Source organism: Triticum dicoccoides, chromosome 6A (assembly GCF_002162155.2).
Source record: "Triticum dicoccoides isolate Atlit2015 ecotype Zavitan chromosome 6A, WEW_v2.0, whole genome shotgun sequence".
NCBI lineage: Eukaryota > Viridiplantae > Streptophyta > Magnoliopsida > Poales > Poaceae > Triticum > Triticum dicoccoides.
In genome coordinates this window covers 271,177,257-271,321,435 of record NC_041390.1, presented here as the reverse complement: position 1 = coordinate 271,321,435, position 144,179 = coordinate 271,177,257, and positions in this window count along the sequence as shown.

Genomic DNA, 144,179 nt, shown 5'->3' with positions numbered 1-144,179 from the left:
TGTCAGTCATCTAATTTTCTGAAATATTTAACTTGAATGGATATTAGTTCAATGAGCTATATGTTTTTATGAATTACCAAAACCACCAGGGGATTAGTGGCACTTTCAGCCTCCACATAGAAAATGGTTCGAGGGGGATGAGAGGCTGACGGGTGGGGTCCGCCTGGCAGGTTTAAGAGAGAGAGGGAGGGAGCAGAGGGACGGCGGCTCACCGGCGATGGCTGGTCGGCGAGGAGGCCATGACAAAGCTCAGCGACTTTGGGGAATGGAACGGGCACAACACGGTGAACACGCCCGTGCCCGTAGCTCCCCGAGGGATGGTCGAACAACGTCGGCCCCTTTGTCTCCGGAGGCTGCAGGCGTCGGGCGCCGGTGAGGACGACGACTCTGGTGAAGGTTTGAGCACTAGAGGGACCAGTGAGGATCAGAGGACTCCTAGGAGGGCATTGGTGGTGGTGGCTCGAGTGAAGGGGCACCGTAGCGAATGGGCCAGAGCAGACATCGTGGGAAGAGGCACCTCGCTAGAGAGGAGGAAGAGGGCACGCCGGCCTTGCTACTGGGATTTAGAGGACGATTGGGAGGGAGGGAAGTGTAGTGGGGGTGAGCAGCAATCTCGGGCATGGTTTAAATAGCCATGGCAAAGATGCCCGAGCTAGAAGCCATCGCGGGCTTGTGACTGGCTCCGGCGATGGCTGGATGCATCACGGGGAGGATGGAGGGGATGGGTGAGAGGCAGAGGAAGTCACCATGCAGAGGATGTCGCCAAGAGGGAGGAGGAAGAAGATGGGACAGACAACAGGGGCGTTCGGGCACAGTGCGCCCGTGGGCGCGCGGCCGCTAGTTCCGACGAGGAGGCTTCTTGAGAGGGCAGAGAGCTGGACAGCGACGGGAGGGAAGGGAGGAGTGAGGTTGGCACTCGCAGACGCGCGAGCTTCACCGGAAAGCCGCGGGCCGATGAGACCCGATGCACAGAGCGCGTCCTCTACAGCCAGAGCGTGTGCAGAGGCAAGAATCCACACAGTCACCGCCTGACATGGCAAGGAAGGGACACTAGAGGCAGGGAAGTCATGTCTAGTGTGTTGTCTCTCCACCCTGGAGACTATGGGAAGTGAAGGATCAACAAAAGAAGGCAAGGAGAGATGTGAGGCATCGCTGGAAGATTGATGTATCAAACTTGAGCATGTCACTGTGCTGAACAGGGAAGTGATTAGAAGCAAAGTTCATGTCTGGGAAGTTTAGAGTAGGAAGAACTATGATCTTGTGAAGTTTGCAGATAAATGGACCAGAAAACAACATGGTTGCTTTGAAACTACAAAATTAGTCCAGAATCAAGATATGGATGGGGCACTCACATGGAGAATTGGGTTAGGCTGAAATTTGGCAAGCCATAATTATTTGAACATATGAAGATGCTATAAATGTTTCATACCAATTGGACTTGCTAAAATGGTACTTGCTTCACAATGATCCTCTTTCTCTAGAAACTTGAGAAAATCCTAGGGGAAAATTGGCTTGATGAAATGATGCAAAATTAGGATGAGAGATGTTTTATGGGTATGATAATGCCTTGGTAAATTTTCAGCAATAATGAAGCAATATAAAATGTCCTTGCTTCACATCCTGAAAATATTAATAGAAGCAAATATTTGATCATGTGCTCACATAGATCATGGCCTAGAGAGGAAATTTGGTGGAGAGTCATCATATGAGCACCTGGAGGAGTGTTCAAAATTTTAACTCGTGTGGGTAACCCTACCTAGTGCTTCGTTCACAAAGCTTCTGTTGGGAAAGAAACTTCGAAAAATCACTGAGGAAGATTCACTAGGAAAATGGAGTTGAATTTTGACATGAGGCTTTGATATGGATAGGAAAGAGTTCTCAGAAAGTTTGGGAGAAATCAAGAAAAGATGGGTGGCACTTCCTTCACAGAAGACCACTCTAGACATAAATGAATAATGAATATTGGAGAATTATTTTTGTGCTAGAAAAGGAAAGTGTGGACATATTTGTGGCATATATGATCCAAAAATTTTATGAGTATTATTTGGGAATTTTGTGGAAGTCGGAAATATAGGTTGCTTCACAACCTAGGCCAAACAGGGTTATTCCTTTAATAGAAAAGGGAATATTCTTGAGAAAATGAATTTTGAGGTTGAGCTAGAATCGAGACGACATGATCTTGGGAAAGTTTTGATGATGATGAACCACTTGAGAGAAGAAGAATTGAAGATCTCCTAGGTTTCAAGTCCATATAACTACTCTAGAAAGAAACTCAGAGCAAAAACCAAATAAATTATAAAGAAAAAGAAAGAGCCAAAAAACAGGGTGTTACACGGTTGGTGGTCGGTGCCGAGCGATGCACGGAGGTTTGCGCGTTTCTCTCATATATGTATGTGCGTGTGTGTGAGGCATTGGTTCTAACTTAACCGGAGCGAGGCATTCGCTTACTGAACCCGAGCGATTGCACTAGCTATGTTACTGAACTTGAGCGATCGATCCGTAGTTGTTAACTAAACCTGAGCGATTCCTTCGCTGCTGACAGAACCCGAGCGATTCCTTCTCTACTACTGCTAACTGAACTGACCAATCGATCGCTGCTGCTCCTTACTGAAGCCAATCGAACATGCCTCTTGTTGAACAGTGACCGTTGGGGGTTGATTGAACGAGTCGAGATGTGGTGAGTCTATCCGGTTGGTTGGGGTTGGATGAATAGTTCCTGGTGCGGGTTGGATGAACAGGACCCCATGGTAGTAGGCCATTGCCACTGGATGAACAGCACACCGAGGAGGCCGCCACACCCAAGCCAGTCGTGGGTGGATGAACAGGACCCCGTCGAGGGTTGGTTGAACAGTAGCCGGTGGAGGCTAGATGAACAGTAACTCGTGGAAGAACAGTAGCTAGTGGAGGCAGGAGGAAAACGCGGTGGATGAACAGTAGCCCGTGGAGGTTGGAGTGAGGCGGTAGACGTGGGATGAACACGGCCCCGTTTCGACCGTAGCCACTTGAACAAAAGTCAATTTGCTCTGTTTTGCCGTACACCACACCCCTCTCGATCAATAGGACCCCATTTCGACCGTAGAAGCTCGAACAGAAGTTCGTTTCCTCTGTTTTGAGGTATGGCAGGCCCCTCCCGAGGAACAGGATCCAGTTTCGACCGTACACGGTCGTACAAAAGTCTGTTTCCTCCGTTATGTGGTATGCCAGACCTCGTTTCGGCTATTCTATCCAAGCCGGTTGGCTCTTAATGAACATGACGCATTCCAACCCAGTCGGTTGCCTCCCGATAAATATGCCGCTAATTCCTCCGTTCCAACCCAGCCGATTGGCTGTCGATGAACAGGACACCATCGCTATACGCGTTCGAGTCCCTGCCCGTATGTACGTACATAGCCGTATTTACTTTCTTGTAGTGCGGTTGTATGTACGTGTACACGATATAGATGGGACTGTGTGACTTGCTACATTGGCGGTTCTACTATGACACCTTCCGCTACTGACTCGACGATGGGTCATCGCTGCAAATAGATCGATCAACTGGTATGTACGTACACGTTCGCGACCAGACAGATAACTCTATGTATGCTTCGAACTGGTGGGTCCCAGCTGCCAGGGGGTAAGGAGGCACTTCCTTGCGTGCGAAGATAAAGCCAGTGGGTCCCAGCTGTCAAGGGGAACTTTTTTTCGTGAAATACAGAGGCCCTTCCAATGGGTCTGAGCTGTTAGGTGGAGGAATCATTATTTTGCGTGTAATAAGGAGGCACTTCCTTGTGTGCGGCCATGGACCTAGTTGTCAGCCTCTCCATGTATAGTCCTCTTCTGATGGCTATCGTTTGTTGACCGCGTTGACGATGCCGTACCATCTGAGAGCACCAAGGTGGTGGACGACGATGCGGCATAGGAAGGGAACAACCCGGAGCGAGGGAATACGCAATAGTGGATGCCTGCGCGGAGGGGATTATGATGGTTGACTGGTTCATCTGTGGTTTGACGCTGCCATCACCGGAGAATAACAGGGGGGTGTGGGTGAGTAGAGGGAAGGCCTGACCAATGGTAGGACTAGGGTGGGGCGGTGAGGCAAGCGCGACAGCATAGCCGGCCACTTGAGGTAGGAGCAGGTGGGCACCGGCGCTGGTTTGGGCGGCTGGTGCGATTGAAATCCAACAATCACTACTGTTAGAATCATTTGTTGACTAAGTTGACAAAGCCTTGCGTACGCGTCAACTTATTAGGCCCACAGTTCAGCCTCTGAACCGGTGCACCACAGATGTTAGGGGGAGGAATCCTTTTTTGCGTAATAAGGAGGCAGTTGCTTGCATGCGGCCATGGACCACAGGGGTCTGTACTGTCAGCCTCTCCACGTACATCCCTATTTTGATGGCTGTAGTTTATTGAACATTGACCATGTTGAGCACGCTGCGCCTAGAGCACCAACGCGGTGGACGATGGTGAGGCCTAGGAATGGAACGTCCTGGAGCTGGCGAAGACACGACAGTGGATGTCCACGCCGAGGGGAGTATGACGATTTACTGGTTCGGCTACGGCGTGAGGCTGTCGTCAGCAGAGAATAACAGGATGTGCGGGTGGGTAGAGGGATGGGTAGGCCAGCGGAGCGGTAGGGTGGACCGGTGAAGCCGTTGCGGCATCACAGCCGACCACAAGAGGAGGGAGCATGCAGTCTCACCGGCACTGGTTTAGGCGGCTAGAACAGGAAGAATAGAGATTGAAGGAGGACATCGGCCATTGGATGGACATCCAACAGCCACTGCTACTACAATTGTGTGTTGACTATAAGTTGGTAAAGCCCTGCGTAAACAAGTCAGCCTCGAAATCTGTAGCATGTACAACCCATTTGCTATTATTTTTATAGTTTACAACCCATTTTCTAACTCATATGAAATTTATTGTAGCCAATTTTCCATTTTTAGAATTGCTGCCCATATGCTGGTCAGTACCAGGGTTAAAAATTTGAACTAAAAAATATATGAAATTTTAAAAATTCACATAATTTTGCTAGGGTACGAAATATTTTTAATCCAAAGATTAGGAGCCATACTAAAACTAATTGAAAAATAAAGTAATACTATGTTATGTTAAAATCCAATGAAATATGAAATATCAGTGAAGAACAAAAAAAACAAAACTTAACTACCCATTTGCTATATTTTTTTTGGAATTTCAAACCCCTTATATTACTTTTAAGATTTACTGCCTATACTCTGGCCAGGCCAGAATGCATCCCTCCTCGTCTTGAAAGATTTGCATCCCAGTAAGTTAGAGAAAATAAATAGGCCTAGGTTGGTTATTCTTCAAAAAGAACTGGCGGGCTACCTATTTTCCCAAAGAAAAAACTACTGGGGTGGTCATTGAGGGAGTCCTGGATTAGGGGGTCTCCGGACAGCCGGATTATATCCTTTGGCCAGACTGTTAGACTATGAAGATACAAGATTGAAGACTTCGTCTCGTGTCCGGATGGGACTCTACTTGGCGTGGAAGGCAAGCTAGGCATTACGAATATGTATATCTCCTCCTTTGTAACCGACCTAGTGTAACCCTAGCCCTCTCCGGTGTCTATATAAACCAGAGGGTTTTAGTCCGTAGGACAACATACAATCATACCATAGGCTAGCTTCTAGGGTTTAGCCTCTCTAATCTCGTGGTAGATCTACTCTTGTACTACCCATATCATCAATATTAATCAAGCAGGACGTAGGGTTTTACATCCATCAAGAGGGCCCGAACCTGGGTAAAACTTTGTGTCCCCTGCCTCCTGTTACCATCCGCCTTAGACGCACAGTTCGGGACCCCCTACCTGAGATCCACCGGATTTGACACCGACATTGGTGCTTTCATTGAGAGTTCCTCTTTGCCGTCGCCGGAAGGAAGGATGTCTCGTCTCGTCTTTAAAGACGGTACTACTGTCGGGGGAGCTTTGCCTGTCGGCCAAACTCTCCGGCTAGGCGGTTTCATCATGATCGCCTGTTCGGCACCCGCGCCGACGATGACTTCTCGGGTCATCGAAAATAGCCTCCACGTCAGATCGGCACTCACCGAACAGATGGATCCAACGGAGCTCGCCTCCTTAAATGAGCTCTTGGATCGCATCGCCGCCTTGGGAGTCGCTACGGACTATGATCGGATTGGGCTTAAACCCGATCAAAGGGAGATTAACTCTCCACCAACCACCCATCATATTGCAGTGGTGGAGGAACAATGCGGTGACCTTTCCTCTATCTTGAAGACCAACTATGTCCGGATTCCCGAGCTCTCCAAGCCGGATGCCCGTTCGCGGGAGGACAACATCCAATCCCTGAACTTAGAGTCAGGCAGCGGATCAGGATTATCGGGTAGCACCCCGGAACCGGAACTTCCAAAATTGGAAACTCCTCGGCCCCTGGATCCCAGATCGGGTAAGGGTTCGGATTCAATTCCACCCACCCACCCAAACATAAGAGATCTTTCCCACATCAGGCAAGAGCCCTTGGAAACAGTACATCACTATTGGGCCAGATTCCTCCTTGCGATAAGCAAGGTTAAGGACTGCCGCGAGGAATACGCAATCCTATTTTTCTGCAATAATTGCACGGACAAGGGAATCCTTAACGCCATAAATCGCCGTGAGATAACATGCTTCGCTGACTTGGCGTCCATAGTACGAAAGTACTGTGCGATGGAAAGTGCCTGGAAAAACGAAACAAACTTTTGGGATAATTTGGCCCTGAATACAAACCCAGTCCAAAATAAAAGGGTGCATTATCACAATACACCCGGGTTAACTACCAAAAAGCAAAAACCCTCTACACGGCATGCAACCGTACTGGAGGGATGGCTCAACGGACCCTGCAAAATTCACGGTACAACGAATACAATACCAACGCACAGCCTTAGAGCATGTTGGATACTCCGGCAGGTGGCCAAAAGTGGTGAGGATCTTCTTATCCCAAATACCACAGAGCACCATCCAGCGGATAACAATACGGTGTTAACAGTCTTTGAGACCTTCGCATCAAATAATAGGCGCAAGCGAACACTCCGAAGCATGGCCAAAATCTGCCACATAGTGGCAGTAGATCCATGGAGTGACACGGCTATTACCTTCAATGCCAGTGACGAACCAAAATTCCGAACAGCCCGAGCACCAGCCGCACTGGTCCTCAGTCCAATCATGGACGGCTTTCGACTCACCAAAGTACTCATGGACGGCGGCAGTGGATTAAACCTCATCTATGAGGAAACTCTTCAAAAGATGGAAATAGACTGGAGCCGCATTGAGGAAAGTAGCACAACCTTTAGAGGAATCATACCCAGTCGGGAAGCACACTGTGTTGGGAAAATCACACTAGATGTGGTATTCGGCACGAGGATAATTACAGGTCCGAAGAAATCACATTCCAAGTGGCCCCGTTCAGCAGTGGTTATCACGCTCTTTTAGGACGAGAGGCGTTCACAATCTTCCAAGCCGTACCCCATTACGGGTACATGAAGCTCAAAATGCCCGGGCCCAACGGAATCATCACTCTCGCTAGTGATCCGGACACAGCACTCCACGCCGAAAAGAAAACAGCCGCACTAGCCCTCGAGGCATTATCCGAAGCCCTCTCGGTCGAGGAATTAACTACGCTACGCTCTACAGTGGACAGGGACGACGTGATACTCGACAAGAGATCCAAGTCCACCTCTTTTAAACCAGCGGATGAAATAGTCAAATTCCAAGTGCACACAACGGACCCGACAAAAACAGCCTCCATCGGAGCACAGTTAAACCCTGTTGTGGACGCCGCACTAAGAGAGTTCCTGCGCGAGAACTGGGACATATTCGCCTGGCATCCCTTAGACATGCCAGGAATCCCACGCAGGCTGGCCGAGCATAGCCTCAATATCCTAAAGGGATTTAAGCCGGTCAAGCAAGCTCTCCGGCGTTTCTCCGAACCTAAGAGACAGGCCATGGGAGAGGAACTAGCCAAGTTATTGGAGGCTGGATTCATCAGACAAATAAAACACCCGGACTGGCTAGCAAACCTGGTGATGGTACTAAAGAAGGAGAAATCCTGGCGCCTTTGTGTCGATTTCAAAGACCTCAATAAAGCTTGCCCAAAGGATCCCTTCCCCCTCCCATGCATCGATCAAATCATTGATGCTACTGCAGGACACGAGTCATTGTGTTTCCTCGATGCATACTCCGGTTACCACCAAATCAAGATGGCAGAGTCCGACCAAGCCGCAACGGCATTCATCACACCATACGGTCCCTTCTGTTTTAACACAATGCCTTTTGGGCTCAAAAACGCCGTCACAACATATCAACGCATGATTCAGACATGTCTGGAGAAACAAATCGGCAAAACAGTAGAGGCATACATAGACGATGTGGTCGTCAAAACCAAACATGTCGACTCTTTGATAGACGACTTGAGGCTCACATTCGACAACCTCCGAACATACGACATCAAGCTCAATCCGTAAAAATGCATTTTCGGCGTACCAGCCGGAAAGCTCCTGGGTTTCATTGTCTCCAGTAGAGGTACTGAGGCTAATCCGGCAAAAATCTGAGCTTTGTCACAGTTGGCTACCCCAACAGACCTCAAGCAAATCTAGAAGTTAACTGGATGCGTGGCGGCTCTAAGCCGCTTTATCTCCCGCTTAGGAGAAAAGGCTTTACCCCTTTATTGCCTCCTTCGGCGCACCGAACACTTCGAGTGGACGGCCGCGGCCATAGCCGGACTGGAAGAAATAAAGGCCATTTTGGCAACCAACCCAATCCTGGCCGCGCCAAACATCGGCGAACCAATGCTGTTGTACATAGCGACAACTCATCAAGTTGTCAGCGCAGTGCTCGTTGTCGAACGAGAAGCATACAGACACAAATTCCCTCTTCAAAAGCAAGTATACTATGTATTCATTGTCCTCACTCCATGCAAATCACGATACGCACATTATCAAAAGATAGCCTATGCGGTATTCATGGCATCCCGGAAGCTGCGACACTACTTTCAAGAGTGTTCGATTACAGTAGCCTCGGAAGTGCCACTTAATGATATTATAAACAACCGCGACACTACGGGCCGGATTGCCAAATGGGCCATTGAGATCCTCCCGTTTGACATAACATACAAACCTCGACGAGCCATCAAGTCGCAAGTATTGGCCGACTTCATCGCCGAATGGACGGAGGTCGAACTCCCTAAAGAGAACGGCGCATACTCCAATTAGATCATGCACTTCGACGGTTCTAAAATGCTGGCTGGTCTAGGGGCTGGCATCGTCCTGACGTCCCCAACCGGAGATACCGTTCAGTATGTACTGCAAATATTGTATACAGACTCCAACACTGCAGCCGAATACGAAGCTCTATTACATGGTCTTCGGATGGCAGTCTGCATGGGCATTCAATGCTTGGAGGTGCATGGGGATTCAAACCTCGCAATATCCCAAATAAATGGAGATTTTGACGCCAAGGATCCGAAAATGGCGGCCTATCGAAACGCCGTCCTAAAAATGTCAGCTCGGTTTGAGGGGCTCGAATTTCACCATGTGGCTCGGGAAAACAATCAGGCGGCGGATATCCTCGCCCGCATCGGCGCAAAACGCGATGCAGTCCCCCCAACATATTTTTGGAAAGGCTGCTTAAACCATCCATAGTATGGGAAGGGGACACCGGTAACAATAGTCCGGACCCGGCCAAAATACCCGATACCGAACTCTCTGACACAATCGGAGGCCCCGCCACCGAAATAACACCGTCAGTCCACGAAATAATGGCCATTATTGCCCCATGGACTGAACCATTCCTTGCCTACCTAACTAGACAGGAACTGCCGGAGGACCAAAATGAGGCACACTACATAGTGCGGCGATCCAAGGCCTACAGGGTCCATGAGGGAGAATTGTACAAAAAAAGTACTACCGGAGTCCTTCAAAGGTGCATCTCCGAAGTGGAAGGGCGGAATCTTTTGGCAGAAATTCATGCCGGACTCGGCGGTCATCACGCCGTAGCCCGGGCTCTTGTAAGCAAGGCCTTCCGTACATGATTCTACTGGCCAACGGCCCGAGCAGATGCACAGGACTTGGTCCAACGTTGCGCCGGTTGCCATCGAGGATAAAAAGATGGGGTTTATATCATATTGCATGATTTTATCCCTCTACATCATGTCATCCTGCTTAAGGCGTTACTCTATTCTTGTGAACTTAATACTCTAGATGCATGCTGGATAGCGGTCGATGTGTGGGGTAATAGTAGTAGATGCAGGCAGGAGTCGGTCTACTTGTTGCGGACATGATGCCTATATACATGATCATACCTAGATATTCTCATAATTATTCGCTTTTCTATCAATTGCTCAACAGTAATTTGTTCACCCACCGTAATACTAATGCTATCTTGAGAGAAGACACTAGTGAAACCTATGGCCCCCGGGTCTATTTCACATCATATAAGTTTCCAATATATTTTATTTTTCAATCTTTACTTTCAATCTATATAATAAAAATACCAAAAATACCTATCTTATTATTATCATCTCTATCAGATCTCACTCTTGCAAGTGGCCGTGAAGGGATTAACAACCCTTTATCGCGTTGGTTGCGAGGTTCTTATTTGTTTGTGTAGGTACAAGGTGACTCACGCATAGTCTCCTACTGGGTTGATACCTTGGTTCTCAAAAACTGAGGGATATACTTACGCTACTTTACTGCACCACCCTTTCCTCTTCAAGGGAAAACCAACGCAGTGCTCAAGAGGTAGCAAGAAAGATTTCTGGCGCTGTTGCCAGGGAGATCTATGCCAAGTCAAGACATACCAAGTACCCATCACAACTCTTATCCTTGGCTTTACATTATTTGCCATTTGCCTCTCGTTTTCCTCTTCCCCACTTAACCCTTGCCATTTTATCCGCCCTCTCTTTTTCGTTCGCCTATTTTTCCTTCCTGCCCTCTGTGTGCTCGTTCTTTTTGCAATGTGTTGCCTTCATGTCTGAAACTAGGGAGGTTATCATTGATAAGGATAATAATATGGAAAACATTGATGCTATTGATGATCCTCTTGAGAATCCTATTATTTCGCACACTAAAAAGTTTCGTATTGGTAGCGGTAATATTATTGGGAAGGGAGTTATTCAAGATTTATTTACTTGTGTCGGTGCTTTTCCCACTATGAGTGGATCTATCCTTCATAAAACTAGTAGTCTCGCAGATGCTATATTCTTGCTCATAGTTGAACTCAGGAGACAATTTTTACATATGCATCCTTCCATACAAAGGATTTTCCTAGAATTTTCTAATATTGAGCATTCTTCTGTTAAGCGAGCAGCGACCATCTTTTTAGCTCATGAGTTCAGATTTATAATAAACGAGGACAATGAATTTTTTGCGCATTATAGGGTGGATGCCGGCCGTCCTCCCATAGAAGCAATTCTTTTCTATCAAGAAGATATTATGCCTTTACGATCTTTAGATCATGTTGCTTTTAATGAAAACCTTAGAAAAAAGGTTCCTACCGATGCTCTAGTTAATAGGCTCTCTTAACTTAATGATAATTTTTCCATCCAGAACAATGGGCTAGGTTTTTCCCTTGAACAAAGGCTCATGACTTTTTGCCAAAAGAATGGTTATAATGATGAATTAATTGTGCAATATGAGGGGCCAAAGGAGGAACCAATACCTCCCATGCTTTATCTTGCAGACTTTTGTCCCATTAAATTTAGCCCTTTTGATTATTCTTGCTTGCCACAAAGGAAGCTTGCTGCTGAAGTAGGGAGTATGAGATGAGCTTTCACGATTTATCTTATCATTATCATGGCAATACCTAGATCTATCTTCGCTTTTATGCCTAACTAAGGGCGTTAAACGATAGCGCTTGTTGGGAGGCAACCCAATTTTATTTTTATTCCTTCCTTTTTGCTCCTGTTAGTAATAAATAATTTATCTATACTCTGTTTTGGTTGTGTTTTTGTGTTAATTTAGTGTTTGTGCCAAGTAGAACCGTTGGGAAGACTTGGGGAAAGTCTTTTTGATCCTGCTGTAAAAAACAGAAAATTTAACACTCACGAGAATTGATGCCATTTTTCATTGGAAAGTGATATTTAGTTAAATCTTTTTGCAGATGATTAATAGATAAATTCCGAACGTCCACAAATTTATTTTAGAATTTTTGGGGTTCCAGAAGTATTCAAAACCTACAGATTACTACAGACTATTCTGTTTTTGACAGATTCTGTTTTTCGTGTGTTGTTTGCTTATTTTGATGAATCTATGGCTAGTAATAGAGTTTATGAACCATAGAAAAGTTGAATACAGTAGGTTTAATACCAATATAAATCAAGAATGAGTTCATTACAGTACCTTGAAGTGGTGGTTTGCTTTTTTTTACTAACGGAGCTCACGAAGATTTTCTTTTAAGTTTTGTGTTGTGAAGTTTTCAAGTTTTGGGTAAGGATTTGATGGATTATAGAACAAGTAGTGGCAAGAGCCTAATATTGGGGATGCCCAAGGAACCCCAAGGTAAAATCCAAGGACACCAAAAATCCTAAGCTTGGTGATGCCCCGGAAGGCATCCCCTCTTTCGTCTTCGTCTATCGGTAACTTTACTTAGAGCTATATTTTTATTCGCCACATGATATGTGTTTTGCTTGGAGCGTCTTGTATGATTTGAGTATTTTCTTTCTAGTTTAACACAATCATCCTTGCTGTACACACCTTTGAGAGAGACACACATGAGTTGGAATTTATTAGAATACTCTATGTGCTTCACTTATATCTTTTGAGCTATATAGTTTTTTGCTCTAGTGCTTCGCTTATATCTTTTAGAGCACGGCGGTGGTTCTACTTTATAGAAATAATTGATATCTCATGCTTCACTTATATCATTTTGAGAGTCCTTTAGAACAGCATGGTAATTCACTTTGGTTATAAATTTTTAATGCCAAGAGAAGTTGGATGCTTGATAGATGGTTTTGAGGGTAATATTAGAAGTGTGCTAGTTGAGTAATTGTGAAATTGATGAATACTTGTGTTGAAGTTGGCAAGTCCCATAGCATGCATGTATGGTGAACGTTATGTGAAAAGTTTGAAGCATGGGGTGTTCTTTGATTGCTTTCCTTATGAGTAGCGGTCGGGGGCGAGCGATGGTCTTTTCCTACCAATCTATCCCCCTAGGAGCATGCGTGTAATGCCTAGTTTTGATGACTTGTAGATTTTTGCAATAAGTATGTGAGTTCTTTATGACTAATGTTGAGTCCATGGATTATACGCACTCTCACCCTTCCACCATTGCTAGCCTCTTCGGTACCATGCATTGCCCTTTCTCACCTTGAGAGTTGGTGCAAACTTCGCCGGTGCATCCAAACCCCGTGATATGATACGCTCTATCACACATAAGCCTCCTTATATCTTCCTCAAAACAGCCACCATACCTACCTATTATGGCATTTCCATACCCATTCCGAGATATATTGCCATGCAACTTTCCACCGTTCCATTTATTATGACACGCATCATCATTTTCATATTGCTTTGCATGGTCATGTAGTTGACATCGTATTTGTGGCAAAGCCACCGTTCATAATTTTTTCATACATGTCACTCTTGATTCATCGCAATCCTGGTACATCGCTGGAGGCATTCACATAGAGTCATATTTTATTCTAAGTATCGAGTTGTAATTCTTGAGTTGTAAGAAAATAAAAGTGTGATGATCATTATTAGAGCATTGTCCCATTAAACATATAAAGGATGAGCTAGTCTGCCCAACTAGCGGCACTAGCCACGTCTCCTTTTATTCGTCTCACCTAGACCACCTCTCGTCCCCGCAAGCACCCCCAATCCGCCGCCTCCTTTCCTCCCCCAGTCCCTATCTCTGCTCCTCCTCCTCCCCCAATCGCCCCCATCTCCTCCTCCCTCTCCACTTCTGGTCGGGGCGCCGCCTACTCTCCACCTCGTGCCCCCTCCTCCCACTCCTCCACCTCCGCTCCACTGCACCCCGCCGCTCCGAGGACCATCGACGAGGCGAGGACAGCGGTGCCATCGGACCCGCCGACCCGGAGCCCGCGCCCTCCAGACCAAGCACCGTCCGCCTCCTCCCCCTCCACGTCCACGCTCGCGGCCGTCCCTGGCCACGCCGACCGCCATCGTATCATCGCACATGAGCAGCCTCTCTCCCCGGCTTCCTTCCTTCTCTCTCTCGTGGTCGTCTCTGGTAGGCTAGGGTTTCTCTCCGGGACAGGGACGCCCTGGATTTCTCGGGACGTGTGTTCGTCCTTCCGTACGTCGGCCGCCCTAAGTTTGATGCCTTTTCTAGTTCGCAGGGAGGGACTTGGTCGGGTGCTTTCATTCTCCAGCCAGCTCAGGAACAATGGCGGTGGTAAAGCCCTCCTCTCCTCTCCTCGATTCCTTAGATGTTCTGCATGAAGCGATTCTTTGTAGTCACAACCAAGAAGAGACTGAGTATGCTTAGTTGGTTTCTTTTTCTTCATATATGTAGTTAGATCTTAGATGTGCTGCCATCTTGCTGTAGGCAGTGCAATTTCCCATGCAATCTGGAAACTTTGGTTTCTGTATTATTTTTTAGGAGTTGCAAAATGTGATCTTTGGACAAGGGAGTGACGGTTAGCCCTTAGCAGTGTTCAATTCTGGACCACTTCAATTGATAATTGCTTCATTAATGTGATTTTTTTTCTTGTTTGACATAATCCCACACTTTAGGGTCTGGCAAGAATTAATTGGACTATAGTCTAGGTATGGTCGTGCGTTAAATGGCGAAGGGGCCGCTCACAAGGTACTAGGTCCAATTTCATCGAAATGCTACATCTACCTACTGACTACTCCACTTGTTCACATACAGTTTTTTGCTTTTGTTTTCACTGATTCACTTTTCTCGGCATTTTTGTGTGGGTCTCTTTTTATGGCCAACTTGACAATTTTCTCTTGAAGGAGTCGTTCAACTCAGAAAGAACAAAGAATGTTCATGTCAACCTTGGTTTTTTCTACAGTAGTTGGTAATCACTCTGAACAATAGTATGTCAGTAAAGCCAATAGTAGTTAGTTTGAGGCTGCTTTTATCTTTCCTACAATAGTTCATTTCAATTGTTCTTAGTTTTTACTGTAGTTGTTAATTCGATTACCTATTTTACAAGAAATAACAATCATTCATATATGCCATCTTATTCTTATGCAATAATCTGAAATCTATCTTGTCATACCAGGTCTCCTGTGTTCAGTGGCCATAACTATAACTATAGTTTTAACTGATGCGATTAAGGATGGTGTTGGTCGGCCACGTCCAGATTCCTTTTGGCGCTGTTTTCCCGACAGAGTATCTTTAATGTGCTCACCTTGGGCTGTTGCTTCTTTGTGCTCATCCATAGCAATACTATTCTCATTATCTCATGCATGGCAATACCGTTCTATGCACTAATCGGCAATGACACAACTACACATAGCGAGTACTAGAAAGCATGATAATGTTTTAGGGCACTTTTCTACTTTGTGCAAGAAAATTAATTTGATGGATATGCGACCTGTTCTCTCTTGATTATGTGTGGATTTTAATACACAATTATTTTTGTAGAAGGTAACTTGGTTGACACTATTTTGTTATTTCTATATGGAGAACATGTGAGCTCGGCTGATGGATTGCATACTATTTGGCTGAGTGGTTTTGTACTAAAGATACAATTGAGCCGAAGACTTCTTTTGTATGGAAATTCACTATGGAAACCGAAATAATGGTAGTCTGCACAACCGTTGACTTTCTTGCATTGGTTCTTCATTCTATAAGTCACACCTTTTCTATTTGGTAAAAGAAGAGTGAGCTCATGCTTGAAGTTCTACCATATATGTTAACACTTGGATACTGTATCAACCCTCTGATACTTCATAATTTTCCCTTGCATTGCCTCCTTTAACTCTTCAGCTGGACCTTTGAAAAGAATGATTTTTTGGTTATATAATTTATTATGTTTTGTTTCATTGTCGAGAGGTAGAATGTAAAGTAGGCTTCTATTTTCAGTCTATTCATATGCAGATATTTGATATAAGTGAATATATACATTTTGGTAGGTGAATGTGCTCTCCATTAATATCATCGATATATTTGAGCTTCAGAGAAGGATATCTATGCCATTTTGTTTTTGGTTTTTGAACAAAAGAGTGTTGTATGTGCATCGTTAAGAGGATGAAGCAGCAAAATTACCAATTTAGCAGGATGTGGATGATACGTACAGAGTGGCTTTACTTAGGTTTGGTGTTACTACTATTTCTTTCGTTGTAAAACTGCAGTACGACAAAGTTTATAGATTTATCAGCCATGCTTTTGGTGCCAGTAGTTTTGACTATAGCTGTTGTGCAACTCCGTGTGTCTATGATCTATTGTTTAAATATAACATAACATTCTGAAATTGTTAGTTGTTCTCTATGTATGAGAAATCATGAAAGAACTGTCTGCTAGGGGTAAATAATATTTTCCGCTGTTTGATAAAACAGTTAGGCCTCTACCCTCTCATATATTTTTATTCTCTTTTGAAGAATTCCTAGCCTTGAATACTATTTTCTCCATGGTTCTCATGTTGTGCATTCTACAATGCAGGATACTGAATCAACAGTTACACGAAAGTTTGATGCCGTGTGAGTAGCAGAAACTGAAAGAATAAGGATTAGTCCTGTGAGAAGAGGTTGACATTATATGCCCCTTCAGGTAATCAATTTGCGCTTTAATCTTTCTGTGTTTTTCTTTTGTTTTTTTACTTTAAAATAGAATAACGATAGCCTAGCTAATTCCATTTTTGTGCATGATATATTTTGATTGATCTCAAATGGATTTCGATGGCTCAATGTTCCATTCAATCTTTTTTTGCCATGTATCTTCCATTTAGACATACTGGATGACCAGCTTTTCATAAACTAATAACCAAGAAAACTTATTTTAATAGTTGCAGCAGCACCTACTAATATTTGCCAATAAACTATCCATGATATGTATCTTCCATTTTATTAATTGCCAAAAAACGAGGATAACAGTGGACACCCCAAATAGTATCTCTGAATCTTAATTGTTCATCCTTAATGCTTGAAATGTTCCACATGATGTTTGCTGGTAGAAAGATCCAAGCATATATACACTTGGAATGCCTTGGTGATTGATGATTTTGCCATTTGGAGCCCACTTAGGATGTTTTGGTAATTAGCAAAATGAAATTGTTCAAGCAAAATCATTTTATCATTAACACTCTTGGCATTCTGTTGCATCAGAAAGGACCAATGGTTTTGCCATTTGGGTGCTCATGCTTATGGTTAGTTGTATAGCTATAATTTCTCTGTACATACAATTTTTCCTTAGAGAATAAGAATAATTTGTTCCTGGTAGTCTCATTGTACTTGTCCATTTGTTCCTCTGTTTTTTTCTTCTCGTGTTGCTTTATTCCATATTTTGCTCATGTGCTGCAGTGCTCGCTTTTGTCTTCCCCTGATGTTCTCATCTCAAGGCTACTGACCTAGGAGTAGTCATATGCAAGTTCTAGTTATCGCCCCTATCCTATTTCCTGCAGGTATGCAGGAATCTCTTATCCAGATTCTAGCTACATCCTTTACTATGACAATCTCGCGCTATACTTCAGAGTGTACTCTTTATATAGCTACTAATTTCATAATGTTGTTCGCTGATTGCTCGCTGCTATCTTCGGTTCATATGGTCGCCGGCTGGACACTTGCTGCTATCTTTGATTCATAAAAGCACACTATATTGCCTTTATTTTTACATATAAATGTAAATGTTGACAAGTATATTATTCTGGTTGTTGAGTCAGTCTATTGATAATAGTTAATGTGTGTTGATTCTTATTCTCTCAATTCCTCTGAAGCCTGTACTTCCTGCTCAATTTGGAATGCATGATCAGAGAGATATGGCGAGGGAGGTGGCGAGGATGTCGTTGGTGATCTTGAAGAATGGCAAGACGCCGAGCGATGCGCTGCTGCACCAACTGCCCAAGACGCCGAGTGACGCGTAGCTGCTGCCGCTGCCCAAGAAGATGACAAGCGTAAATGATGGTTTGATCTGTGTGTAGTTGCATTGTTTATTTCTTAATCAGTGAAGATCATTTTTATTAATTATTTTGACACGAACCCTATGCTTTCTGTCAGGAGATTGTTTTTGTAGTTGCCTATTTATTGTTATCTACCATTTTTAAATCTTCTGCAACATAGCATCTGAAGTACTATACTCCTATTATGCAAAGACTTCAAGAGGATTAGCAGTTTCAAATTCTACTATCGAGTTGTTTGCTCTTTCTGAAATACAAATGCCTACCGAATGTGTTATTTTCTCGCGTCCTCACCTTTTAAGATAATATTCAGATAAACTTCTGGATGCAACGTCCTGGGCATGTGCTTTTGAGCAATATTTGAATAAAGATACCAGCATTTTTTGTTTCCATCTCCAGCACTCTAACCAATCCTATTACTATTTGTGTTCCTGAGATTTCCATTAAAGCGCGAGAGGAGCGGTGGCGGCGGCGTCGAGCTGCGATGAGGTGGCGCTCGGGCACGAGATTTCCATTAATTTCCTATATTTCTTATTTACGCATTTGTGACCATAGCTTTCCATTTTAGCTCATAAACTGGATGGCAAAATAGAGTTTGCCCACTCCATATCTGTGTTGTCTTATTAGGAAAATAGAGTTTGTTTTATAGCTGATGCTTAATATGTTTTATCGACCGGTGAATGCTCAACTTTACCTCATAAACTGGATGGCAAATGCTAATTCCAATGGGGCTTTTGCCACTTATTGTTTTATGGTTGTCTAGACAGCTGATGGCATGCTTCTTTCTTGCTAATTATCAATTCTTTTGTACAAGGTCCCTCAGCTACTTATGCTTTGCTAGACAATGAGAGTATGTAGATAGCATGTATGGTTTTTACATTGTTTTGCACAGGTTGTGATGCATCACATGATGTTTTGCTTTTACATTTATGAGTATTACAGAGTCCTTTCTTTTTCCACAAGGGGCGGTAGTTGTGCCATTTGATTCGAAGGACAAGGAGTTGATCACAAAGGGGTAGCATTCAGGATATATGCACACAGAAGAGTACAGAACCAAATTATATGATGTAATTGACCATTATTTCTATTAACTTCTCCAGTACACAATGTTCACAAGTTCATGTATTAAGTACATTTTATTGTGTCACTTGTGTTTACTTTTTTTCGATGCAAGTTTACAGCTACTCGGAGTTCCTAATTGTAGACTCAACTATCTTGACCTAACGATTTTCTAATTTGTGGCATTATTACCTTAAAAAATATTTGCATTTAGTTTCCTTTATATATAAGGGGTATAAGTTATTACCAAATGTACTCAAATCTACGGTTATTAAAAATGCAAATATTTTCAACACGAACATGGTTTTAAACGGGTCTTTGCGCCATTTGGCGCAACTGGTTATCTAGTGTGAGGAAAGGATGATGGAGACTATGATTCCCCCACAAGTCGTGAGACTCCTGACGAAAAAAAGAGGCCAAAGAAAAAAAGGCCCAAATAATAGTAAAAGTAATAATAATAAATAAATGAGAGAAAAAGAGAGAAGGGACAATGTTACTATCCTTTTTCCACACTTGTGCTTCAAAGTAGCACCATGATCTTCATGATAGAGAGTCTCTTATTTTGTCACTTTCATATACTAGTGGGAGTTTTTCATTATAGAACTTGGCTTGTATATTCCAATGATGGGCTTCCTCAAATGCCCTAGGTCTTTATGAGCAAGCGAGTTGGATGCACACCCACTTAGTTTCTTTGATGAGATTTTATATATTTATAGCTCTAGTGCATCCGTTGCATGGCAATCCCTACTCCTTGCATTGACATCAATCGGTGGGCATCTCGATAGCCCATTGATTATCCGTGTCAATGTGAGACTTTCTCCCTTTTTGTCTTCTCACACAACCTCAATCATCATATTCTATTCCACCCATAGTGCTATGTCCATGGCTTGCGCTCATATATTGCGTAAAAGTTGAAAGAGTTTGAAAAGGCTAAGTATGAAACAATTGCTTGGCTTGTCATCGGGGTTGTGCATGATGATAGCATTTTGTGTGACGAAAATGAAGCATGGACAAACTATATGACTTTCTAGGGATAAGTTTTCTTTGGCTATGGTATTTTGATAAGACATAATTGCTTGATTAGCATACTTGGAGTATTACTATTTGTATGTCAACAATAAACTTTTATCTTCAATCTTTCGGATCTGAACATTCATGCCACAATAGAGAAAAATACATTGAGGAATATTCTAAAAAGCATTACACATCAAAATTCTGTTTTTATCATTTACCTACTCGAGGACGAGCAGGAATTAAGCTTGGGGATGCTGATACGTCTCCAACGTATCTATAATTTTTTATTGTTCCACGCTATTATATTATCTATTTCAGATGTTAATGGGCTTTATTTTACACTTTTATATTATTTTTGGGACTAACCTATTAACGGGAAGCCCAGCCCAAATTGCTGTTTTTTTGCCTATTTCAGTGTTTCGTAGAAAAGGAATATCAAACGGAGTCCAAACGGAATGAAACCTTCGGGAACGTGATTTTTGGAACAAACGTGATCCGGAGGACTTGGAGTGGACGACAAGCAATCAACGAGGCGACCACGAGGCAGGGGGCCTGCCCTCCTGATGAGGACATCAATACCATTGTTACACCCACAGCCCCTACTGTTACATATACTGGACCAATTACTAGAGCTCGCGCACGCCAGTTAAATTACCAGGTACTTTCGTTTCTTGATAATGATTCTAATGTTCATGAGATTATGATGCTGCCTAAATTGGATACATTTGTTTTGCTTACAAATGAAGGGCCTAGCTTGGAGAAGGATGAACATTGGAGCAAGAACACGCATGGAGTTGATGGCATGCGCAAGGGGATCAAGAACGGAGTTACAAGTGATGATTTCAGGACTTTGAAGCCGCCATAAGGAGTGCATGAAGCCTTGGACGAAATATACAAGATGCCACTTCATAATATTCGTCCATAGGCTATTCTAGGTGCTGCATCACCTTATTAATGGGCCAGGCCCATGTAATTTCGAAATACTTCAGTATAGGCTATTTTTAGAGTCCGTATGTGTGGGGAAACAAGAGTTAGGGTTGGTTTCGGACCCCACCCTCAAGGGCCACGAAATTCCCCCCTCTTCCTCCATATATACAACCCTTAGGGCGTCGTTTAGACTTTGGGTTTTGTTTAGATTAAAAGTTCGCCATAGCTGCAACTTCGCGTACTTCGTTTGTGTCCAATGACCAGACCAAGACGTCACAGAACCCCACCTTGATCAATAAAGCTTTCATCTTATATTCGCAATATCCAGATTGCAATCTCAGTTTCTTGCTTGTTCTTCGTTTGCTCGCAGGAAATAGACCCTCGTGGTCAGGTTGATCATGCTCCAGCGTGGTCAATAACCCTCGGAAGTTGGTTTAGCGATTGCTAAGGCGCGACGTCTCGCACGTTCGTAGTCGGAGCGTCAAGGTCGACTCCCACAGAAAACGAAAGCCACCATCTCATCGAAACATCGGGACACCTTAGCCTCTATCAAGTGGTATCAGAGCAAACACATGATATTATTTGTCGACGTTGCAAGGGTGGAGGTCATTATGCGAGAGAATGCCCATGTAAGCGTGTGATGATTGTTACTGAGGATGGTGGGTATGAGTCTGCTAGTGACTATGATGAGGAGACTTTGGCTCTTATTACACGTGATGAACACGGTGGAGACGATTCTGATCATGAGACGCAATACATGGCTCCTGAAGATGCTGACAGGTATGAATGTTTAGTTGCTCAACGTGTTTTGAGTGTGCAGGTTACACAAGCTGAGCAAAATCAGAGGCATAGTTTGTTCCATACAAAGGGAGTTGTGAAGGAACGTTCTGTTCGCGTGATCATAGATGGAGGGAGCTGCAGTAACTTGGCTAGCATGGAGATGGTGGAGAAGCTATCTCTCACCACAAGACCACATCCACATCCTTACTACATCCAATGGTTCAACAACAGCAGCAAGGTTAAGGTAACACGTACTGTTCGTGTGCATTTTAGTATCTCTACATATGCTGATTATGTTGATTGTGATGTGGTACCTATGCAAGCATGTTCCTTATTACTTGGTAGACCATGGCAATTTGATAAAAATTCTGTACACCATGGTAGAAACATTCAGTATACTCTTGTTCATAACGATAAAAATATTACTTTGCTTCCTATGACTCCTGATTCCATTTTGAAAGATGATATTAATAGAGCTAATAAAGCAAAACAGGAGACAAATAAGAGTGAAAATCAGATTGTGGCAAAAGAATTTGAGCACCAAATGAAGCCTAATAATAAACCATCTACTGTTCTTTCTGAAATTAAATTGAAAAGTGCATGTTTACTTGCCACCAAATCTGATATTGATGAGCTAGATTTCAGCAAATCTGTTTGCTATGCTTTTGTGTGCAAAGAGGCATTATTTTCATTCGAGGACGTGCCTTCCTCTTTGCCCCCTGCTGTCACTAACATTTTGCAGGAGTTCGCTGACGTCTTTCCACAAGACATGCCACCGGGATTACCACCTATTCGAGGGATTGAGCATCAAATTGACTTAATTCCCGGTGCTTCGCTACCCAACCGTGCACCATACCGTACCAATCCAGAGGAGACGAAGGAGATTATGCGTCAAGTACAAGAACTGCTCGACAAAGGTTATATACGCGAATCCCTTAGTCCTTGTGTTGTTCCTATCATTTTAGTGCCGAAAAAGGATGGTACGTCGCGTATGTGCGTTGATTGTAGAGGCATAAATAATATTACTATTCGTTATCGTCATCCTATTCCTAGGCTAGATGATATGCTTGATGAATTGTGTGGTTCTACAATATTCTCCAAAGTTGATTTGCGTAGTGGATACCATCAAATTCGTATGAAATTGGGAGATGAATGGAAAACAGCATTTAAAACTAAGTTTGGATTATATGAGTGGTTAGTCATGCCTTTTGGGTTAACTAATGCACCTAGTACTTTTATGAGGTTAATGAACGAAGTTTTACGTGGTTTCATTGGACGATTTGTGGTAGTTTACTTTGATGACATATTGATTTATAGCAAATCTTTGGAGGAACATTTGGAACATTTACGTGCTGTTTTTATTGCTCTACGTGATGCACGTTTGTTTGGAAACCTTGGAAAGTGCACCTTTTGCACCGACCGAGTATCTTTTCTTGGCTATGTTGTTACTCCACAGGGAATTGAAGTTGATAAAGCCAAGATTGAAGCTATTGAGAGTTGGCCGCAGCCCAAAACGGTCACACAAGTGAGGAGTTTCCTTGGCCTCGCTGGTTTCTATAGGCGTTTTGTGAGAGATTTCAGCACCATTGCTGCACCTCTCAACGAGCTTACAAAGAAGGATGTGCCTTTTGTTTGGGGTATCGCACAGGAAGAAGCCTTCATGGTATTGAAAGATAAGTTGACACATGCTCCTTTACTCCAACTTCCTAATTTCAATAAGACTTTTGAGCTTGAATGCGATGCTAGTGGAATTGGATTAGGAGGTGTGTTATTACAAGATGGAAAACCTGTTGCATACTTTTCTGAAAAATTGAGTGGGCCTAGTCTGAACTATTCTACTTATGATAAAGAATTATATGCTCTTGTTCGGACCTTAGAAACATGGCAACATTATTTATGGCCCAAGGAATTTGTTATACATTCTGATCATGAATCTTTGAAACACATTAAAAGTCAAGCAAAACTGAACCGTAGACATGCTAAATGGGTTGAATTCATTGAGACTTTCCCTTATGTCATTAAACACAAGAAGGGTAAAGAAAATGTTATTGCTGATGCCTTGTCTCGTCGTTATACTATGCTTTCACAACTTGACTTTAAAATATTTGGTTTGGAGACCATCAAAGATCAATATGTTCATGATGCTGAATTTAAAGATGTATTGCAGAATTGTAAGGAAGGGAGAACTTGGAACAAGTTCGTTCTTAACGATGGATTTGTGTTTCGTGCTAACAAGCTATGCATTCCAGCTAGCTCCGTTCGTCTTTTGCTGTTGCAGGAGGCGCATGGCGAAGGATTAATGGGACACTTTGGCGTCAAGAAGACGGAGGATATACTTGCTACATATTTCTTTTGGCCAAAGATGAGACGGGATGTTGAGCGTTTTGTTGCTCGCTGCACTACATGTCAAAGAGCTAATTCACGACTCAATCCTCATGGTTTATATATGCCTTTGCCTATACCTAGTGTTCCTTGGGAGGATATATCTATGGACTTTGTTTTAGGTTTACCTCAAACAAAGAAGGGGAGGGATAGCATATTTGTTGTCGTGGATAGGTTCTCGAAAATGGCACACTTTATACCATGTCATAAAAGCGATGATGTTGTTAATGTTGCTGATTTGTTCTTTCGTGAAATTATTCGCTTACATGGTGTGCCAAATACTATTGTTTCAGATCGTGATACTAAATTTCTTAGCCACTTTTGGAGATGTTTATGGGCTAAGTTGGGGACTAAGCTGCTTTTTAGTACTACTTGTCACCCCCAAACTGATGGACAAACTAAAGTAGTCAATAGAACGTTGTCTACTATGCTTAGGGCTGTTTTGAAGAATAACAAGAAAATGTGGGAAGAATGCTTGCCTCATATTGAATTTGCTTATAATCGTTCATTGCATTCTACTACTAAGATGTGCCCTTTTGAAATTGTGTATGGTTTCCTACCTCGTGCACCTATTGATTTGTTGCCTCTTCCATCTTCAGAGAAGGTTAATTTTCATGCTAAAGAACGTTCTGAATTGATTTTAAAAATGCATGAGTTAACTAAGGAAAACATTGAGCGTATGAATGCTAAATATAAACTTGCTGGAGATAAGGGTAGAAAACATGTTGTGTTTGCGCCTGGAGATCTTGTTTGGTTACATTTGCGTCAAGATAGATTTCCTAATCTGCGCAAATCGAAGCTAATGCCACGTGTTGATGGTCCTTTTAAGGTGTTAGAGAAAATAAATGATAATGCATATAAACTTGAGCTACTTGTAGATTTTGGGGTTAGTCCCACTTTTAACATTGCAGATTTGAAGCCTTATTTGGGTGAGGAAGATGTGCTTCCGTCGAGGACGACTTCATTTCAAGAAGGGAAGGATGATGAGGACATCGATACCATTGTTACACCCACAGCCCCTACTGTTACATATACTGGACCAATTACTAGAGCTCGCGCACGCCAGTTAAATTACCAGGTACTTTCGTTTCTTGGTAATGATTCTAATGTTCATGAGATTATGATGCTGCCTAAATTGGATACATTTGTTTTGCTTACAAATGAAGGGCCTAGCTTGGGGAAGGATGAACATTGGAGCAAGAACACGCATGGAGTTGATGGCATGCGCAAGGGGATCAAGAACGGAGTTACAAGTGATGATTTCAGGACTTTGAAGCCGCCATAAGGAGTGCATAAAGCCTTGGACGAAATATACAAGATGCCACTTCATAATATTCGTCCATAGGCTATTCTAGGTGCTGCGTCACCTTATTAATGGGCCAGGCCCATGTAATTTCGAAATACTTAAGTATAGGCTATTTTTAGAGTCCGTATGTGTGGGGAAACAAGAGTTAGGGTTGGTTTCGGACCCCACCCTCAAGGGCCACGAAATTCCCCCCTCTTCCTCCATATATACAGCCCTTAGGGCGTCGTTTAGACTTTGGGTTTTGTTTAGATTAAAAGTTCGCCATAGCTGCAACTTCGCGTACTTCGTTTGTGTCCAACGACCAGACCAAGACGTCACAGAACCCCACCTTGATCAATAAAGCTTTCATCTTATATTCGCAATATCCAGATTGCAATCTCAGTTTCTTGCTTGTTCTTCGTTTGCTCGCAGGAAACAGACCCTCGTGGTCAGGTTGATCGTGCTCCGGCGTGGTCAATAACCCTCGGAAGTTGGTTTAGCGATTGCTAAGGCGCGACGCCTCGCACGTTCGTAGTCGGATCGTCAAGGTCGACTCCCACAGAAAATGAAAGCCACCATCTCATCGAAACATCGGGACACCTTAGCCTCTCTCACCTCCCCCCTCGTGGGCCCCTCGTTGCTCCACTTGAAATGCGTTGGAGATAATATAATAGCATGGAACAATAAAAAATTATAGATACGTTGGAGATGTATCACTCTCCCATAATCGCTTCAAATGCAGCTTTATCTATACTTGAACCGTTTTGCGGTCAATGTTGTATGACTTGTATGACTGATACGTCTCCAACGTATCTATAGTTGTTGAAGTATTCATGCTGTTATTTTATCATTCTTGGATGTTTTACAATCATTTGATAGCACCTTTATATCTTTTTTGGGACTAACCTATTGACCCAGTGCCCAGTGCCAGTTGCTGTTTTTTGCTTGTTTTTCACATCGCGGGAAATCAATATCAAACGAGTCCAAACACCGTGAAACTTTTTGGAGATTTTTTTGGACCAGAACACTTAGGATGGGCCAGAGCAGCAGCTCGGGGGTGCCCCTAGGGGGGCACAACCCACCAGGGCGCGCGGGGGCCCAGGCACGCCCAGGTGGGTTGCGCCCACCTCGGTGGCCTCCTCCAGCCCCTCTTTACCCTATAAATTCAAAAATATTCTGAAAACCCTCAGGGTTAACCTAGATTAGAAGTTCCGCTACCACAACGCTTTGTAGCCACCGAAAACCAATCTAGACCCCGTTCTAGCACTCTGCCTGAAGGGGAAATCATCTCCGTTGGCCATCTTCATCATCCCAGCGGCCACCAGGATGATGAGGGAGTAGTCCACCCTCAGGGTTGAGGGTTTGTACCAGTAGCTATGTGTTTAGTCTCCCTCTCTCTCGTGTTCTTGAGATGTCATGATCTTAATGTATCGCAGGCTTTGTTAATATAGTCGGATCGTATGGTGTTTTCCCCTCTCTATCTTGTTGTGATGAATTGAGGTTTTCCCTTTGAGTTGTTATCGAATTGAATACTTTTATGGATTTGAGAACAATAGATATATGTCTTGCAAATGAATACTTGTGGTGACAAGGGGGTATTATTTTGATTCACTTGATATATGTTTTGACACTCAACTCGCGGATTCCCGAGGTGACATTGGGGTAATCTATGCATAGGGGTTGATACACTTTCTTGTCTTTGTTTCTTTGGTATAAATCTGGGAGCACTCTTTGAAGTTCTTTGTGTGGGATTGAATATTATGAATATGAATTTGCTTTGGTGTTATTTTAGTACGAACTCTAGGATAGATCGAACGGAAAGAATAGCTTTGTGTTATTTTAGTACGAACTCCTGAATAGTTGGAACGGGAAGAATAGCTTTGAGGTGGTTTCGTACCCTACAAACAATATATTCTTATTTTCTCCGCTAGATAGGAACTTTGGAGTGATTCTTCATCGCACTTTGAGGGATGGTTATATGATCCAATTATATTAGCATTGTTGAGAGGTTGCGCTAGTGAAAGTACGGACCCTAGGCCTCATTTTCAAGCATTGCAATACCATTTTTGTGCCCGTTTACAATTTTCTACCTTGTTATTTTATTTATTCAGATTATAAAAATATATTTCTACCATCAATATTACACTTTTATCACCATCTCTTCGCCGAACTAGTGCACCTATACAATTTGCCATTGTATTGGGTGTGTTGGGGACACAAGAGATTTCTTGTATTTGATTGGAGGGTCGTTTGAGAGAGACCATCTTGATCCTACACCTCCCACGGATTGATAAACCTTAGGTCATCCACTTGAGGGAAAATTGCTACTGTCCTACAAAACTCTGCGCTTGGAGGCCCAACATGTGTCTACAAGAATAAAGTTGCGTAGACATCAAGCTCTTTTCTGGCTCCGTTGCCGGGGAGGTGAGTGCATGAAGGTATATCTTTAGATCTTGCAATTGAATCTTTTAGTTTATTGTTTTATTACTAGTTTGGTTTATAAAAGAAAACTACATAAAAATGGAATTGAGGTTGCATCATATTATTGATCATCTTTATAATATCTCTCTTGAAAATGATGGAAAGGAAAATTGTGCTCAATTTATAGAAGAAGAATTCTATCTAATGTTTGGCATAAATGATGAGCATGATTGCAATGTTGTTAGTATGAATTCTTTGAATATCCATGATGCTAATGATATGCAAAGCCATAAGCTTGGGGATGCTATGTTTGATGAAGATGATATTTTTTAGTCCCCCAAGATTTGATGTGCAAATTTGTTACAATGATTGCATGCCTCCTATTTATGATGATTATGATGATGAAAGTGGAATTGGAGAGGCCATGACTTTATTTAGTGATAAATCCACCATTTTGGATGAGGCTTCAATTGACTATGATAACAAAGTTGCTATCTATGATTATTATGGTGATGACATATATGCTATATTGAATAATGATAACCATGAAACTTGTCATCATGATTTTAATTTTCAATCACATGATAGTTATTTTGTCGAGTTTGGTCCCACTACTATTCATGAGAATAAAATTGCTTATTTGGAGAGTAAGAAAATTTCTATGCTTATGTATCATGAAAAGAATGCTTTATGTGATAGCTATTTTGTTGAATTCATTCATGATGCTACTGAAAATTATTATGAGGGAGGAACTTATGCTTGTAGGAATTGCAATAATATTAAGTTTTCTCTTTATGTGTTGAAAATCTTGAAGTTATGCTTGTTTTGCCTTCCTATGCTAGTTGATTCTTGTTCCCATAAGTTGTTTGCTCGACAAATCCCTATGCATAGGAAGTGGGTTAGACTTAAATGTGCTCGCCATGTGATTCATGATGCTCTCTTTATGTTTCAACTCTTATCTTTTATGCGAGCATCATGCCTAGCTAAAAGGCATTAAAGAAAAGAGCTTGTTGGGAGACAACCCAACACTTTTACCTACTATTTTTGGTGTTCACATGATTAAGCTACTATAGTAATCATGTTTTATAGCTTTTGTTTGAATAAAGTGCCAAGTAAAGCCTTTGGGATGGTCTATGGTGATAGTTGATTTGATCTTGCTGAAAAAGGAAACTTTTGCGCTCCGGAAAACAATTCTCATTTTCAATAGAAGCGTGATAAAATGTTGAATATTTTTGCAAAATATTAATAAAAAATTACCCAGGTTTTTCTAATTTTTCAGAATTTTTGGAGAAGCAGAAATACGGTTGGAGTACAGATTACTACTAACTGTTTTGTTTTTGACAGATTCTGTTTTCAATGCATAGTTTGCTTGTTTTCTAGTTTCTATGGCTTATATTTCTCAATATAAGTTGTGGAAATGATATGCTACAGTAGGCATTATGTGGAAAAAATTATGAATCTTGTCTTTGACAGTACCAAGGTGAAATGGTTTGCTCTTTATCATACTAACCTATCTCACAAAGTTCCGTTAAGTTTTGTGTGATTGAAGTTTTCAAGTTTTGGGTGACATGTCAATATGAGGAGAATAAGGAGTGACAAGACCCTAAGATTGTGGATGCCCAAGGCACCCGCAGGGTAATCTTCAAGGAAGATCTAAGAAACTAAGCTTGTGGATGCCCCGGAAGGCATCCCCTCTTTCGTCTTCAACATTATCGGTAACCTCACTTGGAGCTATGTATTCATTCGTCACTTGATATGAGCTTTACTTGGAGCGTCATTTTATTTTGTTAGGATTTTCTTGCTTTTGTTTAGAATAATGTTTTGCATATTTTATTTCAATAAAAGTGGCAATGATAGCCTTTGCCATGCTTATTTTTAAGTATACATGTTGCTGTTTGAAAACAGAAAGTTTACTGCTGTTGCAAAAATTCCCTAGAAAATTCAGAATGTGATAAAACGTTGAAACTTTTTGCAAAATGAGCTCCGATAAATTTCATACAATGTGGCAAATTTTCATAAATTTTGGAGTTAGGGAAGTATTGATACTCTTGCATTCTTTACACGTACTGTTTTGGTAGATTGGCGTTATGTTTGCATTGTTTGCATATGTTTGCTTGTTTAATGATTCTATTTGAGGATATGAGTATTGAATATGCAGAGGCATTTAGTATACAATGTTGAATAATAATTTTAGTGATTTGATACAGTAGGGAATGATAAGGTTTTGCATTGGTGTATACTAACTTATCTCACGAGTTCTTGTTGAGTTTTGTCAGGATGAAGCTTTTGAGATTTAGGAAAACCGTGATATGAGAAGAATTAAGGAGACACAAAAGCTCAAGATTGGGGATGCCCAAGGCACCCCAAGATAATATTTCAAGAAGTCTCAAGCATCTAAGCTTGGGGATGCCCCGATAGGCACCCCACCTTTCCTCTTCAACAATTATCAGTTAGTATCGGTTGAGCCTAAGTTTTTGCATCTTCACATGAGTTGTGCTATTCTTAGAATGTCATTTTATTTTCATTTTGCTTGATGTTTTAATAAAATACTTATATCTGAATGTTTTTAAATAAAATAGAGTCCTCAAATAGTTGCCAGGGAGGCTAAGTAAGCGGCATTCACATCCCGTCAACGAAGCTCTTTTCTATGGAATTGCTCTAGTGCTTCACTTATATCTTTTTGAGCACGGTGTGCTTTAGTATTTTTGAAGAAATTCTCTCTTGCTTCACTTAAATTAATTTGAGAGAAAGAAATATTATTCTCATGATCTTCAGTTATATCTTTTTGGAGTATCTTGTCATTTACTCTCGTGCTTCACTTATATCCATGAGTAAATTGTTGAATAAATTGAATGTCATGAAGTTGAAATCATATCATGCCTAATGGTAGCTTCACATTGGGTTTAGAAAGTGAAATCTTTTGAGTCTTGAGAATCACAATATTGTTCATACATGCAATTCATTAATAATTAGTACAAGAAAGAGAACTTTCACATGCAAATACACTCTCTTGGAAATCTTTTGTGATTGTGAGCCCCCATCAAAATATTATATGCCAAAATTGTTGACGTTGGACAAGGAAGACAATGTAATGGTTTATGTTTGTTCATATTCACATGGAAGTTATATTGTCATAGATCCTTCAACATGTGGTGTTTGCCCCCCCTCCTCGCTAGCCAAAAATTCCTCACCCAGTAGAGATACTACTTGTGCATCCAAAAACCCTTAAACCCAAATCTTATTTTCAAGAGTCCACCATACCTACCTATGGATTGAATAAGATCCTTCAAGTAAGTTGTCATCGATGCAATAAGGCAATAAAAATTGCTTCTAAAAGTGTTAGATCATTTAGTGTAAGAGAAAATTGAGCGTTGTACGAACTTGTGATGACAAAAAATAAAAGCGACATACTGCATAATAAAGGTTGCTCTCATAAGGGGCAATATAACGTGACATTCTTTTGCACTAAGGGGTTGAGCATACAAACAAATAAGCGCATGGCAACCGTTGCTTCCCTTTGTGAAGGGCCTATCTTTTACTTTTATGTATTTACTTTTATGCAAAGAGTCAAATTATTTCTCTCTATTCCTTTTCATTTTCCTCTTTTGGCAAGCATCATGTGGTGAGGAAAGATCTAGGCACATATATCCAGTTGGATATGGGTAGCATGAGTTATTATTGTTGACATCACCCTTGAGTTAATACGTTGGGAAGCGAAATTATAAGCCCCTATCTTTCTATGTGTCCGGTTGAAACGTTTTTCTCATGTGTATGCGGTGAGTGTTAGCAATCATAGAAGACTATAAGATGGTTGAGTATGTGGAGCTCGTACTTAAACTCCATTTAATAAGTTGAATTGCAATTGCTTGGTGACTAAGAACATAGGTTGTTGAGTTTCAAGAGAGTTCATTGTTCAAACCGTAACATGTGAATTGGTTCCTACTTTAACATGAGAATTATTACAAGAAAGAATTGCTGCTATGATGCTAGGGAAAGTGATTGAAATTTTCATTGATCAAACTTATGCACTTTGCTAGTATTCACACTTCATAATTTTTTTCTTTTATCATTTACCTACTCGAGGGCGAGTAGGAATTAAGCTTGGAGATGCTGATACGTCTCCAACGTATCTATAATTTATGAAGTACTCATGGTGTTATTTTAACATTCTTGGATGTTTTACCATAATTTTATAGCAACTTTATATCAATTTTGGGACTACCCTATTGACCCAGTGCCCAGCGCCAGTCGCTATTTTTTGCTTGTTTGTTACATCGTAGGAAATCAATATCAAACGGAGTCCAAACATCGCGAAACTTTTTGGAGAATTTTTTTGGACTAGAACACCCAGGATGGGCCGGGGCAGCACCTGGGGGTGCCCCGAGGGGGCACAACCCACCAGGGAGCGCCTGGGCACCCAGGCACGCCCAGGTGGGTTGTGCCAACCTCGGTGGCCTCCTGCACCCCCTTTTTACCCTATAAATTCACAAATATTCCAAAAACCCTCGGGGTTAACCTAGATCAGAAGTTCCGCCGCCGCAAGGCTCTATAGCCACCAAAAGCCAATCTAGACCCCGTTCCGGCACTCTCCCGGAGGGGGAAATCATCTCCGGTGGCCATCTTCATCATCCTGGCGGCCACCACGATGAGGAGGGAGTAGTCCACCCTCGGGCTAAGGGTTCGTACCAGTAGCTATGTGTTTAATCTCTCTCTCTCTCTCATGTTCTTGAGATGTCATGACCTTGATGTATCACGGGCTTTGTTAATATAGTCGGATCATATGGTGTTTTCCCCTCTCTATCTTGTTGTGATGAATTGAGTTTTTCCCTTTCAGATTTCATTGTTATCGGATTGCATACTTTTATGGATTTGAGAACACATGATATATGTCTTGCAATTGAATATTCGTGGTGACAATGCAGTATCGTATTGATTCACTTGATATATGTTTTGGCACTCAACTCGTGGATTCCCGAGGTGACATTGGGATAATCTACGCATAGGGGTTGATGTACATTCTTGTCTTTATTTCTCCGGTAGAAATCTTGGGGCACTCTTTGATGTTCTTTGTGTTGGATTGAATATTATGAATATGAATTTGCTTTGGTATTATTTTAGTACGAACTCTAGGATAGATCGAACAGAAAGAATAGCTTTGTGCTATTTTAGTATGAACTCTTGAATAGATCGAACGGAAAGAATAGCTTTGAGGTGGTTTCGTACCCTACAAACAATTTATTCTTATGTTCTCCGCTAGATAGGAACTTTGGAGTGATTCTTCATCACACTTTGAGGGGTGGTTATATGATCCAATTATATTAACATTGTTGAGAGGTTGCACTAGTGAAAGTACGGACCCTAGGACTCATTTTCAAGCATTGGAATACCATTTTTACCCGTTTACTATTTGCTACCTTGCTGTTTTTATTTATTCAGATTATAAAAATATATTTCTACCATTAATATTACACTTCTATCACCATATCTTCGCCGAACTAGTGCACCTATACAATTTGCTATTGTATTGGGTGTGTTATGGACACAAGTGATTTCCTATATTTGATTGCAGGGTCATTTGAGAGACACATCTTTATCCTACACCTCCCACGGATTGATAAACCTTAGGTCATCCACTTGAGGGAAAATTGCTACTGTCCTACAAAACTCTACACTTGGAGGCCCAACATGTGTCTACAAGAATAAAGTTGCATAGTAGACATCAATGACCACATCAGCATAATAACTATTTTCTATTGGCTGGCTACCCACCTGCCTATTTATTATTTTTATACTCTACAAGTCTTCTGACTATAAATTATATCCATCTACGTGCGGTGTGTGGCGCAGCCTCCTCCTCCTTTTTCTTCCTTCCTCCAAAATTAGATGTAGGTTCCTCCCTCTTATCTCTGTTCTTTTGTCCCCTTCTCCTATGGTGCCAATGGAGGATTGTTAATGCTGGTGCCTCGCAAGCCTGGTGCCCATAGCTGACGCTTGCGTGTACGAATCTGGTTTGGAGCTCACCCAGAGTCAGCGCCGTGGGCAACTTTCATTGTTTTTGTACAACAACCATGGGTTTCGTGCTCCCTATGTTTGTCGCCTGACGACTGGGGATTTGGAGGAATCATGGGTATGTGTTTCCTGTTTTTTTGTTTTCTCCTTTATGGGTCTCATTTTGAATCCTATGGACTGAGTCTATAGTTTATATTTATGAATAGTTTGTCTATTATTCTAATGGTTTTGTCATAAGTTAACAGTAGGGATTCATACGTGTATTTGTTTAGTATTTAATAGTATTTCTTCCTTTATATATTTCTTGTTCTTTTTTCAGAAGTTTACTGTAGGGATTCATATGTATATTTCTTTAGTTTGGTCAGAAGATATCACTAGTTAGTGTTGTGTTTTTTTGGGTTCAGATATTTTTTTCACTTTGTTATGTAACAGTTGCTAGATCTGTGCAAATACTCAGTTATGTCAGGTGTTCACATTTTTCTTACTCCCATGCCCATTTGCAAGAAATGACATGTAGAATCAGGATTGTTGGTCCTAGTTCGAGGATACTAAAGATGGAGACGGCAGACAAGAACGAGTATCAGTAGATGGAAGTTGCCTACCACATTGACTTCGATGGTTGCATCAACCTAACAACTGGGTGGAAGGAGTTTGTGGCAGAGTCTGTAATTGAGGATGGAGATGTGGTTATGGTTATGTTCATTAGGGAAGGTGACTCTCTGACATTCAGAATTTATGTGTTGTAGGTTTTCAATGTGTCAAATTAGGCTAGTTGTGAGATTTTTCTGCGTTTGATTATGTTGCAGTATTTTTTTTAAACATTGTGTAGGCGATGGTTGAACTCTATGTTTTACAATATGGTTTGGAACGATTTGTTCATATGTTATTGTATGCGCTATATTTTTAATGCAATGCTTCCTATTTGGCTCTAGAGCAATTGTTTTATTTTTTATATTTTGTTTGGAACAACTATAGTTGAACTGATGTGCATCCTTTGTTTTTACAAGCATATTTTCATGTAGATATCTCGCACATGAAAAATATATGCTAATAATGGAAGTAGCACCCCTTGGGTTGAGTTTGTTAAACTTGCATGCTGATAATGATAGAACTGAAATACTTTGAGTGTCAATGCCCAATCGCGTTGTTGGTTGCAGAGCATTTTTTCCTAGTATTTATAGGATTTTAGAGCACAATTAGTTTTAGTTGACTACTGATAGTTCAAGTAATTTTTAAATAAAAATAATTTAGTCTTGCTGCATAATACACATTTTTTTGAACTTCTTGAACTTTTGTAGTTGAACTTTTTAAAATTTTGTTTCTAATTTTTTCATTGCATTCTTTTCTATGTTGAAGTATCCTTTTAAAATTTTGTTTATTTTTTTACAATGAACATGTGTTTGAACTTTTCTACATTCTTTATTTTGAACTTATTTCTTTATGGTGTGCATTTTTGTTCCTTCGATTGGTCATGTGGTATCCGAAGGAATTTTGTAATGCGTCGCTCTGTTGTATTGGGTCGCCCCTGCGGAGCCATTGTTTTCGGCCCACATAGCCCGTCCGCGCGGCTGTGTAGTGCAGCGTGCACGTGCGCTATGCATTTAGTACCACCTCACTAGCCGAGGGGGCTTTCGACCTGTTTATAAGCGCTGCCGGGGCATACTTGTCGAACTCCTCAAGATATTCACATGAGAGCTTATACACGACGCTCGCTCTCTGTCATGACCTATGGGCCCTGTTCGGTTGACCCGCATAGTATAGTTTACAATGAATTTGCCAGTGGTTCGTTGTTGGCTTGAGTCCTAGTATCCACTTGCGTTGGGCCGTCCTATCTCTTGAGAGGTCATTTTTTATTGTTCTTAGCATTTTTTGCTCTACTTTTTATTGTTCGGTAAGACATCCAGGACTGCATCCAAGGGCATATAATTGTACTGACACATCTCTTTTGCTTGTTTATTATTTGTATGGACTGATGAACAGCGTCATCGGTTAAAAAGCTACACCGCACCGAGTGGCATAGTTGTACTCACACATCTTTTTTGTTTGTATGGATTGATGAAACATCCGCGGCAAGATTGACAATGGTTGAAGGCACAACCCCCGCACCGTGCCTCTCAAACAAGCGCATTGACGCGTTAGCGCGAGGCCGAGCCGGGGGGAGGGGTGTCGGGACCCCCCACCCCCATACTTGCGAGGCCGAGCCAGGAACTAGCCATAGCAGGTGATGACACGGTGTGCAGCAGCGTCAATGCAGAGGTGAGTCCGTAACGTGACTTGCCCGATTATCTATCTTTTAGGGGGTGTGGTTGCATAGGGGGTGGGGGTGGGAACAGAATAACCGCACAGCGCCTGTCAAACGAGTGCACTGCCACATTAGCGTGAGGACGAGCTGGGAGGGGAGGCCCTTCCCGGCGAGGCCAAGCCAGGAACGAGCTGTAGCAGCCAACGATGCGGCAAGCCGCAGCGTCGCATGCAGAGGGGAGTCCGTAACTTGACTTGCCACATTATCTATCTTTTAGGGGAAAAACCAGCACCTCACCAAGGGGCAGAGTTGTACTGACACATCTTCCTTGTATGGACTTGCCCCATGATCTATCTTTAGGGAAAAAACAGGAACACACAGTGGGGCATAGTCGTACTAGCACATCTTTTTTTATTATTTGTATGGACTGATGAACAACGTCATTGGTAAAAAAGTGACATCGCACCGAGTGGCATAGTTGTATTGTCACATCATTTTTGTTTTTATGGATTGATGAAACATCCGTGTCAAGATTGACATTTGTTGAAGGCACAACCCCCACACTACACCTGTCAAACGAGCGCACTGTCGCGTTAGCGCGAGGCCAAGCCGGGCTGAGGAGATCCCCCCTCCCCCATCCCGGCGAGGTCGAGCCAACAACGAGCCTTAGCAGGCGACGACGCGGAGTGTCATGGTGTCGCATGCGGAAGCGAGTCTGTTGGATTGCAGGTTCCGGCAAACCCTTGAGGTTCGAACACTGGGGTGTGCACGAAGATCTCTCCCTAGCTCGCTCTCGCAACGATCTCAAGGCCTAGCTCACCGAACCAAAGGAACAAGAGACACGAGAGTTTATACTGGTACGGGCCACCGTTGTGGTGTAATATCCTAGTCCCGTGTGGTGTGGTGGATTGGCTTGTGGGCTAAGGATGAACTAGTACAGTGGACGAACATCCTCCTGAGGAGAGGTGTTCTTGAGCTCGATGAGCTGGTGAGATGGCCTTGGTGGAGTGGATCCGATCCAAGATGAGCCGATCCTTGACTACGGTGGTGGCTAATCCTATTTATAGAGGCCCTGGTCCTCTTCCCAAATGTTTAGGCAGGAAGGGATCCCACAACGGCCAATTTCCAAGGGAGACAACTTGTACAAGTTATCTTGACAAAAGGTGGTCTTCGCCTGCCAATGGCTCTGGTGGTGACGCCGCTGTGGGCTCTGCGGTGACCTCCGTCATGTCGTCCTGCTGGTCTTTGGTCTTGTTGCACAAATATGGCAACCTTTGCCTGATGCCTCGGGACTCCTCGCCTGCGCCTGCTTCCTTAGCACCAAAGAGGAAACTGGCACACTGCGCCAGCTGGCGCTCGCCAGGCTTCGGTCGTCATGGCTCACGTCACGCGGACCTCGTGGGGTGCCCCTTGCATAGATATCTCCGCTCCTCGGGAGCCAGCCTAGCGAGGCCGCCCCAGAGGAGGTGTTGGTGTCGTCCGCCTCATGAGGGTCTTGAGTGGTTGCTGATGAAGATGGGTCGTACCAGGCCGTTGGTGGAGCCACGCCCTGGGCCGCAGGCAGGCAAGTCTGGCTACCCCCGTTCCCAGGATGCCGACAGTAGCCCCTGGGCCCAAGGCGTGCTCGGACTTGGCTTCGAGGCGAAGCCAAAGGGCAAGTGCGGAGCACCGCGGGCCCTAACCGCCCGCGGCCTCGATTGTCAGGCGATTGATAGGTCGTGGGCGTCTCCGCTTCCCCACGCAGCCTCGGCAACTGTCCTTAGCTGACAAAAGGCTGGCGCGCGTCGTAGGGCTTTCATTGCCTTCCTTCACCTTGCTCCAGGCCCCCTTTCTCTTTCTCGCTCCGAGAGACTCCAGATCCATACGAACCCTTCTCCGAGCCTACAACCAATGACATCCGATTGGGCGAAGGCCGCAGACTCGCCTTCCTGGTACGAGCCGGCCTTGAGTGCGCCTAGCATCTCGGAGAAGAATCTCGCCGCCACGCTCCTGATGACGGCGGACAGCACCAACAAGGGGGGAAAGACCACGCTTCGGGCTGGCTCTGACGAGGCGGAGCCCTCACGCAGTACCTCCTATCCCTTCTTTCATGAACATCGTCGTCGCGGGGCTGGTTCCTCCTTTCTCCGACTTCTTCTATGTCATCCTCAGCCACTACAAGCTGCATGCCCTTCATCTCCATCCCAACTCCGTCCTCCTCCTGTCGATCTCCGCCTTCTATTGCGAAGCATTTGTGGGGGTGATGCCGTCCATGGCGTTGCTTCGCCACTTCTTCCACCTCCGGCTCAAGGAGGACCATTGCTCAGGGTGTGCCAACTTTGTTGTGGCCAATGGTACTAATGCGATCTCGAAGGCCGGGAAGAAGGCTGAGGGCTTTAGGAGCAAGTTGGTCATGATGGATGCCAAGTGCGTCCACCCCGCGGTTGGTGCTACCGACGGAGATGCCCTCACCTTGCGATAGTTGGCTCCGCCCAAAGCTTACCGACCCTCGGGTGAAGTAGGTGCTAGAGAAGATGACCGCTGACCTGAAGCCTGATGACCCAAGGGCAGAGAAGCTGATGGGGGCCATGCTCATGAAGGAGTTCCTGGTGCAGCGTGCCACCCCGCTCCAGGCGCGCTTACGCCCCCTGTGGAAGCTCGGGGGCGAGGGGGACGACCTCCATCTACGCCCGGACGCCTTGTCCAAAGAGGGGCTAGGATCGGCCATCCGTCTCCCGCCAGACTCCCATCTTCCTCTGTACTAACGCCCAGATGGGGAGAAGGTAGCTGCCGCCATGCTTGTCTTTGATGGCCGCGGGCTCGTGCCGCTAGCGCCTTCTGAAGCTACGGAGGAGGCGACCATAGTACGGGTGTCTTCTGATGATTCCGGCGAGGAGGAGAGGCCTAATTCGGAGGCGACCCTAGAGGGGGAAGGGGAGATTTCTCCCCTTGCGACGTATCTCCTCCGCGCCCTCCCCGACGATGACGAGGCCGACGACCATCCGGTGAGGGAGCCCCAGGCCCCGCCGGAGTTACTACGAGGTCCAGGGGCACCCCCCCGAAGAAGCCGTCGACCGGGGTCCTGATGAAGAGCAGGTCCGCGCTAGTCTCCTGAGGTGGCGCCCATGTTCTGACATTGTCCGGTGCTGCCGCAGGGCCGGCTACCGCGACCTCGTCCACTCCTGGGACTCGTGGGCCGATGGCCCGGGCCGCGTGCCTCCGGGCTCCGTGCTTCTGAAGAGGCCGAGGGAATACGCCACCGTGGACCAGTAAGTACCTTGCCTTGATTTCATTCCTGCTTCTGCTGCTGCTTCTTGACGCTCTTCTTTTGCGCCATCAGGCCGATGCTGGCGGAAAAGAAGAAGAGAGAGGGAGCGACCGCACCCCCTCTGGTGCGGGGAGGCAATGACGGTTCTCATGCCTCTACGGCCCGGTCGTCCTCAAGAGGCGCAGAGGACCATCCTCAAAACGGCCTCACCAGCCCAACCAGCTCCAGAGGCGTCCGCCCCCAACTTGTCGGCCGAGGTCCCAAAGGCTCAAGAGCCCCCGGCCCCTTCTTCTGCTGCCGCTGACTCGCAGGCGGTGATTCTGCCTCCTCCTCCTCCCGCCATAGCACTAGTCCACGATCCAAGGGGTGATGACTCAGCTTTGGGGTGACCATCGAGGCGCCGACCGTCGTTTGGCATCAGGGCGCCTGGAGTTGATCTCAGGGTGGCTGCGGTCCGACGCGTCCGTGAGGGCGGCCTGGGGTCAGGCCATGGCAGCTTCCGAGGAGGGTAAGCGGGCCGTCGACCAGGCCGCGGCCGCCCGCGAGCCAGCGTTGAAAGATGTCGAAGCCGCCAAGGAGCGTTGTCGGGTGATGGAGGCCGAGCTGGAGACCATGCGCAATGAGCGCGCGGGTGAGGCTCGCGATCACAAGTTGGAGGAGGAGAAGATGAAGGCCCGAGAGGACACAGTCGTCGGTCATGACGCCGAGTTGGAGCAATTGCCAAGGGCGCGGTCCGCAGAACACAGCCGCCTGGAGAAACTAGAGAAAAACGTGGAGGTGGAGAAGGTCCAGCTGGAGGCCAAGGCAAAGGTTCTTGTCGAGGATCGCGAGGCCTTCAAGTCTCTTGAGGAGAGGTCCCGCAAGGCGCTGCAGGGGCTCTACGAGAAGGGTTTGGAGAAGCCTTTGGTGACTGACTATGACGGGCCCGCCCAACTTCTTCCTCAGCTCGTCACGGTGCTCGAGGATGTTGCTGACGAGATCGGCCCCGTGGTGGAGGGGGGAGCGCGCGCGCTTTCCTCATCGGCCCTGACGTGCGTCCTCAGCCACCTTCACCTTCGCGACCCCAACACTGACCTTGGTGTCTTGCTTTCGAGCCTGTGGATGAGGGGCGCTGCGAAGCCGCTGCAAAGGTCGTGAAGGGCCAGGTGGAGGCCTTGTTGAAGAAGTTCCTTGCCATTGACTCCACGCCTCTAGCTGATGGTGCCGCCGATCCCTCGACCATGGCTGACGACACGGGTGACGGCGACACTGCCGATGAGTGGGAGCTTCCGGATGACAGCGTCCAAGGCTGAAGAGGAGGCTCGCTAGTAGACGATGGTGTTCCTTCCTGCTTTTACTTTCCTGCAACATGCGACGTGCCTCGTGGAGGCGTTAAAACTCTTGTTTGGTTTTTAAGGAATGACATGTGTAGTACTATCTTGTTAAGATTCCACGACCTCCATCTCGTTTTCTTGAGGTTCTACGTCGGCAGGGCCCGACCGCGCGCATACCTCAGCCGCCATTGGACCGTCCGGATCACCAGGACAGGACCAAGGGGTGAGGGGCTACGTGGCCAGTTAGGCTACGGAGTCGCGATGCTTAGGAGTCCCCCTTGATGCACAAACATCCCACGCAGAGGAGATGCAAAAGTAGGCCTTAGTGTTCTACGACAGCAGAGTCCGACCCCGCGCATACCTCAGCCGCCGTTGGACCGTCCGGATCACCAGGACGGGACCAAGGGGTGAGGGGCTACGTGGCCAATTAGACTCCTGAGTTGCGATGCTCAGCAATTCACCTTGACGCACAAACAAACCTTCATACTTGTCCTCGCTGAGGTCCCGCTCGGGAGGGGCGCGTGACGACCAGGTCAGAGGGACCTGGCGTGAACTAAGCGTAACCCCCGTGCCCAGCCCCCTCGCGTGACTCTCCCGAGGGGAAAGCATTGCGGTGAGGCTGGACACTGAGCCGGGTGGCTCCCTGAGGTTGATGCGGCCATGGGACCGCCCTTAGTTGTTTATCACCAACGCGAAGCATAGCGCTTCTGCACTTGCACGGGCATAGCCGCTCCTCGACCGTGTCGAGTGCCAGCACGGATCATGGTGCTTCCACTGGTGCATGGGTGAGGGCTCCCTCCGAGTGGAGCCCTCGGGACGTGTACATCCTTGCCCTGACACATGGCTTGCACGGCAGGGCTAGAGGAGGTGTGTATGGGCACTCGTGAGCTAGCACGGGACTCACGAGGGCCTACCTTAAGGCGGGTTGTGTCTGGTCTTAATTCTTGATGGCTGTGGTGGCCCTGCGAGGTGGTTAGGCAACCTGCGCCGGACGAATCTCCTGAGGCGATCACATGAGAAGGCCAAACACCAACGACCCCAGGAGGTGACATGAATGGGGCCGGCCCGCCAGACAGAGCTCATTCGTTGGGTTTATCAATGCTACAGGGATGAACCCGAGCACAGACGCCGTGCCAAGTATTGTCATGGGAAAATCCTAAAGAAAGATGGCCGGCGCGCGGCTTCCGTGGTGGCGGGGCACTAGGTCGCGCGCCCTGGCTTGTCCGTCCGCAATTAGCCCATGCGAGAACAAGGCACCAAGGGCCATGAAAGGTGACGTACACGGGAGCGAGCCCACGAGCCAGAGCTCAGCCTCTTGGGTTTGGCGACGCTGCTGTCGGGACACCGATTCCATGTCACATCGATCTAGCCGGTAACACCTCATATCACTTTGCGGCCTCACGCACGGTATTCCCACGGGTGTCGCCTTACCCTGGCCCGGGACCGTTTGCGCCTTTTGGCTCACGTATATGATTGTGTCGCTAGCATCCATATGACGGAGAACCTGGGCCGACATGGCTAGTCGTGAACCCAAAGCGGCACTAACCTATGGGTACAGGCATACATGATTCACCTCGAGCATGTCGGTCAGCAGTGTGTGAATCCGGGCTGTAGCACTGGGCTAACAGGACTCCAGGGAATCCGGGCTGTAGCAGGCTAGCCAGGACTCCGGATGTCACCGCGTGACATTTCCCCGAAGGGACAGACACAGGAACAAAGTGAAACACATGCCGGCCAGTCAAGTGTCCTGAGCAGTAGTGCTGGGCTAGTAGGACTCCGGTGAACCGGGCTGTAGCAGACTACTATGGCTCAAGGAAGCACTAGACTACATTTCCCCATAAGAGAGGCTGCCAAGGATAAAAAACTAGATTGTCAGATCCCACACATAGCAATACACGTCACACGTACGCATAACATGCAAGTATGTGTTGTACAACATGGCATCACAACATAATGCAACTCATATAGATAAAGGCCTAGAAGAGCCACATAGCATTAATACAAACAGGGGTCACATGACCCAACATTCAGAGCATACAAGCAACGGAAGCATTACATGTCTGAGTACAGACAACTACAAAAGAAAAAGGCTAAGAGGCCGGACTATCTACAAGTCCCTCCCAAGGGTACAAGATCGTAACTGAGGTAACAAGCTACTCGTCGAAGTCCAAGCGGTACTACTAGTGAGACAGATGTCTCACCTGCAAAACATAAATAAAGCAAACGTGAGTACAAAGGTACTCAGCAAGACTTACATCAGATCCTATCATACATGCATTTGTATCAAGAAGGTAATGTGGGGTTTAGTTGCAGCAAGCCAGCTTTGACTCAGTGGCTATCCTGTTCTATGACAACGAGAAACTTCTTTGAGGTGAGGCAGCACACACGAGTCCAGTAATCACCACATTAATACACTACTATGGATTCATCCTCGTCTTCCTACGAGAAAGCCATCCATAGCACTCACACTTGTCTTGAGAATTTTAGAGTATCCATTTTAAGTTGTCTATGTACCACATAAGCATCCAAGAAGTCCATAACCGAGGACACGGCTATTCGAATAGATCATGATAACCCTGCAGGGGTGTACTTCTTCACACACGCTCTCACCACTTATCACCATGTACACGTCATGTACCTCGGCAACCTTCAAGCGGAAACCTGGCGAGGGTGTCAACCACGACCTGACTAACCACACAAGTCTCTTATCCAGGTTTATCGCCTATTCGGGTTCCATCCGCAAGGAGATCCGGCCGGGGTGTCGCTCACGGCCCCAAACGATGTGAGTAGGGTTCCCAAGCCCACCATCCGGGTGCCACTTGGTACATCGTGCCACTGTGCCTAGTATGTCCCAAGCCCACCTGGCCGGATGCCACTTGGTAGACTACTAACACTACCTACAAACACTAGAAACTAGTTGCGACTCCTGGACAGAGATCAAGTTGGTTAATAAGTCGAGAGGGGTCGAGTTACCGGAACCCAATGTGTGGTAGTAACGAGTCATTGGACAACATACATAGAAATCAGTGCTTAAGGACGGTTCTAGTGAGACAACCCACCATGTACTCCTACACGGCCTCTCACCGCTACCTTTACCAAATCGTGTTCACACGCTTAACTCTCAACATCAGAACATAGCACTGTACTCCAATCCATTCCCAATGAATCAGACCCGACACACTCTAAACAATAGCAAGCATGGCATGGTAGGAACACAACAATGGCTTCAATCAACTCCTACACATGCTAGTGGGTTTCAACTAGTTACTATGGCAATGACAGGTCATGCAGAGGAATGGGTTCAACTACCGCAGCACAAAGTAGCAGTTGAATCGTTGTTGTCCTAATGCAATAATTGAGAGCAGGAGCGAGAGAGTAGGATTCTATCGGAATGAAAAAGGGGGTTTGCTTGCCTGGTAGATCAACAAGGGGGCACTGCTCCTCTGACAGGTACTCTGGATCGGTCTCCGGAGCAGGACCTATCGAGAAGGAACGGTGTCGATAATCAATACACAACCATATGCAACAATATGATGCATGATCATGGCATGAAAACGTGATGCTTAATGAGCTAATGCAACTAGCTTTTATTTGGATGAAATCCATTTGAACCAAGATTCAAATGCATCTCCAAAATAAGCTCTTTATATAAGCCATTTTACTGTTTCACTTATACAGCATGTAAATAGTACAGATGGACAGATTGAATTTTTTTGATCATTTTTCATATATAAATTATTTCAATCTGAGCTACGGTTGAATTTCTATGAATTTTTGAAGTTTATAGCATTTTCTGGAATTTCCTGATTTAATTTAAAACCAGAAAAGAAATAACTGCGTCAGCACTGCGTCAGCAAGTCAACAGTGCTGACCAAGTCAAACCTAACGTGTGTGGTCCACACATTAGTGACTTAGTTAGTTAACAGGGGGTTTATTTAGTCTAATTAGGATTAGTGGGCGCCGGGCCCACTGGTCAGCGACTAACTAGCTAACTAACCTAGGTTAATTAGCGTTAAACTAATACTAACCAAAAAGTCAGGGGGGTGGCCCACGCGTCAGTGACATGAGGGGAAGGTCAAACCCCGGTCAGCGGGTCAAACCCACCGACGACTCGACGCCGGCGAGGCCAGACGCGGCGAAGGGCGTCGGAAATCGCCTTCCGGCGACCAAACGCGCGGCGGAGACTACCTACGTGATGCCCAGGCTCGCGCGCATCCAGTGGAACACGCAGGAGGCCGTGGGGTGGCCGGAGACGACCGCAGCGAGGTCATCCGCGGCGGCCAGAGCTACGGGAACGTCGGGTTCGGCGCTACGGAGCTCGAGAGGGGCTGTGGAGTGCCTCGACGGCCTCCTGGCGTTGCACTGAGCACGGCGGTGTGCTCGGTCGTGGCCCTAGGTGACAGTGGCCACGGCGGCGACATGAATGGCGGAGCCGAGCTCTCGGCCGCGACGACGACGGTGTTAGAGGAAGAATTCGAGCTAGGGGAGAGGGGGGATCGACGCAGTGGCTCACATAGGATGCAGTAGGCTTCGAAGCGGGCTCGGGGAAGGCCGGAAGGCGACGTGCGGGCGGTGGGGATCCACGGTGGCCGGCGGTGAAGAAGATGACGATGGCGGCTCCTCAGGGCGCTCTGGCTTGCGTTACTAAGGTAGATGATGCAGGGAAATGGCGCGGAGCTCGTGGGCACGACGAGAGGGTGAGGGGGAGGCGGTGAGCGTGACAACGGCGAGCGGCGGCGACGGCAGCGTTCGGGCAGCAGCGGGGAAGAGAGCAGAGGAGGGGGGAAAGGTCGGGAGAGAGTGAGAGGTGTTGAGGGGGGGTGCGTGTCGCACTATGGTGACTCCAGCGGCGAGTAGGGAAGCAGGAGGTGGCTGGCGTGTGCTCGTGCGCGGCGACCACGCGCCCTTCGTCCTCTTGGCAAGAGGAGGAAGACGACAGGGGAGGTGGGGATGGACCGGGCTGGCTAGTTGGGCTGCACAGAGCCAGGCCGCCGGTAAGGTCCAGGTAGGTTTTTTCCATTTTGTTTTTCTTTTCTATTTTTCTGACATTTGTTTCTGGTTTAGTAAAATACTAAACCAATTTATTTCCTTATGCCAATTTTTGTAGGAGCTAATAGTATTATTCCAGAGTTCCTCCATAACTAGCATAATTGTTGGACATATAATATATATAACATATATATATCCAATGCAAATAATTATTGCATTAATTCCAAAAGGCCAAAATAAATATTTATGAGCTCCTGAAAATATTTGTTTTAATTTTACTTCTGACCAATATTTTCAGAGAGCAACATGAACATTTTCTTGGACCTTTTTGGACCAATTTTTATCTGGGTCATTTCCAGAAATGAATTCTGAGGGTTTCACAAATCCCCATTTCAAATTTAAATGAAATTTAAACATCATGCAAACATGAAGGCTAGCCTAGGTCATACCAGAACTAGGGATGTGACAGCTGCAGGGACGGACCCGAGCACAGACGCTGTGCCAGTCCTTAATCATGAGGCGGTCGTGGGCGGGCTTGCAATGGCATTCAACGTTCATAGTATCGAAGTACCGGACAGGCAAGTGATAATCATAAGGCAATTCATGCAAGAGGGCAAGCTGGTTCAGATAGATGCAAGAACGATACATGCCACCAGGACGGACCTGAGCAGCCTAGGGATGATGCTGCCCGAAGGGTGCCCCTCACTGAATGAACTAGAAAGATTCACCTGATACCGTGCTAGAGTGGTGTCGGGGTAGCTGAAGATGCGCGCCGGGGAAGTTGCTCCTCATGAGCCACCAGGGTCCTGAGCCTCGGGAGGCTCCGCAGGCCCATGTGGCTCCTGAAGATCTGTCGCGATCTCCGCCAGGATAGCGTGATGCCTGGCCTCCTGAGATGCCAGAATGCTACATAGGTGGCGCTGGAAGGTGACAGCCATGTTCGACAGGCCGAGAGGCATGCAAACGTAGTTGTGAGGGGGACCCTCGCACCGCCCAATGTGCGAAGGCCAGAAACGTCCCTGAGATGCGGCCTTGTTAAGCCCTGGAATGTCGATGTAGACGCGCAGCCTGCCGCCCTCGCCAGGGTGGGGAGCTACGCTGGGTGGTGGGCGACGGTCGCCACGTGTGGTCCTTGCCTCTTGAAGCTCCTAGATCGCATTGGTGATGAACTCCTGAGCACAAGGCGTTCCACGCATCGTGCCCTCTTGAGGGAAACATGGGGTGAAGCATGCCTCCACATGGTGCCCGAGTGCCTCCCTCGTGATGATGGCTAGGTATGAGTCCCTCCAGAAGAGAGCCCCCGAGCCCAGCCCGAGGAGGGCGTCGGGCGCGCCTTCCTATGCAAGGGAAGGAGGCGCCCCATCTGCGGGCGCATATCCTAAGGTGGCGCCGCTGGAGATGCCGCCCTCCTGAGGCCCTTCACAGAGTAGCTTCTTCTTCTTCTTGGGGTTGTCCTTAGGAGGATACAGTGTCCCTTCGTTGTCGGGGTCTTTGGTCGTTGCAGCTTGGTAAGCTTGCTTGATGGAGCACATCGCATATCTTTCCTCGCAGGCGACCGAGATGACACCGCCACTCCCTGGCATCTTGAGGACGTTGTAGCCGTGGTGGGTCACTGCCATAAACTTGGCCAAGGCTGGATACCCAAGGATGGCGTTGTACGGCAGGCGGATCTGGGCGACGTCGAAGTCGATGAGCTCGGTGCGGTAGTTGTCACGCTGGCCGAAAGTGACAGGGAGGCGGACCTGCCCTATCGGGGTGGTGGAGCCGTCAGTCACTCCTGCGAAGGACTTGGTAGGCTGTAGTTGATCATATGGCACCTGAAGGCTGTCGAATGTATCCACGCACAGGACATTGAGCCCTGCGCCGCTGTCGATGAGGGTCTTGGTGACTTGAACATTGCTGATGACAGGTGAGCAGAGCATCGGGAGGGCCCCGACAGTCACCGCGCACTTGAGCTGGTCTGCCGAGCTGAAGCTGATGGTGCACTTGGACCATCTGAGTGGGCGTGTGGCCTCAAGCCTGGGAAGGGCAACATTCACCTTGTGAGCAAACTGCTTGCAGACACGCTGAGAGGCTGCGGCTTGAGCATCACCCAAGATGCAGGCGATGGCGTGTGGCTCCTGGAAGCCCCCAGCCCCCTCATCCTGATGATGGTCGTCATTTCTCCTTGGTGGTGGCGGCAGCGTAGGGAGGCCAGCGTTGCCTTGAGGGCGGTCCTCACGAGGCTGCTCCCTTCACGGGCCCTCACGAGGTTGGTCCTGCCAGTGGTCCTCACAAGGCCAGTCAAGCCACTCCTGGCTGGGGCCGTGGTCGTCCTAGTGTCCTCCACTTCGTCCACCTCCTTGGTCGTAGCCTCGATCGTTGCGCTCGGGGCGTCGACCGAAGCGCCCATCTCAGATGGCACTGAGCTCGTGACATTCGTTGGTGTTGTGGCTCTGATCATTGTGGAAGGACCAGAATGGGCGGTTGGCCCTGGATGATTCAGGGTGGTCGCGGCTGCACTTCATCTCTGGCTCCGACGTGAGCATGGCAGCCCCCTTGCGCTTCACGTCCTTGATCTTTGCCTTCTTGTCCTCCTGGTCAACAGCTGGGAGCTCGAGGAGGGAAAGGCGCCCTTCCTTAGCCCTTGCGCACTTTGTTGCCATGTTGAACATCTCCAAGGTCGAGCATAGCTCCTCGTGGATGGCGAGCTCCTCCTTCATCTTGACGTCGCGGACGCCATCGGAGAACGCGGAGAAGATGGCCTCGTCTGTCACCTTGGGGATCTTGAGGCGGGCGCTATTGAAGTGTTGGATGTACTTCTGCAGGGTTTCACCTTGTTTCTGCTTGAGGCGCCGCAAGTCGCCCGTGGCCGACGGGCGGTCGCGAGTGCCTTGGAAGTTCGCGACGAAATGCTCGCGCATCTCGCCCCGAGAGGAGATTGATCCAGCAGGAAGGTTTAGGAGCCACAAGCGCGCGCCATCCTTGAGAGCCATGGGAAACCAGTTCGCCATGACTTTCTCGTCTCCGTTGGCTGCCTCGATGCTCAGCTCGTAGAGCTACAATAACTCCGCGGGGTCGGGGGTGCCTTCGTAGCGCGGAGATAGGTCTGGCTTGAACTTACCTGGACAGACGACGGTGCTGTAACAGCCTGGTTTTTGGCCCTTTCTTTTTCTTTTGATTTTCTGAGGTTTTTGCTTGAGTTTTCTTTTTCCGTGGCTGTGTGGTCTCGAAACTAAAGAAGATGAACTCTTCTTTGCTTCCAGAGTGGCTTGTCATACCCAAATCCTTCCCTAGACCTTTCCATTTTCATCCTAGCCCAGATCCCAATAATCTTTACATTGGGAATATTCCTTTTTCTGCTAAAGGAATTATCTTTTTGCCATAGGTTGTGAAGCAACCAATATTCCCCTCACTCCTAAAATTCCCAAATAATTCTTATAAATTGTTTGGGTCATATCTTCCTCAAATATGGCAAAATATTTCATTTGCCATGTTAAAATAATTCATTTCCTATTCTGCCCTAAATGGCACATTGTGAAGCAAGTGCCATTTACCTTTGCCCAATTGACCCCAAATTTTTTGGACATCTTTTAATGTCCAAATAACTGCCTCATGCCAAAATTCAACTTAATTTGCCTAGCAAATATTCCTGAGCAATTTTTCGAAGTTCCTGTCTAAGCGAACTGTTTGTGAAGGAAGTACTAGCTAGGTTAACCAAATTGAGTTGAAATTTTGCATGGTCCTTGATATCATCACATAAAAGCCCTCCTCAAGATTTGAGCTCATTCAATGCATCCATGTGAGCTGAGCATCAATTCTTTGTTTCTGTCCAAATTTTCAATTAGTGAAGCAAGTATAGTTTATCTTGCTCCATTATTTCTGAAAATTTTACAGGACCTTATCCTACCCATATAACCTATCTCCAAAAAATTTGGGCTCAATGCATCTAGCCATTATCCCTCAGGATTTTTCCTAAATTTCTGTCCACGTTGAAGCATTGTGAAGAAAGTATCATTTTGGTGTATCCATTTGGTATGAAACTTCTATAGTGACTTCATATTCTTATATAACCTATCTATTCCTAATTTAAGCTCAATCCAAGCTAGTATGTGAGTGCCACTTCCTCATTTCTAAATCTGGCCAGTAGGGCACTTTCTACAACAAGTCCTATCTAAACCCCTCTGTATGAGCTAAAATCCTACCATCCTAATGACCTTAGTGAGTGATCAATGCCAGTCAAATCTCATCCTTGATCACCAAGCATGTGTGATAGAGGCGAGGGTCCCGATCTTTCGATGAGATGATAACTATCGATTTGGTGGTGTCGACTTTGATGATCCGACTACAAACGTGCACGACGTTGCGCCTTAGCAATCGCTAAACCAATCTCCCGAGGTTACTGACTATGCTGGAAGCACGATCAGCCTGACCACGAAGGTCTATTCCTGCACGCAATCAAAGAACAAGCAAGAATATGATAATGCAATCTGCGAATATAGATGAAGTATTGATAAAGGTGGGGATCCGAAAGCGGTCTTGGTCTGGTTGTTGGACACAAACGAAGTACACGAAGTTGCAATGGCTCACTTTTAACTAAACAAATCCCAAGTAAAAAGCTACTAGATGGATATACTTATATAGGAGCAACGATGGCGGCCAAGGAGGTGGAAAGATGTCCCAATGCATCCTAAAACTAACCCTAGGTCGTACAAGGCTCATGGGCCCAAGTGGAGGTGGTGCAACACCTTTCGACTTGTTGTTTGACTCGGATTCTGCTGCAGCGTCAGATTTTTTCGTCGATATCTCAATGCTCCGGAGTAATTTGAAGGTGATTCCAATTGGGTTGGAAAGAGCACGAAATCTACTTTCCAACAAAAAAAGAATCACCCAATTCGGAGTCCGTATGAAAAAGTTGTTGATGTTTTAAGTCAGGTATGTCTGTGCAGTCCGAATCCGAATCCCAAACATGAGAGACTTGGACTCTATCTTCTCTTGGCCCAAAAATGACGTGAGAGGACTTTTTGAACATAACCTAAACTTCTCTTTTTCCCTTATCTTCATATTTGAATTGTACAAATGTCCCATACACCTGCAATTAGACAAAACACAAAAGTGTGTGAAGTATTTTTGTTCTGGATAACATAAATAGATTATTGAATAGTTTGCACTAGAAATCACCTGACAAATATGCATGTACGCAATATTTTTGGTTGTATCCAAGGTAGTTATGTCCTCATCATCCTCCCCTTCTTGAAAACAAAGCCGTCCTCGGCGTTGCTTAATCTGAAATGTGGTAACAAAAGAGACAAGGTGTACATGTTGTATATGTATATATCATCCATTTTTACTTCCCTTGATTTTTGCACATATGACACATGTATACATGAGTAACTTTCATAGTTCATAAAATCTAAAGCCAAAAAATTACCACAAGAAGTAGAAGGCATGAAAATATTGCAACTCAGTTTGCACATATAAGTGAAGCTCTTATTCATTTCAAAAGATTGACAGTGTTCATCATTAAACCATCCCAACATTTGTGAATAAACCTTAGTTGCATCAAATTTACATGCTAAAACATCCTTAAATAAGCAAACATGCAATAAGTCATTGGACACAGAATCATCACCAAGATTAGAGGTCATATCAAAATGATTAAACATTGGTTATTTTGCATCAATAGTTAATTCAATGGGTGCACTCAAAATTGTTGGTATTTCAGTTGTTTGATCACATGACACATTCATAACAATAACGAGATTCTCTAAAATAGGTGGTGTGCTCAAATCAATAGGTAACTCAACACATGATGCATTCAAGTTGACTAGGCATGCATCATTCTTATGTGAAGTGATATCATCAATACTTTTACTGTTACCTTGTCGCAAAGACATAGCTGATGTAGGTATGGACAATGACAATGTACCATACACTTGAGATGATGTCACACGCACAATCTAAGGTGGGGCTACTCTAGCAGGTGCAACGGTGGAGGAACCAACCAGCCCTGGTGAGCATGAACTGGAATAGTAGTTGTTGTAGTCACCCAATGCATCCTCCTGTATCTGTCTCTTAAAGGTACAAGCCCGAACATACATACCAGTAATACAACGAGGAATATACTGAAATCTTGCCTGAATATCATGGTTCAAACCACCAAAAAATCTATTCATTGTATCATCCTCAGATTCTTCTATGTCACAATGATGCATATAAGATTTGAACTCTTGGTAGTAAGCATGAACAGTGTTGTTGCCTTGTTTAAATTGTTGAAATTTGCGAAGCAATTCACGACGATAGTAAGGAGGGAAAAATTGTTGTCTCATTACATATTTCAAATCTTTCCAAGTTGTGGGTTGGTTATCAATGTTTTTCTTACAATGCACATTCCACCAAACAGAAGCAAAACCATTAAATACTCTAGTGGCTGCTCGCACTCGCTCAAGTTCAGAAAAATCATGGTGGCTAAAAAGTTGTTCTACTTCAAGCTCCCAAGCTAGATAAATAGTAGGATTAAATCTACCATTAAATGACGGTAAAAAGATAACCTAACCATGTGCTTGTGTGTGTTGTCCCAACTCTCATGATGGTGAAGATGTGTCCGTTATCCAAGAATTTCTATCTCCGGAACCTATCATGATTAGTAGAAACAAGAAACAAAATTCGAGAATAATGTTCCTATGAACTACTAGATGTGGTTGTAAAGTGCTCACAGTAAAGCAAATATCAATATCTTACAAGTTCTTACCATGCGGCCGGTGGTGACAGGCAACCAGCGGTGTCAAATAACTCTGAAGATTGTGTAAAGCGATTGTCAGGGGAACGTACGTATACACGGTGTATAAATATGTGGAGTTGGGTTGGCTATATATGGTAGCAAAAGATTAGCAATAATAAATTCAGAGATGCAATGTTGAATAAAGGCTCAATGACGGTATTGTGCTGGTCCTAGGCTAGACTGGACTAGAGGCGCGAGCCTAGAACACTAATGAGGTCACGACGTATCACAACTAGCATCAATGAAGAATACTAAATAATGATGAAAAACAACTACCAAGCAGGATATACAACAACTCTCTCTCCAACTTTCCTCTTGAAAAGTTTGAGCCAATTCTCTGATAACTTTTTTCAAAGAACGCTACTAACTCAAGATTTCCAATGCAAAAAAATCACTCAATTCCGAGTTGATATGAGGAGTCGAAAAATTCTATAACTGGCTTGAAAAACTAGAATAAGCTGTGTTCGTGAACTTCAGAGGGCAAAAACCGAATTTTGAGCAAAAATTGAACTTGCTTCTACAACTATTTAGATGCGGCTCGTCGCTAGCTTTCATTTGAGTACTTGCCAAAACGGACTTCGTATGAAGAAGTTCTGACTGTTTTACTGACCAGTGTACGAAACAGATTCCAATCCGAATTCAACTACGAGATTGAGTCTAGATATATCTGAATTTTGTTTTTTTTCTTCTTTTTTTCCTCGCACTTTTTTCTTACTCTCCTTTTTTTCTTTGACTTTTTTCTCTTTTTTTCTCTGCCTTTTTTTCTCTCCCTCTTTCCAAGACAAACTAGATAAGATGTAGATTGGATCTAGCGAAGATGTGAACGACCTCAACTATGATTGTGACAATGAATGATGGGTAGCACATGATGGAAATTGATGGATGGGTGGTGGACAGCGGAAGGGATAACGATGCAGCGGCGGCGTGACTAATGTGAACAGAACTCGAAACCCTAAACGAACTAGACACTAAGACCAGCAACTCAACACGACGATGCAACCGATAATTCAACTATGCAAGCAATGAAAAGAAAAATGCAAAGGCTCAGACTGTCTTGGACAAAGGATGAATAGATCTAACTTATTTTTGTGGCTTTTTCTTGGACGTTAGGTAAGAAAATAAATCTAATCTAGGAAAAATGGAAATTCTTACTGAGCAACCTGAAAACTAATACCACTTGATAGAGGCGAGGTGTCCCAATCTTTCGATGAGATGATAACTATCGATTTGGTGGAGTCTACTTTGACGATCCGACTACAAACATGCACGACGTTGGGCCATAGCAATCGCTAAACCAATCCCCCGAGGTTACTGACGATGCTGGAAGCACGATCAGCCTGACCACGAAGGTCTATTCCTGCACGCAATCGAAGAACAAGCAATAATATGATAATGCAATCTGAATATTGCGAATGTCGTGGAAACGTCATGGCAGATGTTCTAGTGTGAGGACTTAGTCATGAGGCCAACACATCTATGTGGTAGCTTGAGAGGGGTTGATCAGGATGAGAGAGGCAACACACAAGACAAGGATTTAGACAGCTTCAGGCCCTGGGAAACATCGTCCGGTAATAGCCCTACATGTTGTTTGTGGCTAGATATCATTATGCTCATGAGAGAGTCGCCGCATAAGCCGGCTCCCCCTTTGTGTCTAGCCCTAGAGATTGTTTCTTCTTGCTTGTTCCTCTTTGGGGAGCCTTGCCCCTCCTTATATAAGTTAGAAGGGCGAGTTACATGTGGAGTCCTATTAGGATTAGGACTAGTCTACCTTCTAATACAAACCAGATACAAGTCCGGGTCTTAACTCCTTGTAAGGTAAATATTCCTCACGCCTTTCCTTTTAAACCGGCCCACCATTAACATAAACCAGCCTTCTAGGCCTTGGGCCTTATCATCCGTCTGTCCCGCCCGCCGGGTTACCAGTGAGCAGCCAATCTCCGGGCGGCTTACAAATGAAATGCCAAGTATCAGCTAGGTCTCTGGTGAGTCGTCAAGTCCGGCCAGGTTATACTTCCGGCCGGGTTATGCCGCGGGGTATATCCTCGACAGCGAATATAGATGAAGTATTGATAAAGGTGGGGATCCGAAAGCGGTCTTGGTCTGGTCGTTGGACACAAACGAAGTACACGAAGTTGCAATGACTAACTTTTAACTAAACAAATCCCAAGGAAAAAGCTACTAGATGGATCTACTTATATAGGAGCAAGGGGTGGCGGCCAAGGAGGTGGAAGGACGTCCCAAGACAGCCTAAAACTAACCTAGGTCGTACAAGGCTCATGGGCCCAGGTGGAGGTGGTGCAACACCTTAGGACTTGTTGTTTGACTCGGATTTTGCTGCAACGTCAGATTGTTTCGTCGATATCTCAATGCTCTGGACGAATTTGAAAGTGATTCCAATTGGACTGGAAAGAGCACGAAGTCTACTTTCCAACAAAAAAATCACCCAATTCAGAGTCCGTATGAAAAAGTTGTTGACGTTTTGAGTCAGGTATGTCTGTGCAGCCCGAATCTGAATCCAAAACGTGAGAGACTTGGACTCTATCTTCTCTTGGCCCAAAAGTAATGTGAGAGGACTTTTTGAACAGAACCTAAACTTCTCTTTTTCCCTTATCTTCATATGTGAATTGTACAAATGTCCCATACACATGAAATTAGACAAAACACAAAAGTGTGCGAAGTATTTTTGTTCTGGATAACATAAATAGATTATTGAATAGTTTGCACTAGAAATCACCTAACAAATATGCATGTATGCAATATTTTTGGTCGTATCCAAGGTAGTTATGTCCTCATCAATGTGAACCATAGAAAGTTCCAAACACCTTGTTGTTCCTTTGTATTCTTGCTATCTGTGGTCACACCAGGGATCACTATGCTTGTTTCTCTCCCTCTTGTCTTTCTCCTTGCTGTGACCTATCGTGCAGTCATGGTCGGCTGACCAGGGTGCAACCGCCTGCGCCAGCTCACGCGGTAACCACCACCCTGCCACGCCATGGACGCGAGTTGAGCGCCATTTTCTTCGTGCCCCTTCTCCTCTCGTTGTCTTCGCGCGCGTGAGCGTGTCTAACAGACAGCACGCCTCATCGCCATCCTCCTGGAGCCATTTCCCCCTCCATCCGCTTCCTCACCGACGCAAGCCGCCACACGCCCACAGACGAACAGTGGCGGTTTGGCTCGGAGCTCGCCATCTTCTTCCTCCCTGCGCTCCGTTGGCCGCCTCTTCCCCATGAGCTCTCCCTCCTGTTCCCTCTCGCTGCCTACCTCCGAGCTCATGCACGTGCACACGCGTCCGCGGCGACGCCAGCTTGGCACCACCCTGCTCCGGCTATAGAAAGCCACCCCGGTGCCGTTTCCCTTCGCCATCGACCTCGCCTCGCTCCTCTAGTCCTCCCCAATGCCTTTCCCTAGCCCCGGAGCCTCTCCTGGCCGTGATTGACCGCCATGACCGTCACGACCTCCCTCCTAAATTGGCTCAAGCCCGAGCCCCTCTCCTCCTTCTATCACCACCAGTACACCACCTAGTCCCCGTAGATCCTCCCCATCTACTCTGTTCGTCCCCCGACGAACCGTAGCTCCACCCCATCCAAGCCAAAAGCCGCCGTCCGCCGCGGGTGATGCCTCGCTCACCTTCGACCTCTCTGGTGACCGCGCCACCAATAGGCGGGTCTGCCTCCGTCCCCTGAGTCCAATGGTAGGTCGGGCGTCGCCATTGCTGGCCGGAGCTGCGAGAACGGCCGCCGGCGTCGGCCCTGCCTGCTGGTCGCGCAGGCGAGCGAGAGGAAGCGAGGAAGACGACGACACCCCCTCCCCCTGCCAGTGGGTCCCGCGCTTCAGCCTCACGCGCTGACCAGGCTGGCCCGCTGACGTGGTTAAGTGGAGACGTACTCCGTGGAGTACGATTTCCCTTAATCGAAAGCACATTCGCTTCTTCTTCGACCGTAAGTACCTTTTCATCTCCGAAAAGCGTATTGTCTCAAAACCGCTTCTGCCTTATCCACTCAGGGACTTGTTTGTGATGATAGTTTTGCAGAAAAGTACATGATCTTCATCACCTCACAACTTTTTGCTCGAGACTCCGATTGAGGTGAAACCAACGCCCACGTCTCCGTCTCATCGAGCCCGTTCCATTCCCACCATTTTCATTATGGTTTGACATACTGGAAATGACCATTTTTCCCTTAGCCCTAATCAGCCCCCTTCGAGAGCGAACCCTTTCTGGCAATTCTTTCCACGACTTCACCACACATCTTCCCGGAGCCTTCTTCATCCCCAGGCAAGCCACAACACCCACTTGCATGATGGCCATGCAGTAGCCATGGTTTTCAACTTGAATATTTAATAAATTTTTGATTGCTTTGATACGGTTAACGTTGTTTCGGTGATGCTTATGGATCCGTGTTTACTTTCATGATATATTTTTATGCACCTGTTTATCATGTACTAGTTGCTAGTATTTCTATCGTCTGTCATGCTTGGTAGAAGTACATATTGGTAATGGTCTTTGGTGCATGACTATCGCTTGTTCTGAGTACCGTTGTTATGCATGCTCTGTTGCATTTAGTTGGTTAAATGCTTGCATGAAAGTATTATCGTTATGTTATTGCCATGGTATTTATTTCTGATGCTAGTGGTCATGCTATGCTTATGGTAGAGTTATGCTTGTGTTATTCATGTTTGTTCATGCTCATTCAGACATATGACTTATGGTTGGAGATTATGTTGCACATCCCTGCTCATGTTGGTATCATGCATTGTAGTTGCATCATGTTATTTTCATATGAGTCAGCTAATTAACATGCGAGTTAAACCAGACTGTAATTGAACTTGAACATCTGTTGGCTGAGTCATAGTGCCATCGTATCGAGCTGACCAGTGCATCCACACTTTCCTTTATGGGAGGGTCCTAACTGGGTCTAATGTCATGCCTCTCGACGGTGCCTCCAACAAGGGAAGGTTATGCGCGGGCGCTACCTTGGCCGGGTAGGACGGCATAAGCCTTGTGTGCCCATGTTTGGTTTTGAGCTCATGTACCCGTTTGGGACCGTTTTGCCACGACGGTGGCCGCTGATACCTTTGGTTGGCACGGGGCCACCCATGACTTAGCTGATGTTGGGTAGAACACTAGTGGCCGATCTTTCACGAAAGGAGCGGATCCCGCGAAGAACACGAAGAACACGTGGAGGGAAACGAGGGGAAAATCACGAGGGGAACACAAGAGAACACTCAAACCAACAAGAATGATCGCACATGCACTAGATCCATGAACACAAAGAGAGATACAAGATCCAAAGTCAACAATGGACGATACAAGTGGTAACGGTCTTCTCCATGAGGAGGTCTTGATGGGGCCGCCCAACAAGGGGTCTTGATGATCTTCTCCGCAAGGAGGTCTTGAATCCAAAGGGATCTTCTCCGTAGAGGCCGCGGTCTCTCTCGTGGAGTAGATCCGATGTGGATGAGCAATGCTCTATCTCTAAAATGAGTTTAACCAATGCTAACCCTAAATAGGAGGAGGTGGGGGAGTATATATAGTGCTAGCCCACGAAGGGGTAAGTGAGAGGGGGGATATATGGGCCCTTGGCCCGATCTTTGTGCATAGGCAGGTGCCGGATGTTCGGGCTGGGGGGCGAGTGTCCAGTGGCTCACGAAGAGCCAGATGTCCGGGCCTCTGGCCGGATGACCGGGCTAGAGTTGCCCGATTCTTCTGCTCTCTGTTTAGCATGCTCCAGATTTCCGGGCGAAGGGGCCGGATGTCCGGGGCTTCTGGAGGAGCCGGATGTCCGAGGCATGGGGCCGGATGTCCGGGCTGTCGGCTTCGCTTCCGGAGCTCTTTGGATAGGAAGGGGCCAGATTTCCAGGGGTAGGGCCGGATGTTCGGGCTGGGGTCGGATGTCCGAGGCCTGTAGCAGCTGGCTCTTCTTCCTTCTCCTTCCTTCGCTCCCGCACACACTTGGCCTTGGTCCTTGGGTTCTCCTTGGTCTCCTCGGGTGTACCTGAGTATGCACAAGGTCCGCGCTTGAAGTAGCATCCATGTCTTACATGAGGAAAGGGAAGATTCAGAAAGGAGCAAGTTCATCTTGTTTCCAATGGCGTATGCTCAAGTGTACATGGGGATGATCGTAGGATGCTCCGCATCATCTCCCCTCCCTTGGGAAAGATCCGACCTCGGATCGTGATCCTCATCACCATGGAAACGATTGTTGTGGACGGACTTGTAGTTGGACGGAGTTGAAGACATTGCGCAATCCAAGTACTCCAAGGTGTCGCCGGAGTGGTATACATGCAAAATGAGCAAACACAAAGGACACTCGGAAATATAATGGTTAGCGCACACAAAGTGTCCTTCAAATAAGAAAGAGTCTGTGTAACAAGATTGATCATGGCAAGGTGCATGAAGCTTATCCAAAAGAGATGGAATGGTATGCAAAGCATTCATGGGAGCAAAAGCATTCATTATGCACACAAATGTGTTGTGAATATGATCAGTGCAACCACGGTGCAAAATAATGTCATAGTGAGACGGTTTATCAATAGCATGAATATGGTAATAGATGCTCAATGTGATGTGATCATGCAATTGATGGTAGGCAATAAGATCATGATGTATGAATATGCCATCAAGAAAATCACAACAAATTTGCTAAGGAAATGCACAAGCTCATATGTCATGGATGACATGGGAATACAAGATGCAACAAGGCAATCATAATGTGAGTCAATCCACACATAAGATGCAAATTTGTCATGTGTATGATATGTCCATCGAGCATGACATGTGTGAGAACAATCAACAAATATGGAGGTGTTGGTGTACCAATGCTTGATGTCATGGCATGAGTACGAGCGCTCCTCAATATGAAGGTCCATAGAGCCAATCTCCAGTGTCGCTCCTCCGTTCACAAGATGTATCATGTAGACAAAGAGAAAGAGGCAACAATGAAAGAATGACCCATCCAATATGCGTATTTGAGAATGGCTCAAAGGGAATGAGTTTACCTTTAGGAGGATGTTGAAAATGTTGGTGTTGTTCATCATGTACGCCTTCACATGACCAAGGTGTTTCATGATGTTGCCACCTTGTGAATCCTTCAAAATGAAAGAACATAACAAACAGTCAGAAAAACAAATTAGGTTAGCGAAAGTGCAAAACCTATCATTCGGGTGGTAAGATACCCAACAAGTGTATGCATCATGCTCATCGTAAGAAATTACAAGGGAGCATTTCATAGTATGGAGGCATATGATGCAAGAACAACCAAATTCAATAGGTTCAACCAAACAAGCATGCATCACAAGTAATATGTCCAAGTCTCCATGATTAATAAGCATAGCAAGTTGGCACTCAATACAAGGGTATATGAGAGATGAAACTAATGGAGACAAGAGACAATGATCAAGACAAATCAAGTGAGAGGCATGAACATATATATTTCATCAACCCTAGAAAGAAAGTAATAATGGAACATGGGTGATGCGACAAAGCAAGCAATCATATGAATCAAGGCAAGCAAGCTAGTAGTGCAAAGATGCAACGTACTAGAAGGAATCATGTCAAGTATGTCATGTGTGCAAATGGTAGTCATGGATAATGCACATGACATATCAAAGGCATGAGAGCAAGATATGAGAAATGTATCATCATAGTATTGGTAAGAAGTCCTATGTAAATAGCAATGGAACATCATGACTCTCCCAACACAAGAATCAACAATAGCATGAGGCACATGATAAACATGGCAATAGCAACAAGGATCTCCACCAAACATGCAAATACACATAGGAGTAGCATAATTGTGAATCATGGGTAGATGCAAGCAAGGGTCACAATTGCATGGCAAAGGCATAGAAGCAAGCATAGCATGCAAAGTGAACACGGTAAAATGAGCATGAAGCGACAAGCGGTATATAGCCCATAGCCGTGTGAGAGCCAAGTGAGAGAGATGTGCGTAGTCGTTGCGTGAAGAGAGCAGTGGGAGGGATAGTTAATGGGATCCCAAGTCATCTTTGCTCTCAAGAGCTCATTTCGTCAACTCTTGGGATTGAGAGATTGACGAGTATACATGAGTACCTACACAAAACAAAGACAAAGGGAAAATTGTGTGTGCGTGGTAGATGTACACATCATCCATCATGATGCGCATGTGCAAGTGTTGGTTAGCACAAAATAACCAATGCTCAAATAAATGAGATGCGTGATACAGAAACATGTCATCCATCATGATAGGTTTGTTGTTATGTATAGCATAACGGAGACTCAAATTGTGTAATGCATCACGAGAAATATGTAGAGCATTGTTATTCATGGAATGCATACGGTGCAAGCAATTATGAGAATCATGTAAAGTATGGAATGCATCAAAATCTTCGAATATGTATGAGGAAACTATGGGGGTCTCCTCATGAGCATTAATGGAAACATCACATGGAGAATAGTGACAACATCCAAAACAATGCATATTTCGAACAATGTGATCATGGCATGGCATAGTAGATGAATTGCGCAAATCATGTAAAGGAAGCATAGCAATATCATCACATGAAAAACAAAAGCCAATGACCATCATCTCATCATCTATGCCATAAGTTCAAATGGGATTTATTTTACTGGGGCATGCATAGTTACTATGTGGAGATTGAAATGATGCGATATGGGAGATCTCACTCATAGCATATGACAAGTTCAATGGATTGTCAAACATGATGTGACCAATAGAATTTTCACATGATATCCTATGGAGCATAGCATCACAACTAGGCAACTCAACATGCTCATCATCATATTCATCATAAATAGGTAAGTCATGGCATGAAGAAGTCGCACTAGCATGAAGCATGGGAATAGGTGGATCAACATCATGCAAGCAATCATTGGTGAGATAGTCCACTAGTGGGACAAGAAAAGCACCATCACCTATGTTACCTTTGGAGCATCGCTCATGTGTTGTAGGTGAGGTGTGAAGATCGAGTCATGGTCATCTTCATCTTGATGGAACCATGTGGGGGGTGCATCATCATCCACCATGGCCATCGTTGTCTCCATTGGAGGTATGGACTCATCGAGGATAGGCGCGTCATCATGTAGGAGACCTAGCACCAAAGAAGAAAACACACTCGGAGTAGAGGTTAAGTCATTAGAAATAATAGTGGCCTCACATGTCGTGTCAACTACCTCACTCACTAAGTGTTGTGGCTCACTCACTCCCTCTTGGATGCTCTCACTCATATGGTTGGTGGAGTCACTCAAATGGCTCTCAACCTCACATAGGATGTGTGGCATGCTCTCATGTGTGGGGCTAGTGGTGGTCACACTCATCCTCTCATAGGAAATGCACTCAGTGTCACGTATGGTGGAGTCACTCATGTCACTCATGTGGTCGTGGCTTTCCTCACATGGCAATTGGGGCATCTCGTCACATGTCGGTGTCAGAGAGATGTTGGTGCAAATGTCTCCATGCTCAATCACGTCATAGTCATAGCCGTGGATGAAGACCGAAGATGGCACATCATCCTCTCCTCCAAGACCAAAGATAAGGTCTCATGTGCGGTCTTGTAGCTTGACTCGGAGTATGAGTCCAATATGGGCGCCGTCTTCATGTTGTTGAAGAGGTTCATGCTCGTCGCTATGGTCGAAGGGGATGGCCCTTGCTCGACCTTCTTGTCGCCGTCTTGTTGTTGGAGGCCCATATGATGTGGCACCTCATGGCTCGTCTCCATGACCGAAGGGAAATTCCCATGCTCGGCCATCTTCATTGAGGGGCTTCCGAAGATGGAAGTGTCGCCCTCGCTTGTAGGTGGTCGCCTCGTTGTTGAAGATGTCGATGTAGGCGAACTCAGGGAAGTAGGCGAAGATGCCGTATGTCCAAAGGCGAAGATGCCTTGATAGCACTTGGCGAAGATGCCAAAGTGGTGCTGGTAGTAGCCATAGTGCCATCTTGGTGGTGCTCGTCTCGCGGTCTTCTCTTGTGCTCATGACGTTTGGACTTGGCGTGAAGTAGGGCTTGTTGGGACTTGTGCGTTTGCGCTTGGTGAGCATCGTCCTGATGATGTGGGCGTTGTCGCACTTGAGCTCGTAGTAGATGTCGTTCGTTGTCGTCGTGCACATGTTGCTTGGAGGTGACTTGCCCTTCATGACGAGGTAGATCACGAACGTGATGGTGGTCGCCATGGAGATGTGGACATGGACGACTTGCGCTTGTATCGCTTGGGTGCTCCAAAGAGGATCGATGTGCTCGCCGCCGCCTTGAAGATGACAAAGGGGAAGTAGACTTGATCAAGGCCCTAATCTCCTCCATCCTTGCATCTTGCTCCTTCTTTTGTGCGCAAAGCTTGTTGTCGATGTAGTCCCTTTTCCTCGCTTCGGAGTGGCGAATATTGATGGAGAGGTTCTCGATGCGCTCTCACAATCTTGATTGTGCGCCTTGCGTTTATCGTTGTAGATCGAAGATTGACGCTTTGGTGATGTAGTTGTTCACGCCGTCGTTGTTGTCGAAGACCAGAGATGAAATGCCTTGCCTATCTATCACAAGACTCGAGCAAATATGAGTGGGAGAAAGAGAAGAACGAATACCAAATGTACCTTAACCGAAGTTGAAAGTGGATCAATGATCACTCCAATGTGGAAAAGGAAATAGAACAATTGGTACCAATTCTTGTTGGTTTCTCACACCTGCACAAATAAGGCTTATGGTGGAGCTCGGTGAGGATAGTGGCACAAAAATTTGATGCAAAATGTTAGCAAGAGTCAATAATGTTGAAAGAGATTCACAAATTCGCAAGTGTAACAAGTAGACCAATAGCAATATGTGGCACACGGGAACACACACACGGATAGATAAATGGGGTCGTGCAACCAAGGATGAGCACAAAATGTGGAATCCACGGAAAATGCTCGTGTTGCACAACTCAAGAGAGACGCTAGCACGATTGCTCTATAGGCGGATACGACACTTGTGCACAACCTATGATATGCAAAATGTAAGAACTTTCTATCCCAAGTATGCTATGTATGATGTTCCGGTGGTATGATCCAAGATGATCTTATATGCAATGTGGTATAATGCTATGGCACTTGCTTACAAGCTTGTTTGCTCTTCCTCTTTTGTTTAAAAGCTTATTCTTTTTTTGTATGGCCACTTTTGCACAATGCCCAAATGAAGATAGCAATTGTATATATGCGGGAACAAACTTGTGGCACAAGGGATGATATGCTACTAATATGATATGGTATGCATGCAATGTATGGTGTAGATCACTAATGTGCACAAGTAGCGTTGCCGGCAATACTCAAATGGCTAGTCTTGATGGGCAAGTGACGCAAAATGGGCTAGCGGTTAACAATGTAGTGGCAAGGGAATATACAATGGAGGGATACCATGATACCAAGATGATACGAGGGTTACCGTCCATGGCGATGATGAGTGGCGGTAATCTTGATGGAGACACCAAGATGATGGATACTCGTCCCTAAGTAGCCGAAACACCTTAGGAAACGGAAAAACCGCAAACTCAAAATCTCAAATGTCAAATGTCAAATGGTGGTAGTGGGATATGGTGGTGGTTTTGCGGAAGCCCAATGGGATTGCGGAAATGTAATGATGGGTTTTGTGAGTAGGCAATGCGGAAATGGAGGGTAAGGTTGGCTATACACGGTGTCGGAGTTGGAAGCACGGTCCCTAAGTAGCCGAAACACCTTAGGAGACACAACTCACAACACAAACAAAATTGGGTTAAGTTGCGGTGGCGGAAGTGTATTGTGGGTAAGCCTATGCGGTAGTGGTGGTGGTGGTTGATGAAGAAGCAACCATCCCTAAGTATCCTAGACACCTTAGGAGACTCAAACCACTCCTCAAGCAACCACTAATGCGATGGGGAACAAAATTAGTTATGTTGCGGAAGTCGGTGGTGGTTATGCGGAGGTTGTGGTGGAAGCCCTAGGAAAAGATGCCAAAGTTCCTAAATTCTGATGGAGTCAAATGGTTATGGTAGTACTTTTGTGGGAAGGGGGATGTCAAGAGCTTTTCAACGAGATAAAGAACGCGAAAATCGGACTCTGGATGAATTAGTAATGGACAAAACGGTGAAACAGGGGTGGCTGAGATGTCAGGGGCCGGACATCCGGGCTTGGGGCCGGAAATCCGGGACCTGGTGTCCAGAACTGAGTAGATTAGGTGCTCCAGGAGCCGGATGTCCGGCCCGATGGCCCGGATGTCCAGCCTGTGGCCCGGATGTCCGGCCCGACGAATCCAGATCTCGTTTGGGGCGGAAATTTTCGAATTGGGGGCGGAAATGGATGATTCCAAAGGCAAAATTTGATGGATTTTGTGGATGGAAAGTGGGGAAAATTGGGGATATGCTAGATCGACTCGAAACCAAGCAAATCTATGGATCAAAATCAACAAAACTTCATCAAACCAACAAATCACAAAAAAATTGGGGGCTATTTTTGTGGGGAATTTTCGAATTTAGGACGAAATCAACAAAATTAGGCTAGGAAACAGAGAGGGGAGGCTCCAAAATCGTGATCAACGTGGCTCGTGATACTAAGATGATGTAGGGTAGAACCCTAGTGGCTGATCTTTCACGAAAGGAGCGTATCCCGCAAAGAACACGCAGAACACGAGGAGGGAAACGAGGGGAAAATCACGAGGGGAACACAAGAGAACACTCAAACCAACAAGAATGATCACACATGCGCTAGATCCATGGACACAAAGAAAGATACAAGATCCAAAGTCAACAATGGATGATAAAAGAGGTAACGGTATTCTCCGTGAGGAGGTCTTGATGGGGCCGCCCAAGAGGGGGTCTTGATGATCTTCTCCGCAAGGAGGTCTTGAATCCAAAGGGATCTTCTCCGTAGAGGCCGTGGTCTCTCTCGTGGACTAGATCCGATGTGGATGAGCAATGCTCTATCTCTAAAATGAGCTAAACCAATGCTAACCCTAACTAGGAGGAGGTGGGGGAGTATATATAGTGCTAGCCCACGAAGGGGTAAGTGAGAGGGGGGATACATGGGCCCTTGGCCCGATCTCTGCGCACAGGCAGGTGCCGGATGTCCGGGCTGGGGGCCGGATGTCCGGCGGCTCATGAAGAGTCGGATGGCCAGGCCTCTGGCCCGATGTCCGGGCCTCTAGCCGGATGTCCGGGCTGGAGTTGCCCGATTCTTCTGCTCTTTGGTTAGCGTGCTCCAGATTTTCGGGCGAAGGGGCCGGATGTCCGGGGCTTCGGGAGGATCCGGATGTCCGGGGCATGGGGCCGGATGTCCGGGCTATCAAGGTCGCTTCCGGAGCTCTCTGGATAGGGAGGGGCCGGATTTCCGGGGGTAGGGCCGGATGTCCGGGGCCTGTAGCAGTTGGTCTTCTTCCTTCTCCTTCCTTCTCTCCCGCACACACTTGGCCTTGGTCCTTGGGCTCTCCTTGGTCTCCTCGGGTGTACCTGAGTATGCACAAGGTCCATGCTTGAAGTAGCATCCATGTCTTACATGCGGAAAGGGAAGATTCAGAAAGGAGTGAGTTCATGTTGTGTCCAATGGCGTTTGCTCGAGTGTACATGGGGATGATCGTAGAATGCTCCGCACCATTAGCCTAGAGGGAGTTAGTCGGAGTGGCCAGGAGAGTGTCATGGCAGTAGGACGGTTTTGTCGGAACACCATTGGTCCACACGGATGGGAGTGCGAGGCCATGGGTTCCGTGGTGTGGGTACAGTGTACTAACCTCTGCAGAGTGTGTGTTTAATCTATCGATAGCCGCGCCCGCGGATAAGGGCCCGGTTCGTAGTCGATCACACTATGGTTCAACAGTTATAATAATAATTTTCTTAATAACAACCCCGGTTCGATGATGAAAGAAGTTGTTTGATCTTTATGTGATCGTGAGAGGATCACTGTGGTATCGAGGATACCGAGTTGTTGGATATTTGTGGTGTTATGCGAGAATCACGGGTAAAGGTCAAGCTCCTTGTGCTCATGTATTGATTACTACGGTATTGTTTATACCAAACTTGATTTGATCCTGAGATGATCGTGTGATGTCCGAGGAGTAAGTGATGCATGTTACGCGGTAACCCCGAGCAGAGTAAATTGATGCATGATAGTGTCATCATATTGCATGTTAGTATCATCATGTTTACATGTTCATGCCATGCTTATATTGTGCTATTGGTATCATGTTGTTCATGCCATGTAGTTATATGATATCATGTTAATCCTGGTTAACCTGTAATTGCCATGCTGTTGTTTGTCTTGAATGCTTCTGGTTATTGAGAGCTTGCAAGTACATTCAATGTACTGACCTGGCGTGTCATGCCGGCTTGCAGGTCAAGCCAGATTTGATTGTTTGTTTGCCGTGGATTCTTTGTTCGCGAGCTAGGGTAAGCGTTCCAGCCAGACTCCCTGCGGAGTAAAGTTCACCACCGTCTTTGTTGTTCTGCTGTTAGAGTTATTCCTCTGCTTCGAGTGGTTCTACTGCTTGTATAGAGCAACAGTGGCAAGTTGTCGCCGTGCCGATGTAACCCCTTGTAACCAGTATAGATTGTAATGAAGAGCTGATTTGTTCTATGCTAAGCAGTGCCATATTCCAGAAGACTTCTCCTCGATCTCTGGGATGGAATACGGGCCGTTCTGGTTTCTCTGAGCCAGGGGTGCCACAGGCTTGGTATCAGAGCAGGTCTGGCTGTAGGATGCCCTAGCCCGCGTGAACGTTGGAAAGCGGTAATATAGAGCCTGGTTGGTTTGTTGCACTTGATTGCTGCATTTGTTTGTTGCATAGCATTCATATAGATTATTATCTGGTCGCTTGTAGTGATCTTGTGAGTGTAGGTGGTATCGGTTTCGATCCACTACATGCACCCTTCCTCTTTGCATACCCGCTCATTGGCGTTTGGCGTCACCTTAGTCCCAGCAGAGTGATGCCCTGGTACCGAGTGTTCCAGACACCATTTGCAGGAGTTATGCTCAGGTATCGCGTCATTGTCTTTCCGCCACCCACCCATATCATTTCGGTGATAGACTAGTCTCTAACCTCAATCGTGCCATCCATCTCGTCCCTTTGGCAACCCTTACTGATATTTGTTGTCAGAAACGGGCAATGCCATCAAGCCTTGCTTTTCCTCCCCATCTTGCCCTGTCATTGCATTCTTTGGACGTGTACAGTTTCCTTTCGTACGCTTGATGATGATGTGGTTGTGACCTCCGTGTTCCACCCCGTGATCACCAAATCCGTCCTCGCCTCCGTATTCATCTAGTCGCAGCCGGTGTTCAGCCAGCGTTTGGTGTAGCCTTGGCTACATCAACTCCTTCAACATGTGGATTCACTTTCATGCACACCACCACAGCATATTAGACCATAATACCGGAGTTTCTACGAGATTTGTGTGCTTAGGTGTGCATACATATTATTGTTGTGAGTAGCAGTAATATGTGATGTTGTTTGATTTTACTATTTGTATGCTTGGTGTGCTATTGTTTCTATCATTTCTTTTCTTCTTTCTTTGGGCCTTCGGTGTTACATATTTTTTTCCCTCATTAAAGTGCTCGTCAACCGACACAGGACCTAAGGAATCAGTAAGGAATTCAAATATTTGGAAACTCAGCCAAACAGAATGGAATTATCAGCAGACTGTAGTGAAACTGGGAATGTATCGTCTGAATGCCAAAGAAATTCCGGATGGACTGTCAATATCAAGTTTGCATTAATGTGCACTCCTCACAATAGTACAGATAATCAAGTCTCCCTCAGTGTGCACTCATCATAGTAGAAATGATCAAATCAGCAAGGAGATAAATTGTGTGCATGATCGACAGCATATTATCAGTCAAAGGTATGGTTCAGATGCAAGGTTTGATTCTTCATTGATGATGATTATGAAACATGATATACCTGAAAGAAAGCAAGAATGTGCCATGTATTCAATACTCAGAAAGGAGGATAGTCCAGAAAACCCTGTTTCATTCAAGTAATCAACAACAGAAATATCAAGATGAGATATATATGTGGTAATCGGTCCGCATATCACAATGAGAAGCTTCTAGTGTAAGCAACCCAGTCTTCCCTCGCAAGCTACTAGAAAAGCTTCCAGTGCAAGATTCCTCCATCTTCCTCAGTACGATATATGGATGACTTCCCGTGCAAGATAGTACATTATGAATTGACAGCAGATGGCAGTGCAAGAATCAGATCCGCAACAGTTGGTCAGAAGCACGAATCAATCAAAACACAAGTCTTCCTCGGGAATCAAATTCTCAAATATATGTGAAGGAAGCCAGATATTCACCTTAGTGTGAGAAAGGACTATGAAGATTGACGATAACACTAAGCTCTGTACAAGTACCTGTGAACCTGGAATATGATCCTGATGAACCCTTGTCGACTTTTCTCTGGTAACGGCACCGCGCCTGTGTTCTGAGCTATTTTTGGCCGACCGGGGTGGATGCTGACTTTATATTTCTCTATTCAATAGCTGTCACGGGTTCTGAGCTGTTTTCTGGCCGACTCGTACAAGTGTTGAGTTTCTTTTTGTGGTAGTGTCCCTTTGCTCTGAGCTGCTTTTCGGTCATCTTAGGGAACTTCCACGTTCTTCTTATCAACACGGTCTCATGCTCTGAGCTGATTTTCGGCCGTCTTGAGCCATGGTTGAGTTACTTCAGTAATGTCCTAAATCTGAGTTGTAAAGACCTTTCTGGTGGCTACAGATTTATTTGCCGATTTCTTGCAAGGGTTCGGATGATCATTTCCCTATGGTCAGAACTTGAGACGTGATGAACCTGCCAGTTAAACAATATTACCATGTCAGAAGATGCGGATAAGAGTACGCTTGTCAGAATGTTGCACCCTTGGTCACACGGAGAAACCATATGACCCTGCTCCTTCAGCCAAGGATCCAGATAAGAAAAACAGTAATGGAGTAGCAAGACCGGTGATGCAGGTATGAAAATGGTTGCAAGACCCACATGGTGCAAATATCCGGACAGTCTGAGTCAGTATGGATCACCATGGCTATTCACCTAAGGGGGTCTACTCAATTTTGGTAAGGAACCCATATACACACAACCCACTCAATCAACAGCATATGCTCAGAATTGCCAGTATCGAATTTCTGAGTCTGTCAAGTCAGACTAAGGGTCCATTCAACAGTTTGGCCCCGGCAAGCGACAGTCAAATATTTGGAATGGATCTAATACTCTAGGAGGTGGAGCCAGTTAAGATGATTCAGAAACTTCTATGATGAGTCAGAATCTTTTAGGAAATGGTTATGCCTCAACTCACAGTTTGGAACCCAAAGGATCTGTATTCAGTGAAAAAAAACCTAATGCAAGGAGTTAGAGCTTGGTTGTTCATCATGAAAATTTGATCACCACTTCATGGAAGGTTGGTAGTGCAGACACAACAATCAGAAATCACTCTCGGATTTGTGAGACATGCATATATTGCAGTTAGGATAAACTATCACATGCAGCTAAGGCAACAGATATGAAAATAATTGGAGCCTGTATAAGCATGAACAAGACAGGTAAAATCTGTCAGAATGTGGATATAGTGAAGAAAACCACCCATAGCCAGTCAGATAAAATTTTAGCGGGAACAACAATAAAGGAAAAAAGGATACCCGAGTTGGAAACGGTTTCCTTAAGTCAGTATATTCATACTTGTTCCCCGAGCAACCAAATCTCGAGGACGAGATTTATTTAAGGGGGTAAGAGTTGTAAGAGCCTGGTTTTTGGCCCTTTCTTTTTCTTTTGATTTACTAAGGTTTTTGCTTGAGTTTTCTTTTTCCCTGGCTGTGTGGTATGGAAACTGAAGAAGATGAACTCTTCTTTGCTTCCAGAGTGGCTTGTCATACCCAAATCCTTCCCTAGACATTTCCATTTTCATCCTAGCCAAAATCCCAATAATCTTTTGATTGGGAATATTCCTTTTTTGTTAAAGGAATTATCTTTTTGCCCTAGGTTGTGAAGCAACCTATATTCCCCTCACTCCTAAAATTCCCAAATAATTCTCATAAATTGTTTGGTTCATATATTCCTCAAATATGGCAAAATATTTCATTTGCCATGTAAAAATAATTCATTTCCTATTATGCTCTAAATGGCATATTGTGAAGCAGGTGCCATTTACCTTTTCCCAATTGACCCCAAAATTTTTGGACATCTTTTAATGTCCAAATAATTGCCTCATGCCAAAATTCAACTTAACTTGCCTAGCAAATATTCCTCAGCAATTTTTCAAAGTTCCAGTGTGAGGGAATTGTTTGTGAAGGAAATACTAGCTAGGTTAACCAAATTGAGTTAAAATTTTGCATGGTCCTTGATATCATCAAATAAAAGCCCTCCTCAAGATTTGAGCTCATTCAATACATCCATGTGAGCTGAGCATCAATTCTTTGTTTCTGTCCAAATTTTCAGTTAGTGAAGAAAGTATAGTTTATCTTGCTCCATTATTTCTGAAAATTTTACAGGACCTTATCCTACCCATATAACCTATCTCCAAAAATTTCGGGCTCAATGCATCTAGCCATTATCCCTCTGGATTTTTCCTAAGTTTCTATCCAGGTTGAAGCATTGTGAAGCAAGTACCATTTTGGTGTATCCATTTGGTATGAAACTTTTACAGTGACTTCATATTCTTATATAACCTATCTATTCCTAATTTAAGCTCAATCCAAGCTAGTATGTGAGTGCCACTTCCTCATTTCCAAATCTGACCAGTAGTGCAGTTTCTACAACAAGTGCTATCTAAACCCCTCTGTATGAGCTGAAACCCTGCCATCCTAATGACCTTAGTGAGTGATCAACGCCAGTCAAATCTCATCCTTAATCACCAAGAATGTGAACCACAGAAAGTTCCAAATACCTTGCTGTTCCTTTGTATTCTTGTTATCTGTGATCACACCAGGGATCACTATGCTTGTTTCTCTCCCTCTTGGCTTTCTCCTTGCTGTGACCTATCATGCAGATATGGTCGGCTGACTCGGGTGCAACCGCATGCACCAGCTCACGCGGTGACCACCGCCCTGGCACGCCATGGACACGAGCTGAGCATCGTTTGCTTTGGGCCCCTCCTCCTCTCGTTGTCTTCGCGCACGTGAGCATGTCTAATAGCTAGCACGCGTCATTGCCATCCTCCTGGAGCCATTTCCCCCCTCCGTCCGCTTCCTCACTGACGCAAGCCGCCACGCGCCCACGGACGAACAGTGGTGGTTTAGCTCAGAGCTCGCCGTCTTCTTCCTCCCTGCGCTCCCTTGGCCGCCTCTTCCCCGTGAGCTCTCCCTCATGTTCCCTCTCGTCGCCTACCTCCGAGCTCATGCGCGTGCACACGCGTCCGCGGCAACGCTAGCTCGGCACCACCCTACTCCGGCTATATAAAGCCACCCCGGTGCCATTTCCCTTCGCCATCGACCTTGCCTCGCTCCTATAGTCCTCCCCAATGCCTTGCCCGAGCCCCGGAGCCTCTCCTCGCCGTGATTGACCGCCATGACCATCGTGGCCTCCCTCCTAAATTAGCTCTAGCCTGAGCTCTCTCCTCATTCTATCACCACTAGTGCACCACCTAGTCCCCGTAGATCCTCCCCATCTACTCCGTTCGTCGCCAAACGAACTGTAGCTCCACCCCATCCAAGCCCGAAGCCGCCGTCCGCCGGGGTGATGCCCCGCTCACCTCCGACCTCTCCGGCGACCGCGCCACCCATAGGCGGGTCCACCTCCGTTCCCTGAGTCCAACGGTAGGTCGGGCTTCACCGTTGGTGTCCGGAGCTGCGAGCATGGTCGCCAGCGCCGGCCCTGCCCGCTAGCCGCGCGGGCGAGCAAGAGGAAGCGAGGAAGATGACGACACCCCTCCCCCTACCAGTGGGTCCCGCACTTCAGCCTCACGTGTTGACCGGGCCGGCCCGCTGACGTGGTTAAGTGGAGACGTACTCTGTGGAGTATGCTTTCCCTTAACCGAAAGCGCGTTCGTTTCTTCTTCGGCTGTAATTACGTTCTCATCTCCGGAAAGCGTATTTTCTCAAAACCGCTTCTGCCTTATCCACTCAGGGACTTGTTTGTGATGATAGTTTTGCAGAAAAGTCCTTGATCTTCATCACCTCAGAACGTTTTTCTCGAGACTCTGATTGAGGTGAAACCATCGCCCATGTATTCGTCTCACCAAGCCCATTCCGTTCCCATTATTTTCACTATGGTTTGACATACTGGAAATGACCATTTTGCCCTTGCCCCTAATCAGCCCGCTCCGAGAGAAAACCCTTTCCGGCGATTCTATCCGCGGCTTCACCACACATCTTCCCGGAGCCTTCTTCATCCCGTGGCAAGCCACAACACCCACTTGCATGATGGCCATGCAGTAGCCATGGTTTTGAACTTGAATATTTAAGAAATTTCTGAATGCGTTGATACGGTTATCGTTGTCTTGGTGATGCTTATGGATCTGTGTTTACTTTCATGATATTTTTTATGCACCTGGTTATCATGTACTAGTTTCTAGTATTTCTATCATATGTCATGCTTGGTGGAAGTACATGTTTGTAATGGTCTTCGGTGCATGATTATCGTCTATTCCGAGTACCGTTGTTATGCATGCTCCGTTGGATTTAGTTGGTTAAATGCTTGCGTGAAAGTATTATCGTTATGTTATGGTATTTATTTCTGATGCTAGTGGTCATGCTATGCTTATGGTATAGTTATGCTTGTGTTATTCATGTTTGTTCATGCTCATTTGGACATATGATTTATGGTTGGAGATTATGTTGCACATCCCTGCTCATGTTGGTATCATGCATTGTAGTTGCATCATGTTATTTTCTTATGACTCAGCTAATTAATATGCAAGTTAAACCGGACTGTAATCGAACTTGAACATCTATTGGTTGAGTCATAGTGCCATCGTATCGAGCTGACCAGTGCAGCCACACTTGCCTTTATGAACTGGGTCTATTGTCATGCCTCACGCCGATGCCTCCAACGAGGGAAGGTTATGCCCGGGCGCAACCTTGGCCGGGTAGGACGACATGAGCCTTGTGTGCCCATGTTTGATTTTGAGCTCATGTCCCCGTTTGGGACCATTTTGGCACGACGGTGGCCGTTGATGCCTTTGGTAGGCACGGGGCCACCCATGACTTAGCCCAGAGGGAGTTAGTCGGAGTGGCCGGGATGGTGTCATGGCAGTAGGACGGTTTTGTCGGAATGTCGTTGGTCCACCCGAGTGGGAGTGCGAGGCCATGGGTTCCGTGGTGTGGGTACATTGTACTAACCTCCGATAGTCGCACCCGCAGATAAGGGCCCAGTTCGTAGTCGGTCACAGTAATTATAAGAATTTGCTTAATAACAGCCCCGATTCGATGATGAAAGAAGTTGTTTGATCTTTATGTGATCGTGAGAGGATCATCGTGGTATCGAGGATACCGAGTAGTTGGATATTTGTGGTGTTATACGAGAATCACGGGTAAAGGTCAAGGTCCTTGTGGTCATGTATTGATTACTACGGTATTGTTTATATGTAGCGACCAGACCTCAAACAGTTTGATCTCTATGCTCCAGTGTCATCCCTAGATCAGTAATGCTGACACCACACAGTACTCGAAGGATTTATAGCAGAGTAGCAATCACACACTTATTACATCAGGTGTCTCAAAAGAGAACTTATTACAATAAATATGGCTTAAAGCCACCTAATAATAATAACAACGGAAGGCTTGGAAGATAAGTGAGTCCATTAACTCCAACGGCATCACTGAGTATAGAACCACAACCTAAAAACTCCTTAATCGTCGTCTGAAAAGTCTGCAACATTAACGTTGCAGCCCAAAAACGGGTCAGCACATGGAATATGCTGACAAGGTAACACATAGAGAGTAATGGAATGAAACAACTATACTATATGCATATTTGGCTGGTGGAAAGCTCTATGGTTATAGTTTTTGCGTAAAGCCAATTTTTTCCTACTTCAAAGGAATAAATTTAATTACTATCATGGTGGCTGTTAAACATTGAGAATGGTTGACAGCATTCTCAATCCCAATTAAAGTAACATCATTAAACCCAACAAAATTTACTTTAGAGTAACATGTTGAGATTCACATGATAATCCAGGTACTAGATACTCAAGATGTCCATAACCGGGGACACGGCTAACCATGATTAGTTTATTACACTCTGCAGAGGTTTGTGCACTTTTCCCCACAAGACTCGATCGCCTCCGTTGGATTTCTCGCACTACATGGTGTTTGAGAAACGGATGACCGAGACATAGTCTTTCAGAAGCGCTAGCACCTTACGATCGGGTAGACTGTACCACCTACATCCCCTACATCTGCTAGTCTACCCTATAAGAGTTCGCACGACTTAATCAACTATGCCAGAGCCCATAATGGCTTGTGGCTGCACACAGAAGTTTCTAGTATGAATAATCTCATGATCCCTTTAAGCCTGGGTGGCGGTCCAAAAGAAAAACAGGCAAGTCCTGGAATACCCAGGTGCCTCATTCCACCCAGATGTGTGTTTAGGTTGCCACCTTAGATAGACCATTAATTAGCAATCTCACATCTGTCATGGATATCACTCACCCAATCCACGTCTACTAGCATAGCATGGCATGATAAGCAAACGTAGAAAATAACTCCCAAAGGATTGATAATAAACAGGTAATAGGTACTACCTCATCTACTTCCCATCCCACAATTTAATTAGATCCTAATCATGCAATGTGTGAGGATTGATCTAATGCAATAAAACTGGGTTGTAGAAAAAGGTATGATCAAAGTGTTACTTGCCTTGCTGATGATCCGCGAAACCTAGAGATTCAAAGTAACAGGCGGCGCACTCCGGGTATTCTATCACAGACAAACAAACAAGCATACAATAAGTACTCATCTAATGCACAGGTAAAACTCAAATAGAAGACCTAACCAGAAAGTTCAACTTAAGAACCCTGGTTTGCAAAAAGAATCAAATCGAACGAAGCAAAAGAAATCAAACGGCGAAAGAAAACAACTTCGTTCTAGTAATCTGGATCTATGTCAAATTTTATAGTAGCAAAAACTTCTTTAAGTTGATTATTCGGAAAGAGGGTTTCGAGACGAAACTCCAGGCGCTTGAATCGCCTGATTCCGATAAATGAGCGAAAAGTTATACTAAAACGAAAATCGGATCGGAAATCGCGATCAGAAAATAATCGCGGAAAAATCCGACGAAAAAGAAAAAAAACGAACGGAATTTTTTTTCCAAAAAAAAGGGCACGGATTTCGAGGGCGTCGAACCTCGGGCGACGCGCGGCTCCGGCGGATCGACGGCGGGGCGGCGGCGGCGGCTGGCGGCGGCGGATGGGCTGGCGGCGGCTGGGCCTAGGGTTTCGGGGCGGCTGGCCTTCGGGCTGGCTTGCCCCGGCTTATAAAGGCCTTGGCCAGGGGAGTCCTGGCCGAGTACGGCCCATAGTCGGTTCCGCTCTTCTTTTTTTTAAATAATTACGCTCGGAAAAAAAATAAAAATAAATACTAAACGTACTCCAAAAATCCTGAAATAAATTTTACCGGGTTTCTAAAATCAAGCCCGATAAAGTGAACATTTATTTGGGCCCTAAATGCAATTTTGAAAAACACGCATTTTTCCTAAATTCAAATAAAAATACCGAAAAACTCCGAAATAAATCTTATTTGATTTTTTTATTAAATCCTCAATATTTCTATATTTTGGGAAGGTCATTTTATTCCCTCTCTCATATTTTTGTAATAGAAATAATTGATGATAAAATAAATAAAATCAAATGATCCTGTTTACAAAATTTGAGAAAACTCAAATATGTAAATAACGAAATCCCCAACTCTCTCCGTGGGTCCTTGAGTTGCTTAGGATTTTCTAGGATCAAAACCAAAAGCAAAATAAAATACGATATGCATGATGATCTAATGTATAACATTCGAAATTGAAAATTTGGGATGTTACAAACCTACCCCCCTTAAGATGAATCTTGCCCTCGAGATTCGGGTTGGCTAGAAAATAGGTGAGGGTGGTCCTTGAGCAAATCTTCCTCTCGCTCCCAGGTGGCTTAATCCTCCGTGTGGTGGCTCCACTGAACTTTGCAAAACTTGATAACCTTGCTGCGAGTGACTCGGCTGGCAAACTCGAGAATCTTGACTGGTTTCTCCTCATAGGTCAAATCATTATCCAACTGAATTGCTTCTAATGGCACTGTGTCTCTCAAAGGTATGTTAGCCATCTCCGTGTGACACTTCTTCAACTGAGAAACGTGGAACACATCATGAACTCCTGTCAATCCTCCTGGCAATTCCAACTTGTAGGCCACTCCTCCCATACGCTCCAAAACTCGATATGGCCCTACAAATCATGGCGCTAACTTCAAAGCGCTTAATCCCTCGAAGTGGGGATACTCAAAGATAAGCTCTGTCTCTGAATTTGTAAACTGTCTCTTTGCGTTTAGAATCTGCGTAGCTCTTCTGCCTGGACTGGGCTACCTTGAGCCTATCGCGAATCAACTTCACCTTTTGTTCAGACTCTTTAATCAGATCTGGTCCAAACAACTGGCGGTCTCCAACTTCGTCCCATGACAACGGTGTCCTGCACCTCCTTCCGTACAGAGCTTCGAAAGGTGCCATCTTCAAACTGGTCTGATAGCTATTATTGTAAGAGAACTCTGCATATGGCAAATTATCGTCCCAACTAGATCCATAATCTAGCGCACAAGCTCTCAGCATATCCTCCAAAATCTGATTGACTCTCTCGGTCTGTCCATCTGTCTGTGGATGAAAAGCTGTACTAAATTCTAGCCTAGTACCCAAAGTCTCATGCAACTGCTTCCAGAACTTTGAGGTAAACTGGGTTCCTCGAAACTCCATGCAAACATACGATCCTGGTCATGTATATCTTTGCCAACTTAGCACTGGTGTAAGTGGTCTTTACTGGGATGAAATGAGCTACCTTCGTCAAGCGATCAACTACGACCCAAATCGAGTCATAGCCTGAACGAGTCCTTGGTAATCCCGTGATAAAATCCATTCCTAGCTTATCCCACTTCCATAAGGGTATCGGCAATGGTTGCAACAATCCTGCTGGCTTCTGATGCTCTACCTTTACTCTCTGACATACGTCACAAACTGCTACATACTCCGCAATATCCTTCTTCTTTCCGGTCCACCAGAAAATATCCTTCAAATCCAAATACATCTTGGTATTTCCTGGGTGAATCGAATATGGTGAATCATGTGCCTCTTGCAGAATCAACTTTCTGATCTCCGGGTCATTGGGTACATAAACACGGTCTTCAAACCATAGGGTGTCGTGCTCATCCTCATGAAATCCTTTAGCTTTTCCTTTGCTCAATTTCTCCTTTATAGCGGCAATCTCTTTGTCAGTTTTCTGAGCTTCTCTGATTCTATCCATCAAAGTTGACTGAATCTCTAGTGCTGCTACATAGCCTCTCGAAACTATTTCCAAACATAGTTCACGAAGATTTTCTGCTAACTCCTTGGGTATTTCTCCCGTCATTAACGTATTGACATGGCTCTTGCGGCTTAATGCATCAGCTACGACATTAGCCTTCCCGGGATGATAATGCAATCTCATATCATAATCCTTGATGAGCTCCAACCATCTCCTTTGTCTGAGGTTCAACTCCTTCTGCGTGAAAATGTACTTCAAACTCTTGTGATCCGTGTACACCTCACAATGATTTCCGATGAGGAAATGTCTCCATGTCTTCAAGGCATGTGCTACGGCTGCTAACTCCAAATCATGCGTGGCATAATTCAATTCGTGAGGCTTCAGTTGTCGTGAAGCATACGAAACAACTCTCCCTTCCTGCATAATCACTGCTCCAAGTCCTCGACGTGAAGCGTCGCAATACACCTCAAAATCCTTGGTCTGATCTGGCAAAATCAACACTGGTGAGGTAACCAAACGGTTCTTCAATTCCTGAAAACTTGCCTCACACTCCTCAGTCCATTTGAACTTAGTATCCTTCTTCAACAACTCCATCATAGGCTTCGCAATCTTTGAGAAATTCTCAATAAACCTCCGGTAGTATCCTGCGAGTCCAAGAAAACTCCGGATCTCTCCATCTGTTGTTGGGGCTTCCCACTTGGTCACGGTTTCAACTTTAGCGGGATCTACTGCTATACCTTCTCCGGATATAACGTGTCCGAGGAATCCTACTTCCTTCAACCAAAACTCACATTTGCTGAACTTGGCATATAATTGGTGTTCTCTGAGCTTTCCAAGTACCAAACGCAAATGCTCCTTATGCTCCTCTTCATTCTTCGAATATACCATGATATCATCAATGAACACTACGACGAACTTATCCAAAAACTCCATAAACACTTTGTTCATCATGTTCATAAAATAGGCAGGCGCGTTAGTCAGACCAAATGACATAATGGTATACTCATACAGCCCATACCTGGTGGTAAAAGCTGCCTTCGGAATATCCTGTTCTCGAATCTTCAAGTGGTGGTATCCTGATCGCAAATCGATCTTGGAAAATACTTTAGCTCCTTGCAATCGATCAAACAGATCGTTGATCATTGGTAGTGGGTACTTGTTCTTGATTGTTACTTCGTTCAATCCTCGATAATCAACAACCATCCTTAACGATCCATCCTTCTTCTCCACTAGAAGTACTGGCGATCCCCAAGGCGAAGAACTTGGGCGAATGTAACCTTTGTCCAGTAACTCCTTAATCTTCTTCTTAATTTCCACCAAATCTTTTGCTGGCATCCTATATGGTCTCTTCGATATTGGCCCAGTGCCTGGCAATAGCTCAATCAAAAACTCAATATCTCTATCTGGTGGCATGCCTGGCAACTCTTCTGGAAATACATTAGGAAAATCCTTTACCACTGGTACTTCCTCCTACACAACTCCTGTTAGGCAATTTACTTGGGTCCTTTTTGGCACATGCCGGGATACATACTTGATCCTTCTCCCTTCTGGTGTGGTAAGCAAAATTGACTTACTAGCACACTCAATATTCCCTTCATACTTTGATAACCAATCCATGCCTAATATGACATCTAATCCTTGAGATTCCAATACTACTAGGTCTGAGGGAAAAACATAGTTACCAATCCTTAATGGTAACCGATCACACCATAGACTAGCCACATACTCTGCTCCTGGCGAGGTTACTGACATGGGTGACCTAAGGGCTTGGGTTGGTAGGTTATACTTATCAACAAATCCCCTTGAGATGTATGAATGCGATGCACCAGTATCAAAAAGAACAAGTGCAGTAAATGACTTAACCAAAAACTTACCTATTACTGCATCGGGATGAGTTTCAACCTCCTCCACATTAACGCGGTTCACCTGTCCCCTGTTGAAAGGGTTCGGCTTCTTTCCAGAGCTTCCATTTCCGTTTTGGCCTTCAGGACATTCATTGGCATAATGTCCGGTCTTGGAACAGTTGAAACAGGTGACTTGACTCAGATCTCTCTTGGCTGGGGTTGATGGGGTGCTGCGGTTCTGGCCATTGCTTGCTCCATTCCCATTACCATTCTTGGTGCCATTGTGATTGTGCGAGCTACCTACTCCATGGGTATGCTGAAAATGTCCTCCCGGTCTAGGGGTAAAACGTGGCTTCTGCTGAGCTCCTAAATTATACTTTCCTTGTCCATACTTCCTCTTGCGGTTCTCAATTTGCTGGTGCTTCCCTTCAATCATAAGAGCACGATCTACCAACTCCTGATAGTTGTTGAAGGTGGCTACCATCAACTGCATACTCAACTCATCATTCAATCCTTCCAGGAATTTCTCCTGCTTAGCTGCATCCGTAGCAACGTCATCTGGGGCATAACGTGCTAGCTTACTAAACTCCTCCATATACTGGCCAACTGTCCGTCCTCCTTGGTGCAAGTTACAAAACTCACGCTTCTTCATGGCCATTGCTCCTGCTGAAACATGGGCAGTACGGAAAGCCTGCTGAAACTGGTCCCATGTGACAGTGTCGACTGGGAAGGTGGCTGTGAAATTCTCCCACCATGATGATGCGGGTCCTTCTAACTGATGTGCGGCAAACTTCACCTTCTCCGCATCTGTGCATCCTGCTGTGGTCAACTCCCTAGCTGTCTTGCGGAGCCAATCATCTGCTACTATCGGCTCGGTGCTACTAGAAAACACCGGCGGATTCAGCCTAAGAAAACGGGCTAAGTGGTTAACAGGTGGTGGTGGTGGTGGTGGGTTGTTGTTGTTGTTCCCCTGATTCTGATTCTGAATTAGCAACTGCATCAAGGTGTTCTGCTGCTGGATCAACTGGGTGAGCTCCGGCGGAAAGGCAAATCCGGGGTCACGTCTCGGAGGCATCTGAGGGTTTAGAAAAGATGAGATATAAGAATAGAGGGGGTCTAAAGAGAAAACACTACCCGTATGCACATGAGGCAAAAGCAAACAATTCACTTCATTCAATCAAACAAGGACATACAATCGATCTAGCTATCGCAAGAGTGCTTGGACTACTATATTTACATGGTGGACTACTACTACTGATGAGGTGGTCTACTAGAAATATTCTACGGTTATAGACTCCATGATATCTGCTCCTTCTTCATCAACATAGTCATCATTGCTACTATCTTGTTCCGAGTCGGTGCCGTCAATGATGATGTAGTCTTTCGGGCTAATCTCCTTGGGTTCTTCGTCTTCATCTACTCGTGTCGGGCCTCCCATAAATATGCCAATCTTCTTGATCAGATCGTCATTCTTCTCCACCAGTACTTCAATTTCTTCTTCATAATCTTCGTGTGTAGCCTTGAGTTCTTCCTCCAGTTCCTTGATTCTAGTCTTAGCCTTCTTCAGATCTATCATGTCGGTGCACATCTGATTCTCCTGTCGTCGAATGTGCTGATTTAACTCCTGAATAAAAGCTGCAATTGATCTATCTTTCCTGGTGCTAATCATCTCACAGTGTTCATCTCGGCGCCCACAAATCTGGTAGATAGTATCCTTGAGATCCTTGCGGTAGACTTCTCCAATGCGTCCCATGGCGATGTGAGCTGCCATACTCTTTCCTAGACTCCAAGTTGGTGAATTCAAAAGAAAACTCTATGGGCTCAGTGACTGGCATGAACGTCCTTCCTGGAACTTGAACTTGAATCATCCAGCGCTCTTCTTCAGGTAAAGTGGCGTTGTAGATTCCCGTGAAGCTTGGTATTCCTATGTTCAGGTATCTAGTGACTTCCTTCAAGTGGCGTCCAAAGGGTGTATCTTCATCTGGTTGGGTGAACTTGTTCCTTGCATCCGCCATCCTAAAGAGTAGAAAAGATGAGAGGTTAGAAGAGAAGAGATTGAGTAGTGATCTAGGTCTTTAGCTTAGTGGTCGTGTCCTACAGTCAGCGTGTGCTCTGATACCATCTCTGTAGCGACCAGACCTCAAACAGTCTGATCTCTGTGCTCCGGTGTCATCCCTGGATCAGTAATGCTGACACCACACAGTACTCGAAGGATTTATAGCAGAGTAGCAATCACACACTTATTACATCGGGTGTCTCAAAAGAGAACTTATTACAATAAATATGGCTTAAAGCCACCAAATAACGATAACAGCGGAAGGCTTGGAAGATAAGTGAGTCCATCAACTCCAACGGCATCACTGAGTATAGAACCACGACCTAAAAACTCCTTAACCGTCGTCTGAAAAGTCTGCAACATTAACGTTGCAGCCCGAAAACGGGTCAGCACATGGAATATGCTGACAAGGTAACACATAGAGAGTAATGGAATGAAACAACTATACTATATGCATATTTGGCTGGTGGAAAGCTCTATGGTTACAGTTTTTGCGTAAAGCCAATTTTTCCCTACTTCAAAGGAATAAATTTAATTACTATCATGGTGGTTGTTAAACATTGAGAATGGTTGACAGCATTCTCAATCCCAATTAAAGTAACATCATTAAACCCAACAAAATTTACTTTAGAGTAACATGTTGAGATTCACATGATAATCCAGGTACTAGATACTCAAGATGTCCATAACCGGGGACACGGCTAACCATGATTAGTTTATTACACTCTGCAGAGGTTTGTGCACTTTTCCCCACAAGACTCGATCGCCTCCGTTGGATTTCTCGCACTACATGGTGTTTGAGAAACGGATGACACATAGTCTTTCAGAAGCGCTAGCACCTTACGATCGGGTAGACTGTACCACCTACATCCCCTACATCTGCTAGTCTACCCTGTAAGAGTTCGCACGACTTAATCAACTATGCCAGAGCCCATAATGGCTTGTGGCTGCACACGGAAGTTTCTAGTATGAATAATCTCATGATCCCTTTAAGCCTGGGTGGCGGTCCAAAAGAAAAACAGGCAAGTCCTGGAATACCCAGGTGCCTCATTCCACCCATTTGTGTGTTTAGGTTGCCACCTTAGATAGACCATTAATTAACAATCTCACATCTGTCATGGATATCACTCACCCAATCCACATCTACTAGCATAGCATGGCATGATAAGCAACGTAGAAAATAACTCGCAAAGGTTTGATAATAAACAGGTAATAGGTACTACCTCATCTACTTCCCATCCCACAATTTAATTAGATTCTAATCATGCATTGTGTGAGGATTGATCTAATGCAATAAAACTGGGTTGTAGAAAAAGGTATGATCAAAGTGTTACTTGCCTTGCTGATGATCCGCGAAACCTAGAGATTCAAAATAACAGGCGGCGCACTCAGGGTATTCTATCGCAGACAAACAAACAAGCATACAATAAGTACTCATCAAATGCACAGGTAAAACTCAAATAGAAGATCTAACCAGAAAGTTCAACTTAAGAACCCTGGTTTGCAAAAAGAATCAAATCGAACGAAGCAAAAGAAATCAAACGGCGAAAGAAAACAACTTCGTTCTAGTAATCTGGATCTATGTCAAATTTTACAGTAGCAAAAACTTGTTTAAGTTGATTATTCGGAGAGAGGGTTTCGAGACGAAACAACAGGCGCTTGAATCGCCTGATTCCGATAAACGAGCGAAAAGTTATACTAAAACGAAAATTGGATCGGAAATCGCGATCAGAAAATAATCGCAGAAAAATCCGACGAAAAAGAGAAACGACGAACGGAATTTTTTTCCAAAAAAAACGGCACGGATTTCGAGGGCGGCGAACCTCGGGCGACGCGCGGCTCCGGCGGATCGACGGCGGGGCGGCGGCGGCGCCTGGCGGTGGCGGCTGGGCTGGCGGCGGCTGGGCCTAGGGTTTCGGGGCGGCTGGCCTTCGGGCTGGCTTGCCCCGGCTTATAAAGGCCCCGGCCAGGGGAGTCCTGGCCGAGTACGGCCCATAGTCGGTTCCGCTCTTTTTTTTAATAATTATGCTTGGAAAAAAAGAAATACTAAACGGACTCCAAAAATCCTGAAATAAATTTTACCGGGTTTCTAAAATCAAGCCCGATAAAGTGAACATTTATTTGGGCCCTAAATGCAATTTTGAAAAACGCGCATTTTTCTCAAATTCAAATAAAAATACCGAAAAACTCCGAAATAAATCTTATTTGATTTTTTATATTAAATCCTCAATATTTCTATATTTTGGGAAAGTCATTTTATTCCCTCTCTCATATTTTTGTAATAGAAATAATTGATGATAAAATAAATAAAATCAAATGATCCTGTTTACAAAATTTGAGAAAACTCAAATATGTAAATAACGAAATCCCCAACTCTCTCCGTGGGTCCTTGAGTTGCTTAGGATTTTCTAGGATCAAAACCAAAAGCAAAGTAAAATACGATATGCATGATGATCTAATGTATAACATTCGAAATTGAAAATTTGGGATGTTACATTATACCAAGCTTGATCTTATCCTGAGATGATCATGTGATGTCCGGGGATCATAAGTGATGCATGTTATGCGGTAACTCCGGGCAGAGTAAGTTGATGCATGATAGTGTCATCATGTTGCATGTTAGTATCATCATGTTTATATGTTCATGCCATGCTTATATTGTGCTATTGGTATCATGTTGTTCATGCCATGTTGTTTAGATGATATCATGTTAATCTTGGTTAACCTGTAATTGCCATGTTGTTGTTTGTCTTGAATGCTTCTGGTTATTGTGAGCTTGCAAGTACATTCAATGTACTAACCTAGCGTGTCATGCCAGCTTGCAGGTCAAGCCGGATTTGATTGCTTGTTTGCCATGGATTCTTTGTTTGCGAGCTAGGATATGCGTTCCAGTCAGAGTCCCTGCGGAGTGGAGTTCACCACCGTCTTTGTTGTTCTGCTGCTAGAGTTATTCCGCTGCTTCGAGTGGTTCTACTGCTTGCATAGAGCAATAGTGGCAAGCGTAGTGTCGGCGTGCCGATGTAACCCATTGTACCTAGTATAGATTGTAATAAAGAGCTGATTTGTTCTATGCTAAGCAGTGACGTATTCCAGAAGACTTCTCCTTGATCTCTGGGCTGGAATATGGGGCATTCCGGTTTCTTTGAGCCGGGGGTTCCAAAGGTGCGCAGCTCAGGAGTAAAGGTGTAGCAGCCTGCTGTGGTCACGGAGCCCGTTGCGGTGGCGGAGCCTGATCCTGATATCTACGCACCGCTGCCACAAGCAGCGAGCTGTCTTGACGAAATGGTGCTGGGAGCGCAGGAGCGTTTGCTTGCGGCCTTGGGACATCTTGGCAGCTTCCTTCTTAGTGCGCAGACGCCGGGCGTGGCGGGCCACGCCTTGGGACCGCGCATCTTGGAGCAAGGGCGCCGTCTTGATGCGGTGAATCTCCGTGAGCCACGTGTCTTGGCGTGAGGGTGCCGTCTTGATGCGGAGGCGGCGGAGGCGCTCTGTCAGCCAAGTCGCCCGCAGCTGGAGGTGGGCGAGGCAGCGAGAGGGATGGTCCAGGAGAGCCCCCGGCAGCACCGACGAGCTCGGCGATGCGGTCCAGCTAATCATCGTAGAGGTCGTCGACCCGGTGGTAACGCAGGAGCTCGCGTGCCATGAGCAGCATGGCCTACGCGTCCATGGGAACACGACAAGCCAGCCGGAGTGAGTGACGGGGTGGCGGTATGTTCGTTCCGTTGCACGGAGGGGTGCAGCTACAAAGCTTGCTGCTCGTTTTTTGCTGGGCCGGTGGTAGCGTTGGCAGCGGGTGATGGAGAACGGTGGGGAGGTCCGCCAACAAGCGCCATCTGAGCCATGCGGGCGGCGAGTGCGGCTCGGCGCTCAGCACGGGCCCGGCGAGCATCTGACATGGATGCGGTGGAGTAGTGGAGCGTGAATCAATGGAAGAAAGGCTTCAGCGCACCCCTACCTGGCGCGCCAAATGTCAGATTGTGGGTTCCGACAAATCCTTGAGGTTCGAACACTGGGGTGCGCAAGAAGATCTCTCCCTTGCTCGCTCTCGCAATGATCTCAAGGCCTAGCTCGCCGAACCCAAGGAACAACGGACACGAGAGTTTATACTAGTTCGGGCCACCGTAGTGGTGTAATACCCTACTCCAGTGTGGTGTGGTGGATTAGCTCGTGGGCTAAGGATGAACTAGTACAGTGGACGAACAGCCTCCTGAGGAGAGGTGTTCTTGAGCTCGATGAGCTGGTGAGATGGCCTTGGTGGAGTGGATCCAATCCAAGATGAGCCGATCCATGACTACGGTAGTGGCAAGTCCTATTTATAGAGGCCCTGGTCCTCTTCCCAAATGTTTAGGCGGGAAGGGATTGTAGGATCGAAAGTATGTCTAGAGGGGGGTGATTAGACTACTTGACCAAATAAAAACTTAACATTTTCCCAATTTTAGTTCTTGGCAGATTTTAGCTATTGTAGGACAAGTCAAGCAATCATCACACAATTCAAGCAAGCATGCAAAGAGTATATTGGCAGCGGAAAGTAAAGCATGCAACTTGCAAGAATGTAAAGGGAAGGGTTTGGAGAATTCAAACGCAATTGGAGACACGGATGTTTTTCCCGTGGTTCGGATAGGTGGTGCTATCCTACATCCACGTTGATGGAGACTTCAACCCACGAAGGGTAACGGTTGCGCGGAGGGCTCCACCCACAAAGGGTAACGGTTGCGCGAGTCCACGGAGGGCTCCACCCATGAAGGGTCCACGAAGAAGCAACCACCCACAAAGGGTCCACGAAGAAGCAACCATGTCTATCCCACCATGGCCATCGCCCACGAAGGACTTGCCTCACTAGCGGTAGATCTTCACGAAGTAGGCGATCTCCTTGCCCTTACAAACTCCTTGGTTCAACTCCACAATCTTGTCGGAGGCTCCCAAGTGACACCTAGCCAATCTAGGAGACACCACTCTCCAAGAAGTAACAAATGGTGCGTAGGTAATGAACTCCTTGCTCTTGTGCTTCAAATGATAGTCTCCCCAACACTCAACTCTCTCTCATAGGATTTGGATTTTGTGGAAAGAAGATTTGAGGGGAAAGCAACTTGGGGAAGGCTAGAGATCAAGATTCATATGGTAGGAATGGAATATCTTGGTCTCAACACATGAGTAGGTGGTTCTCTCTCAGAACATATGAGTTGGAATTGTGTATGTGTTCTGATGGCTCTCTCCACGAATGAAGAGGAGGTGGAGGGGTATATATAGCCTCCACACAAAATCCAACCATTACACACAGTTTTCCAATCACGGTGGGACCGAATCAACAAACTCGGTCGGACCGAAAAGGTAAACCTAGTGACCGTTAGAGATTTTCAGTGGGACTGACATGCAACTCGGTGGGACCGATATGGTTAGGGTTTGGGCATAACGTAATCTTGGTGAGACCGATTACACAAAATCGGTGAGACCGAATTTGGTAATTAGCTAACCATAGAGTTGGTCAGGCAAACTCGGTGGGACCGATTTGCTCTTTCGGTGAGACCGAAAAGTTACAAAAAGGAAACACTGAATTTACATTGCAATCTCGGTGGGACCGATTCGCTCTTTCGGTGAGACCGAAAAGTTACGAAAGGGAAACAGACAGTTTGCAATCCCATCTCGGTGAGACCGAGATCCCTATCGGTAGAACCGAATTGCTAGGGTTTGGCAGTGGCTTATGACAAGTGAAACTCGGTGGCGCCGGATAGAAAGAATCGGTAGAACCGAGTTTGGCTTAGGGTTTAGGTCATATGTGGTATGGGAAAGTAGTTGAGGGTTTTGGAGCATATCACTAAGCACATGAAGCAAGAGGCTCATTAAGCAACACCTCATCCCTCCTTGATAGTATTGGCTTTTCCTAAAGACTCAATGTGATCTTGGATCACTAAAATATAAAATGAAGAGTCTTGAGCTTTTGAGCTTGAGCCAATCCTTTGTCCTTAGCATTTTGAGGGTTCCACTTTCACATCCATGCCATGCCAATCATTGAGCTTTCCTGAAATAATCATCTTGGAATAGCATTAGCTCAGTGAGCTATATGTTGTTATGAATTACCAAAACCACCTAGGGATAGTTGCACTTTCAATCTCCCCCTTTTTGGTAATTGATGACAACATATAGATCAAAGCTTCGACAAATGATAATAAGCATGAAATATATCGTCGCTTTGAGAAGTATGTGATAAGTAAGAGCTCCCCCTAGATTTGTGCATATTTAAAATTTGCTTTGGACTGCAAATGCACAAGGAGTTAGAGTCATGGGTTACTCTTCCATGTCACATACATCTTGGTGGAGCGCTTAAAATGATAAGAATGAAATACATGCACTCATCACCAAGAATAGTGAATAATCACATAAGATAGATAAGATAATAGCATTAAGCAAACATTAAGTGTAGCTTATGATCAAACACATGATCATCAATGTCTCACAAGCAATGACATAGTATCTCAAGCACTCAAAAGAAAACAAAGTTCGAAAAACCACCAAATAAAGCAAGAGAGAATAAAAGCAACACTCTCTCTCGAAGCCTATGATCTATACATTTTTCTCCCCCTTTGGCAACAAGTTACCAAAAAGTTCCTAGAAAATGCATAGTGCTAGATCGATGCTCAGGCTTGATCTTCAGGTGGTGGTGGAGTCCGGATCACTCCAAGGACGAAGGCTTCCATAGACGCTAAAGTAGACGCTGGAGTTGGAGCTGAAGTAGATGCTGGAGCTGGTGGAATTGAGGCTGTAGCTGGTGCAGAAGTGGTGGCTCTAGTGTCAGCAACTGGCACTGCAGATGACCTCGGACCTCGTGGCACTCTGGAAAAGGCATCAGTTGTAGTCCTGCCTCTTCTCTCCTGCATGTCATCTTGGAGCTGCTCCACTGCAGTCTGAATCTCTGTCACCTTGACATCCAAGTCATAGAACTTTTGTTCCATGATTCTCTCTAGGCTTGCCTGGTTCTGAGTTAGGGTGGCTAGTCCTTTCTCAATCCGCAAGGTGGATGCAATTAGGTAACCAAGCTGCTCTTGTTTGGTTTTCAGGAAATACTTAGATGCCTCCTCTTGAGTAGGCATCTTGGCAGCTTTCTCCTTCCTTGCTTTCTCCTTCTTTGCTTGTGCTTGTGCAGACGATGGTTCATTTTCAGTCATCACAACTTGATTGTCCTCAAAATCTGGACGGATGGGCAGGTGTTCCTTGTCCAATAAGTATATGCCTGTGCCCATCTTGGAGTTAATGAGCTCCTGAATCTGTGGGGCATATCCACAACTCCTCTTCTGATCTGCTGCAGTCCTCTTGATAGTCTCTACTATGAGGCTCATGACCTTGAATTTCTGTGGCACATCAAAGATATGTAGCAAGTTGATCGCGTGGCCTCTAATCATCTTGTGATCACCTGACTTGGGCAAGAGAGTGTGCCTCAAAATCCAATTAATAGTTGGCAGCCCTGACAGAAGATAATGCACAGACCCAAACTTGAAAGTATCAAGTGCCTCGTTTGGAATTTCCTTGTACATATTGGACATAGAGTTGTGGTCCATCTTCTTCTTGGCATAAATATCCAAGTCATCCTCATGCTCCTCTGGGGCATTGATGAGCTATGCCCACTCAGCAACAGTAGATTGGTACCTCGTACCCTCTGACATCCATATAATCCTGCCATCTGGATAAAAATGTGATGTGGAGTAGAACTGCATGATAAGCTCCTCATTCCACTTTGTGAGCTTCTGCCCAACAAAGTCTGGAACTCCACAAGCACTAAAGCTGTCAATCACTCCAGGGTAGTACTCTTCGTTGTCCTTGATGTATTGCCAATCGACCCATCTCATGTCACAGACTATTGGCTTCTTGTCAAGCAAAACTGTCTCATAGAAGTCCTGCTGTTCCTTGGTGTGAAATCTGTAATCTATAGCAGTTCTTCTCCTTGAAGCATACGGATCTGCTTCTCTCCACTTCCTCAGCCCTGAGTCTCTCCTGAGCTTCATATCCTCAGCCACAGGATGAGCATCGTTGTGGTCTGGGATCTTGGGCTTGAGTTTTTTGAGTACTTGCTCTTCATCATCTTCTTTTGCAGCTTCAGGCACTGGGGCCTTGTTCTTCTCAGCAGCAGGTATGCTCCTTGTATTTCTCTTTGGTGCAGACTTGGGCTTGGAGGCAGCTTTGGGTGCTTCTTTGGGCTTAGATGCAGCAGCCCCTGATTTGATAGCATCACCCATTAGCTTGGGTGCCTTAGGTGCTGGTGCAACAACCTCTTCTTCTTCCTCTTCTTCCATGATGGAAGCCTTTCCAAGCACTCTGGCTACAGTCTTCTTGAACCTTTCCTTCCTTTTCTTTCCTTCAGCAGCAACTGGCTCAGGAATCTGAGTTGAGGCTCTGGCCTTTGGCATAGGCTTCCTACCTGCTGGCCTTTTGATTTTCAATCCTGGCTTTGTGCCTTGAGCTGGTTCAACTCTCTTGGAAGTTGCTTCCTCTTCTGCCACATAATCTTCATCCTCAGAATCTGAAGTTCTCTTCTTCCTCTGTCTGGTGGCAGCTTTTGGCAAATTGCTAGGAGTACTTCTGCTGCCTTCATCAGAAGAACTGGAGGGACTAGTGCCCTCACTCATCTGCACTTGCTGCTCTGACAAGTTCTGGCTGTCACTCTGATCAGACATGTTGCAAACTCTGACTGCTGACCCTGTGAATAGTTTATAGATTAGGTAGAGTGGATGAGCATCACAAAATGCAGAGATTTTTGCAAAAGAATGATCCAAAAACTTAGTTTTAGTTTCCCACCAAAATCATCTCGGATCTACCGATTTTTAAACTCGGTGATACCGAAGCAGTTTTGGCACCTAAACTAGTGAACTCGGTCAGACCGAGTCACAGTTCGGTGGCACCGAGACTGCTAGGGTTTCACAAAGTTCCAAAATCGGTCACACCGATAAGTAATTATCGGTCAGACCGAGTATCACTTGTGCAATGGCATAAGCCAAATCGGTGGGACCGAGTTTTTCAACTCGGTGGGTCCGAGATGGTTTCGGCGGAAACCTAACCCTAAAATTTTCGAATCAAACCTAATCTACGAGCGCATTGACTAGATAGGAGTGTTTCAATCATGGCAAGAATCATTAAGAACACAATGTGCTAGGAATCGGACGGGGAATAGCAATGTGATCGAGTCCATACACTAGTTCGGCGGAGACTCGGTACGGCGGCAACGACGGGGTAGAATTCCGTTGACGGCGATGGAGACCAGCGACTGGAGGCGGCTGGCGGCGAGGAGACAATTCGGAGACCATGTTGGTAGAGCAGGCTATCGCGCGGGCGAAGGGGTTTGGAGAAATTTCCAATTTTTTGCCCGTGACTATATATAGCCCGACCCTATCGGTGTGACCGAGTGGAACAACTCGGTGGCATCGAGATTCATAACTGCAAGCAGTTACTGAAACTCGGTGTGATCGAAAGGTTCAAATCGGTTGCACCGAGATCGAAAACCTAGATCAACTTAATGATCTCGGTAGGACTGAAAGTGGGGTATCGGTCAGACCGAGAATCATAAAGAGGTTTTGGAAGTTTAAGTCTATGACGAATCGGGGACTCCGAGCTCCTCACACAGATTGGTTCGAATCTGACTTGATCAAATTTTGTGATGTAGCATGAATAGAGTTTGAGACGAGAAAAGCATAGATAGCTAGAGGAGGTACTTAGGCATTCTTGTCCATCCACTTGGCAAAAGGAAATAAAACCAAACAATCAAAACAACAAGTGGATGTCCTCGAATGAGTAAAATATGCAACCAGCATGCTCACACAATAAGATGGCAAATGAAATATGTGACAAGGCATGCACAACCAATTCTAGCATCTATCAAGCAATTTGCGATGACAAGGTCATCTATATATGAGTATATTGACTTAGGAGTCAAGTGAGAACACTTGATCATAGGTCATACTCATCGTTTAAGCTCAAGTGGGGTTACCACTTTTACATAAAGCATTGTTGTGTTCACATATTTAGAGTTGCTTTAGCTCAAGTCTTAGAGTAAAGCTCCCCCTAGATGTGATATCCCCCCTTAGAGGGATGAACTAACCTCGGGTTTTGTCGATGATGACTTCATGTAGATGTTGAAGATGTGGATGCTCAATGTTGATGTAGATCACTTGGAGCTATCCATTTGAGTGAATTGCACTTTCAATACCTACATGGGTTAGTCCCACAAGGAACAAATAAGGATATCCATAGACATAGAGTGATGCACACACAAGATGATGTCCATGAAAACTTTTAGGTTACCTTGTCCCTTGTCTTACCAACAAGAGGGTTTGTGACTCCTTGAACTAGTGCAAGATGTGGAAGTTGATTGCACTTGTTCTTGCCAAAATGATAAGAGTGAAGTATGTTGGCGGAGTCACCCTCAAGAACTCTCTAGTTCTTCTTCTTTTGGATCCACACCATCTTGATGGGAATCCTTGGAGTTGTAGTCGTACTTGATGAAGTGGAACTTGAAGTAGTCTTGGGAATCCACTTGACTAAGGTCTTAGGAGCTTCTTCAAATGCATCAATTTCCTCTTGAAGCTTGTCCTTGCCTTTTTGCTTGTAGTCTTGTGGTGGAAGATCATCTTGAGCTTGTGTCCCCTTGAAAGAAGTATCATACTTCTCTTGTTGAGGAACAAACTTTGTGTTGGGGTATTGATCTTCTTCCCACTCAACTCCATTGGCATTGAACTTTCGTTCAAAACCAACACCTTGATTCTTCTGGTGCATTCCTTGCTTGCGCACAATTTCCTCGAATTGCTTACTCCCGGCAAGGCTTTTGTACACTCCTTTCTCTATAATTCCCTTCAATAAGCTATTTTCTTGCTCAAGTGTAACTTGGCTAAGAGAATCATTAGTGGAATCAAGAGAACTACTAGAAGCAACAATATTGGATTTAGCATGATCATTGTTACTGCTAGAGGAAGAATCTTTCTTGTTCTTGTTACTAGACTTGACTTGAGGCATGTAAGTGGATAATAGTAAACGCTTGGCAATGTAAGAAGAACTTTTCTTGCGGAGATCATCATTGATTGCTTTCAAGAACTCATGCTCTTGCTCAAGATTGATCTTTTCAAAGCGTAATTTCTCATGAGCTCTTAAAAGTTCTTGATGATCTTCGAAGATAGTTTCATGAGCTAACTTAAGAGTGTTTAGTTCTTTAGTTAGATCCTCAATCTTCTCCTTACCATTGTCATTCGTTTTATCTTGATTAGCATGATTAATTGACGTTTCATCATAGTATTCATCACTAGAGTTGTCAACAAGCAAATCATCACCTAACAAGTCATCTTCATCACTATTGAAATCAACATACTCGGGGTGTGTTACCTTAGGACCTTTGGCCATGAAGCATCTTCCAATTCCTTCATTTGGTGAATCAAATATGTCGTAGGAGTTGGTTGACACAAGTGCTAGACCGGCAACACCTTCATCTTGAGTATCTTCAGAGTCGGAGTGATAACTTCTCTCGGAGTGGCTGTCGGAGTCGGAGCCGGATACCCATTCACCAACATGAGCTTGATGTCTTCGTTTTGTGTAGCTCCTTGATGATTTTTCCTTCCTTTCCGAATCCTTACTTCTCCGTGAGTATCTTCGTTCATAACGATCATCTCTACTCCTTCTCTCTCTTGGTGGTGATTCTTTGCTTCTTCTTTTTGGAGAATCTTTTCTTCTCTTGTAGGGAGCCGTACACTCATTGGAATAGTGTCCGGGTCTTCCACAACTATAGCAGTTTCGCTCTCGACCAGAAGATCTTTTGTCATTGTAGGACCTTGACTTGAAGCTTCTATCTTTGCTTCTACTCTTGTAGAACTTGTTGAAGTTCTTCACCATTAAGCTCAATTCTTCATTGAAGTTTTGTTTCTCACTTCATGATGTAGGGGCTTCACATGAGGCTTTGTAGGCACCACTTGATTTGTTGTGAAGTTCCTCTTTATCCTTAAGTGACATCTCATGAGCAACAATTCTTCCAATCACCTCCGTTGGCTTGATATCTTTGTAATTGGGCATCATTTGGATCAATGTGCACACGGTATCATATTTTCCATCCAAGGCTCTTAGAATCTTCTTGATGATGAATCTATCGGTCATCTCTTCACTTCCTAAGCCGGCAATCTCATTTGTGATGAGAGCAAGCCTAGAGTACATTTCAGCGACACCTTCACCATCCTTCATTTTGAACTTGTCAAGTTGACTTTGAAGCACATCCAACTTGGATTCCTTGACGGAGTCGGTACCTTCGTGCATATCAATCAAAGTGTCCCAAATTTCCTTTGCATTCTCAAGATGGCTGATTTTGTTGAATTCTTCGGGGCACAATCCGTTGAAGAGAATATCACAAGCTTGAGCATTGTATTGCAACATTTTCAACTCATCCGTGGTAGCTTCACGGTTTGGTTCTTTCCCATCAAAGAAGTCACCTTGCAAACCAACACACACAATAGCCCAAACGGCGGGGTTATGTCCAACAATATGCATTTTCATTTTATGCTTCCAACTAGCAAAATTAGTACCATCAAAGTAAGGACCTCTACGGTGATAATTTCCCTCGCTAGACGCCATACTCTCCTAGGTTGTGAAACCAAGGCTATGACCACGAAAAGCTATGGAGATCAAAGGAAATGGAGACCAAAGCTCTCATACCACTTGTAGGATCGAAAGTATGTCTAGAGGGGGGTGATTAGACTACTTGACCAAATAAAAACTTAACTTTTTCCCAATTTTAGTTCTTGGCAGATTTTAGCTATTGTAGGACAAGTCAAGCAATCATCACACAATTCAAGCAAGCATGCAAAGAGTATATTGGCAGCGGAAAGTAAAGTATGCAACTTGCAAGAATGTAAAGGGAAGGGTTTGGAGAATTCAAACGCAATTGGAGACACGGATGTTTTTCCCGTGGTTCGGATAGGTGGTGCTATCCTACATCCACGTTGATGGAGACTTCAACCCACGAAGGGTAACGGTTGCGCGGAGGGCTCCACCCACAAAGGGTAACGGTTGCGCGAGTCCACGGAGGGCTCCACCCATGAAGGGTCCACGAAGAAGCAACCACCCACAAAGGGTCCACGAAGAAGCAACCATGTCTATCCCACCATGGCCATCGCCCACGAAGGACTTGCCTCACTAGCGGTAGATCTTCACGAAGTAGGCGATCTCCTTGCCCTTACAAACTCCTTGGTTCAACTCCACAATCTTGTCGGAGGCTCCCAAGTGACACCTAGCCAATCTAGGAGACACCACTCTCCAAGAAGTAACAAATGGTGCGTAGGTAATGAACTCCTTGCTCTTGTGCTTCAAATGATAGTCTCCCCAACACTCAACTCTCTCTCATAGGATTTGGATTTTGTGGAAAGAAGATTTGAGGGGAAAGCAACTTGGGGAAGGCTAGAGATCAAGATTCATATGGTAGGAATGGAATATCTTGGTCTCAACACATGAGTAGGTGGTTCTCTCTCAGAACATATGAGTTGGAATTGTGTATGTGTTCTGATGGCTCTCTCCACGAATGAAGAGGAGGTGGAGGGGTATATATAGCCTCCACACAAAATCCAACCATTACACACAGTTTTCCAATCACGGTGGGACCGAATCAACAAACTCGGTCGGACCGAAAAGGTAAACCTAGTGACCGTTAGAGATTTTCAGTGGGACTGACATGCAACTCGGTGGGACCGATATGGTTAGGGTTTGGGCATAACGTAATCTTGGTGAGACCGATTACACAAAATCGGTGAGACCGAATTTGGTAATTAGCTAACCATAGAGTTGGTCAGGCAAACTCGGTGGGACCGATTTGCTCTTTCGGTGAGACCGAAAAGTTACAAAAAGGAAACACTGAATTTACATTGCAATCTCGGTGGGACCGATTCGCTCTTTCGGTGAGACCGAAAAGTTACGAAAGGGAAACAGAGAGTTTGCAATCCCATCTCGGTGAGACCGAGATCCCTATCGGTAGAACCGAATTGCTAGGGTTTGGCAGTGGCTTATGACAAGTGAAACTCGGTGGCGCCGGATAGAAAGAATCAGTAGGACCGAGTTTGGCTTAGGGTTTAGGTCATATGTGGATATGGGAAAGTAGTTGAGGGTTTTGGAGCATATCACTAAGCACATGAAGCAAGAGGCTCATTAAGCAACACCTCATCCCTCCTTGATAGTATTGGCTTTTCCTAAAGACTCAATGTGATCTTGGATCACTAAAATATAAAATGAAGAGTCTTGAGCTTTTGAGCTTGAGCCAATCCTTTGTCCTTAGCATTTTGAGGGTTCCACTTTCACATCCATGCCATGCCAATCATTGAGCTTTCCTGAAATAATCATCTTGGAATAGCATTAGCTCAATGAGCTATATGTTGTTATGAATTACCAAAACCACCTAGGGATAGTTGCACTTTCAGGGATCCCACAATGGCCAATTTCGAAGGGAGACAACTAATACAAGTTATCTTGACAAAAGGTGGTCTTCGCCTGCCAAAGGCTCTGGTGGTGACACTGCCGTGGGCCCCGCGGTGACCTCCGTCCTGCTGGTCTCTGGTCTTGTTGCACCGATATGGCAACCTTTGCCTGATGCCTCGGGACTCCTCTCCTGCTTCTTTATTACCAAAGAGCAAACTGGTACTCTGCGCCTGCTGGTGCCCGCCTGGCTTCGGTCGTCATGGCTCACATCACGCGGACCTCACGAGGTGCCCCTTGCGTAGATATCTCCGCTCCTCAGGAGCCAGCCTAGCGAGGCCGCCCCATAGGAGGTCTTGGTGTCGTCCTCCTCGCGAGACTTGGCCCCTCGCGAGGGTCTTGAGTGGTTGCTGCTGAAGATGGGCCGTACCAGGCCGTTGGTGGAGCCACGCCCTGGGCCGCGGGCAGGCAAGTCTGGGTACCCCCGTTCCCAGGACGCCGACAGAGTCCGCAACATGACTTGCCCAATTATCTATCTTTTATGGGGATAACTAGGACCGCACCGAGGGGCATAGTCATAGTGACACATCTTTGCTTGTGTGTACCAATTAATACCATCATTAATAAAAAAAATTGGTTCCGAATCGATTGGCATAGTCATACTGTCACATTTTGCTTGTATGGACTTGGCTCATTATCTACCAGTGGTGTAAAAACTAGCACCGCATCGAGGGGCATAGTTGTACTGACACATCCTTTTCTTGTATGGCTTGATGAACACACATCGTTAGTAAGAAGCGATACTGTCGTATGTTGATGTGAATCTATGACATAACTTGCCCCATTATGTATCTTTGTTAGGGGCGGTATTGTGTAATGTGTTGTGGCGTCACATGTGTACACCAGTGGGAGGAGGCGAGTCCGTTACATGAATTTGTGGTTCAAAGCGTACCATCAGTTTTTGTATTTTTTGTTATTATTTTCAAGAAATATTCTAGTTAATTTTGTATAGTATATGTAAGGTATTTCAATTGTACTTTTTTTATTGTTTTTGTTGAACTATTATGAGGTCATATTTGGGCTTTACCTGTTGGTTTTCTCCCTCTATATTAATTTTTGTTCTTAATGTATTTTATTTTTGCTATTATTTTATAGGAACTACCCTGAGATAGTGGGTTTTGCCTTTTTTTCTTCCACAATCGTGGGCTTTAGCCGTCAGTTTTCTTCGAGTCCCCTTTTAACCTCCGCTCTCCTCCGTTCCCCTCCCCTCCCCTCGGTTAGTTATTTGCAATCGCTTCCTTGTTCGTTCCCCTCCTCTCCTCTTTGGCGCATAGAAGGTGCCTGTCCAGTTTCGTCGCGGGAGCGTCAGCCGATGGGTTGAACTCCAGAGGAATCACCGTGTGTTGTGTTTGTTCCTTTCCTGTGACCTTGACTCCCCTCACATCCTCTTTTCTACTGATTTTTCATGTATTCTATGTTGTTTCTCTCCTGCTGTCTCAGGCTGGATTCACTAGGCGGGAGCTTTGTTTGTATGGTTTTTTCCGGTGAGCGACCCGCGTGTCTCAGACTGGATTCGGAGGTGGAGTTTGTATTTGGTGGTAAGAATTTTTCTTGTTTGGCATCCTTCATTTCTGAAATTGGTAAGAACCCTAATTTTTTGTCATGTGTCTTGCAGTTCTGGTTTGGCAGATTTTACTTTTGTAGATCTCGATGGGTACGTCACCTAGTCCGAAGAAGGTGGATGCAGGTAATTCATTGTGCTAAAACTTTTCTTTTTGTTTTTGTTGATGATGTTTTATCAGATCTGGTGCATAATAGGTTTTTAGTTGTATAGGTGTTGTCGTATGGACATTACAAGTTGTATGTGCCCTGGAATGTGTGGTACGTCTAGTTTTTAGGTCGTCATAACTTGCATACAAGATGGAGTACTGATGACTATGTGTAGTTTGAACTATTGTGGTGGTGGCATCTGAATAGTTTGTAACAGTATAAGAAGAACTTCTAGGATGTTGAAAGAGTTTACATTTTGAAGTTCGGTGCGCGAGTTGTGGGGTTATATTATTTTATTGTTGTTGTCATGTTGAACTGACGTGTTGTCATGTTTGTGCACTGGTAGGGTTAATATAATTGAATTGATTGCTTGTTCATGTATTTTATTTTTTTTCTTCCCTTTTTGCTGATTATCATGTTGTTGCAGATGTTGGAGTGACAGTGCCTCTTGATTCTAACAAATCAGATCGCTTTCAAGATCTTGTGAATGTTATTTTTAAGATACCAAATCCTCTAGAAGAACTTGTGATTGTTGCTCGTGTTTCTTTTTATTTGCTCTTTTTTAACAGCCTTGCATACATAAATGTGTTTAGTTACCTTAGTTGTTTCTTTTTTATGTCTGACGCTATGCACCTTATTTTATTTGTCTATGCAATGTTGATGGTTTTTAATTTATATTTAAGTGCTTATGGTTTTGGTTTATGCGGTTAATGATAGTGTGCTGCTGCTGAGGACATTACTGATGTTCGGAAAGATATTAATGATGGAATTTATTCTCTCAATTTTGGTGATGGTGATGGGAGCTTGCAGTTGTCTGTTACTCAGTCTCAGAGTGTGGATGGCATTGAGCCTATTACTCAGGCTGAGGACCTTTATATGCAGTTATAGCTGGAGGACGAAAGGATAATAAAGAAGAAGAGTGATTTTCACAAGAGAAAGGAGTTACAACAGCGTCGAAAGGCTGGTTGTTGCAACCAAGTGCCGAGGATGTTGCTCAAGCTATAGATGATGAAGGTGGTGACGAGGCCGTTGCAAGTAGTCATGCTGTGTCTCATGGAATAGACATGACTGTCAAGACAAACTTGTTGCAGACTCGGTTGATGCAAGTGTTTCCTCGTGATGCAGTTAAGTCAAAGAAAACTTTTTTGAAGAGGGAGATGGCAGATCCAAATCCTGATGGCACACAGAGGCGTAGCCCACGTGTGAAAGCTGCTTCCCAACCTGATGCAGATAGTTTGTTGTCAAGATTGTTCCAGGCACACTTGGTGGCTCCCCTGTTCGTCAGAGTCCATGAGTTTTGGAAAATAAGAAGCCTTCTTCGTCTTCTCTTCCATAGCTCTCTTCGTTGAAGGAAAACAAGAAGTGCAAAGTTCCTCCTGCAAAGGTGAACCAAGGTGTGAAGAGGCGTGCTCATGTCAAGGCTGAAGATCCTGCATTTGAGGGAGATGATATTGAAGTTAATTCTGAAGATGAATATGCAGTGGTATGTATTATTTTTGTTTTTATTTTTAATATTTGAAAATTTCTAGTTAGTGGCATTTTTTATCATATTCCTTTGTTTTTAGTCTTTGCTGAAGTAGGTTATTGATTTACTATGTTGATTTGTATTAGGCAAGCACACTGGACTTAATTATATTCGTAAAAAATATTTTTGTTTTGGGATACATGTTTGTACTGTATGTGACTTTCTAGTTGTACTTCCAATAATTTAATTGTGTCCGTGTTGGTTTGCTGGCCAGGTGAGGCTTGGCCAATTGAGGGTGGTACTGACATTATTTTTATAGTTGAACTTGCGCAATCTTTTTTTACCTTCTTGCCTTCATATGTTTGCATTGTTTTTTATATTCATTGAAGTAAGTTGTGCCTTCTTTATTTCGTTTACGAGCCCGGTCAAGCCGGTGAGAGACAAATGATGGAAAAGTTGCTTTGGATGAAGGTGACTTCTAGTGATTGAATATAACTGTGCGATGTTTGTTTACGTGTGTTCGTTTGCTTGAGAGTCGCCATGTGGCTAGAGTTCATGCAACTGGTTTTGGTTTTGTCTTCCAATGGAAGGTGAAGTCTAACATTTCCCGCCCTCTGATGGGAGTTTTGTACCTGAAGATAGATCCTGATACGATGACTCTTGACATGGGCGAGGCGAATAAGAAGCTTCGCATCATTAGTGTTGGTATACAATAGCTTTTTGGGCTCCCTCATGGTGGTCGCTTTACACCAAGGTCGTCAAAGGACGGATATGACGACCCTCTGATGAAGTTAAGATCAGATCTTTGCATTAGCAGGAGCCAAGATATCAAGACGAAGGATTAGAGGGATAAGCTCAAGGTGCTTGTCAAGGATCCTAGTAAAGATGACCTTGCTCTAAAGGTGTTCTTCATTATTGTGTTCTTGAAATTTATGTTGCCTAGTGCCACCACCCGTGTTTCCAGAGAGGCCACAATGTTTGAGGATCTCGTTATCAAGGACATGGCTAATATGGATTTTTTCCAGCTGATGGTTAATGAGCTTACAAGGGCTATTGTTAGGTACCAAGATGGTGTTACCTTGGGGAAGGCAATCACAGGATGTGCTATAGGGCCTATAGTAATGTACCTTTACTGCCTCATCCGTGGCAACATTCCGAATGTTGACATGCGAGTCCCCCGCTTATGTTTCATGGATCAGGACAAGCTTTTTGTTCCAGTTGATGCAGATTTGATAAGAAGAGGCAATGCAGATCCATGGACTTGGTTGTGTGGGAAGCTTCCGGTGAGTTTTATTTCTATCATGTCTTGCATCCCTTTTATTTTTTAGGTATAATTGTTTTGCTGGAGTGAACATGTGTACTACAGAGTACCTATTTTAGATTTGTATGTTCCTAAGCTTTTGAGATTTTATGTATGATCTTTAGTACTGTAGTGCCATATGTGGTTGAATTGAATCTCTTGTCCACATGACCTGTTTGTAAACACTAATAAGTTGGCACTAACAGTGAAAGCATGTTAGTACTGAGGATTTAAATCTGTTAATTTAATGTTATTTTCCCTGTGTGTTGCATTGATTAATTAACTCCTTTTCCCTTGTTCGTAGAGGAAAACTCATGAGGACGTTGTCTTTTTTCGGATCTATAAAAGGCCAGTCCTGGAGATGTCGTCTCAAGTTCCCAAGATTTCATCTCTTCATGATGAGTTGAGAGATTCTCGTAGTGTTGAGGGTGCTGGTTATGTTCCCCTGGCCCTAGTGAGGCTAGTACTTCACAGAGGTAGGGTTTTGGTATTGATGTAGCTATTTCTGCATTGGAGCGCTTCGAGCATATTTTTATAAATGTGCGTTCTGAGCTGGGAAAGGTCCCAACTATAGTTGAGCATCTAAGTTGTATTTATGGTATCCTTCCTAACGGTCATCAATTTAATGATGATGAAGCAATGGACTATATTGAGATGCAGAGAATGTTAATTGGTGATATGCGCGATGGTGCTGCTCAACTAATTCAGAGCTTGGTGCATCTGTTGAACAACGTGAAGTGTTTCTAAACTATGTAAGACTGTCGCTGCAAGCTATTCAAAGAAGGTGTTGATGTTGTTATCAAGTAGATGGAAAAGGATGAGGCTGCGGCCAGGAGGGCTGGTGATGATACTGAGGCTAATATTTCTGATCACCATATGAATGATGTCGGTTTGGAGTCCCCTCTTCTTGAGGTGAGTCAGTCCTTGATATTTGCATTCTTACTAGGTTGTTCTGTTGTTAGTAATGTAGTTGAACTTGCTCCTGTTCATTGTTTTTGTTTTTTATGCAGGTGACCAGTCATGGTGTTGAGGCTGCTATTGACTGTGGAGTTAACGATCCATCTACTAAAAAGAGCAAGGTTATTTTTATTTTTTATTGTGTTTATATAGATTCTTGGATTTTCATGCGCACCAGTGTGCCTTACATGTTCATTTTTCTATCCCACATCGTTAAGAATTGTAGGTGATATCTACCTTTGTCAGTGTAGTTTAACTTTTTTTGCGTTGTTGCTAATAAGAGCGTTGTTTTTGCTTTATTACTATGAATCATGATCCTATTGTTGGTGATGAGCCTTGTTCGCTCATCGGTGATGTTCCTTTAAATGTTAGTGACAGCAACATCAGTGATGTTGTTGCTGAAGCTGCTAAGGTTTGTTTTGTGTGCTTGCATTAATTTTATACGCACCTTTCGCCGTTGTTTCGTGTAGCTGTAATTGTTATCCTGTGCACCTCTTGTGGGTAGCTAGTTTGCTCATTTTCTTCACTGTCTGAATCTTTGTTTTTTCAGATGGCTGATGTTGAGCGCGAGGCGGCCGTTACTGTTGGAGCAGATACTTGTGTTGTTCCATTTAGCAATGGTTGTGATGTTGTTGCCAAAGTTGCTGATGAGGATGTTGGTACTGCGAGCATACTTGATGCCAAATCTTCTGGTGTTGGTATTGCTGAGAATTATAATTTTTTTGATTTTCAAGATTTGCAGCCAGAAAATTTCCAGCCTAGAGGGCTTGACTACGTTGATGCATTGGAAGACGCCGACGTGTCTACCGTAGAGGAGGTGCCATCTAAGGATCATGATTTAACTCAGTCGATTTCTTATGGCCCCTTGACGCAGGAGGCACTCCTATCGTCCCAGAATTTTGTATCTTCAGACCATGAAAGCACAACCGTATTGGTGTCATCACTAAATCTTCCATCATCAAACCCTGAAAGTGTAGGCATATTGCTGTCATCACAGGATCTTCCGTCGTCAAACACTGAAAGTGCAGGTAAGGACTTGTAAATGAGGTGTACTTCTCATTTATGGCATGACGACCATGTTACCATGTAGGGCTTGAACTTTTTTTCTTTTTCTACAAGCAGAAGGTACTAATGTTGCTAAGGTTGATTCGTTTTTCTTTGTTGTTACGAGGTTGCGCACGAACTGTGGGAAACGGTCAGTGTGCGATTTTGCTTGTATCATTTTTGTCTCTTTTCCCTTTCACTCATATGATTATTGTTGTCACTGCAGTAGTTTTAATTCCTCTCATCTTGTGTTTCCCGTAGTGAAAAGCCGACGTTCCAAAATAACGACTGCGATGCTAGTGTTAGTTCTGTAGCTAAAGCGTTCGTCCTCACTAGCATGCTCAACTCAGAAACTGCTTACGTTGTTTTATATTCTCTATGTGAGAAGTACAGAGACACTCACAAGTTGAGTGTTCCCAGATGGGTGACGGTCAGTGTTTTGCTTTGAACATAGGAGGATATGTTATTTTCTAACTTTTGTTCTTTTTGTACAACAAACCAAGATCCATGATGGAAATATTGATGCTAATGTGCGGCAGTGGTTCTCAAGATCAGGGAATGATGGTTATGACCAAGTACGTGACTCATCCTGATGTTTAATGTTTTTGTTTGTGTATTGATGAAAGATGCAAGATCTTATGTATACTTATTGTACTCATGAACTAGAACTGTCATGTTTCGTGCAAGTTTGGAAGGTGGGAGTGAACTTGTGTAGCATGTTTTTTTCTTGTACTTAGGAATGATGCATGCTCTTTTTTGAAGCTGAACTTATTGTAGCAAGGAAGTCGAACTGATATGTCTCTTGCAAGTTTGGGCAGTCGAGATAAACTTGAGTAGCCTTTATTTTTTTTGTATTGAGTTGCTTAATTAGAACTTACGATTGTCTGATCTGTTTCGATTTCTGAATTTCAATTTCCGTCTTTTTTATTGTTTTGGAGGTTGAATTTTTAGTTTCATTGTAAATTGTTAATTCCATTTTTTCTCTGCGATTTTTTTGTCAGCCTCTTTTCCCTACTTTTGATCCGCCGTCATTTGTGACTGCCATGAAGCCTGGTGAAGATGTTGGGCATTGGTTCTTGGTTGTTCTGAATTTGAGGTTCCATCGTTTCGAGTGTCTTGACTCACTCCATGATGAAACCTGGAATGATGTTTTTAGATTCTTGAGGACTATGACAGATAATATAAGAAGGCTTTGGAGGGACTCTAGTGTAGACAGGGCCAAACCATTCTCACTAACGCATGTTGTTGGTTTCTCCTGCAAAGTTCGTTCGTGTGCCACAGCAGGAAAACACATGAGTATCCATTTTAACGAAATTTACTAGTTGTTTTTGTTGCTAGAATGCGTGGTTTTCCAATTTTTTGTTGTATTCCTGTATTTTAAATTTGTAATGTACCCTTTGTTTTTTCTTGTTAACAGGCATGATTGTGGCTTCTTTATGCTACAAAACTACAAGACCTATCATTGCCGGGAGGATGGTGTGATTGAATTGTTGGATTACACCCACGAAGACATTCTTGTCATTAGAAAGACTCTGCTGTATACCTGCACCACTAGCGATGTTTTTGATGTTGACTTCCGTGGTTTGTGTGGCATCGAACCTTCTATGTATGTATGACCTTTTGTCTTTCTTCCCAGATTTTTCCTCTTGACTAGTACTGTCATGAATTCCGTGTTTGAACTTACCCTTTTGTGCGCTCCTCCTTTTTTCATTGCAGGTGAGTGGCTGGATCTTGGGGAGAATCACTACAAGATCTTTGGCAGCCAGTTCTCGGAGCTCGAGCGTTTGGCTATTGATTTGAGCCAGGGGCGTTCTCTTGAAAAGACAAAATCTGGTGTTATGAAGGGGGGTTGGGAGCTCTCAAAGGTTCTACGGCTATTGGTCTAGAGATCCCCTCTATACCCAAGAATCCCATTATGCAATTGATAGACAGTGAAGATGGAATTGGAAGAGTCACGAGGAATGCTGCTGCCAAGGGTGTATTCCCCTTGCTGGAATAGTAGGCCATAGAGCCAGTGTTGCTAGGAAGGATGCTGCATTGAGGTCTTCCAATGTTACAAGCATGAAGCATGCACCCAAATCCCTGATTAAGTTTTGCTCCCCCATGCAACAGCTTCACCCTCGTAAATTCCTTCACCTGGACAAGGCTCGCCAGTTGTATAATCTATTGGTTAGTGATGAAGTACGTGAGAAGTATGCCAAGTGAGTATCTCTCATTGTGTTTCCTCTTCTTTTCTTCCTGTTGTTTTCTAACTGCTAAATAAATATGCCCTTAGCTGCTCATTTCATATATCTTGAACTGCTATGAATGCCTTATCTTCCTTTCCCTCCTTTGGTTATATGTGTGCTGCAGGACTATGTTCTCACTAATACCTCGGCCCAATGATAACGTAACTACCTTCACTAGCAATCGCATATGGGAAGTTTTTGCACCTAGACAACTAACGGAGGGTGATGTAATGAACTTCCTCATTCATGATTGCAAACGAGATCCCGAAAGAAATGTTGATTTCACATCTGGAAAAAGGATCTTGCCGAGTCCATATTTCATCATGGCAATGAATCAGATCATTTGTTTTTTGTGAAAAAGACAATGTATTGTTTTACAAGTTTTAAAAATACATTCCTTATTGATCCTTTTCCCCTATCTATTTCTTTATGCGTTTTCACAGGTTGTGCTTGACTGTTTGTTTTACGGCGATGAAGAGAAAGAGTTTAATGTGGCGAGTGCAGCGAGAGATTTCAAGAGCTATGTTAAAGATGGGGAAGACTTGCTCACTGTCGACCTTGTGAGATCTACTAGCTGATTTTGGTTTTATTTGTTTGCTGTGATGTAGGTTTTTATTTTTGAATATTTAATATCTCTTTTGGTCATTTGTTTTTAGGTCATGATACCTCTATTCAAACCTATGGTTTTATCAAAGGATTTGAAAGTGAACCGTTTTTCCTTATATGTCATGAATTGGTACCGAGGTGCCGTTGACATACTCGACTCTTTACCATATGGGAAGAACCATCGTCCTTCAAAGAACACATATCACAAAGACTGCAAGAAGATTCTGAGTGATATTGATTATCTCTTCTATATTAATATTTCCGCCATTTGTTTCTGCTTTTCTGAGACCTGAAATGTGTGGTTTCTTTTCTTTTTTTGGTGTTCTTTCATTTATAGATCTCTAGATTGGTGGATGTAATGAAGGCTGTGTAGGGTTGATGCTCAGTATAATGCAAGCAAGCCACCCAATTGGAAGGTTTTAGCAAAGAGACCAAGGTTTCTCAAGGTTCCCTTTCAAGGGCCGAATGAATGTGCCATTATGCTCTGAAGTTTGTGGGGACCTATGATGGTGAAAAGATCATCGAGAACATTAAAAATAACAATGTGGGTTCTAGTTCAGCTTTCACTTTCTGTGTTTGGCTGATTGTCTTTTCCTTTTGTGTTTCATGATTTTTTATTGTCTGTTTTACTGTTTTGCAGCCGTGTATTGTTGATTGGAGTGATGATCTCTATACGGTTGTATTCAACCCAAATAACCAGGTTTTGGTGACGGAGCTCCCCAAGGAGGTTCAGGCTTTGGCTCCTGGTGCATAGAAGAATTGATTATGATTTGCATAGTAAATGGGATACTTGTGTGATTTATGTCTTGAAAACATTGTAGGCTTTGTATGTAGGGTTTGGATGTCTTGTCAACTATGTAATAACCATGATACTTTGTGATGTTTTTAGTGTGGCATAGCGTTTTACAAACTTTTTTCTGTGATGAGAATGTGGTTGAATAGCTGCTTTGCTTGTGTCTGTTTTCTAGGGGATTTCTTTTGGTTAAGTTTTACTTGCACTGAAGACTTAAACACTAGTTGAACTAAACACTTTTTTGGTGCACTGCGAGTTATTGCTCAAAAGTGAGACTTATTTTATATTCATCTGTCCCAACCTAGTTGAACTGAACACTTTATAGTTTTTGCACCCTCTTTCGTGTACTTACGGTATAGTGCTTGTTGGGTTTCGTAGTAATTTCAAAAAAAATTCCTACGCACACGCAAGATCATGTGATGCATAGCAACGAGGGGAGAGTGTGATCTACATACCTAGTAGATCCACAACGGAAGCGTTTGGTTGATGTAGTCGTACGTCTTCATGATCCGACCGATCAAGCACCGAAACTACGGCACCTCCGAGTTCGAGCACACGTTCAGCTCGATGACGATCCCCGGACTCCGATCCAGCAAAGTGTCGGGGAAGAGTTCCGTCAGCACGACGGCATGGTGACGATCTTGATGTACCACAGCAGCAGGGCTTCGCCTAAACTCCGCTACAGTATTATCGAGGATTATGGTGGCTGGGGGCACCGCACACGGCTAAGGAATAGATCACGTGGATCAACTTGTGTGTTTCTGGGGTGCCTCTGCCTCAGTATATAAAGGAGCCAAGGGGGAGGGGGCCGCCGGCCAGGAGGAGGGCGCAGGAGGAGTCCTACTCCTCCCGGGAGTAGGACTCCCCCCCAATCCTAGTTGGACTAGGATTCCCCGAGGGGGAAAGAGGGAGAGGGGGGCCGGCCACCTCTCCTAGTCCTAATAGGACTAGGGGAAGGGGGGAGGCACGCGGCCACCTTGGGCTGCCCCTTTCTCCTTTCCACTAAAGCCCATTAAGGCCCATATGGCTCCCGGGGGGTTCCGGTAACCTCCCGGTACTCCGGTAAAATCCCGATTTCACCCGGAACACTTCCGATGTCCAAATATAGGCTTCCAATATATCAATCTTTATGTCTCGACCATTTCGAGACTCCTCGTCATGTCCGTGATCACATCCGGGACTTCGAACAACCTTCGGTACATCAAAATGCATAAACTCATAATATAACTGTCATCGTAACCTTAAGCGTGCGGACCCTACGGGTTCGAGAACAATGTAGACATGACCGAGACTTGTCTCCGGTCAATAACCAATAGCAGGACCTGGATGCCCATATTGGCTCCTACATATTCTACGAAGATCTTTATCGGTCAGACCGCATAACAACACACATTGTTCCCTTTGTCATCGGTATGTTACTTGCCCGAGATTCGATCGTCGGTATTCCAATACCTAGTTCAATCTCGTTACCGGTAAGTCTCTTTACTCGTTCTGTAATAAATCATCCCGCAACTAACTCATTTAGTTGCAATACTTGCAAGGCTTAAGTGATGTGTATTACCGAGAGGGCCCAGAGATACCTCTCCGACAATCGAAGTGACAAAACCTAATCTCGAAATACGCCAACCCAACATGTACCTTTGGAGACACCTGTAGTACTCCTTTATAATCACCCAGTTACGTTGTGATGTTTGGTAGTACCCAAAGTGTTCCTCCGGTAAACGGGAGTTGCATAATCTCATAGTTATAGGAACATGTATAAGTCATGAAGAAAGCAATAGCAACATACTAAACGATCGGGTGCTAAGCTAATGGAATGGGTCATGTCAATCAGATCATTCTCTTAATGATGTGATCTCGTTAATCAAATAACAACTCATTGTTCATGGTTAGGAAACATAACCATCTTTGATTAACGAGCTAGTCAAGTAGAGGCATACGAGTGACACTTTGTTTGTCTATGTATTCACACATGTATTATGTTTCCGGTTAATACAATTCTAGCATGAATAATAAACATTTATCGTGATTATAAGGAAATAAATAATAACTTTATTATTGCCTCTAGGGCATATTTCCTTCAGTGCTATGAGTACTAAATCATAATTTCATACAATGTAAGGCTTTGAAAATTGGTGGAACATTGGTATGTGGATATAGCGTGAGTCGAGTGACCCTTCGTGGTTTTTGTAGAACTGATGTTGTATAATATGTTTGAACTGAATTTTTTTGTGATTGAGATTATTTACGAAGAAATCGTTAGTTGAGCTCTAGCCAGATTTTATTTAAATAAGAAATTTAGCTGATTTGACAACTAATATTTGTTTGAACTTCTTGCATTTTTGTAGTTGAACTTTCAAAGTAAAAATTAATCCACTGGTTTAAATTAGCTACATTTAACAGATAGCTCTGTTAAGTTCTCCGCTTTTTAAAGTATCATTGTTTTAGTAGCATATTTTTTATCCTTATTTCCGTGCTGCAGAGCTAAATTTATTTTATTTGAAATTAAAATTATTGCCTGCGAACATGTATTTGAACTTTTTTATATTCACTTTTCGAACTTTCTTTTAGTAATTTATATTTTTCCCACGCGCTCTGGTTTATTAAACGGGCCTTATGGGGTGGGGGTGTGAACAGTTTGCCGACGAGGGATGATTCCAAGGAGCAGGCGTATTTGTTCCTTTTCAGGGGCAAATGGCCCATGTGCGCTACTGTGAACTGCTGGCTATGCGTGCGCTGTGAGTTCAGTCCCACCTCACCAGCCGGGGTGGCTCTGAAATGGTTTATAAGCGTTGTCGTGGCTCATCTGTCAAACTCCTCTGAATTTTTACCTTCGCGCTTTGATGCGGAGCATCCTACGATCATCCCCATGTACACTGCGTCTACTCTCCAAGCCCCAAGAGGACATAACACGAGGCCTCAACTATACGCCATTGGATACAAGGTGAACTAACTCCTCTCTGAACCTTCACTTTCCACATGTGGGACATGGCTACTACCTCAAATCTATATGCTATGCATGACCAGGAACCAAGAGGGAGACCATGGAACAGCTAGGAGCATTGGACGAGAAGGCGAGGACACCAAGAACGAGGAACAAGAGGAAGAGCTGCCAATGAAGCTCCAACGAGCGAACATCCGAACACAACGGACGACCGGCCACACCTCCCAGCGAGCAGACGTCCGGCCCCCACTGGACGACCGGCACATCTACACCCGAGCCAAATCAGCGGAAGACCGACGACACCGGACGTCCGGTGCCACCTCAACCGAGCCAAAGTGAGAGGAAGTCCGGTGACTACCGGACGTCCGGAAGCCCACGAGCCACCGGACGACCGGTCCCCAGTGGACGTCCGGTACCTGTCTGCACACAGTAACGGGCCCGAGGCCCATGTATCCCTCTCCCACTTACCCCTTTGTGCGCCTATACTATGTATACTCCTCCACCTCCTCCTAGTTAGGGTTAGCGTTGTGATAGCTGATATTAGAGATAGAGCCTCGCTCATCCACATCGGATCGACTCCACGAGAGAGACCGCGGCCCCTCTATGGAGAAGATCCACGTTGGATTCAAGACCTCCTCGCGGAGAATACCATCAAGAGCTCCTCACGGAGAAGAACCGGTTACCTCGTGTATCGTCCCTTGTTGATCGTGGATCATGTATCTTCTTTTGTGTTCATGGATCTAGCACATGTTTGAACGTTCTTGTTGGTTTGAGTGATTCTCTTGTGTTTCCCCTCGTGTTCTTCATGTTCTTCGCGGGATCTGCTCCTTTCGTGAAAGATCGGCCATCTACGGTTCCACCCTACATCATCTTGGTATCATGAGCCATGTTGATCACGATTTCGGAGCCTCCCCTCTTAGTTTTCTTGCTTGATTTTGTTGTGTTCTTCCCTAATTTCAAAAATCCCCACCAAAAATAGCCCCAATTTTTTTGTGATTTGTTGGTTTGATGATGTTTTGTTGATTTTGATCCATGGATTTGCTTGGTTTTGGGTGTATCTAGCATTTGCCTAAGGCTTCCACCACATCATCCGCTACACCACCTCCGACTTCCGCAACCTAACCCATATTGATCCCCATATCGTTTGTGGTTTCTTGAGATGTGATTCGAGTCTCCTAAGGTGTTTTGGATACTTAGGGACGGTTTCTTCTTCATCAACCACCACCACCACTTCCGCATAGGCTTGCCCACCATACACTTCCGCCCCCCCAACTTAACCCAATTTTGTTTGAGTTGTGAGTTGTGTCTCCTAAGGTGTTTCGGCTACTTAGGGATGGTGACGTTCAACTCTGACTCACATAACTCCATACCCTCCACTTCTGCATTGCCTACTTGCATAACCCATCATTGCATTTACACAATCCCATTGAGCTTCCACAACACCACCACCGCATTTCGCTACCACCATTTGGCATTTGTCATTTGAGATTTTGAGTTCGCGTTTTTTTCCGTTTCCTATGGTGTTTCGGCTAATTAGGGACGAGTCACCATCATCTTGGTATCTACATCAAGAACACCGCCACTCATCATCTCCAAGGACGGTAACCTCCATATCATCTTGGTATCGTGGTATCCCTCCATTGTATATTCCCTTGCCATTGCATTGATAACCCCTAGCCTATTTTGCGTTACTTGCCTATCGAGACTAGCCATTTGAGTATTGCCGGCAACGTTACTTGTGCCCATTAGTGATCTACACCTTCCATTGCATACATACCATATCATATTGGTATCATATCATCCATTATGCCACAAGTTTGTTCCCACATATATACAATTGCTATCCTGGTTTGTGCATTGTGCAAAAGTGGCCATATAGAAAAAATAAGCTTTTAAGCAAAAGAGAAAGAGCAAAGAAGCTTGTAAGCAAGTGCCATATCAACATACCACATTGCATATAAGATTGTCATATCCGATCATCTTGGATAACACCACCGGAACATACATATATAGCATACTTGCGATAGAAAGTTGATACATTTTGCATATCATAGTTTGTGCACAAGTGTCGTATCCGCCTATAGAGAAATCGTGCTAGCATCTCTCTTGAGTTTTGCAACACGAGCGTTTTCCATGGATTCCACATTTTGAGCTCATTCCTTGGTTGCACGACCCCATCTATCTATCTATCTATCTATCTATCTATCTATCTATCTATCTGTGTGTGTGTTTCCGCGTGCCACATATTGCTATTGGTCTACTTGTTACATTTGTGAATTTGTGAATCTCTTTCAACATTATTGACTCTTGCTAACATTTTGCATCAAATTTTTGTGCCACTATCCTCACTGAGATCCACCATAAGCCTTATTTGTGTAGGTGTGAGAAACTGACAAGAATTGTTACCAATTGTGTTATTTCCTTGTTACATCATTAAGTGATCATTGATCCATATTCAACATCGGTTGAGGTACATTTGGTATAGTTCTTCTCCTTTCTCCACTCATATTTGCTCGAGTATTGTGATGGATAGGTAAGGCATTTCATCTCCGGTCTTCCACAACAACGACGGCGTGAACAACTACATCAGCAAAGCGTTAATCTTTGATCTACAACAAGAAATGCAAGGCGCATAATCATGATTCAAAGAGCGCATCAAGAACCTCTCCATCGACATTCATCACTCCGAAGCAAGGAAAATGGACTAGATCGACAACAATCTTTCCGCACAAAAGGAGGAGCAATATGCAAGGATGGAGGACACTCGGACTTTGTTGGCCAAATGTTCTTCGCCTTCATCATCCTCACGGCGGCGGCAAGCAATTCAATCATCTTCGGAGTGCCCAAGCGACGCAAGCGCAAGTCGTCCACGTCCACATCTCCGTGGCAACCACCATCACGTTCGTGATCCACATCGTCATGAAGGGCAAGTCACCTCCAAGCATCTTGTGCACGACGACGATGAACGCCATTGAGCTCAAGCACGACAACGACACCATCATCATGAAGATGCTCGAGATGCGCCTACCTACAAGTCCCATCAAGCCCTACTTCACGCCAAGGCCAACCTTCATGAGCATAAGAGAAGACCGCGAGACGAGCACCACCAAGACGGAGCTACGACTACAACAACCACTTCGGCATCTTCGCCAAGTGCTATCAAGGCATCTTCGCCTTTGGACATACGGCATCTTTGCCTACTTCTCGTGAGTTCACTGACATCGACATCATCAAGTACAAGGCGACCACCTATGAGCGAGGGAGACACTTCCATCTTCAAAAGCCCCCCATGGAAGATGGCCAAGCATGGGACATTCCCTTCGGTCATGGAGACGAGCTACGAGGTGCCACATCATATGGGCCTCCTACAACAAGACGGAGACAAGAAGGTTGAGCAAGGGCCATCCGCTTCGACCACGGCGATGAACACGAACCTCTTCAAAAACATGAAGACGGCGCCCATATTGGACTCATACTCCAAGTCAAGCTACGAGACCGCACATGAGACCTTATCTTTGGTCTTAGAGGAGAGTGTGATGTGCCATCTTCGACCTTCATCCACAGCTACGATTACGACATGATTGAGCATGGAGACATTTGCACCTACATCTCTCTGACACCGACATGTGACGAGATGCCCCAATTTCCATGTAAGGAGAGCAACCACCCCACGAGTGATATGAGTGACTCCACCATATGTGACATTGAGTGCATTTCCTATGAGACGATGAGTGTGACCACCACTAGCCCTACACTTGAGAGCATGCCACACATCCTATGTGAGGTTGAGAGCCATTTGAGTGACTCCACCAACCATATGAGTGAGTGCATCCAAGAGGGAGTGAGTGAGCCACAACACTTAGTGAGTGAGGTAGTTGACACGGCATGTGAGGCCACTATGATTTCTAACGGCATGTGAGGTAGTTGACCGCCGGCTACTGGATGTCAGGTGCCACCTCAACCGAGCCAAAGTGAGCGGAAGTCCGACGACTACCGGACGTCTGGAAGCCCACGAGCCACCGGACGATCGGTCCCCAGCGGACGTTCAGTACCTGTCTGCACACAGAAACGGGCCCGAGGCCCATGTATCACTCTCCCACTTACCCTTCATGGATCTAGACTATATATACTCCTCCACCTCCTCCTAGTTAGGGTTAGCATTGTGATAGGTCATATTAGAGATAGAGCCTCGCTCATCCACATCGGATCTACTCCACGAGAGAGACCACGACCCCTCTACGAAGAAGATCCATGTTGGATTCAAGACCTCCTCACAGAGAAGACCATCAAGACCTCCTCACGGAGAAGAACCGGTTACCTCGTGTATCGTCCCTTGTTGATCGTGGATCATGTATCTTCTTTTGTGTTCATGGATCTAGCACATGTGTGATCGTTCTTTTTGGTTTGAGTGATTCTCTCGTGTTTCCCCTTGTGTTCTTCATGTTCTTCGTGGGATCCGCTCCTTTCGTGAAAGATCGGCCATCTAGGGTTCCACCCTACATCACGCTTATACATGGCGCACGCTCTCTGTTCCATGACCTGTGGGCCCTGGTCGGCTGGCCAAGCTAAGTGTCGATTTCTAGAGATTCGCCAACTGTTTCGTCGTTGGCTCGAGTTCAAGTATCCACCTGCGTTAGGGCTGTCCTGTCCTCGGGCGGTCATTTTTTGTTTGAAACTGGTACCTCACTGCTCCAGTAATGTGGACTGATGCTTTAGTTGTGGTTCTTGTGAATTTTGTTGGATCAATGTAAGCCTGATTTTATTATCACTGAATGTTCTCCTTGGCTTGAACTGATATCTTTTAATCGAGTTTTTGCCTTCTTTTTCTCGGCTGTGATTATTTCCAAGGGTTGTCTGGCATTATTGGTAATATCATAGTACTTGTCGTTTAAATGAAGTTGTACTGAGATTTCTATTGTACTAGCACTGTTATTCTTATTCTGTCAATGATTAAGAAATGTGAACTGATGCTTCTCGTTCCTTTTTATCTTGTAGTAAAGACGTACTGTGCATTCAAGTGTGCCGGTACTTTCACTCCTAGTATGCTAGTGACTAAGAAATACGTACTTATGGTTCTTAGGTTTTTCTATTGTAGTACTTACTAATTTTCTAACGACTAGAAGCATGATGTTGTTAGTACTCATGGTTGTCCTCGGCTGGAACTTAGTCTTTTAGTGTGATGGTACCTTTTTCGTGTTCTTCTGAAACTAGAAACTATGTAGTGTGATAGTACTACCATACATGACTAAGCTGTACTGAGTGTCAAAGGCTACTATTTGTTTGCTCCATAACTAGTGATGCAGAGCGTCCACAAAGTTTCATTCACAAGATACTTCAACTTAAAATGATGGATAAACCAAATAGGAAGCTAGCAAACTTGTTCAATGACATAAGCAAACTACGTAATTGACATCAAACTGGTTTAACCTAACAAAAGCAAACTATGAATTTGAAACAAGGTAAACGACAAGCACAAGCGCAAGCAACACGAAGGCAGACTTTGATGTCTCTTCAGCTCGCATAGTGGCAGCGGTAGTAAAGGTCCTCTTCCTTCTCTTTTGAAATTTACAGACCTATTTTGGTGTTGTTGATTTTCTTCCATGACCGTTAGCTGTCATACGCATCTATCGCTGCATACTCGATGAGGTAATCTGGCAGTGGGCTCGTCCCCCACAATTTATGGTCTTTCTCCCTGTCGATCTTCTTCTTCATGTCTTTGTAGAATGGGTGGATGACGCTGGCTCCAACATCAGCCAAGGAGTCATACTCTTTTTTGGTGTATGGAGCTCTCCAGTTGCGCTGAATGTCGATAAAGTTGTTAGGGTTAATCTCCAAACCAGACTTCTTCAGCATCACTTTGTCATCTTTAATGTTGAAACCAACAAAGGTGTACAAATTCTCCTCCTTCAGGAGCTCTTTGAGGCACTTGGGCCTGCAAGGGAAGACACATATTGAAGATTTGTGTTCTTTTCAAGTCTTAATTCTTCTATTTTTTGGCTTACAAGTGATGAATCCGTCAAGTAGATGCTTATATAGTATAAGTCATGGATGAATGTAGTTCATAAACTAGTACACAAAGTTATGAAATTAAATTCAAGTACACCATATTATTTTTCTTTTTTGTATCTACTGTGCTTCACATAATGCTTCACCAAGTTCAAAAACCTATACCAGAGTCAATGGTCTATATGCTGCTTTAGTACTAGTTTAGTTTTCTTTTGTTGAATAGAAAAACACACACCAATGCTTCACCAAGTTCTTAGTGTTTTTGCTGATGAAAGTAACACCAGACCAAGATAAGAAACTACTTCACTACATCAAGTTCAGAAACTTGTTTTACTACATCGGGTCCAAAAACTAAACTACTGAATCAAGATCTGAAACTACACTAGTACATCAAGTTCAACAATTAATCTGGTGCAAGACTTTCAAAGAGTAATCCAGTGCATCAGGTTCAAAATATTTTTCTAGTGCATTCTCGGATTACGGGTTCCGGCAAACCCTTGAGGTTCGAACACTAGGGTGCGCACGAAGATCTCTCTCCCCCGCGAGCCCACTCTCACAACAATCTCAAAGCCTAGCTCCCCGAACCCGAAGAACAAGGGACACGAGGGTTTATACTTGTTTGGGCCAATGTTGTGGTGTAATACCCTACTCCAGTGTGGTGTGGTGCATTGCCTTGAAGGCCGAGGAGAGGTGTTCTTGAGCTCGATGAGCTTGTGTGTGTGTAGGTGGTCTAGTTGCTCCCCCCTGCTAAGGTGGTGGCTAGTCCTATTTATAGAGGCCCTGGTCTTGGTCCCAAATATTAGGCAGGAAGGGATCCCACAACAGACAGTTTGAAGGGGGACAACTAGTACAAGTTATCCTGACAAAAGGTGGTCTTCGCCTGGCAAAGACTCTGGCGGTGATGCCGTCATGGGCTCTGCGGTGACCTTCGTCCTGCCGTCCTGCTGGCCTTGGTCTTGTTGCATCGATATGGAAACATTTGCCTGATGCCTTGGGACTCCTCGCCTGCGCTTGCCTCTTTAGCACCAAAGAGGAAACTGGCACTCTACGCCCACTAGCCCCCGCCTGGCCTTGGTCGTCATGGCTCACGTCACGCGCTCCTCGTGAGGTGCCCCTTGCATAGATATCTCCGTTCCTCGGGAGCCAGCCTAGGGAGGCCGCCGCGGAGGAGGTCTTGGTGTTGTCCGCCTCGCGAGGCTTGGCCCCTCGCAAGGGTCTTGAGTGGTTGCTGGTGAAGATGGGCCGTACCAGGCTGCTAATGGAGCCATGCCGTGGGCTGCAGGCAGGCAAGTCTGGGTACCCCCGTTCCCAGGACGCCGACGGTAGTCCCCGGGCCCAAGGTGCGCTCGAACCTGGCTTCGAGGTGAAGCCAAGGGTCAAGTGCGGAGCGTCATGGGCCCCAATAGACTGTGGCCTCGATTGACGCGTGGCGATTGACAGGATGTGGGCGTCTCCACTTTCCCATGCTGCCTCGGCAACTGCCCCCGACTTGACGAGACCCCGCTGCATGCAGAAGAAAGCCATCATTAGCTTAGATTGTGGAGGCCGGTAGTTGGCCTCCCTCTGGCTATAAATGAGGAGAGGGGCAGAGCCTCGTCACTCATTTCTTCCTCCACTCTGCCCACTTCTTCTTCTTCCTTCTTGCTCCACCGCCCGACAGCGAGAGTCATGGCGCCGGTGAAGAGGTTCTCGGCTGCCGAGAAGGGGAAAGCTCGCCAGGAGGGGCCTGGCTTGCCACCGCCTAAGAGGGGGTGTGGTTGCCCCCGCAAGCACGCCGCGACCCCTACTGTGGTCCCCGTGGACATGGGCGAACTTCCCCGGGGTCCGGCACCGTTGCTGGTGGCCGCGGCGATGCCTCGCGGATGGTGCCGCCTAGGGCGCGGTAGCCGCGTCAACAAAGGGAGGCGCGCCATGGTCGCTCAGCCTCCCCGGCCGCGCTTCCACTTGGCGGAGGTGCTGCCGAAGTTTATCGTGTGGTCAGAGAACCCGGCCGGCACTTGGCTTCAACTTCCGCGCTCCTTCGCCAGCGAACTACCGGCCGCAACTCCCGGCGGCCTCTGGCTGCAGGCCGATGGCTGCTGCAGCAAGGCTTCGTGGGTCCCGGTGGAGATCTGTGCTGCGGGCAATGTAGCCCTGGCCCGCGGCTAGCAGACATTCGCCCACGCGCGCGGCCTTGGCAGGCGGTGCACCCCCACTTCAAGTACGACGGCGCAGCGACCCTCTTCGTGAGCGTGTTTGGGGAAGACATTCACTGTGTCGGATGCTGCCCTGAAGACGACGATTGTCGGTGTCAAAACCGGCGGATCTCGGGTAGGGGGTCCCGAACTGTGCGTCTAAGGCGGATGGTAACAGGAGGCAGGGGACACGATGTTTTACCCAGGTCCGGGCCCTCTTGATGGAGGTAAAACTCTATGTCCTGCTTGATTATTCTTGATAATATGAGTAGTACAAGAGTTGATCTACCACGAGATTGGAGAGGCTAAACCCTAGAAGCTAGCCTATGGTATGATTGTATGTTGTCCTACGGACTAAAACCCTCCGGTTTATATAGACACCGGAGGGGGCTAGGGTTACCCAAGGTCGGTTACAAAGGAGGAGATATACATATCCGTATTACCTAGCTTGCCTTCCACGCCAAGTAGAGTCCCATTCGGACACGGGACAAAGTCTTCAATCTCGTATCTTCATAGTCCAACAGTCCGGCCAAAGGATATAGTCCGGCTGTCCGGAGACCCCCTAATCCAGGACTCCATCAGTAGCCCCTAAACCAGGCTTCAATGACGATGAGTCCGACGCGCAGTGTTATCTTTGGCATTGCAAGGCGGGTTCCTCCTCCGAATACACCACGGAAGAGTTTGAATACAAGGATAGTGTCCTATCCTGCAAAATAAGTTCCACAAACCACCGTAGAGAGAATAATATTTCCACAAATCTAATCTGCTGACACGTTTTGGCAGCATGACATCACGCCACGGTCCGGTAATTATTTGAACCGTTTTTCTTTAACCAGCCCCGCACATAACGCGAGGCGGTTTCTTGACACGTCTTGTCAAAGCAGAGATCGTGTTCCTGTTATTACGGGATTCTCATCAATACGGATGTGGGTAACCCGACCGCGCCATCAGTTACGGCGCTTGCGGGATAAGCGAGTTTTACCAGTCTAGTAGGGGTGCATAGTTTAGTCCACCCCTATAAAGGGATAAGATCTCACCTTTTTCTACCCACGCCTTTCTTCCTCCTTGCTCATCCATTCTCGCGTACTCGAGCTCCAGCGCCCAAGTCCACATCCTTTTCCCCCACTCTCTCCAAACATGTCTGGAGAAGGAGGCAAGTGGATAGCCTCCTCCGTCATGGAGGGGCACATCAAAAAACTGCACGGAGCCGGATACTTAGCCGCGGATATCGCACACCGGCTACCCCCCGCGGGGCGGATTGTCCCTACCCCTGAACCTCGCGAAAGGGTGGTTTTCGTCCCCCACTTCATCCGTGGACTGGGGTTTCCCCTCCATCCATTCGTCCGCGGTCTCATGTTCTATTATGGGCTGGACTTTCATGATCTGGCCCCGAATTTCATCCTCAACATCTCGGTGTTCATCGTCGTGTGCGAGGCTTTCCTCCGCATCCGGCCCCACTTCGGCCTATGGCTAAAGACCTTCAATATCAAGCCGAAGGTAGTAGGCGGCCAACAAGCAGAATGCGGTGGAGCCATGGTGGGCCAAATGCCCAACGTTACATGGCTCGAGGGCTCCTTTGTGGAGACCATAAAGGGGTGGCAATCGGGGTGGTTCTACATCACTGAGCCGTGTGACACCAATTGGGTGGTGGCCCCCGAGTTTCGATCCGGCGTCCCCACGCGGCTCACTTCCTGGAAGGAGAAGGGCCTGTCTTGGGGCTCTTCGGTGGAGCTAGACGGACTCCAGAAGTGTATCCGGAACATGACAAGCAAGAAACTTAAGCTTGTCAACATAGTCTAGGTCATGCTTTTCTGCCGGATCCTCCCGTGTCAACAACGGGCTTTCAACTTATGGGAGTTCAACCCGGCCCAGCACTAGACTCTACGTGAGCTCTTCGACATGATGCATAAGGACGTCTAGAAGGTGCTGTTCAAAGGCGGCGAGGTCCCTCCTTCTCTTACCGAGGACCGTGGGCTAAGCGTGAACTGCCTTGTGAATCCGGTAAGTGTTGTACATCTGGCAGGGTATTTATTTCCCATAGCTTAACCATGTGCGGGGTCTGAGCTCCCATGCCTTTGACAGGACTGGGTGGAGACATCGGAGCAGATTAACTGTCCGGCCCCTCTGCCCGAAGACCCTACGGACACTCTCCTGACGGAGATGAGGACTCCGGCTCCTTATGAGGTGCCGGATAAGACCAAGAAGAAGGCCAAGGGAACCCGAAAGAGTTCCCGGCGCCAGGTGGTATCGGACTCATCGTCCAATAACTCAGAGACGCACTCCTCCCATGAAAACGAGGAGAAGGATGAAGAAGAGTCTCCCCCTCCAGCAGGGGGAGACAAGAAAAGGAAGGCCGCCCCAACCAGGGAGGCCGAAGGGTCCAAGAAGGGAAGGACTCTCCTTCCGGATTGTTCCACCACCGCTGCCGACGGCGAAGACGAGTGGCTGCTTAGGGCCAAGCCCCTGGCGAAATCGTAAGTATTTGGATACCAGAGTAACTCATAGCATACTTTTGTTGCACTGCTTCTCCTAACGTTGAATATGATTTTGCAGTCCGCCCAAGCCCGTATCGACGTATCATCGTCGGAAGGTTCCTTGGACTCGTCGGACATGGATAGTGATACACTTCCAACCGCCACCTCTCTTGGCCATACGGACGATGCCGAGGTACTGTCTCAAGGGGCACCGAGTCGGGGGGAGACAGTCCTGGAGGCGCCTCAAGTGACCTTCCGGACTCCAGGAGCAAAGGGAGCAAGGCTCCCAAGGGCTCCAAGTTCGGCCCACAGCCGCACACTGCGCCGGAACCTCCGGTGGTTCCGGACTCGGGCAGGCAGCCCCTTCCAAGAGGGGCAAGCCGTCCACGCCGGTGACCTCTGTCCATCCAGAGGCACCGGACGAACTGCTGGGAGCGCTTAGCGGCGCTTCCATCGACGAAGAGCACCGCACTATTATGAGTGCGGTGATCAAGAAGGTTTAGTCCGCCAAGAGCGGACTGACTGAAGCTTGTACCAGCCTTCTAATAGGCTTTAAGGTAAGTATTTAAAATATAGGAAAATGTTACCACATAGACAGTAGCCCCTGATGCTCTGTTTGCTGTTCACAAAGAAAAGCCGAATAGAGGATCGAATAACATCTACAGGAGTCTAATATAAGTATGTCTATATGCGTATGCAAGCTTCGCTGCTGACCTCTGTCGCACTGACTGCGGAGGTCGCCGCACTGAAGCAGGACTTCGAGCTGTCCGAGAAAGAGCTCCGCCTTGCCAAGAGGCAGCTCGAGGAGAACAAGGGTAAGTAACACCTTGTCTATATCAAAAATAAAATGTGGTTACGAACTGACAGGATCATCATGAATGTGCCAGGGGCCACGACCGAAGTGGCAACCCTGAAGCAAGCATTGTCCGAGGCCGAAAACAAAGCGGCCAAGGAGCGCACCGAGCGGGAGAGACAAGAGACACGGGTGGGCGAGGTGTTGCAAGAGCTCCAGGCTCTCGTGAAGAAACATGGGACTTTGGAGCTTGACTCGAAGATGCGAGATTCCGAGCTTGCCGCGGACCTCGAGAGCACCAAGCATGCCAAGGCCGAAGCCCAAAAGGCCCTCCAGGAAATTGTGGCAATGAGGAAGATAGCGGCGGGTAAGTCATTCAATATGCAAAGCAAACATGTGAAAGTGAATTACTTGTTACTTACCCGAGTCCGGAGCTCTCCAGGAGCATTCGTAGATTTGCCCCGCAGCGTGTCGGATGCCGCGAAGTATTACCAGGCCGAGGAGGGAAGCTCGACGGAGAAGTTGTTCTGGTCTTAGTATACTGGGACCGAACACCCGGTGCCTATGTGCGACCAGTTGAAGCAACTGGTCGAGCTGCACAAGGCGGCCGAATAGGCCATGAGGGGCTTTATAGTCCGGATGTGGCCTAGTGACTCCCTTCCCAACAGCTACTTCAGCCTAGTTAGGCGGCTTGTAGATGACTGCCCATGGCTGGAGGTCATAAAGCGGTCCGTCTGCATCGAAGGTGCACGCCGGGCCTTTGCCCGTGCGAAGGTGCACTGGGCCAAGATGGACACCGAGAAGCTGGTGAAGGAGGGGCCGCCGCATGGCAGGGAGCATCGCCACCCCGAGATGTATTATGAGGGTGTCCTGAAGGGTGCCCGTCTTGTGGCAGACGAGTGTGCGAAGGATGTAATATTTGAATGAACTCGCTCGTGTGATCCTGTATTATGAAAACTTGTTCATATGCGCTATTCAACGCTTGTTTGAATTTAAAATATTACCTTCTATGCGACGGTTTATCAAATCTGAGAGATGGCCAGTCGTCCGTCGGCTTCTGCCCCCATGCCACGAGTGCTGGGGTGTTCGGGATAAATATGAGCACTCTTGTTCCCATTGTTGGGCCCTTCGAGGGAGGTGCTCAGTGTAACGAACAAGGCAATCGGACTATAATGCTTTATCACTCTCACTTAGCCATAGAAGTCTACAATTTTAAATTTTGGCAAAGCCCCTAGTATTCGGAAGGCCGAATTCGGGGCGCTATACACGCGTTAAGCCGGACAAAGCCGACTCCTCGCTCTAAGCGGCATAAGTCTTTAGGGACTCGAGACCTCTCGAACAGGGACCAGCTCTTGCCTTATCATGACAGTCAGTTTTAGCTTTCTCTACAGAGGTGCTTAGCCCAGCTGAACCGGGGCACAATCACAGTAGTTCTCCCAGTGCTACCTTAGCCAATATAGCGGAACATAAGGTACCAAAACATGGGAGCCGGGAAAACCCAACTATTCACACAAGACATGATTCAGAGCTGATGCATAAAATGCTATAAGTTCGGGGTGCCGCACTGTCGAAAGTGTTTGGACTTCTCACGCCGTATTATGGAGTACGCTTAAGCCCCTGGCGTATTGGCCGTACCAGAGTGTACGGGTGCTGAATGTTGTAAATGAACATATATATATGTATATATATATATATATATATATATATATATATATAAAGAAAGAATAGAGAATGTGGTAATAGTCTAGTGCTATGCATTGTTTATTCAAAAAGGTGCATCGAAGCAGAATGATACAAGTAGTGCGATAAGCAAAAAGTAGGACTATTTGACATGTCCCCTCCAAGGTCAAGCTGAGGAATGGTATTTAAAGCAGGTATTTCACTCGTTGTCAGAGACCACCTGGGTGTTCCGTGGTGCGACGTAGCTTTCTGCCTCCTTGGTTGTTGCATCATGTGTCCGGCAATTGTACTGTCGGACGGGGTTTCCAGAGATTAAAGTCCTAAAAGAGAGAAAAATAACAAAGCGGGAAGCCCCTAGTGCAGTTGAGCCACGTCTTGGGGCGTGCCGTAGTCGTGCCCCCTCCCCACCTGTGCCCATGGTATTTTCAATGCGTAATGATGTACGCATGGCACGAATTTCACCGTTTGGCTGGTACTGGGGTGGGGGCCGCATTGCTATGCGAGCTCGGAACGTGCCAAGAGGTCTTGTTGCCGATTACTCCGGGCGCGCTTGAAGGTGTCCGGGTCTTTAATCGCCGAACTGGTGGATTGCCTTAAGAGGCTGCTTTGCGCTTCTGCTGCAAGGGCCGAAGTGTGCTCCTCTGTGCGGAGAGAGCGCTCTGTGTTTCCATTGACTGTGATGACCCGCCGAGGTCCTGGCATCTTGAGCTTGAGATATCCATAGTGCGGTATCGCGTTGAATCTTGCAAATGCGGTTCGCCCGAGCAGTGCATGATAGCCACTGCGGAACGGGACTATATCGAAGATTAACTCCTCGCTTTGGAAGTTATCCGGGGATCCGAAGACCACTGCCAGTGTGACTGAGCCTGTGCAATGGGCCTCTACACCTGGTATGACGCCTTTGAAGGTCGTTTTTGTTGGTTTGATCCTCGAGGGGTCTATGCCCATTTTGCGCACTGTGTCCTGATAAAGCAAGTTCAGGCTGCTGCCACCGTCCATAAGGACTCGAGTGAGGTGAAATCCATCGATGATTGGGTCTAGGACCAGTGCAGCGAATCCGCCATGACGGATACTAGTGGGGTGGTCCCTGCGATCGAAGGTGATCGGACAGGAGGACCATGGGTTGAACTTTGGGGCGACTAGCTCCAACGCATATATGTCCCTTAACGCATGCTTCCGCTCCCTCTTGGGGATGTGGGTTGTGTATATCATGTTCACCGTCCGCACTTGTGGGGGGAACCTCTTCTGTCCTCCGGTGTTCAGCTGTCGGGGCTCTTCCTCGTCATCGCTATGTAGCCCCTTGTCTTTGTTTTCGGCGTTGAACTTGCCGGCCTGCTTGAACACCCAACATTCCCTGTTGGTGTGGTTGGCTGGCTTGTCGGGGGTGCCATGTATTTGGCATGAGCGATCGAGTATACGGTCCAAACTGGACGGGCCCGGAGTGCTTATTTTGAATGGTTTTTCCGCTGACTGGGTTTAGAGCCTCTGAATCCGTCATTGACTGTTGTATCTTCGGTATTGTCGCTGTTGACGTGGCGCTTATGTTTGTTGCGACGTGACCTGCCATTGCTATCCTTGGTATCTGAAGTACCGTGGTTCTTTGATATTTTATTGCTGCGAGCCAGCCAGCTGTCTTCTCCCACACAAAAGAGGGTCATGAGTGTCGTGAGGGCTGCCATAGATTTCGGCTTTTCCTGGCCAAGGTGTCGGGCGAGCCACTCGTCGCGGATGTTGTGCTTAAAAGCTGCTCGGGCCTCTGCATCCGGACAGTTGACAATTTGATTTTTCTTTGTCAAGAACCGTGTCTAGAATTGCCTGGCCGATTCCTCTGGCTGCTGAATTATGTGGCTCAAGTCATCGGCATCTGGTGGTCGCACATAAGTGCCCTGGAAGTTGTAGAGGAATGCGGCTTCTAGATCTTCCCAACAGCCAATGGATTCTGCTGGCAGGCTGTTGAGCAAATGCCGAGCTGGTCCTTTGAGCTTGAGTGGGAGGTATTTTATGGCGTGTAGATCGTCACCGCGGGCCATGTGGATGTGCAGGAGGAAGTCCTCGATCCATAACGCAGGATCTGTTGTGCCGTCTTATGATTCGATATTTACGGGTTTGAAACCCTCTAGGATTTGGTGATCCATTACTTCATCTGTGAAGCATGTGGGGTGTGCGGCGCCTCTGTAGTGGGCTATGTCGCCACGCAGCTCGAATGAGTCCTGTCCGCTGTGTTCGACCCGGCCGGATTTACTTTTATTGTATCTGGTGTGACGGTTATCGTCTCGCATAGTGGCCCGCCCTCATGATCCGTAGATCGATCTTGATTGTTCTGCTTTGTCCTCCAATACGTCTCGCAGGTCTAGCATGTTTCCCCGTGCTTTGTCATTTTTATTCGAGTGGCGTCGGGGTGCGGGCTGAGTTTTTGGCTGAAATGTCTCTCTGCCGCGGCCACGAGGTGGCCGATCAGCCGCATCATATGCTGGAGATGTAGGTTTTAATGCTTCCTCCTCCAGTCGGGTTAGCAACCTGCGCTTTGGGTAACTCTTGGAGGGGCGTTTGAGTTCATATTCCTCGGCCGCAAGGACTTTAGTCCATCTGTCAGCTAGCAAATCTTGATCAGCTTGAAGCTGCTGCTGCTTTTTCTTAAGGCTATTTGCCGTGGCTATAAGCCTGCGCTTGAAGCGCTCTTGTTCGGCGGGATCCTCTGGCATGACAAATTCGTCGTCGTCGACGCTTGCCTCGTCTTCGAAGGGAGGCATGTAATTATCATCCTCCACCTCTCCATTTGCCGCTCTCTCGGGAGGGCTGGCTTCTCCATCCTCCTGCTCTAAATCTTGCTGGAGGGGATTATTGTCGTCTTCAACACTCTCTGGAGTGCTATTATCTCCTATGCCGGTGTCACCGCTTTTGCTTTGGCAAGACTTAGAGTGGCGCCGCTGACGTTGGCGCTTGGGTTGTTTCTTGGAGGGGTCATCCTCCGCTGTCTCGTCGCCATTGCCTTCCTTGGGTGTGTCCACCATGTATATATCATATGATGAGGTGGCTGTCCAGTGCCCTGTGGGCAGTGGTTCCTCTTCGTCTCCCGCATCGTCGTCCATACCGTCGATGTCTTCGGAGTCGAAGTCGAGCATGTCGGTCAAATTGTCGACAGTGGCTACTAAGTGGGTGGTGGGTGGGCGGCAAATTTCTTTGTCAACCGCATCCCAATCCTGCCGAACATAGTTCGGCCCGGACTCTCCTGACAGGGAGAGAGACCTTAATGAGTTCAGTATGTCGCCGAAGGGCGAGTGCTGAAAGATATCCGCGGAGGTGAACTCCATGATCGGCGCCCAGTCGGGTTCGATAGGCACGGGCGCAAGTGGTTCGGAGTCCGTGGCTGGGGAGGAATCCGGTAGTTCGGCGTCACGGCTCCCGTGAAGGGCAAGGTCGATGTTCGGCTCGATCGCCGCTGAGATTACGGCCTCCGTGGTGGGGTCTATCCACCTGTCCATGGATGGCGCAATTGGCTCCGAATTGAGGGTCGGAGCGGTTGTCGATGTGGTCTCCTGAACACTGTCCAACAGCAAAGCTTAATCATGATCATCGTGACCATGCGGCGCACTCGGCAGGGGCTCGAATCTATCGAAGATCAAGTCTCCGCGGATGTCGATCGTGTAGTTTAAGCTCCCAAACCTGACCTGATGGCCAGGGGCGTAACTCTCGATCTGCTCCAGATGGCCAAGCGACTTGGCCCGCAGTGCGAAGCCGCCGAATACAAAGATCTGTCCGGGGAGAAAAGTCTCACCCTGGACTGCATCGCTATCGATAATCGAAGGAGCCATCAAGCCTATCGGCGACGACACCGAGGAACTCTCAATGAAAGCACCAATGTCGGTGTCAAAACCAGCAGATCTCGGGTAGGGGGTCCCGAACTGTGCGTCTAAGGCGGATGGTAACAGGAGGCACGGGACACAATGTTTTACCCAGGTTCGGGCCCTCTTGATGGAGGTAAAACCCTACGTCCTGCTTGATTATTCTTGATAATATGAGTAGTACAAGAGTTGATCTACCACGAGATCGGAGAGGCTAAACCCTAGAAGCTAGCCTATGGTATGATTGTATGTTGTCCTACGGACTAAAACCCTCCGGTTTATATAGACACTCGAGGGGGCTAGGGTTACCCAAGGTCGGCTACAAAGGAGGAGATATACATATCCGTATTGCCTAGCTTGCCTTCCACGCCAAGTAGAGTCCCATCCGGACACGGGACGAAGTCTTCAATCTCGTATCTTCATAGTCCAACAGTCCGGCCAAAGGATATAGTCCGGCTGTCCGGAGACCCCCTAATACAGGACTCCCTCAACGACGATGGTTGCGAGGTGCTTGGCCTTGGCGATGGCCGTGACGAGCACGAGGGTGACCTTGCCCTCGGCGGTGGCCGTGGTTCGCCCAGCTACGGCAGCTCCTCCTTCAGCGAGAGCTCTAGCAGTGGCGGCTACGACCAGCCACCACACGGTCAGTCTTGCTTCGAGGACGGTGGCGTGTCATCCCGTCGTCGCGCCCCGGTGAAGCGCGAGGAGGGCTCTAGCTGAGTCCGAGGGGCCGATCCTCGTGAGCAGCCACGTCGTAGGAGCCGCTTTTGCTTGTCCTCTCCTTCCATTTCCCTCTGCATTGACAGAAATGAATATGGGGCCCTGCGAGGGCGTGTAATGAACCATGGTGCTTATGTTGCTTTTGTGGTGCGTTTATTGTTTCCGGGTTGTGTTGTGAAATATGTGCCTTACGTGGGTGTAAACGGGTAACTTAGCATGATGTGCCCGGGGTAGACTTGACCTCGTGAGGGCACACACCTCTGGGCACCTGGTGGTGCTTCCCCGCTGCCGGCTTGAGCGATATCACGAAGCTGCAAAAATTCGCTAAGAAATCCTTATCCCTTCTTGCGCGAGGCCTGAGGCGTGGGTTGGCCATGGACAAACACACCGCGTCAGGATACCCGTTGGGACAGACTAAAAAAAGGGGTGCGCCGATCATGAGCTCAATGAGGGCGCCTCGCGGAGACAAGGGGCGTGCGCACGCATGCACACCTGTCCAGCCCCCTCGCCGAGGCGCGTGAGGGAGAGTGTCGGGCAACTGCGGCCCTCCCTGGCGCAAAACAAAGAATCGAGGGGAGAATCGGAAAGAAGAGGGGGTCCAACCAAGCCTATGAGAAATGCCAGAACTCCAAATTTCATTAAAGGAAAAAGGGGCAAGCCAACTACGAAAAGCAAATGAACAGCTGCGTCCGGCACCTAGTCTAGTCTTCTCACCAGTGCGGAGCTAAGTGCTGCCACTAGGACGTGGGAGGGAGCCCCCGAGGCCCCAGGGCGGCACTCTGGAGACTCCGGGGCGTGTACAGCCCCACTCAATATTATGTGAGAGTGTCACGAGCGGAGACCTTCATAGGCACTAGGCCTTGCTTCATGGGTAGAATTTTCGGAGGTGCTAGATGTTCCAGGCATTCTGGATGGGGATCCCGTACTTTTGTCTCCAGGCACGCGGCGCCAGGCCTGGAGACACGGACAATCCTGAACGGGCCCTCCCACATGGGCGAGAGCTTGTGCAGCCCTTCCCTGGAAAGCACCCGCCTCAGGACGAGATCGCCCACCTCGAGCGTCCTGGAGTAGATGCCACAATAGTGGTACCGTTGCAACTCCTGCTAGTATCTTGCCGCTCGGAGCGAGGCTTCACGGCGGTGTTCCTCCCCCAGCACGAGGTCCATCCCCCGCATGGCGTCCTGCTACGTCTCATCAAACGCCAGGACCTGCGCGGAGCGATGCCTGACCTCATGAGGGAGAACCGCTTCTGCTCCATAGATGAGGAAGAACGGGGTCTCGCATGTTGGCTTGGTAGTGGTGGTGCGGATGGACCACAACACGGACTCGGCTTGGCCATTGCTCCTGGGGTGTGCCACCGAAGCGTAGCAAATCTGCATTCCAAGGTTAGCACAATAGGTCCTGAAGAGATTGCTAGTGAACTGTGAGCCGTTGTCGGTGATGATGTGGTTAGGGACCCCGAACTGACTCACGGGGCCTTTGATGAACTTAACTGCTGACCCAGCTGGGATGGTGCGGACGGCCTCCACCTCTGCCCATTTGGTGAACTTGTCGATGGCGACGTAGAGGTAGCGGTAGCCCCCGGGCGCTCGCGGGAACGGACCCAAGATATCCAGCCCAAGACCGCGAATGGCCACGAGAGCGGGATAGTCTGGAGGCCCTCGGCCGGCTGGTGGATTTGCTTGGCATGGAATTGGCAGGCCTAGCAGGACCTCACCAACTCGGTCGCATCGTTGAGTGCCGTGGGCCAGTAGAACCTGATGCGGAATGCCTTGCCGACTAGGGTATGTGACGGCGAGTGGTGCCCGCAGTCTCCGCCGTGTATGTCAGCTAGCAGCTCACTCCCCTGTTCCGTGGAGATGCATCACAAGGAAACATCATTTGGTCACTTTCTTTGTAGCTCACCATCCTGTATGCAGTACGCCGTAGCCTGCCGGGCCACATGCTCCGCGTCCTCCTCCTTCTCCGGCAGCGTCCCTTGCACCAAGTGAGCCTTGAAATCCTCGGTCCAGCACCTCTCCTGAGGCTCGAGCGCCAGGAGCAGACGTCCTCCCAAGGTCGGACCGCAAGCGGGGGCTCCCATGGCTGGTGGTTGGGGCAGTTCCTCTCGAGATGATGTAGTCTCCACGGCCACGGGGGTCGCCGAGGGCTTGAAGAGTTGCTCTTCGAAGACACCATGTTCTTGGGGTAGACACCTTGACGCCCTCTTGGCGATCTCGTCAACCTCCTTGTTGGTGTCGCGTGGAACATGCGGTAGCTCTAGGCCCAAGAATTGCTTCTCCATCTTGCGCACCTCCGCGGGGTATGCCTCCATATGCTCTTCACATGGTTCGTACACCTTGTTGGAGAAGTTGACGAGGAGCTGCGAGTCACCCTTGATGGTGAGACACCTCACCCCCAAGGCTGCGGCGGCCTTGAGGCCGGCGATCAATCCTTCGTATTCCGCAATGTTGTTGGAGACCTTCTCACCTCGCTGGAAGCAAAGCTACACGGCGTAGTATATCTTGTCTTGGGTGGGTGAAATGAGGACAACGCTAGCCTCCGCGCCTTGCGATGTGAAGGCGCCATCAAAGTACATGTCCCAACCATCCCGTGCTTCATCTCCTGGCGGGAGGGATCGGCTCTCGCCTGCTTCGGGCTCCAGAGCATCGGTTCATTCCACAACGAAGTCAGCGAGTGCGGCTCCCTTGATGACCCTGGTGGTGCTGAACTCCAACTGAAACGCTTGTAGTTCAATGTTCCATTAGGCGACTCTCCCCGCGGCATTGGGGCTCCGGAGCACCCTCTCCAGGGGTAGGCCGAGACGACCTTGATTGGGTGGCCTTGGAAATAATGGCGTAGCTTGCGAGAGGCCACCAAGAGCGCGAGTAAGAGCTTCTGCGGCATGGGATACCCTGCTCTCGCGTCCCGTAGTACAATGTTGATGAAGTATACTAGGTGCTCGACAAGGGCGGGAGTGTTGATGGAGCATGTGTCCTCCTGAGGTTGTGATGCCTCCTGAGGTGGGGGGACCTCAGGAGCTCGTTCACCCATCGGGGCCTCCTTAGGCCCGAGAGCGCCGTCTTGCAAGGCCTCATTGTCAGCTGATGCCGTTGTGGCTTCGGTGGCGCCGTGTTGGTGCAGCATCGTACCCGCCAAAGGTGGAGCATTGCTCGGCGGGATCTTGGCCTGGCGCTCCCCCCGAACAGCCACAAGCGCCGCACTGGCTAAGTGGGGCGTGGCAGCCAGGTAGAGCACCAGGAGCTCGAGGGGGCGAGACGCGACCATCATTGGTGGGCTGGTCAAGTATTTCTTGAGGTCTTGGAACGCCAGATCGGCCTCTGGGTGCATTCGAATGGGCCCTTCTTCTTCATCGGCTTGAAGAATGGCAAGGCACGCTCTCCCAGCTTGGAGATGAAACACCCCAATGAGGTCATGCAGCCCATGAGCTTCTGCATTTCCTTCAGGGTTTGCGGTGGGCTCATGTCTTCTGTTGCCTTAACCTTCTCTGGATTGGCCTCAATTCCCTGGTGCGATACAAGGAAGCCGCAGGTCCACCTGGCGCAGGCTGGTGAAGGTCTACTCCAGGTCCAGAATGAGGGTTCTTGCTTCCCTAGATTTTACCATGATGTCATCAACATAGGCTTCTTCGTTCCTCCCTAGCTGCTAGCCTAGGGAAATGTGCATCAGCCGCTGGAAGGTCACCCCTGCGTTGCGTAGTCCGAACGGCATGCAGGTGTAGCAATACACCCTGCACGGGGTAAAGAATATCTTCTTCTCCACGTCCTCCACCGCCATCTTGATCTGGTGGTAGCCCAAAAATGCGTCTAGGAAGCACAGCAGGCCCCACTCAGCGGTGGAGTCGACGATCTGGTCGATGTGCGGGAGCGGGAGCGGGTCTTGGGGGCAGGCTTTGTTGAGGTTAGTGAAGTTGACACACATGCGCTCCTTCCCGCCCTTCTTGGGCACAACGACGGGGTTCGCCAGCCACTCCGGGTATCGAACCTCGCGAATGACACCTGCCACCTCCAGCTCGCGAGTTTCCTGGACGATGAAGGACTGCTTCTTCATGGACTGCCGCCGCGCCTTCTGCTTCACAAGGCGCACACTGGGGCACACTCTTAAGTGATGCTCGATTACCCCCCTTGGGACCCCTACTAGCTGCTTGGGTTCCCAGGCGAATACCTCCTTGTTCATGCGCACAAACTTTACAAAGGTCTCCTCTTGGCCCGGGTCGAGGTTAACGCCTATGGTGAAGGTGGCTCCTTAGGACCCATGTTCCTTGTCCGGGACTTGCTTCATTTCAGCTCGATCTTGAGTGAACAGCTGCTTCTTCTTTGCCGGCGCGGCCTCCTTAACCCCCGGGGCAGCTTCGTTAGCCGGGCGCGCTGCTGCTACGGCCCTCAGGGCGAGCTTGAGGGCCGCTAGTGCCTCCTTGGTGTCTCCAGCCATGGTGAGGACGCCGCTGCTGCTTGGCATCTTGATGAGGTTGTAAGCCGGATGGGTCGCTGCCATGAACTGAGCTAAGGCAGGGTACCTGAGGATGGCGTTGTACGGGAGGCCGATGCGGGCGATGTTGAAGTCGATGAGCTCGGTGTGGTAGTTGTCCAGAGAACCGAAGGTGACCGGAAGGCGTATTTGCCCCAGGGGGCTGGTGCACCCGCTGCCGACTCCGGAGAAAGGCTTGGTGGGGCAGAGCTGGTCGTACGGTACATGAAGCAAGCTGAAAGCTTCCATAGAGAGCATGTTGAGGCCCGCTCCGCTGTCAATAAGAGTCTTGGTCATGGCGACGTTGTAGATGGTGGGCGTGGAGAGCATTGGGAGCACACCTGAGCCGGCAGTGCTAGCGGGGTGATCCCCTAAGTTGAAGGGAAGGTCGGCCTTGGGCGCCGCCCATCCTGGAGGGGCTCCCTGCCGTACAGATGCGGCGTTGGTCTGGCAGAAGAACCGCTTGACGTGGTGGTCCGTGGGTGGCGCTTGCGAGCCGCCGAGGAGGGCTGCGACGACGACAGGAGCCGGTGCCGCGAAGTGTCCAACGAAAAGGCCGTGCAGCTCTTCCCAAGAAGCCACGGAGGATCTAGGTAGGTTGAGCAACCATGTGCGTGGCGTGCCAACGAGGGCCATGGGGAACCAATTAGCCATGACCTTGTTGTCGCCTTCCAGATCCAGGACGGCCTCCTCGTAAGCCAGTAGGAAGGTCAACGGATCCGCCACGCCATCGAAACAAGGTGACATCTCCGACGTGAACTTGGGTGGCCACCGCACCTGTCGTAAGGCGGGGGTGAAGGCCCTGAGCCCCTGGCGCCGTCGTGGTCGCTCATCGATCCATTCGGTGGAGCAGCGCCGGCCACGATGATCGAACGGGGAGGTGGAGCCGGTAGAGGAGCGGAACTTCGGCACACCCCTACCTGGCGCGCCAAATGTCGAATTATGGGTTCCGGCAAACGCATGAGGTTCGAACACTGGGGTGCGCACGAAGATCTCTCTCCCCCGCGAGCCCACTCTCGCAACGATCTCAAAGCCTAGCTCGCCGAACCTGAAGAACAAGGGACACGAAGGTTTATACTGGTTCGGGCCACCGCTGTGGTGTAATACCCTACTCCAGTGTGGTGTGGTGGATTGCCTTGAAAGCCGAGGATGAACAAGTACAAGGGAAGAACAGGCTCCTGAAGAGAGGTGTTCTTGAGCTCGATGAGCTTGTGTGTGTGTGTGGGTGGTCTGGTTGCTCCCCCTGCTAAGGTGGTGGCTAGTCCTATTTATAGAGGCCCTGGTCCGCTTCCAAAATATTAGGCGGGAATGGATCCCACAGCGGCCAGATTGAAGGGAGACACCTAGTACAAGTTATCCTGACAAAAAGTGGTCTTTGCCTGGCAAAGACTCTAGCGGTGACGCCTTCATGGGCACCATGGTGACCTCCGTCCCGCTGTCCTACTGGTCTTGGTCTTGTTGCACCGATATGGAAACCTTTGCCTGATGCCTCGGGACTCCTCGCCTGCGCTTGCCTCTTTAGAACCAAAGAGGAAACTGGCACTCTGCGCCCGCCTGGCCTTGGTCATCATGGCTCACGTCGCGCAATCCTCATGAGGTGCCCCTTGCATAGATATCTCCGCTCCTCGGGAGCCAGCCTAGGGAGGCCGCCCCGGAGGAGGGCTTGGTGTCGTCCGCCTGTCGAGGCTTGGCCCCTCGCGAGGATCTTGACTGGTTGCTGGTGAAGATGGGCCATACTAGGCCGCTGGTGGAGCCACGCCCTGGGCCACAGGCAGGAAAGTCTGGGTACCCCCGTTCTTAGGACGCCGACATGCATGTACTTGAGAAACATGTACTAGTGCATCCACTTCAAAAACTACACTAGTACATCTTGTTGGGAAACCAGTTTAATCAAATTTTGAGTATGAAGTACTAATTAAACAGATGAATGGAGAGGGAAAATGAGTAGGATGGTTCACCATTTTGTTGCCGCGGTGATGTGGTACACCATGCAAAGTTCCTCCACGCATAACTGTAGAACTGCTGCCATCTGTGGAGGTTCATCTTTTCTGGTAAACTCCACTTCGATGCCAATGAAACTAGGGTACAAGCCGTCGCCCTTCATCCTCAGCCTCCGGATCATCTCGTCGGCTTTGTCTGGTTCGCTGGCGTAGATGACTTCCAGTGTCTCCTTACAATAGAGGTCCACTTTCTCAAGCGTGGTGGTGTAGTAAAGCTTCTCACCGGGGACGTGAACGTCGTCGAGGTTGCTGCTCTTGTCGGACGTCTCGCCACGCCGATGCTTGGCAGACGGTTCCTCCTTATTGTCCTCCTCGATCGACGGTGGGCTTCAAAGAGAGGTGTTTGTGGGGAGTTTGTAGTGGAGATGGAGTGGCAATGGTGCTTCTCAGAATGAGGCATAGATGGAAGAGAATGGGACTTTCTGAATGGTTCTTGCACTGACCAATCTTGTCAAGGTGTACTTATCAGCTGCTTATCCCACTTGCACGTCTCAGGGTCATTAATGATGGCATTTTTGTACTGTTTGAATGACGAATACTTTGCGGTGTTTTCGGTGTGGGGGTAAATTTATTTTGCACTGAAGTCTTATACACTAGTTGAAATGAACACTTTTTTAGTGCACTGCGAGTTGTTGCTCAAAAGTGAGACTTATTTTATTTTCATCTGTCCCAACCTAAGTTCGGTTTTATAGTTTTTGTGCCCTCTTTTTAGTGCACTTATGGTTTAGTGCTATGAGTACTGAATTGTAATTTCATACAGCGTAAGGCTTTGAAAATTTGTGTCATACTGGTGTGTGTGGATATAGCGTGAGTGGCCTGACCCTTCCTGGTTTTGTAGTACTATTGTCATATATATGTTAGAACTGAAGATTTTTTGGGATTGAGATTATTTATGATGAAATCGTTTGTCGAGATCTAGCCAGATTTTATGTAAATAAGAAATTTAGCAGAATTGACGAACAATATTTCTTTGAATTTCTTGCATTTTAGTAGTTGAACTTGAAAGTTAATTTTAATTCCCTAGTTTAAATTATGTACATTTAACAGATAGCCTATTAAGTTCTCCTCTTTTAAAGTATCTTTTTTTTGTATTATTATTTTCTTTTTTATCTTGGTGCATAGCTAAATTTATTATATTTTTATTTTTAATTTAAAATCATTGCCTGCGAACAAGTATTTGAACTTTTCTATATTTAGTTTTTGAACTTTTTTGTTGTAGTTTATAATTTTTTGCCCCGCACTCTGGTTTATTCAACGTGCCTTATGGGTGGGGTGAGGACAGTTTGGAGACGAGGGAGGCTTCCTAGGAGTAGTCATATTGGGCCCTTTTATGGCCCAAATGGCCCGCGCGCGCGACTATGGATTGTTGGCTGTGATTGCGCTGTGTGTTTAGTCCCACCTTGCTAGCCGAGAGTGCTCTCGACCAATTCATAAGCGATGTCGTGGCTCACTTGTAGGAATCCTTTCAATACTAACTTGAGCGCTTATACATGGTGCTTGCTCTTTGTTCCATGACCTGTGGCCCTGGTCTACAGGCCCTACGCAGTGTTGATTACTAGGGATTCGCCAGCGGTTCCGCCGTGATGAGGACATCAATACCATTGTGACACCCACTGCCCCTCCTGCTATACATACTGGACCAATTACTAGAGCTCGCGCACGCAAATTAAATTATCAGGTACTTTCGTTTCTTGGTAATGATTCTAATGTTCATCAGAATATGATGCTGCCTAAATTGGATACATTTGTTTTGCTTACAAATGAAGGGCCTGGCATGGATAAGAGGGATGAACACTGGAGCAAGACCAAGCATGGAGATGATGGCATGCGCAAGGGGATCCAGAACAGAGTTACAAGTGATGATTTCAAGACTTTGAAGCCACCATAAGGAGTGCATGAAGCCTTGGACGAAATATACAAGATGCCACTTCATAAATTTCGTCCAAAGACTATTCTAGGTGCTGCGTCACCTTATTATTGGGCCAGGCCCATGTATTTTCAAAATACTTAAGTATAGGTTGTTTTTAGAGTCCGTATCTGTGGGGAAACAAGAGTTAGGGTTAGTTTCGGACCCCTCCTCCAAGGGCCACGAAATTCCCCACTCTTACTCCATATATACAGCCCTTAGGGCATCGTTCAGACTTTGGGTTTTGTTTAGCTTAAAAGTTTGCTATAGCTACAACTTCGCATACTTCGTTTGTGTCCAACGACCAAACCAAGATGTCACAGAACCCCACCTTCATTAATAAAGCCTTCCTCTTTTATTCGCAATATCCAGATTGCAATCTCAGTTTCTTTCTTGTTCTTCGTTTGCTCGTAGGAAATAGACCCTCGTGGTCAGTTTGATCGTGCTCCGGCGTGGTCAATAACCCTCAGAAGTTGGTTTAGCGATTGCTTAGGCGCGACATCTTCACACGTTCGTAGTCGGATCGTCAAAGTCGACTCCCACAGAAAATGATATATATCTCATTGAAACATCGGGACACCTTCACCTCTATCAAGTGGTATCAGTTTTCAGGTTGCTCGGTGAGAATTTCCAGTTTTCCGTAGATTAGAATTTTTTCTTACCTATTGTCCAAAAAAGCCACAAAAAAAGTTAGATCTATTCATCCTTTTCCAAGCCAGTCTGAGCCTTTGCAATTTTCTTTTCATTGTTTGCATAGTTGAATTATCGGTTGCATCGTCGTGTCGAGTTGCTGGTCTTAGTGTCTAGTTCGTTTAGAGTTTTGAGTTCTGTTCACATTAGTCACACCATCGCTGCATTGTTATCCCTTCCACTGTCTACCATCCATCCATCAATTTCCACCACGTGCTACCCACCGTTCATTGTCATAATCATAGTTGAGATCGTTCACATCTTCGCTAGATCAGATCTACATCTTATCTAGTTTGTCTTGGAAAGAGGGAGAAAAAAAGGCAGAGAAAAAAAAGTAAAAAAAGTCAGAGAAAAAAAGGAGAGTAAGAAAAAAATGTGAGGAAGAAAAAGAGAGAGAGAAAAAAAATTCGGATCTATCTAGACTCAATCACGTCGTTGAATTCGGATTGGAATCTGTTTTGTGCATTGTTTAGTAAAAGAGACATAACTTTCCTCATCCGAAGTCCGTTTTGGCTCCACAAGTACTCAAAAGAAAGCTAGCGACGAGCCGTATCTAAATAGTTGCATAAGCAAGTTCAATATTTGGCACCTCAAAATCGGCTTCTAAATATGTCTATTTGCCCTCCGAAGTTCACGAACACAACTTATTCCAGTTTTTCAGGCCAGTTTTAGAATTTTTTTTGACTCCTCATATCAACTCGGAATTGAGTTATTCCTTTTGTGTTTGAAAGCTTGAGTCAGTACCATTATTGAAAAAAAATTATCAAAAAATTGACACAAACTTTTCCAGAGGAAAGTTGGAGAGAAAGTTGTTGTATATCCTGCTCGGCAGTTGTTTTTCATAATTATCTTTACTACCGTTGTGATCTTGACTTACATCTTGCTGTCCAGAGCTACTTAGTATCCTTCATTGATGCTAGTTGTGCTACGCCGTGATCTCATTAGTGTTCTAGGATCTTGCCTCTAGTCCGGTCTAGCCTAGGACCAGCACAGTACCGTCGTTGAGCGTTTATTCAACATTGCAACTCTGAACTGATTATTGCTAATCTTTTGCTGCCATATATAACCGACCCAGCTCCATATATTTCTACACCATATATACGTGTGTTCTCCCGGCAATTGCTTTACACAATCTTCAGATTTATTTGACACCGCTGGTTGCCTGTCACCACCTGCCGCATGGTAAGAACTTGTAAGATATTGATATTTGCTTTACTGTGAGCGCTTTACAACCACATTCTAGTAGTTCATAGGAACATTATTCTAGAATTTTGTTTCTTGTTTCTACTAATCATATAGGTTCCGGAGATAGAAGTTCTTGGGTGACGGACACGTCTTCACCATCACGAGAGTTGGGATAACAAACACATGCACATGGTCAGGTTATCTCTTTACCGTCATTTGAGGGTAGATTTAATCCTGCTATTTATCTAGCTTGGGACCTTGAAGTAGAACAAGTTTTTACTCACCATGATTTTTCTGAACTTGAGATAGTACGAGCTGCCACTAGAGCATTTACTGGTTTTGCTTCTGTTTGGTGGAGTATACATTATAGGAAAAACATTGATAACCAACCCAAAACTTGGAAAGTTTTGAAAGCTGTAATGAGACAACAATTTTTTCCTCCTTACTATCGTCGTGAATTGCGTCACAAATTGGAAAAATTAAAACAAGGCAGCAACACTGTTCATGCTTACTACCAAGAGTTCAAATCTTGTATGCATCATTGTGACATGGAAGAATCTGAGGATGATAGAATGAATAGATTCTTTGGTGGTTTGAACCATGATATCCGTGCATGGTTTCAGTATATTCCTTGTTGCATTACTGGTATGTATGTTCGCGCTTGTACCTTTGAGAGACAGATACAGGAGGATGCATTGGGTGACTACAACAACTACTATTCCAGTTCATGCTCACCACCGCCAGTTGGTTCCTCCACCGTTGCACCTACTACAGGAGCCCCACCTCGGATTGTGAGCGCGACATCATCTCAAGAGTATGGTACATTGTCAGCGTCCGTACCTACATCAGCTATGTCTTTGCGACAAGGTAACAATACAGGTATTATGATATAACTTCACATGAGAATGATGCATGCCTAGTTAACTTGAATGCATCATGTGTTGAGTTACCTGTTGATTTGAGCACACCACCTATTTTAGAGAATCTTGTTATTGTCATGAATGCGTCATGTGATCAAATAACTGAAATACCAACAATTTTTAGTGCACCCATTGAATTAATTGTTGATGCAAAAGAACCAATGTTTAATCATTTTGATATGACCTCTAATCTTGGTGATGATTCTATGTCCAATGACTTATTGCATGTTTGCTTATTTAAGCATGTTGTAGCATGTAAATTTGATGCAAGTAAGGTTTATTCACCAATGTTGGGATGGTTTAATGATGAACATTGTCAATCTTTTGAAATGAATAAGAGCTTCACTTATATGTCCAAACTGAGTTGCATTATTTTCATGCCTTCTACTTCTTGTGATAACTTTTTGGCTTTAGATCTTATGAACTATGAAAGTTACTCATGTATACATGTTTCATATGTGCAAAAATCAAGGGAAGTAAGAATGGATGACATATACATATACAACATGTACACCTTGTCTCTTTTGTTAGCCACATTTCAGATTAAGCAACGCCGAGGACGGCTTTGTTTTCAAGAAGGGTAGGATGATGAGGACATCAATACCATTGTTACACCCACAGCTCCTGCTGCTATACATACTAGACCAATTACTGGAGCTCGCGCGCGCCAATTAAATTATCAAGTACTTTCATTTCTTGGTAATGATTCTAATGTTCATCAGAATATGATGCTGCCTAAATTGGATACATTTGTTTTGCTTACAAATGAAGGGCCTGGCATGGATAAGAGGGATGAACACTGGAGCAAGACCAAGCATTGAGATGATGGCATGCGCAAGGGGATCCAGAACAGAGTTACAAGTGATGATTTCAAGACTTTGAAGCCACCATAAGGAGTGCATGAAGCCTTGGACGAAATATACAAGATGCCACTTCATAAATTTTGTCCAGAGGCTATTCTATGTGATGCGTCACCTTATTATTGGGCCAGGCCCATGTATTTTCGAAATACTTAAGTATAGGCTATTTTTAGAGTCCGTATGTGTGGGGAAACAAGAGTTAGGGTTGGTTTCGAACCCCTCCTCCAGTGGCCACGAAATTCCCCCCTCTTCCTCCATATATACAGCCCTTAGGGCATCGTTTAGACTTTGGGTTTTGTTTAGATTAAAAGTTTGCCATAGCTGCAACTTTGCGTACTTTGTTTGTGTCCAACGACCAGACCAAGACGTCACAGAACCCCACCTTCATTAATAAAGCTTTCCTCTTTTATTCGCAATATCCAGATTGCAATCTCAGTTTCTTGCTTGTTCTTCGTTTGCTTGCAGGAAATAGACCCTCGTGGTCAGGTTGATCGTGCTTGGGAAGTTGGTTTAGCGATTGCTAAGGCGCGTCTTCGCACGTTCATAGTCGGATCGTCATAGTCAACTCCCACAGAAAACGATATCTATCTCATCGAAACATCGGGACACCTTCGCCTCTATCATGCCATGGGCTCGAGTTCAAGTATCCACCTGCGTTATGCCCAGCCTGTCCTTGGGCAGTCAACTTTTTTGTTTGAATCCAGTACTTGACTGCACCAGTAATGCGTACTATGGTTTGGATCTAGTACTTGACTGCACCAGTAATGCAGACTGATCCTTTTGTTGTAGTTCTTGTGAGTTTTCTTGGTTTTTATGTGAGCATGATTTTATTAGTTGCAAGTGCATCTTGTGGTCCTTAGTGATTTTGGTGTATTCTAGACTTGTAGGTTAAGGGACTAATGTGTTTATGAGTGTACACAGGTTTTATAAGTCTCTGAGGAGTTTGATATTTTGAAGAAAGTCGACCCCTAAAAATGAATGTCTTCATTTGAAGACTTTGGTTTTCTTGAAGACTTTGAAAATGAGGAAAGTCGTGTGACCTTGAAGATATTGATATTGATGCGAGGAATATGAAGCGTGAAGACGTTTGTTTTCGTAGTTTCATTTCCTTCTTTGAGTCATAGGAAATACCGTACTATTAAAAGGGGTTGAGGTAATACTAAGGAAAAATTTGCAAGTGATGCTCATCTCAAAGGCTACACATACCGAATCCTTCGAGTGAAGCTTTCAGAAATCTCATATAGTTCAGTCAATTTCTTCGGTGACAGAGACGAAATCTGGTCTCTGAGAAATTTTTTCTGACTGAGGAGTTAGGAATTTGCTAGTGCAAATTTTCTATAGTGAGGAACATGATAGCCTTGAGGAATTTGAGAGCTCAAACTTCCGATCGTTGTTGTGCTGCGCGCGAGCTGTCCCAAATATCTTATACACATAATGGTCATATCATTAGGGGCATTTATGTCTTATAATGTCGGGCTACTCCCTAGCTTTAAATAGCCGCCCCCTCAACCACTAGCTAGTTGGTTGCTCCGAGAAATAGATTGACACTTGTCATTTAGAGCATCCCATCCTCCGAGGACTTTGAAAGAAAATCATCAGTGAGGAAAAACCAAACACCTAAAACCCAAAGTGATTGAGCATTACTAAAGAGATTGTTCTTGTGTGGAACGGACGCTTGTTACCTTGAAGACTGTGCATCTTCCATACGGTTAGGTGTCAAGGTCTAGAGCATCCAAGAGGAATTGTGGATCGCTGAGTGACCAAGTATGTGATGGTTTAGAAGCCACCTTGAAGACTTACCATGAGTGATTGGGCAAGGTCTATCTGACCTTAGCTCCAACCAGACGTACAACTGTCACAACAGTTGGAACTGGTCTACCAATTCATTGTCTTCACCGAGCTACTGTTCTATTTCATCAACCTTTCTTTTCCTCGCTCATGTATTGATGAAATTGATCATTACTATATGAAGACTTTGACCGAAGAATTTCTCAATTTCCTCAATCATATTTCTTCAGTCACCTTGTCTTCTGCCTGCTTATTCTGTTTACATGCTACCTATGCTCTGTGTATGTTTCATTTCATCATAATGACTATGCTACTTTCTTGTTATGCATGCACCTGAGTACTTTATCCCCTCCATGTATTTCGTCACTTAGCTAATTCTTCAAGTAGTATTTCCTTAGTCGATATAACGCACTTTCAATTGGTATTAGAGCAAGGTAGTCCCTTGTTCTGTTCGATTTTGGTTTAACCACCTAGAATTTTAGTTATGTCGACCATAGGCATGATCAAGGTCTTGGCTAGGTGCCCTACCGTTGATGGGACAGACTATCCCTACTAGAAGAATAAGATGCGCATGCATCTTGAGGCAATTGACAATGATCTCTGGTATGTTGTGTCAAATGGCATTCCCTCCGTCATTCCGTTCGTAAACGCTACTGATATGAAGAGATTCAAGCAACTCGACTCTCAAGCGAAGAATATCATATGTGGCCATATGAGCAAAGGACAGTACAACAGAGTCAGTGCTTTGGAGTCTGCAAATCTTATCTGGGATAGGCTATCCAAGGTCAACGAAGGAATCCCAATGCAACGTGATTCTCGAGTTGACGTTCTTTGCAATCTCTTCAACATCTTCAAAAGACTCGACAATTAAGATGTTCAGCAAACCTTCGATCGCCTCACTGACATCTCCAATGAGCTTCAAGCACTTGGTGACACTGACATCATCGACCATGAGGTGGTGAAGAAATTGCTGAGATCACTTGATTCCTCATTCGATACACTGGCAATGATGATTCAAGAATGTGGAGACTACAAGTCACTAGATCCTGCTGATATCCTCGAGAGACTGGATAATCATGAATTCCATCAAGCTGAGAAGAGAGACCTCTACAGGCCAAGCTATAGAAGATCATGTGCACTATAGGCCAAGGCCATTTCCTCATATGAAGGGGAAGATTCTGACAGCAGCCTTGGTGATCCTGAGGAACTAAGCTAGGAGCTAGCGATGCTCATGAGGAAATTTAAGAAATTCTCAAGGCGTGGCCATTTTGCAAAATCTTCAAGAGGTGATGACTTGAGATCAGATTTTTCATCCCATGATTACAAGGAAAGGACTTGGCACAAATGCAAAAAACCTAGTCACTACATGGCTGATTATCCTTAGTGGCTGAAGGAATCACTACAAAAAATACACCTCCGCGATGATACGTGTTTGTCATAGTAGGTCACATTTCTGTCATGCATGCACATCCATGACGATTTTATGACAGAATCAAGATAGTCATACCTGTGCTGTCGTAGAAGTTTTCCATGACATTACCAAAATTATCATCACGGAAGTGTCCACTTCCATGACGATAAATCATGCGTCATAGAAGTACTTTCGTCAAGAGGAACTGACACGTGGCATCCACTGTAATGGGTCGTCGTTAAGCTATCGGGTCCAGTTTTGGATCCGATAACTCGTTAACAGCCTGAACCAATGGGAATTTTCCATGTGTAAAATTCTCAATGGCCAGAGGAACCATGTGTCGGCTCACCTTTGGGACAGATGTCATCCACTCATTAGACCGGACGCGCCTATGATACGTCAACACATGGCACAACCCAACAGAGGCCCATTCCGATGAAAAGGTCAGCCCGTTTTACTTGGTCAAAAGGCAGCGGGCCGGCCCATGGAAAGCCTGTTAATGGCATGTTCGCATATAGCCCATTTGCAGCCCGCTAACTCACATCCCGTTACGGTCTATACGAATTAGGCCCAGTAGCATCATCTGGGCCGTCCAATATGATTCCAGCCCATTGTTACTTCCGGCCCATGTATGGCCCATGATGTCTTTTGGCCCATATGATGCCCTTTGTAACTCTTGGCCCATTAACGGGCCGTGGTGAAACAGGCCCGTAATGAACAGTGTATCGCTTTATACCCATTAACGGCCCATTATTCCATTGGGCCATTTCCAGCCTGTGCTATCTTTCGGCCTTCTCAGGCCCATTTATTCTTGGGCTCATTTCCAGCATTCGGTTAGCTACGACCCGTTACTGGCCTTTTCTTCTTGTGGGCCAAATTCAGCCCGTGGTTATAGTCGGCCCATTTGTGGCCCGGTAATCTGTTGGGTCGTTTTCATAGCGTCATCAAATAAGGCCGATTAACGACGGCATGTTATGGTTGGCCCGTGAACGGATGATTCCATCTCTAGCCCGCTTACAGCCCATAATGTGGTCTGTTATTGGCCCACGTTTGGCCAATCGATCATACGGCCCGTCGAAGGCCCATTGATGCTATGGCCCGTAGAAGGCCCATTGTTTCTACGGCTCGTAGGAGGCCCATGGTCACTATAGTAAATATGTAGCCCATGGTTATTGTGGCCTAGTTTTAAAAATTAGGTTATTGCGGCCACTAGCAAACCACGGAAAAAGAACTTGTCAGTGCAACAGACCCTGGGTCCATTGCCCAGACTATGCACATGCACAAGAACAGGATTGAAACATCAGCTGGAGTCAGAGATTGAAGGACCAAGAGATTTGAAGAACCAACATGCAGCTCAGAGGAATCAAAATCAAGCCAGAGGAGCAAAATATCGGCAAGAGAAAAGCCTCCCTTGCCGGGTAGGCGAGCCCGGCAAGGGGCAAGGTCACCACCAGAAGCAACCAAGGCACCCCGGCAGGGCCTGCTGGGCCACGCGGAGGCAAAACCACCCCACCAACCACTCGCGCATGACCCATGTTACCAATCAGTGCGGTGTCAAGGCGCAAGGTGATTAAGTGGCAGCCATTCGCCACATGGCACCTGTTTCCTACAGAAGGAACATAGAAATGATAACCGTCCTATGATGTGTTAATAGAACAAGCACAGAGCACATCACCCTGAGGATACTTAGAAACCCTAAGGCTATCGGCAGAATAGTGGAGTGGGATGTGGTGTTGTCCAGCTTTGGTCTGAAGTTTGGGAGCACATCAACCATTCAGAGCAGGGCACTAGCAGAGTTTATTGCAGAATGGACACCAACCCCTGATGAGGAAGTGACAGAGACAACTATCCCCGACAAGGAATCGCCCCAAGAATGGATTATGTATTTTGATGGTGTTTTTTCCCTACAAGGTGCAGGGGCTGGCATGCTTCTTGTTGCCCCCTCCGGGGAGCACTTGAAATACGTCATCCAAATGCACTTTGCCCGGGAAGAAGCCACCAACAATACATCT